The 101,523-nt window shown below is 42.1% G+C and overlaps 1 protein-coding gene across 2 annotated transcripts; it reads right to left on the minus strand.

Moving 5' to 3' along the window:
* Window positions 1-7,072: 7,072 nt before the first annotated feature.
* BLNK (B cell linker) lies at window positions 7,073-82,844 on the minus strand. 2 transcript variants are annotated; one of them, XM_037138914.2, is made up of 17 exons: window positions 82,562-82,844; window positions 56,953-57,018; window positions 52,932-52,981; window positions 43,675-43,715; window positions 39,159-39,315; window positions 36,535-36,695; window positions 34,439-34,520; window positions 33,186-33,257; window positions 23,857-23,926; window positions 22,135-22,162; window positions 21,353-21,395; window positions 19,006-19,090; window positions 18,548-18,579; window positions 15,447-15,523; window positions 14,329-14,412; window positions 12,165-12,320; window positions 7,073-7,461 (listed from the first exon to the last, which is right to left on the minus strand). In XM_037138914.2, exons 1-17 carry the CDS (start codon window positions 82,606-82,608, stop codon window positions 7,342-7,344), a joined length of 1,371 nt encoding a protein of 456 aa, XP_036994809.1. In that variant the 5' UTR covers window positions 82,609-82,844; the 3' UTR covers window positions 7,073-7,341. The 2 variants fall into 2 exon arrangements, with proteins under 2 accessions (XP_036994809.1, XP_036994808.2); XM_037138913.2 differs by lacking the exon at window positions 82,562-82,844 and adding an exon at window positions 81,507-81,586.
* Between the last annotated feature and the right edge of the window lie 18,679 nt (window positions 82,845-101,523).

Here is a 101,523-nt window from a genome sequence, read left to right on the forward strand (position 1 = left end):
GTCTTGGTTTAGCATCAAATTATCTTTGTAGGTCAGCAACTCTACTAAATCCTGAGTTTGGTCTTCAGCTTTTTTCTTTTCTCTCACTGCATGAGATTAGCAATTGAGTTGCCACTTTGTACCAGGGACAATTCGTGGCTCAAATACCCCTAGTATGGGGTCCTTATTGCCAGCCAGGTGGTGAATAATGTGGCTCAAACACACCGGATTACTACCTACTCTCTTGGACAACTCCTGATACTAACTCTGTCAGTTGGGGTTTGGGGGAGAAGATGCCGAGATGGAGTTCAGAGTGTAAGAGGTTTATTGGGCAGTAATGCCTTGGAAACATGAAAGGGGAGGAAGTAAGACTAAGTAAGAAAATCTTTGCAGATATGATACCAGTGAAAGAAAAACATTGCTGAATGGAAGGAGGTTCGGTATAGAGAACCTCAGACTGCCATGCATCACTGTTAGAGTCAGCCAACCCAATGGGTGCTTCAGGTTAAAGACTGACTGTCTTTTAGAGGGAGTTTCATTCTGGGCAGAAATGGCCAGACTGCCTAGGAAGAGCAAAGACTTGGCTCAAAACCCAAGGCAGATTCTGAAGACACTAAGAACCAAAGGTTGTCAAATTATACTCCTTAGAGCTGAGTGCCAAGTTTTTCTTGATGGGAGATACAAACAGTGCACCTCCATGACTGCCTCAGTGGGGTGATATCAACTAGTGCAACATTTGTGAAACTGTAGTCCCTGTAAGGGAAGAAAAGGAGGGCAGAAAAAGAAATATTTGAAGGATTAATGATTGCAATTTTATTTTCTAAATTTTATTTTCTAAACTTAAATCCAAAGATTTAAGAAGCAACATGAAGCTCAAGTAAGCACTTCTGTTCTAGTTATCCAGGTTTGAAATAGTGGAGTCAGTCTGAACTCATATTTCTCCTCTAGCCCCAATATGCAGTCAGTTACCTTTCCTGTGTTAATCCTTAGACATTTCCCTTGGATCTGTTTCTCTGTGGGGCCCTGGTCAGGACCATTCTGTAGGCCCATATCTTCTCACAACAGATCTATGATGATAATTTTCAAATTGTGTCCTTCTAGACTTACAAGTGAAGTACTTGAAACTTCAGCTACAGTGTTAGTATTTACTGGTACCTACTATGTTCTAGGTATTTGTATATATTATTCTCATAAAAACTATGCAAGGCAAATGAGAAAACAAGTTCACTGAGTATTTTGTTTAAGATTATACAGCTAGTAAGGGATAGATCCAGCATGCTCAAAGTCCAGGCCTAACTGGCCCATTTATAGGTAAAAAAAAAGAAAGATATCAGGTGGAGTTTTTGCCAAGATGGAGGTGTAGGTAGGAACCCTTCACTTTCTCGCACAACCAAATGGGGAATAGCAACTAATCTAAAATCCATAAACAACCAGAAATGCTAGAAAATAAAACTCCACAGAACTCCAACAACCAAGGAATTAAAGAAACAGTCAACCAGACCAGTAAGACAGGCTTATAGAGAGAACCTGAGGCAAGGTGGTGGGCTGCAGGGGTGGGGCCGGCTGAAAGGAGCCACTGTGAAGTGGTGGGCCAGACAGTGCTGCAAGGTGGGAAGGGCTGGCTGGCTGGGAAACGGACTCAGGGCTGACTGCGGACTACGGGGTGGGGGGTTGCCATGGTGGGAGAAACTCCCAGACTCACGTGAGTGTTCCTCAGAAAGTGCGGCTAGAAATGGGCAGGCAGGTCAGCTGCACTCTTCCCTCTCTGGCCCCTCCCCCACAGGCAGTGCCATAGGCAGCGCAGGAGAGCAGCAAGGGTGGTTGCTCTGCCCTGTGGAATACCTAAGGCCCGCCTCCTTACAGCTTAACAGGTATGCTGAAATGAAATGTGGCCCAAATGAAAGAACAGAGCAAAATTCCAGAAAGAGACCTAAGTGATGAGGAGATAGCCAACCACAATCTGCTGGAGAGTTCAAAGCCCTGGTCATCGAAATGCTCATGAAACTGACTGAACTTGGTTGCAAAATGAAAGAACAAATGAAGGCTACCCAAAATGGAATAAAACAAAATATTCAGGGAACCAACAGTGACAGGAAGGAAACCGGGACTCAAATCAACAATCTGGAACAAAAGGAAGAAATAAACATTCCACTGAAACAGAATGAAGAAACAAGAATTCAAAAAAATGAAGGGAGGCTTAGGAATCAACCTCTGGGACAACTTTAAACATTCCAATATCCAAATTATAGGGTTGCCAGAGGAAGAAGAGCAAGAAGTTGAAAACTTATTTGAACAAATAATGAAGGAAAACTTTTCTAATCTGGCAAAGAAAATAGACTTCCAGGAAGTCTAGGAAGCCCAGAGAGTCCCAAAGAAGTTGGACCCAAAGAGGAACACACCAAGGCACATCATCATTAAGTTACTCAAGATTAAAGATAAAGAGAGAATCTTAAAAGCAGCAAGAGGAAAGGACAGAGTTACCTACAAAGGAGTTCCCATAAGACTGTCAGCTCATTTCTTAAAAGAAGACTTACAGGCAAGAAGGGGCTGGAAAGAATTCTTTGAAGTTATGAAAGGCAAGGACCTACATCCAAGATTACTCTATCCAGCAAAGCTTTCATTTAGAATGGAAGGGCAGATAAAGTGCTTCCCAGATAAAGTCAAGTTAAAGGAGTTCCTCATCACCAAGCCCTTACTAAATGAAATGTTAAAAGGACTTATCTAGGAAAAAGAAGATGATAAAAAAATATGAACAGTAGAATGACAACAAACTCACAACTATCAACAAATAAACCTAAAAAAATGAAAAATGAAAACAAAAACTAAGCAAACTACTACAACAGGAACAGAATCAGAGAAATGGACATCATATGGAGGGTTTTCAGTGGGGGAGAGGAATAGGGGGGAAAGGTACAGGGAAGAAGAAGCATAATTAGTAGGTAAAAATAGATGGGGAGAGGTAAAAAATGGCATAGGAAACAGAATTCAAAGAACTTACATGTACAACCCATGGACATGAACTAAGCGGGGGAATGCTGGAGAGTGGGGGGTGCAGGGTGGAGGGGGGATAAAGGGGGAAAATTGGGACAACTGCAATAGCATAATCAATAAAATATACTTAAAGAAAAGAAAGAAAAAGATACCAGGTAAGGCAAAAATATTCTACTTTTTTTAGGGGAAAAAGAGTGAGGCATTGCACTCGAGATGGCAGGTAAGTGATTTTGAGTAAGGACTAATATTCTCTTTGTATTTTTTTAAAACAAGGGTTATTCTAATGGCATGCCATTATTTCAAGGACAGTAATCATTCTGGATAAAAGTTCTGTTTGATATTTTTATAAAATGATAACTCTGATTTTAAAAAGTATTTGAGTAGCCATCTAGACATCTTCAATGATTTGAGATTATTTATACATTTCATCTGCCTTACAGAGATATGGCAAGCTCCATAAATTTTGGATGGTTGAATGAAAGAGTAATAATCACCTTGAAATTTTATAATATTTAATGCACTAATTGAACAACTCTGTGAGGTAGTTTGCATTATCATTCTCCATTTTCTAAATGAAGAAACCAAGACAAATACTTTGTACAAGTTTACACAATCTGTTATTGGTGGACCTTGGATTAGAAGCAGAGACAGAGGCAATTGACTCGCAAACCCTTGCACAAAACCACTGGAGTATCCTGCTTCTCAGCTACTGGAGGAGTTGCTTTCAGGTTTTTAGTAGAATAGTATGTCCACCTTGATGCTTTCAAGTTTAAGATTATGTAGGACAAGGGTCCTTAGCCTTGAATCTTGGGACCTGTGGTCCATGGATAGGCTCTAGTGTCCCATGTATCTCTTGAAATTTGATGAGATTTTGTGTGTATGTATAAATGCATTTTCCACTTGGGGCATAGGCCTATCGCTCTCATCATATTCTCAAGGAATTTTGCGATAACTAAAAGATTAATGACTATGAATGTAGAGAAATATTTGGGATTTTCCAAGACACAATTAAAATAATTAAATTCAAAAATACTTAACTTTTTTAAAAATTCATTTTGGAGTGAGAGGAAAGGAGCAAGAGAAACACTGATTTGTTGTTCCACCCAGTCATGCATTCATTGACCCCTGCATGTGCCTTGACTGGGAATCAAGTCAACCTGCAACCTTGGCGCTTCAGGACAACACTCTAACTAACTGAGCTACCTGGCCAGAGCTGTTCAAAAATACTTATAGGTGGGTTTATTTGACAAATTGTTCAAAGACTAGTCTCTGCACAGGAGATTTTGGTTAGGAGACTAGGAACTAAAGTTTATCAGGCCCAACTAAATGTACTTAACATATACTACTTATTTTAACTCTTGTATCATTACCAGAATACAAATGTAGAAACTGAGGTTTAGAGTGTTAAGAAACATGCCTGATATTATACTGATAAATGGAAGATCTGGTGCAGTGTTGTCTAATCTTTTGGCACCTCTGGGCCACACTGGAAGAAGAGTTGTCTTGGGCCACACATTAAGTACACAAACACTAATGAAAACCAACAAGCAAAAAAAAAAAAGGTTTTAAGTAAATTTACGATTTTGTGTTAGGCCGCATTCATAGCAATCCCGGGCCACAGGTTGGACACCCCTGATAGGGTATCCAGATCTAACTCTGAAGCCAGTGCTGCTTCACCTTGTGGTTCAACACAGCTGCTAATTGTCAAGGGGATTAAGTGCAACTAACCTTGTTGAGAAGCAGGTCTCAATATGAAGCCTTGCTTAGAGGGTGTTATATGGCATCTTAGGGCCATTTTGAAGGACAGGAATTCAGTCTTGCTTTCAGATGATGTCTCATGTGGTGCTGGCTTTGCTTCACATCTCTGCATTCTGTTCTCTGGGGCTCTCTTTTAGGCAAGTTTGTCACAGCTGCATGCAGCAAGAATGGTTTAATTCCTAGAAAGCACATTCTCTGAACCATTGCCCTGACTCATTTGTTACAGCCCATCGGGCTTCTGATGGCCATAGGCCTAATGTTCCCATCTCTGTTGTCTATTTGAACAAACTTGAACAGCCTTTCTACTACTGAAGCCGCAATCTAGTCTGCAATATCCCTGAAACAGAGGACAGGAACTAAAGTGGTTAGTTTCCTTCAGATGCTATGCAGTGTACTTTTGGACTAGAACTGCAATTCTACTACCTAGCCTGTTTGAAAATCATCCTATGCAAAATGATGTGTTTGCCTAGCATTGAACATCACAGACAGGGCCTTTGAGATCTTGTGAAGGCTTTTCCAGTGTCATAGAGAAGCCTATACCACACCTGCAGAGGTGGGTTTTACAGAAGTACATACAGCAGACTTCCAGTGGACTTTTTGTATGAGGTCAGGGTGAGGAGCGACTGCTGTATTGGATTAGGTGTTTCTCCCAGTTTTGTGGAGTAGATCCCTCAGCAGAGATTGGCTTAATCTCCCAGAAATTCTCACAGCCTCTGCTCCAGAAACCCACCCCAACATTGCTGAGTATCAAATGACAGTGGATTAATATAACCTCATGTCTATGCTCTGCTACCTAGCTGGATGGAATAGGCCACTCAGAGGAGGAGAGTGGGGGTAGGGCAAGATAAGTTGCTATGGAGCCAGGATTACTGTAGTAACAAATGGAATTAGTGAGGATCCACTTAATTAGAAAATTATTCCATGTAACACTGAGGAAAACTGATGAATGAGGAAGGTCATATTTCACACTACAAATGGATGCTTTGCTTTAGAAAAGATAAACTCAGTTTTCCTTAAAAGGTGAATTATCTCTTCTAGTACATTCTAAATGATTCCATTGTTTTCCTAGAAGAAAAAGAGAGAGCTTTCCAAACAAAATTTCTAAAAGCAATTTATATCTGACTCCATTGTCAAAAATGTGCGTGGATTATATTAGTTTCCCGGTGTTACCATAACGAAGTACCAACAGTGGGGGTGAATAAAAAACCAGAAATATACTGTCTTCCAGTTATGTAGGCTAGAAATCTGAAATCCAGGTGTCAGCAGGGCCATGTTCCCTCTGAAACCTGCAGGGGAATCCTTCCTCGCCTCTTCCTAGCTTCGGGTAGTTCACTGGCAATCTTCAGCACACCTCGGCTTGCAAACGCATCCCTCTAATCCTCCGTCTTCACATGGTGCCCTCCCTAGGCATCTCTTCACTTCGTTTCCCCTCCGTGTATGTCTGTGTCTGTGTTCACATTCCCGCTTTTTATAAAGATACCAATCATATTGGATTAAGGCCCACCCTAACAACCTCATCTGAATTTGACCACATCAGTAAAGACCCCATAAGAACACATTCTAAGGTACTGGGGGTCAGGACATCAACATATCTTTCTTTGGGCAACTGAACTTATAAATAGTAACCATGCAGCATATGGCATTTAAAAATAAAATTATCTTTACAGGTGAGCCTGTGAGTTACTCTGAAATTGTTACCTTCTAGCCTTTCATAATCCTTTCAGAGATCGCTATCTTATTCAGTGATTAAGTATGTTAAGTATTTAATTAATTTATCATTTTAATGCTGTCTAAAGTATAAGCAGAATACAAAGCACAAAGGATAATACATTTCTGGGGTGAACTAAGACCTCGGATATAGCTGCTCACAATGGCATCTTTTGTGCTCATCCCTCTGCTTTCCTGCCCTTGTTCTGTTTCCCTCAGTTTTTGGTCTAGTTTTGTTCTCATCTTACTTTGAACCTCATAGCATCTTTAGTGTCCATTTAATAGACATGCAGATCAAAGAGGTAATAATTATTTTACTGAGCAAAGCTGACAACATAATCATGAACAAAAACCTCTATATACATCTGCCATAGTTGGAACTATGACACCTCCTTCCATTATCTGTACTTAATAACCATCACAAATTACCTATATTTTTATTTTCTACAAATAAAATTGTAAGCAAGGCATAATTGCCGGGCCCTGACAATGGATATCCTAGTTACACTGGTGCGCCAGTGAGCAGTGTAGTGGCCGAAATTTCCAGCAGCTTTGTTTTATCCAAGATTATTATTTTCTGATTTTGAAAAGAGTGTTATTTACTTATGTGACTAAAAATACTTTACACTTGTTTCTTTTAAATAAAAATGTTTATTTGGAGAATATTAATAGCATGATAACTCCTCCTCACCAGATATTAACAGTTCACGAGGTCGGGCAATAGAACAAGTCCAAACGAGCTTCTTCCAAGGAAATGGGCGACCACCTCGAAAGCCGCCTCTGTCTTCTGTCTTATTCCTGGTTGATCCATAATTCAAGATATGAAGCTTGGGGACTTTTTCTTAAAAGTAGAGATAGAGCAAAATGTCTGGAGCAGTGATGTTGACCTCCTTTTTTAAAAAAATCTTATGAAACTTTAACGGCATATTTCAGTCTTGTGGAGTCCTTTGTGTTATTCTGACTGTCGATAAGAACCAGGGGACTATGTTGATGATTTTTGATAATTTCAGCAACACTTCCAAAGTACTGGAGCAAAAAAAAAAGTAGATGAATTATACACTGGCATTTATACTAATTTTGAGCTTCACTCCCTCACCTACTTTTATTTTCTCAAGTTAGTCAGTTATTAGGTCCCAGCTGACATTCTAATAAAAAATGTCTAATTTAACAAAGACTATAACCTTCAAGGGGGCAGAACTCAGCCTTTCCTATATTCAGAAAGACTAAAAACACAACTGACAGCTTCAACTAGTGTAAGTACTTAGAGAAATTACTTCATTGAATTATGAAGTAATATTTTAATACTGTCTTTTTATTTAGTATTGAGTATAAAACTGTCATACAGTGAATTTCTCTACATTATTTATTGTTAGGTTGCACAGTCTTAGATATAAAGACTTCTGTAATAAACTAACCTTAGAATTTAGTGTCAGGGAAGTGTTATTTCCCAGATAAATTCATATTCTTCTGTTTTCTCTTTTAATAAATAAGGAAAGCTTTATAAGCTTTCATGTTTCTATTTTTGCTTTGGCACCCTGTAAGTTTAGAGGTAAATTAGTGCCTAATTGAAAATGGAACTTCATGCTAGGCTTTTGACATACATATTTATTATTCCATATATTAATTCCTGTTCTCTAGATTTTAAGATTATCATTTTTTTCCTTAAAATGATCAATGTTTTAAATGAAATGTGCAACAAACATAACACAGATCATGAAATAAAATTCATTGATTATACAAAAGTGTTACAGCTCACAATCATCAAATAAATGCATTTAGAGTCACTTTTTTTTTTTAAACAATTTTTGAGGAATAAACTTTTTATTTTATTTTTTTAAAGATTTTATTTATTTATCTTTAGAGGGGAAGGGGGAAAGGAGAGAGGGAAAGAAACATCAATGTATGGTTGCCTTTTCCCCCCTGCCACCAGAGCTACAGTCACTTTTTAAAAGGAGTTTTGCAACAGTGCCATAAATTTAGTAATTATCACCACTTAATATTATTGTTCTTTTAACTTTCTAGATAAAGACAAACATCTGGAATAAAAAAATAAAAAGCCATATTACTTCTTAGGATAGCCTCCAAATATCTATATATTGAATTAAATAAAGTATTTGAAATACTGGTCAACTTTTTCAAATGAAATATTAGTTGTCTTTTAGATAACTGGCTATCTGAATATTAGATCAGGGTGGAGAGGTGAGAGATGGGGACCTTTGAGTACCTGCAGTTTTTATTCCTTACTACCTCTTCAATCACTCAGTTCTGTTGCAATTGCCAATGATATACATAAAGATATTCATTTGGTTTGTTTGGCATAGTATGTTGTTAAACTGATGCAGTTGGAAATTAAATTTATGGACTAAAGAACCAGAAATGAATAGCACAAGCTCTTTGAAGTGGATTCCAAGGGAAAAAGTGTGTTCTGAACCCAAGAAACATAAAAGAGAATTTGTATACTTAAACAAGAACCTCATTGTTTCCTAGTCCCTGAATATTTTTTTTAATATTGCTTGGGGATTTAATGTTGAAGAAGGGGGTTGAGTTGAAATGTTTGTAGGGAGTGGTCTTGGCCTATTTTTTAAATTTAATTACATGAAAAAATTGAGCTTAACTTAGTTGTATTTCCCCTCAGTGTTCCTGTTTTTTCCTGCCTAGACTAATTCAGTGTATTCAGGATATTCATATATGGACAAACAACTTGTTTGATAACTGATAATCTCATGATTAATAAAAAAACACATACAAGAGCTATAAAACTACTTAATAGTATATCTATGCCAAAATAATTACATAAAAAGTTAAACAATCAGTTGATTGCTTTTTCTACCTATATACACCCAAACACAAAAACAGACAGACTTTTCAAAATATCCTCAGAAATGATATCATGTAACTAAAGTTTTCATTTTTCATTCAGATGTTCAGTAAATGGGAGAAACAATCTTTTTATTATAAATAGTTTAAGTAAGAGTTTTAATGGACACTGTCAATACTTCCAGATGCCATTAAATAATATGCTATGTATTTTGCTGTCCATAGGCTGGATATGTGGGGAAAGAGGTAAAGTTCTGATCTATCCATTCTAAGGTAGGGATGAAGATTCTTTCGGCCAAGAGGAATCCTGTTTACAAGAATTTCAGGACCTCTAAAGAGGACAGCTCCCTCATCCACCCTTAATCCTCTGGTAGAAGTAGTATGGGACCCCTGAGGGGGCTTTAGAATGAAACCATCCATCCAAAGCCACTCTGTCCTGCTAGGATCACCACTACCTCCTACCACTGGTTACTACTATTAGGAGCATTTACTTTAAAAGGTTTGTCAGGTGAAGGTTGTATTGAGAATGAAGACTGTTGTTAAAATTTAACTGGTGTTAAATGATAATGAAATCTATCATTTAAAACCCAAGTTTAATTTTGATCAGTGTTTGTGGTTTCAGATTCAAGAGTTTTGCATTTTCTAAATATCTACGACTTAATTAAAAACAAAGTAAAACCCAAAGTATAAAAACTCCTAGAAGAAAACATTAGAGAAAATCTTCATGAGATTGTATTTCACAATGATTTCTTGAACATGACATAAAAACACAGACAACAAAAACAAAAATAGACAAAGAGGACCTCATCAAACTTAAAAACTTCTGTTCAACAAAGGTCACAATCAACAAAGTGAAAGGTAAGCTACAGAATGGGGAAATATTTGTGAATTGTATATCTGATAAGGGATTCGTATCCAGAGTAATGAAGAACTACTACAACTCAACAACAAAAGATCAAATAACCTGATTTAAAATTTTGAAAAGGACTTTAAGAGTAGATACTTCTTCAAAGGTGATATACAAATGGCTAACAAACAGGAAAGGCTGCTCAACATCATTGACCATCAGAGAAATGCAAATAAAAACCATGATGAAATCACCCATTAGGATAGCTACTATTAAAAAAAATAACAAGGGTTGGCAGAGATGTGGAAAAGTTGCATCCCTTGTGCACTGTTGGCAGGATTATAAAATGATGTAATCACTTTGGTAAACAACATGGAGGTTCTTTCCAAAATTAAAAATAGAACTACCATTTGATTTAGCAATCCCACTTCTGGATATGTATATCCAGAAGAATTGAAAGCAGAGTCTTGAAGAGATATCTGCACACCCATGTTCATAGCAGCACTATTTAAAGCAGCCAAGAGGTTGAAGCAATCCAAGTGTTCATCAACAGATGAATGGATAAACAGAACGTGATGTCTAATACATTGGAATACTAGGTAGCCTCAAAAAGGGAAGAAATCTTGTCATGCTACAACATGGGTGAACCTTGAGGATATTATGCTATGTGAAATTAGGTAGTCACAAAAGAACATTGTACTATGTGACCCCACTTATATGAGGTATCTAAAGTAGTCAGATTCACAGAAATAAAAAGTAAAATAGTGGTTGCTAGGGACTATGGGGAGTGGGAAAGTGGAGTTATTCAATAGAGCTTCAGATATGCAAAATAAAAAGTTCTGGAGATCTATTTCACAATATTGTGAATATATGTCACACTACTATACTATATACTTTAAGTAGTTAATATGGTAAATTTTATTATATGTGTTTTCACCACATTTTTTAAAAAGCAAAATAAAGAGTACACTAATTGACATAAGACCTTATCAGTTAATTTTACAAATGCTATTCTCCTGCCTGTAACCACTCAATCAACAAATCCTCTCACTTAATAATAAGTACTTATCAACCATCCACTGAAGCCAGCCATTGTGCTATGGTTCTAGAAACAGAGGTGAGCAAGGCACGTAGCCTAGTCCCTGGCCTCATCTAGTGGAGAAGACAAACACTTCAGAAATTATGACACTGCCTAACAATTTACTACCTTACCTAACAAGTGCTGAGTTTGGAATGAATGTAGTTCTTTCTGAAAGAATTCTGAAAATAAATATTTTGAACTTTTAAAATGCTATTTTCTCTGCTTAGGTTGCTCTTTCCACTTTTCTTCTCATCCACTTTAACTTTCATTCTATCTATAATTCAGCCCACCATTCAAGACCAGAACAAGTATCACTCCCTTTCTGACCATTCATGCGTTATTCCACTCCATATTTCAGGGTTCATTTATAGGAACAAACCAGCTAAACAGAGCCATGGTAAGCATTGAGTTTGGTCCAGATTAAAGAGGTGTTGAAGTTTGTGTTTGGTCAGTATGCAAGACTTCCTGTATTGAGTAGACCTACTGACCTAATGTTTTTTTTTTCCTGCTGCAAGCCCAAAAGATTATTCTGGCCCAAGGGTATAGTCTAATGTTTCAACTCAGGTTACTGCATCTCTTCTGATCCTTCCCTGGTCATCCACCTTGGAATCTAAGTTGAGGTCCTAGTTCTTGACTTAGGAGCTCTGGAAACTGACCTTGATGTTTTTATAATATTAATATCACTTCACATTTTAATCTTGATCTTTATGTTCCCCTGGACTCAAATACTGAGTCAGGCTGACCCCACTAAGTAGCAGGGTAAAAGGACTCAACTGCAGCCTTTACATCATGCCAGTCTTTCCTTCCTTCTGTTCTCTCACAGGATATACTTCCCAAACATAGTACTTTATCTGTTTATAACATGAGTGCATGTGGACCAAGTACTTTTGTGTCCTTTCTCCTCATCTCTAGCTTCTAATACAGTACAATGCCATTGTGCTCAATACATAGCTATAGAGTTGGATTAAAAGAGAAATTACTGACCTCTTCACCATTTTTCTTTCTGCCCAAAGCATACTGTTTTGTTGCTTCAATAAAGCGCACAGGGACATTATAAACTCGCTTATTAAAAAATACAACTAATGTATATGGCTGTTTGGAATCATGGCCAGAGCTTTTCCGAATAAGAAATGATCCATCCTGTTTATTAAACAAAAAGCATAATTATGGTTAGTATTACTTATATTTCTACAAGTTGATATTAGTTTATGAAAGTACCTATGTTTAAAATATAATTATTTAGCTATGTGATTTTATTATTGATAAGTTTGTTTTATTATTTTCCAAGAAAACACTTCACTAAACACATACTTATACAAAATATAAGCTTTTATATTTACATGTTCATATATACTTACAGGAAATCCTGAGTGAGATTAATGCACTTTTTTTTTATCCTCACCTGAGGACATTTCTTTTTATTGCTCTTAGAGAAAGAAGAAGGGAGAGAGGAAAGGAGAGAAACATTGATGCAAGAGAGAACCATTGATCAGTTGCCTCTCATACATGCCTGGACCAGAAATTGAACCCGCAACCTGAGCCATCCCAGCTAGTGCTCAATGTACTTTTTGATGCACTAAATAAGATATTATGTTTATAGGATTTAGAATGTGTGAAGGGATGCATTAAGAGGAAATCTAAAGGGTACTCTTAAACAAGGAATCATGTCCATAAGTTGCCTGTGAATAAGAAAAATGATCGAACAAATTTTATTCCTAAGTACTTTCAAGAAGAAAGTAGAAATTGGGAATAAAACTATTTCAGCTGATGAAAATTCTCTCTCCAAAAACATATATTGAAGCAAATAAAAACTGTAACAAAACATTCCAAATTTAGTTAAATATTTTATAAAGCACTCTAGAATCCTTAATTCAAAAATTATGAACTAAAAAATTGACAAAACGCAGGAAGAAAAATGCAACAACAGTTGGTCAAGCTCTCTGCAAAGAAAAGAAAAAGAAAGACAAACTTATTTCAAATGAATATTTAATAAATCTCTGAAGGAAGGCATAGAAACCACCAAGACAGAGAGGGCTGGGGAAAATTTTTTAAAAAGAACAGCAACAGAGTCAAATTGGTTGGAATGAAAGGAAGACAAAAGGCCAAAAATGCATGCAAATTAAGTCCTATAAACAAAAACAAGGAAACAGAGAGATTCTTTAAGACTATAATTTAAGAAAACATATTGGAAATAAGAGAAAACAAAACTATTTGTTGAAAGGCCTCCATCTGTCTGAAAAAATTGATCTGAAAATCAACTCAGAGACATATTCTGGTAAAACTATTAAACTTTAAAAACAAAAAGTCTGCAGGGTTTTAGAATAAAATATTAGATTACATATAATGGCAAGAAAATAGTATTAGGTAGAACAAGGCAATCCAGTGGAGCAACACTTTTAAAAGCTCAAGCCACTTTTAAAATATACAACCAAGATTTTCTCCAGGTATAGGGCTATGAAAAAAGTTTTGAATGTGCAAGAACTCAGGGGATAATGGAAACATAGTTCTCCCTGAGAATCTAGCACAAGGTAATCTTCATCAAGCAAAAGGAGATAACTGGTGAAGCCAGCAAAGGGAATGATAGGAAGTATTTAATATGTTTCATTGTAGAGTTTGGATTAAAATGAGGGTGGCAAAACTAGTATGCAAATATTACATATTCTTACAAAGCAGGATGCAAGTGAAAAAAAAGGAAGAGGAAAAGAGAAAGAAAAAGGGGTACTTTAATCTCAGATTGTCCAAACTGTTCCTAGTGTTGCTACATGATTGGGCTTGGATGCTTCTAAAATCTCATTCAGGGTCCTTTGTTCCCTCTCAACCTCAGCGTTTTATCCCATGCATTGATCCAGAATAGCCTGTTACTGTGCACTCCTGAATGGGTCTCAGACAGCACCAAGCCTTTCTGAGATTGCCCCCTGGAGCCTAGGAATCCTTGCCAAGATGGAAGGACAAGTAGAGATGAGATGGAGGAACAAAGAGAAAAACGCTCGAAAAAGAAGATGGGATGGCAGTTCCTCCTGAGCAAGTAAAGAAAAAAGATCCCTGCATCATAATTATTGCAGTTACTTAATTAGCATATTATTAATAGGATGACAACAGTGCCTATTACAGGCTGAGGACAGGATATGAGATTTAAAAATGGCCAAACCTTGTTTGATCTGTATAACGCTTCTTCAGCAGACTTTCGGTCACAGGCACCAGCGTACCATGGCTTACAGTGAACATCAGCTTCCTGTGGAATAGAGGAAATTCTTTTTTTAAAAATATATTTTATTGATTATGCTATTACAGTTGTCCCATTTCCCCCCCTTCACTCCTCTCTGCCCTGCACACCCCCTCCCACCCACATTCACCCCCTTTAGTTCATGTCCATGGGTCATACATATAAGTTCTTTGGCTTCTACATTTCCTATACTATTCTTATTCTCCCCCTGTCTGAAAGGGAGGCAATTCTTAAGCATGAGATGGAACTTCTGTGCGTGAAAAACAGAGTTCCACTTTGCATTACCAAGACAGGCCTAACTCCTTGTGGACCAGTAATTTGTAAAGTTGATGCTTCCTTTGGTCAATTACAGGGTTATGTAATTGACTTTTTCCCATTTGGCCTTAGTTTCTAACCTTAGTCATTGAACATAAGAACTAAAGCCTGCTAGATTCCTGAACCACTTATTCCTTTCTCCTAAATAAGTTATAGTCTCCCTTTCCTTTTTGATCTTCCTGGGTTTTTTGTTTTATTTTTGCTTTGTGGGGTGCTTTATAATTTCCAAACTGTTTTTACAAATGTTATCTTATATGATTCTTGTAGCTACTTTGAAAGCAAGAAGGATAAATACTGTAATCCTTAATTTACATTTGAGAAAAGCCTAGAGAGACTTGACCAAGGGCACAGAGAGTCCTTACTCTTTTTACAGGCTGTGCTGTTTTGTGTGTTTTTAATATCATATGCCTCCACAGATCTATTCTGGGAAAATTACATAGTTTTAAGAGAAGCTATGTGAAGGAAAGAACAATAAAAAGTAACACACTTCTTTTATAGTTTTGAAGAACCACAAATTGTTATCTAGGGCATCTAGAATACAGATTGGAATAAATTAAGAAAGGTCTTAATAACTGAAACAAAAATGTATTCTGTACCCATCAGCACATGACGACTCACAAGCCAACTTAAAATATAGTCTATTCTCAAGCTTCACTCCAAACTCTCTCTTGGAAGAAGACATGCCCTTTCCTGAAGTTTACTGGTAACAACAAGTGTTTATTTCATACCTGTTCTGACACATTGGAGTTAGATGAAAAGCTGGGTGATGGAACATCCACAGTTGGGCTGCCTGCTTCTGGAAACCCTGAAAGGGATTTGAAAAAGCAACAGATCTTTATTATTTCTTGAGCATCTATGTCTGTACTACAACACTACATTAGTGCTGCAGGGGACGCACACTGAAAAGTCACACACACACACTAAAAAAATCCTTCACAGCAATGGTTCCCAAAACATCGTCTGTGGATGCCTGAGTCTGAGGAATTCCCAAGATCCTTTCAGGGGATTTTTTCCAGATACATATCTCTGTGAAACCCAGTTTTCTTCATATACTTCAACCAGAAAAATGTATTGTGACAGACTGACTGTAGAATCAGATAGGAGAATCCAGTTGCCTCTGTTATTCCAGGCATTTAAATCTCTGTTATTCCAGAGATTTAAAAAGTGTAAAACATATCTCTCTTCCCACTAACTGTTTTTGTTTGGAAGTTATAGCTATTTTTCATAAGAAATATGTTATTTATGTTAACATGTAATGAGTTAATAAAATATTAAATGCAATGGACTAATAAATGTCTTAAATATCTGTTTTAATGAATACATCTAATATAAGTAGAAATATATAAACTCAAGTTTTGGGGTCTGACTTTAAGAGTGTTAAATGCTCCCAAGACCAAACATTCTCCTAAATGTTTGAGAATTGCTGCCTTAGGCATAAACTCAGTCTAAGTGTGAAGACGCATTAAATAGAGAAAATACTTAGCTGCTTTCATTTGTTCATTCATTTTTCATTCATTCATGATTATGTGCCTGCCACGGGTCAAGGCATTGAGAATATACAAGGCAACGAAACAGCAAAGTGCTCTGCCTTCCTGGAGCTTAAATTTTAATGGAGTGAGATAGGCAATAAAGACATAAGTAAATATATATACCATACTACAGAGCCGTAAGTGCTCTGAAGAAAAATAAGCAGAGAAAGGGGTTAGGGATAGCCTCAGACAAGCAGTACATTTAAATACACTGGTCAGGGAAAGAAGGCCTGGCTGAGGAGACATTTGGGTAAGATTTGCGAATGGAGAGGGAGGAGGCAAGGAACGAACCTTCCAGGTAGAAGGAGCAGTAAATGCAAGGCCTGGCATATTGGAGGACTAGAGAGGGGCCACTATGCCTGGAGTGCAGTGAGGAAAGGAGACAGGAGGTGGTGAAGGAACCAGATTTGCAGAACCCTGTGAACCCCTGTGACATGACTTGAGCTTTAGCAAAGATGGTGTGGGAAGATTTTGGAAGGTTTGGACTCAATAGTAATGTGATCCGCTTGCTTTTGACAAGGTCAGTCTAGCTGCAGGGTTGGAAATAGATAAAGGGGGTAAGAGCAGAGAGAAGAGGTGAATTCAGTGTTCTGCAAGCCCTGGCAGGAGATGACGTGGCTAGGAAAGAAACGGCATTAATAGAAGCAGTGCGAGTTGTTGGATTCCAGGTATATTTTTGAAGACATAGCTGGAAAGTATTTGAAGAAAGCAAGCAAGGAAGTCAAGGGTGACTCTAAGGTTTTGCCTAGAGCCATCAGAGTTGTCCTTTATTAAAAGGCAAAGTCTGTGGGAGAACCAGGTTTAGATAAACTAAGTGCTTCAGATGAAAGTGTCCTGGGAGTTCACAGGAGACAGCAGGATGTTCAAAGTAACGGAGGAGGGGTGAGGGCTTGGCAGGCCCAGCAATGTCGGGTCTGAAGGAAAGGAGTGTTCTAGGCATGTGGGGAGCAGCAGAAGATGGGGAGTGGGCAGGCTGTCCTGAGACACGCAGTACAGGAGGGTTGGTGGTTTCTGCAGCTTGGGAAGTTGCGGGAGTTCAAGGCTGACCTTTTCTGAGCTATAAATTCATGCCAGTCCTGTTCCATTTTCCACATCTTCACTCATTCTTTCCTCACATCAGCCCTTTGTGAGAGCAGCTATAGACTCCATTTTACAGACGAGGCCTTCCCTGGCTGCCCCATCTAAAACAATCGTGTCTATCACCCGATCCTCTGCTTCCTTGCTTTGTTTTTCTTCATAGCACTTCCGCATTTACTTGATATTATGCGATTCAACTGGTTGTTTATTTTTTCTGCCTGTCTCCTCCAGTAAACTCGAAGTCCATAAGGGCAAGGGTTCTGTTTTATCCACTGCCCTGTCATTCCCTGTACCTAGAAGAGCACCTGGCATGGAGCGGATGGTCAATACATACTTATCAATTGAAAAAATGACTTTGGGTAGAAAATAATAAAATGTATGAAAAAGCTTTACATACTGAAATATAAAATTTCTATAGCCAAACCATTTTCACATTGTGTTCAGAATTTTTTTAAAAATTTGTATTTAGTATGTTTTATTTATTTAAGAAGAATGAAAAATCTAATTAAAAACCTAAAAAACTGATTTATGTTCAGTATAAACACTTTTTTGGTATATATAGCAAAAATATTATTCTGCGAATTTAAATTTCTTGAATCTTGATTATTTTGACATATTTTCCAAATTACCCAGGTAAAGTAGGGTTTGTTTTGTTTCATTTTTTCATTTTCCCCCTACATTAAATAGAAAGCAAATCAGTTATATTCTGCATGCATAATTTATCTGATTCATATATTTTTAGGGTGAGGTAATGTTTTCCTTGGGAAAATTATCCAGACATTTTCCAAATCTTTCCAGGGTACCTTTAATAGATTTATTTTATGCTCATTAAAATATATTTCAGATTTAATTGGAGGAGCTATCATTTATCGAGGACCTTCTATGTGCCAAGCACACTGCCAGGTATTTTGCAGAGGCTGTTTTACTTCCTTTGAAAACAGTTATATTGGTTTTGTAAAAAATCGGGTATGTAAAATATGACCAGTATGACCAGTAAAATATTCAGTCAATACTAAAAATGAAAATATCTCAAATCTCTCTACTTTTCAAAACAAGTCTATGACAATATTCTTGGCCCCATTTTACAGATGAAGCTACAGAGGACACCAAGGTCCTCCAGCCGGAAGTGACGAGTTCCGTTGGAACCCAGGCGACTCGGACAGGAAGGAACAGCCATCTCCACTACCACCCGATAACACTCTTCATGACTCCATTGTACTTACTTGGCAGAGGTACAGGTTTCTGATGGACTTGTCTGAAAAAAAGAATTTCAGGTTAATTGGAGGGCAGAGCACAAAATGAGTGTTTGACTTTCTGTTTTCAGTGAAGACTCTGTGAACAAGCACATCACACAGGAATCAACAGCAACGGCCAGGGAACCAGATCTAAAGGTAATAGGGGCACAAACCCCTCAAAATAAAAAAATGGTTCCCTCTGCTTTGAAAAAGGAGGAGCCTTGACTAAGGTGTTACATTTTAGTTAAGTACAATAGTTAACCTGAATATTAGGTCTCTGAGATTCTAAGTCATTCTTTTAAAATTGTTACCTACTTAAAAACTTAACATCCCTGCAAATTTAATTGCAAAGCAATGGAACACCAGATTTTACCAAGCACCACAAGCCAACGTCACTGTGTGGTGTGACAACGCAGGCACAATGCCTGCAGCAACAGGAGTCTTACTTCTGAGCAGGAGGAAATGCTGGTGGCTGCACAGCTTCCTGTCTGTGACTAGATCCTCGGTGGCGTTCAGCAGGGATAGGTTTTTCTGTATCAAGAGAATTCTTATATTAGAAATAGAGTGAAACGTCTGTCCCCATCCCAAAACCGAGCAACATCAACTGAGGAGCACTGGATTTAGATGGATGTCTTCCCACGAACATCTCTCTCCCCAGGATGTCATCTGTTTGTGCATCTGTTGGTCTGGTGATGTGTTTGTGCTGTTAGGACCAGCTCTCCCACCCCCAGTGTCTCAGGCATACTCTGCTTTCATCTCTGGGCAAGGTACATGGCGGGGACTGAACCCATGGGATCTGGACCATTAAGTGTGTGCGTGCAGGTAGGAACCAGAACAGGAGCAGGTTTTAGCCACCCACCTCCTGCTTTCTATGTGGCCTCCCCACAGGTGTCACAACACCCTGAGTGTGTGTGTGTGTCCTCATTAATCATAAGACATGACTTGAAGAAATTTCTTACTGATAAGTGGTAAGATAGGACATTTTGTGAATGATCTACTCTTTTTGAAAAATTAATTGAGCAAAATCAAGGTTATCTCTATAACAATGTTAACCTCTCTTGCATGTCACTGGGTTTTCCTGAGGGGAAGAGGAGAAGTTACAACAAGTACCCAGGGACACAGGCACAACCTGCAATGTAAGAATTTATGTTGAGGTCCATCATGAACTTTACTCCTGAACTAGTAATAAGTGTGATTATAAATTATTTAATGCTTTATCTTCCCTCAAATTGGGACTGGAGTGTGTTAAAATCCGGGTATGTCCCTGGCGTATCTCTTGCATAGAAAAAAGGTTGAGAGTTGTTAATCTCCTGTTATAGGAACCCACAGGAGTAACAATAGTAAGAACTCAAAGACTTAAATGAATGGTAAGATAGACTTCAGGGGTTTTGCGGTGCACTGAAATTCAGAAGCCCCGAACCTCTAGAGATCATGCTTCAAGCTTGTGGCAAGTTACTCTGAGCTGCCTATGGGAGAGGTTTCTTTCACAACTTAACAGCTTGGTAGTGTCAGGAGGAGGAACAATGATCATATTAGGACCCCACAGCCGATTAGCTTTGATCACATCTTCTTGGCCCTGTCGTTCTGCAGGCTTCCTTTATAGGTGGGAAGAGGCTGCTTCCCAATTTGGGTTTGGATGGCATGCCATGCTTCTGCGCTGGGAGCCCTTGGGGAATGAGGACCTCTGAGCCACACAGAGCATGCCATGAGCCCCTTCTTGGCTGCTTTTCAGAGGCTCCTGAAGCCATGAAATTTGCGCAGGGTTGTGCTAACTTCCTGCAGAGGCCCACCCTGTGGCCCCACTGTCACTCCACGCTCCCTGCTCAACAGGCCTGAGGACAGCGAGGAATGGAAGGCCAGCAGGGCAGAAGCCTCGAAGGAAAGGCAGAAGAAAACAAGACAGCAGTGAGGGACTGATACTCAGAAATGGCCCTGGGGGAGAAAGATGCGGGAACCAATGTAAAAACTTATTGAGGAAGTTAATGACTGGAGCAAGTAAAGCAGACAGGTGCGTTGTAATGGACATTCAGAAAATGTGCACCATTTATTGTCAGAGAAACCAAAACACTTTATGTAGATCCGCTCGTGTTAACCCAGGAAATGGGGAAACAATCACTAAGCTTTTAGCATTAGGTATCTTCAAGTGTGGAATCAGATAGGTACAGAAGTTTAACTTTTACATGGTACTTTAAGTGTTGAGATTATGGACGGTTCTTACTGCTTTCTGTCCCCTCACCCACTCCAGGATTTTTCAAATACAAATATTTTAAAAATAGGAATGTCCTAATAAAAAGTGTATGTAAGGTTTTAGGGTTATAAGAAAACGAAAGAAGGAAAACATTTGAAAATACACTAAGACAGACATTTGAACTCAGAAAATATTATTTTGAAAACTTAGCAAAAAAACTGGTTCAAATAAACAAGGTTTTAAAAGTTTCATTCCTGAACTAAACAATTAGTCTAAGATGCATGAATGGCTCTGAATTAGTCTTCGTACCAATAGAAGGCCACGGCCCCATTCCTGGCAGGAAAACCTGTCTGGAAACGGACAGGTTTGGGGTGTGCAGCCTGTAACCCCTGCAAAGATGCTGCCCAGGCAAGCTCAGGGACTGACCAGCTTTGTCACTCACTACTCATTGTAATGGGAAATCCATTTTGTTCAGAAAGTTGAGTTTCATATTTATGATTAGCTTATAAATAGTGAAAGAATTTAGAAAGACATTTATATATAAATTCTCAATTAAAATAACTTTTAGAGGACATGCTCCTCCTTTAAAATAACAAGAGATTTACCTTCACAAACACTTGAGGCATTCTGTTGAGAGGCAAGTGGCATCTATTTTAAAAAAAGGAGCAAAGACATTCAATGTGGAAATAAAAGTCAAAGCAATATCATTAAAATAAATATTTGGGGAGAACATTTCTCTGATGCATAGTTATTCTTTCAGTCATAAGAACAACAATTAAAAACATGTGGTCTCTAGTATGACCTTTGCTTTAAGTGACAACTGACTGGATGTGTCTCACGGAAGGAGCAATGTCCTCTTGGTGTTGACACCTCCCTGCTGTAGGGTTGATGAATACCATGACCCCCCCAGGCAGCTTGTGGCTTTCATCTCAGGGTTTGCTGGGTGATTATAAATATCAGTCTACAGAATAGATACCAGGTCAAGGTGGGCTTCCTTGAATAGTGGGCTGGTCCAGGTTCCCTCTGTTCTGGCCAGTATCTGAGTTTAGCAAGGTCTATATGTGCCTGATATGCAATTGCCAGGTCCCCAGACACAGGGTTGGGAAGCGGACACAGGGGATCCCGGAGGGGAAGGCACATGTCACGGGAGGCAGAGAGCCTGGCCCCTGAGCTGCCGCTGCCTCTCAGGGAAGCTGTCAGAGTCTAATGAGGATGAGCTCCTTCCAGGGAGCATATTCTCAGGCTAACTGAGGACTTCAGGCATCGACTTCAGTTGCTAAGAGATTGCTGTGTTCACCTGATCTGGAAGCACAGTCAACTTCAAATAAGTGGATAAGAATCAACACTGTGGGAAAAGGAAGTGTGTGTAACTGCAAAATTAACTTACTGTCTTCAGTGTCGTAGCTGGCTTTTTCCTGGGGAATAAAAAAGATTGGCTTTGTTAAAACACAAAAAGATAAAGTAGAGCCATCTGCTTATCATTTAAACTAGAGCAATGAAAGTGACAGGAGTGTGTAGGAAGACTATCCTGGAAGGGCATAGAGGGAGGAAGTGGGGTTTAGTTGTGACCCACCCCTCACCTCAGACAGAGTCCACTGGCAGATGGCAGAGGTTCACTGTGGATAAACAAAGCGCCAGTTGCCAGGGAGTTGGCATAACTGAGCTCTTGTTCCAGTTCTGCTATTAATTACTCTGTGACCTCAGGCCTCTTTCTCTGGGTTGTGAGGCCAGTTGGAGTTTTAGTTTCCTCATCTGTAAAACGAGGACCAGAATCAGTGTTTTCCGTGTGTACACAGAGCCCTCCTTCCTCCAACGGCACCCTGGGCGGCTGCCCAGAGATGAAGATGGGAGATATGTGGATGGCCATGCAGGTAAGGTTGCCACAGGTACTTCCTCATGCCAGCTTCCATCTGCTTCTAGGGGACTATTCTCTTCCAGTCTTCAGCCTAGGACTTCATTCCAAGGAGAGAAAGCTAAGACCAACACGAGTTTGAAAGTCACTGTGATTTGTGGTCCTGAAGGAGCTTGCCTGAGCTGAGAATGTTAATTCTGGTTTGTTTTACTTCCAGAAGAGATTGGAATCTAATATTTCTAAGGTTTAATGCTTCTCTGCTGTGTTTATTTTAAATACGGCTTGTCTGTCTCTCTTGCTTTGTTTTTGGCTGAATGCTGGAAGCATGGGGGAAGAATACTAGCAATTCCCAAGTGCCTCTGTGATGCCTGGCACAGAATTAGGTTCTTCACGTGTTATTTAAACTTCACAGTAACATTTTTCTATTGATATTATTACTACATTTTAGAGATTAGGACACGAGGCTCAAAAAAATTCAGGAACTTGTCCAAAGTGGGAAATGAGCAGAGTTTTGGTTAACAAACACCCTGAAATTAAGAATTGTTTTGCTTTCCCCAGAGACAGAATGCAGGCCAGCTGAGACATATTTTGATGGGTCTCTACAACAGCTTATGGAGCTAATGTAAAGTTGTGGGGCCACTGTAACATTAGCACATTACGATCCTTACCTGACAGTTACAAAAATGCTTGTGGTTCAGTAAGAAGTGATTCTCTCACCTCACTTTTCAAAGGAAACAGACAGTGTTATTTTGATTGAACACCCCTGGGTATGCTATGTGAACTACATGTTTGTTTAGAGATCATTAAGAACTTGAAAGAGGAGGTGAGTAGAAAGTAAAGATGAAACCTCCACGTGGGCCTCAGGATTATTTGGGTGCTGGAGCTTCTGTCTTGTGGAACATTGTAGGTCAAACAACTCAAGATTTAACTAAAAGTTTATGGGAGGACAGACTAGTGGTTTCTTGTTTCAGCAGGGGCACCCCCAGTACAACTTGAAGGATGCTGTGAGGGTGGAGGAGAGCAATGGGGCAATAGGGTTTCAGGAACACATCTATTGTAATGCGAGGTGCACCTGCATCTGAACTTGGGGAGGTGTGCTCTTCTGCCCAAGCAAGGGTATGGAAAGAGAGGAAAGGCACCCTCCCCCTGATTCTCAGGCAAGACTCTTTTATGGTTCCTGGCAAGCCCTGCTCAGACCAGTGCTGGAGGACATCCACTCCAGACTCACAGAGCTGCTTCTCTGCAACAGGTACTCACCCGGCCCTGGGTAGTGGGGATGGCACAGCAGGTAAAGATGACTTACAGTCCCAGGCCCCGCTGTTTCTACCTGTACAAACACACACAGGTTAGTCTCCAAGTCCTGAATCTGGAGCTGATGGTCATGGTGAGGCTGGCCTTTCTGACAGGGTTAGAAATGCATGCACATTTTTTTGTTACTTTCAGTGAAGTATATATAGATAGCTACATTGAAGCTATTGGGGCAAACCTGTAGGTGAAGATGAAACATTTTTTTAAAATGTCTGCTTATGGGCTCAGAACTAGGATGAGAATTAGGGACTTTATCACAGATACAGAGAACAGACTGGTGGCTGCCAGAGGGGAGGGAGGTTGGGAGACTGGGTAAAAAAGGTGAAGGGATTGAGACGTACCAATTGGTAGCTACAAAATAGTCATGAGGATGTAGTACAGTACAAGGAATGTAGTCCATGATAGTAACATTTCTGAGTGACCTTCTCCTTTCCCCATGGGACCAACCCAGAACCCCTGATTCTGTGGGCTCAGTGAGAGCCGCACAAGCATTCCTAGGGGAGACAGCCAAGAGTTCACACTGGCAGATACGTGCACACCAAAGGTGCCTAGAAATGGAGGCACAGACCCAACAAGTGCCCTGATAGACACTTGTTGGCATTGCTCATTCATAGTCACATAAACACCAGTACCTACACCTATAACTTCACCGGTAACTTCACATTTGAGGGTACTCATTCATTCATCCCTGAGGGCCTTTGCCCATTGCACAGGCAAGTTGTGAAAGTGGAAAGCTACTGTCCTGATCTCATTTCTGAGGTCACAGAAGGGACCCAAAGGGCCTTGTCCACTGCACCCAATTCCCCCTCCCCCTCCCTGAAGATGGAAGCCGGGCAATCACTATCAGGGAAAAAGATAAGAGACACACAGCTTCACCACTGAGAGAGAAAGAGCAAGCCTGGAGGGGGAGAGACTGGAAGCTAAGCCGGCTCCCCTCAGCAGATCCCGGCTGCCTCCTCTCGGGCCCATGCTCGCCTGCATGGACATTACTGCGCAGTAAAACAAAGCCTATTTATTGAGTTAAATTGAGCTGAATAAATATTTTATTAAGAACCTACATTTGTAAGTCTGCAATTCCTAATGGACTTAAAGAGGATAGATACTCTGTTAATGTTGGTTGGACCTGCCTCCAGTATATACTATTTTAATTTGTGAGATAAAGCACATATAAGTAAACGCTGAAGTAAATATCAACTACCAAGAATTATTGAGGACATGGATAGTGTGTCTAAAGCACTGTGTTAGGGGCTGTGAGAAAGGGGAGGAAGTGGAGACAGGCCTCTGCCCTCTCAGAATGACTAACGGGGGAAAATGTGCACCTCAGGCCACCTCATCTGACAGAACCAGCTATTCCAAACAAAACAAAAGAAGGCCTCAAAGAGTATTAAGACTATGGGGCAGGGTTCTTCTGGCCAAGATGGAGGCATAGATAGATACACTTTGCCTCCTTGTACAACCAAGCGAAGGACAACAACAAATCTAAAAACAAAAACTAACCAAAACTGTGGGAAAATAGAACTGTATGGAAGTCCAACAATTAAGAAATTAGGGAAGAAACATTCATCCAGGCTGGTAGGAGGGGCAGAGGTGGGCAGCAGGTGAGGAGAGGACTCACGGCAAGGCTACAGCTAAATGTGGGACTGAGTGGTCCCACATTTGTGTGCAGATAAACCAGGAGGAACAACTGGGGAGCAAGATGGACCATGCAACCCAGGGTTCCAGTGTGGGGAAGTGAAGCATCAAAACCTCTGACTGAAAATACGTGTGGGGGTTGTGGTGGTGGGAGGAACTCCCAGCCTCACAGGAGAGTTTATTGGAGAGACCCACAGGTTCCTAGAATGTACACAAACCCTCCAACCCAGGAATCAGCACCTGAAGGGCCCAATTTATTTGTGGATAGTGGGAGAAGTGACTGAAAGCCAACTGAGAGCTGAGCCAGTGGCATTGTTCCCACTTGGACACCTCCCCCACATACAGCACCACAATGCAGTGATGTGGGTTGCCCTGCCCTGGTGAATACCTAAGGTTCTTACAATGTAACAGGCACACTGAGACAAAAAAAATATGGCCCAAGTGAAAGAACAGATCAAAGCTCCAGAAAAAATACAACTAAGTAACACAGAGATAGCCAACATATCACATGCACAGTTCAAAACACTGGTAATGAGGATGCTCACAGAAATGCTTGAGTATGGTTGCAAACTGGAGGGAAAAGTGAAGGCTATGGAAAGTGAAATAAAGAAAAATATACAGGGAACCGATAGTGAAGGAAAGGGAACCAGGACTTAAATCAATGGTTTTGACCAGAAGGAAGAAATAAGCATTCAACCAGAACAGAATGAAGAAACAAGAGTTCAAAATAAAAATGAGGAAAGGCTTAGGAACCTCCGGAACATCTTTAACATTCCAACATCTAAACTATAGGGGACCAGAAGGGGAAGAGGAAAAGCAAGAAATTGAAAACTTATTTGAAAAAATAAAGGAGAACTTCCCCAATCTGGCAAAGAAAATAGACTTTCAGGAAGTCCAGGAAGCTCAGAAAGTCCCCAAAAAGTTGGACCCAAGGAAGCACACACCAAGGCACATCATAATTACATTACCCAAGATTAAATATAAGGAAAGAATCTTAAAAACAGCAAGACAAAAGGAGACAAATACCTATAAAGAAGTTCCCATAAGACTATCAGATGATTTGTCAAAAGAAACCTTACAGGCAGGAAAGGGCTGGAAAGAATTATTTGAAGTCATGAAAGGCAAGGACCTACATCCAAGATTACTCTATCCAGCAAAGCTATCATTTAGAATGGAAGAATAGATAAAGTGCCTCCCAGATAAGGTCAAGTTAAAGGAATTCCTCATTACCGAGCCATTATATGAAATGTTAAAGGGACTTATCTAAGAAAAAGAAGATAAAAATATGAACGGTGAAAGGACAGCAAACACAATTATCAACAACTGAACCTAAAAAAAACAAAAACAGAAATGAACTAAGCAAACAACTAGAACAGGAACACAGATTTAAGAAATGGAGATCACATGGAGGGTTATCAGTGGGGGGGTGGGAGCAGGAGAAGGGGGGAAAAGGTACAGGGAATAAACATAAATGGTAGGTGCAAAATAGACAAGGGAGGCTAAGAATAGTACGAGAAATGGAGAAGCCAAAGAACTTATATGTACAACCCATGGACATGAACTAAAGTGGGGGAATGATGGTGGGAGGGGTTACAGGGTAGAAGGAAATAAAGGGTAGAAAAGAAATGAGATAACCGTAACAGCATAGTCAATAAAATATATTTTAAAAATATGTGGCAGGGGGCGTGGCAGGGTGAAAACGGAGACAACTACTTCAACAACAACAAAAAATTAAAATAATGAAACAAAATAAAATTAAGTGTTCAAAAAAAGAAATATACCAATAAAAATGAACCTGCATAGTTCCTGTTTTTTAAAAAAAAGTATTAAAAAGAGAGATCTTAAAGTTTCTTCTCCTGTACTTTACCAGAAGGGCCTCCAGGCTTTCCCTCAGTGTCCACCTGTTCTTTTCCTACACACAGTTCTTTTTTTCAATTACAGTTTACATTTGGTATTATTCTGCATTAGTTGCAGATGCACAGCACAGTGGCCGGACAGTCACACACCCTACAGAGTGGTCCCTGCAATACTTCAAGCACGCACCTGGCCCCCATGCATAGCCATTACGGTAATATTGACCATTTTCCCCACGCTGCAATCTACTCCCAAACCCTTCCGTATACAACTCTTACGTTGGGCCTATTTACATAAGCTCTCAGTGGCACAGGGTGGGAGGTATTGATTCCACGAGCCCCCTTCCCCAGCACCCTGTAAAAAAACACCCCCTCCCAGGAAACTCCTACCTACATGTCGCATGACATAGATGTGATTTAAAGACATTTTGAAAAAGAAACTAAGTCAAAATTTGTAACATTTCATGTGACAATAAACTGAAATGTTGTCTGAGTATGTAGTATGAGTCCTATTATGTTTCATTAGCTACTGCACCAAATTGATACTGTTCTTCAAATTCTTCATACCTGAGATTGCCCCTAAAAATACACTCGGCTGCTCATAGATTTTAATGAAGATTTCAGGGAAGAGAACAATAAACCTTGTCTGAAAAATAAGGAAGTGTGAAGAAGGTCTAAGTTAGAATTTCCTCCCAGGGGTGGGTTTTCCCTTTTCTTAAATGCCAAGGGCTCGTCTGGCCTGAGTTCATTATCATTGTCACATCTACTGCCTGGCTGTTCTGCTGAGGTTCCCTTTCCTTCATATCTCCAAACAGTCTGCCAACGTCTTCCTTCCTCTTCCCTCCTTATAAATAACTTCTGCAATCAGATCAGAGGGCATGCTGGTTCTCCTCTGCTGGTGGGGGAGGACAGAGCTGGTGGAAAACCTGTGGTCTTGCATTAGGAAGACAGGGTTCTAGTTATTTTTTCTGCCAGAAAATTGGCTGAGTGACCTCTTTCAAGGCACCGTGTCTCAGTTTCCCCCCTGTGAATGGGGGACACCACCATTTATACCTTACCTGACTCAGAGTTACTGTGGTAAGATAACAGAGCAACCTTAAGAATGCAAAATATTAGCTAAATATAAAGTAATATTGTTGGAAAGGGATTAAAAGTATTTGAGGCTTAAAAACATTATGCTAAGTAAAAGATGCCAGATGGAAAAGACTACATATTATATAACTTCATCTATATGAAATACCCAGAAAAGGCAAATCTATAGCTACAGAAAGCAGACTGGTGGTTGTATGGGACTGGGGGTGGGAACAGCATTGACCACAAATGAGCATAAGGGATCTTTCAGAGTTGAGGTGGGCATGAGAAAGTTCTAAAACTGGACTGCAGTGATGGTTACAAAACCCTGTAAATGTAATAATTTATAAAAACCATTGAACTGCACATGAAAAGGGAGTGAAAAATTATAACTCATAAAGGAACTCAGTAAATATGATTATTGCTCCTTTTGTTTTAGCATCTTGTTATTGACCACTCCGGTACCTGAGCTCTGTACCAGGTACTTTAAATGCACCATCTCTAAGACTCACTGAACACCAGCTGGAGCCAAGTGAGTCTCAGAGAGGTTAAGTGGCAGGGCTGGGGTTGAAAACCAAGGCCATTTGAGTGTAAAGCCAAGGTAGGCACTTTCTTCCCCAGCCAGTACCTCATACTGGGGCGTGATTTGGCATACAGATGCACTTGCTGTTTCTCCCTCATTTGGGGAGAGATTAGTGAAACAGTGGTCTGCTTTTGTGGATGCACGTGGGAGGATGGATTTCACAGGCCAGTGACCCTTTCTGCTGCTCCAGGTCTGGGTGGGACCACCTGGTACCCTCCTCACTGTCAGGATCCTTTCCTTCTGACAAAGCCACACTCTTGGTTGGAATACTCCAAGGGAGAACTTTGGAATGTGATGGAGGGTATGCAATAGAGAGAGATGTGTCCAACAATATGATAAAAGTGAAAAATTAGCTTCCTTTTGATTGTGTTGATCAAAAAATTATGTTAATGCTGATATAACAGTGTAGGCTTTGTACAAGCTGGTGTTTACCAAAGCTTCTCAACTAAGAAAACAATTACCCTTAGTTTTTCCTTCTACCACATATATTTTATACATCATTCTCTTTTTCAGTTTTACATACAATGTTGGTAAGTTTCCTTAATTCTTAAAGATTCCATGTTTGCATTCTAAGCCCTTGGGATTTAATGTCGTTGAACTGTTACAGACACCTTACTGCCATTAGGGGCTTGCGCACCATCTGAAGCAGCTCTTACTCTCGGGGACCGTTACAAAATAAAGGCATTTAATTTAACAACTTCAGAGTGATTTGGATTATACGTAAAATTCAACTTGCATATTAGCAGGGGATTGTACATTCCAAAACTCCCTCCCTATTTTAGGAAATAAGAATATAGAACACTTTTACAATGCTATTTACTTAAAGGAAGTTCTGAAATAAAAGCTCTGTCTACCCTCTTCTGACAAAAGCTACAAATCAGCCAGAGCTTGCACTATCTTCTAAATGCTCATTGAGGGATAAATCACAATGAGCTTGAATCTTTCATTTGGTCTAAGGCAGTGGTTCTTTGCCCCTGTGGACATTTGGCAATGTCTGAAGCCATCTTGGCTTGGCACTACTGGGGGAGGGTGCTCCTGGCATCTAGTGGGCAGAGGCCAGGGGTGCTGCTAAACATCCTGCCATGCACCAGACAGCCCCCAGGACAAAGACTTTTCTAGCCCCAAATGCCAAAGTGCTGAGGCTGAGAAACCCTGATTTAGAGTAAAGCTTTACACAAAATGGAAGAAACACAGTTGTTTCCTGAGAGGTGTACAGGATGCTGTGCTGGATTGCTCATGAATTTAGGCAGATTAAGCTAGGCATTTGGAATAAGAACAGTAAGTGAAAAAGAGCTGTCATTTTAGGAGCGTGATTCCTATGTATTTACTCATTTAATTCTCCCGGTACCCCTAAGCTTAAGTAGTGCTTTCTCCATGTTTCAGAGGTGGACTCTAGGGAGCGGAGAGATTACTTGGCTTCTTAGAAGTCTGATACCTTGCAAGTGTCAGCCAGAACCTGAGCCCTCTGGCTTTGGAGTCTGTGCCCAGTCCTGTTACAGGGCTTCTCAGTCCGGAACACAAAGAGTAAGAGAGGCTGCCACTGCACCTAATTCTCTACATAATCCTCCGTGAGCACCTAATAGCCCTCAAAGAGCCAAAAGCAATTTTAACCAGAGGCAAGCGACATGGTGTGTCACCAACCTGAAACTTTAGCCCTTTCGTGACGTCTGTGAGGGCACTATCTGAAGCTTTTAACATATAACAGAGGGTTATCCAGGGACACACACTAGTAGTCTCATCATTCAAATTATCTTACTTCCCTTCTCCTCCTGTCTGTATCCAACAATCATATAATTAGGACATTGTTTTCTTGTTCAGGTTTGGTTTCTTTATCCGGTTTCTTTATTTCTCTAGTATTAAAATATAGCTACACTTGATTAATAGAAAATGAAAGAATAATAAATCCAGTGGGCTAATGCCCTCATGATGGTGCCATGTGATTCTTCAACTACAGCCAGCAATGGGGCCCAGCCACTCTCTCCAGCAACTGGCCCATCTACCATTTCAGTACCTACTCTGAGCCAGTCCTGTCTGGGCCCTGGAAACGCAGCTGTGAGACAGATACTGAGAGTCTTATAGGAGAGAGAGAGAGAGAGAGAGAGAGAGAGAACTCAGGAGGGATTAGGGGATAAATAAAGATGGAGTGTGGGGGACTAAAGGAGAGCAGACCAAGGGGATGCAGTACAAAAACAGGGTCAAGAAAGGCCTCCTGAACAAGCAACATTTAAGGCAATGTCTTCAATGAACTTGTAGCCTAGTTAGGGAGATCAGAGTCAGACACACAGTGATTAGAGAGCAGGGGTGGGATTAAGTGTAAGTGGGATGAGACCGCACAGGAAAGCTCTCTCAGGGCTACAGAAACCATAGGACGCTTCCAGGAAGGGGAGACCTCATGCTGGGCCTTGAAGGGTGGGTAGGGTTTGATGACATTAAAGCGAGAACACAAAGACCAGAAGGTAGAACCTATGAAATACAGAATGGTTGGAGTATGGGATGTGCTTTAAGAAGAAAAGCCCTGATTTGGTACGGGCATTTGAAGATGCAAACACCAGAGATTATTAAACTCTTCTAAAGGAAATTGTAGGCCTCCATTTATCTATGTCAATAAAAGATTTTCTGTTCTGGTGATAGCAGCCTTCTCCTGAGTGAGGAGTCTCCATTTCAGCTGGGACCAAAGCAATCGTGCTGTACTGATGTTAGGTTGGTGGGTTGACATTTGCTCCCAGAAGTTAAATGAATTGATGGTTCTGACTGTTACTCCCCAAATATAAAGAGCCCTTGGGTTCCAAGGGAGAGGATAAATAGGACAAGAACTCGTGATGAGGGTAAACAATTGCACAAGAAATGAAAGTAGAAAGAGGTTAAAAAAATACTGTTCTTTTATATTTTCTCAAGGACCATGGCCCTGGAAGCAGAGCTCCATCTCCCAATCTTTTGTATTCAGCCTTCAGCTCTGGGAGAGAGAAAGAGAGAGACTGAGAGATGGGTGGAGGGGAGAGGGAGAAGCAGGGAGGGCTAGAAGGAGGCTCCTGAACTCTCTGTGCTGTAATGGGGATATGGGGGTACCACCTGGCTTCATGGGCCTCAGTTTTGGGGTTGCCAAACCCTAGGCATTATTGGGAGTTCAGGTTTGGTTAGTGGTGGCATGGTAAAAACTAACTTTGTAATGGGGTGAAACTGGCAACACATGGAAGCATTGAGAAGCTTAGGCTAGTGACTGAGATGAGAGCCTAGAGGCAAAGTCATGAGCAGTGACAGTCACAGGCAGAAGGTGTGAGATGATGAGGCAAAGAAAGCCTGGACTAGGGTTGCGACAAATAAAATAGTAGAGAAAATTTAGAAAAAAGAAATAGCAGCCTTTAGAAAGAACACTGGCACTCTGAGACATGGAGCCTGGAGGCTGGCATGCAAAGTGGAACAGGGATGCCCAGAGGGCAGGAAGGTGACAGAGGCAGTGGGCGGCAGTGGGAATGTCCAGTGTCCAGTCAGGAGTGGACACCAGAGCATAATCACCATAGACAAGAGAAATAAGGCCAGAAGAAGAGATGAACCCTGAAGAAGTGAAAAATTGTACTCTCCTGAGCACCTACTGTGTGCCAGCCACTGCACCAAGAGTTTTGCATTCACAGTTTCGCATTCTTCTGTGGTAGTGCACTTTCCCACATATAGGTGAGAAAATCGGATGCTTGCAGAGGTGATGTACAGGCCCAAAGTGGTACAGCTGGTGACTCGGATTCCAACCCAGATCTGTCTGGCTCAAACCCCAAGCTCTTAACCACCATGATATTCTGAAAGAGGAGCAAAGGTTTGAGGGCTGAATGATGCAGACACCCTCAGTTGGGAGAGGAGGAGGAGGAGCCAGCAAAGTATCCAATGAGGTAGGATGAAAACTAGGGCTTATCTAATAGGGGCCCAGTGTCATGGGGGAGAGGGGGGGTGCCTTCAACATTGGTGCTACCAGACAGTGCATGAGGATGAGATCTCCTGTTACCATTCATTAAGTAATTTGAAAATGCAAGTGATTACTTCTTGATATGTTATCTCAGTTGTTTATCTTATTTGGAATAGATTAAAAACTGAATCCTCAAATGCAATCATTCTACAATTTTAAAAAGCACCACATCACACATATACTTTACCTGAAGCTGTCACTGGAGGAGGGGCTGGCTTGGAAGTGTTGTTTGGCTTTGTCGATCTATTCACCATGGGAGCTTAAACACACAAATAAACACACAATGATTACGAATGCAGTCTAACAAAGGAGATTCACACATATGGGAAATACATCGTGAAAATGATGGATCAGACCAGAGAATTAGCAAAGAATGGGAAACATACTTATTAAATGTATAAGAGTCTCCTCAGAAGAAACACTTTTTAAAGGAATATATTAATGATTAAAGGAATAATAAAATGTTTTTGATAGGGATTTTGTTAGGGTGAATACTGGCTTGGAATTTCCTTTGCCAAATGGGAGGTCTGGCAGATGGAAGAGGTGTTTGTTTGTTTGTTTGTTTTGGAGATGTGTATTGGACCTAATAGTGGAGGAGCCAAATTAATAGTCCTACCCTCTCTGCCACAAGTGACACACACATTTTCTTTTGTGTTTTGCAGGGTTTGTTGGGGAGGGCATGTTTAATGTGCATTTATTTTCATGGCGCTGGGTGGCTCAGGAATTCAGATGGGTCTTGAAATCACTGGTGGTATTTAAGGAATGCAGGAGAGAGTTGCGACTTAATGGCAGAATAAAAACCGAGTACTGCTACTTCACTGTTCGATGAGTAATGTTACTTGAAGAGGTATCACACAGGATTGCATTCTTGAACACAGTGACTACATCCAGAGAAAATAGGGACTGTTCCACTGAGGGTATGTGGCACTGGCTTTTTAAAATAATTTCTTTGTAATTACATTTGTTATTCTGTGAAGGATTTACAAACAACATGTTTCTGAAATAGCACCAACTTTAAAGAATCAGGACACAGAGCATATTTTACTCTTTCGTTCATTTTTCAGTCCTCTGTAGAAATTGTCCCTGCAATATTTGTAAGACCAACCTGGTGGTTTGTGACTTTGTGAGTATTAGGTTTTATGAGAAGTCCATTGTAGGTGAGCACAGCTAATGATAAGCACCTAGGTGCTTTCATAATGTAACATAGGAAATGAACCATGGCAGAGGAGAGAGGAAGAAGGTAGAGACTATGAAACACAGAGATGGCTCACTCACTGATGCCTCTGCTCAACCGGTCAAAGTAGGCAAATGCTGTAGCCACAGAGGAGAGAGGACTGGGCACTACCATTTCTGAGCCCCTTAGTGCTTGCTACCAAATGGCCATGTATGCCTCCATCAACTGGTGGGAATTTTCAGGGGCTTAAGACTACAAACACTTGCCTTTTTCAGGTGGGGGTGAACTGCTTTCTGTGGGATGAATATAGTTTTCATCTTCATCTTCTACAGGGACCACGTAATCAGCCTAAGAGAAATGCAAGAATGGATGAGAAAAATGCTGTACATTTATAGGTTATTGTAAGGAAAGGAGCGATTTTTAAAAAATAATCTTTACTGAGGTCTAATTTGCATACCATTAAGTTTCTCTATGTAAAGAGCATAATTTAGTATTTTAGTACAGTTAGAGTGTGAAACCATCACTGTAATCTAATTTTAAAACATTTGCATCACCCAAAAAAAGGAACACTGTACCCAATAGTCACTCTGCACATACCCCTTCCTGTGACCTAGTCAACCAATAATTTACTTCCCATCTTAAATACTTGTTCATTCTAGACATTGCATGTAAATGGAACATACAATATGTAGTCCTTTGTGACTTTTTTCACTTAGCATAATGATTTCAAGTTTCAACCATGTTGTAGCATATACACTACTTCATTCCGTTTGTGGCCAAATAGTATTTCATTGTATGACTATACCACATTTTATTTATCCATTCATCAGTCAATGGACATTTGGGTTATTTCCACTTTGACTATTATGAACAATGCTGCTATGAATATGCATGTACTAGTTTTTGTGCGGATGGACACTGCTCTTGGGAATGTGCCTAGTGGTGGTGTTGCTGCAACATGTTGTAGCTCCATGTTTACGGGTCTGAGAAGCTGCTGAACTGTTTCCCACCAGCAACGTATGGGCTTCCAATTTTTCCACACGCTCACCAGTCCTTGTCGTCTGTCTTGTTGATGCTAACCATTATCATGGGTATGAAGTAGTATCTAACTGTGGTTTTGATCTGCATTTTTCTCATGGTTAATGATGTTGAACATCTCTTTGTGTGCTTTTTGGCCAGTTGTACATCTTTTTTGGAGAAAAGTCTATTCAACTCCGTTACTCATTTTGAATTGGGTTGTTTGTCTTTTTATTATTGGGTTGTAAGAATTTTTTACATTTTCTCAATATAAATACCTTATCAGATATATAATTTGCAAAAATTTGCTCCCATACTATAGGTAGTCTTTTTACTTTCTGGTGGTATCATTTTATCTATTTTTCTTTTGTGGTTTGTGCTTTTGGTATCATTGCTTAACCCAGGGACATAGAGATTTATACCTATGTTTTCTTTTAAGAGTTTAATAGCTTTAGCTCTTGCATTTAAATGTAAGTTCCATTTTTAGTTAATTTCTACAAATGGTGTGAGACAGAGGACCACTTTTATTCTTTTGCATGTGGCTATACAGTTATCCTAGCACAATTTGTCTAAAAAAACTATTCTTTCTCCATTCAATTGTTTTGGCACCTTTGCTAATAATCAATTAATTATAAATATAGGGAGGGAGTGATTTTTACATTGATATGAGGTGATCAGATCTCAAAGTGATTTTACAACCTGCCTTGGTAGGTGACCAAGGTGGGTACTGAGAAAAACGTAAACCAAACTATATTGAGCACTTATTGCGAGGTGTTCATTTGAGTACTTTGTATGCATTGTGTCACTTAATCATTGTAACAACTTAATAAGGTAGGCACTGCTATCAGCTCTTCCTGCAGACTAGGGGTTTCCTTTATGTGTGCCACCATCCGTGTCTTAGAGGAGGATCATGGAGGAGCAGAGAGAAAAGAAGGTGGAGGAAAGGAAGCCAGGTGGGGGCAGGGCAGAAAAGCAATGGAGAATAAAGACAGGAAACTATCTTATAGAGGAAAGAGAAGAGTCACAGGAAACCAGGGGAGAGAAAGAGGGTAAGAAGAGGGGCACAGATCCAGTATTGATATTATACTACATGTCTCTAGAGATCAAAAATTCTTACAATCAGGTCATACATACCATTTTTAGAGACAGAAACAAAACACCCATCCAGCATCACACTGGCAAGTTAGAGGGAGGCAGTGAAGGGACAAAGTGGTTAATGCTGAATGGAGAGTGGGGATGGAGGAAGGAAGGCCTGAATCCAGACTGTCCTGGCACCTTCTCCCTGCCCAGCCCTACACCCTGCCTTCTACTGGGTCAGGGAAGCCATAGGACAAATTCACTTTACCTCATCCTCAAGGTCCTTGGGCCTGGGAGGGACTTGAGGTCTCTGCAGAGAAGTTGGAGCTGGCAGAGTGGAGGTCAGCCTGGCCTTAGCAGAAGGCCAGGTGGGCTTAGTGGGAAGGGTCTGGCTGATGGGCGGAGACTGCCTCCGGCTTGATCGATTGTCTTGAAAGGAACAACAAACAACGACAACAAAGCGTAAGATGAAAGGGGCTCCCGGTCATTCCCTGGGGGAAAGCACTGAGCTCTAGAAAGTACAGAACCTTTAGAACCTAAGCAGCCACAAATTGGGGCAGTGCTTAAAAGAATAAAATAGCATGTTAGGTAAAAAGTTTCAACTGCCCATTGACTTACTTACACAAACTAGAAGATCCTCATCAAAAGCATCTTCCCAAGGGAGAGATGGAGACCAACTGGCTCAGGAAAGCTGAGAGCCCAGCACTGTGCCCAACAGAGTGGATGATGACCTTGGCAAGGTGAGGGTCTAAGAGAACTTGCTCCCCTGTGGGTTCGCTTACTCCATGAATCTTCAGGGCAGAAATCCTCAAATTCACTACACATAAGAACCACCTGGGATTTTTAAAAAAATGCCAAGGCCTACCCCAGGCATAACCAGTTTGAACTTGTAGGGAAGGACCTTGCATTATAGATTTTTATGGGGTCCCCAGGTTATTATAAGGTGTGTTCAGGGTTGTGACTGCTCATCTGGGTGAACCTATGGTCCTCCCCTCACTGATTTCCTTCAAATCATGGAGAATCCATGAGCCCCCCTGCCCAGGAATGTCCTCAGCAGGTATCAGGGGAGGAGTCCAGGCTCTGAAGCCAGGTGGCTCTGAGTTCAGTCTGCTGCTCTGCTACCCATTAGCTGCACTCTTTTGGGCTAGTTATTCATTATTCAACCTCTGTGGGACTCACATTCCTCATTTTAAAAGTGAGGATAGCCCTGGCTGGTGTGGCTCAGTGATTGAGTGCTGGCCTGTGAACCAAAGGGTCACCAGTTCGATTCCCAGTCAGGGCACATGCCTGGGCTGTGGGACAGGTGTCCAGTAGGGAGTTCATAAGAGGTAACCACACATTTATATTTCTCTCCCTCTCTCCCTCCCTTCCCCCTCTCTAAAAATAAATAAATAAACACAATCTCTAAAAGCGAGGATCATCATGTCCACGTCAGAGGTATTGTAGGGATCAGGAACAGAGCAATGAAAGCAGCAGGGGCAGAGGTGACACCTAACAAACAGAACTGATATTGCCACCATAAGGTGGTGGATGCCATCTGCCCAGCCAATTCTGTGAGCCCAGATTCCAACTGATGCTTTGTGGGAAAATCTTCAGGGGGGCACTTATTTTGCTGTGCTTATTACTCTGTCAGTTTTTATAGTTTTATTTGCAGGTCTTGGAGTTTACTTAGATTTCTGAATGTAAAATTTAAGTCCATCAGAAGTTGCAAAACACAGAAGACAGGTTTTGAAGAGTGTGACCTTGATGAGGCACTTCACCACCCCAAATTGTGGTCTCCTGGTCTGTAACATGGGCCTAGTGCAGCCTCTTCCTTCCCAGGGTTGTCGTGATGACTGAAGAGTCACTTAAAAACATGCTGGGTGAGGTGCAGAGCGGAGCGGTGAAGAGTGTAGGCTTTGGAGGCTGAATGGACTCGCTTGCATCTCAGCTCCACCACCACATATAAAATCTTGGCCCATTAGTTTACTCCTTTGAGCGTCGCACGCTTCATTTGTAAGGTGATGGCCACTGTGGGGGGGCATGGTGAATGTTTTGCTCAAGATTATTGAGAGGGTGATACAGGCTGCAGCTGAAAAGCGTGAAATTGCAGACTAAGAAGTCTGGGGTACGTCTGTCTTGTTTGCTGCTGGATGCTCAGCATTTAGCATAGCTCTACCACATAGTGGGTGCTCATAGATTGTGGCATGAGCAGCAGCACCTGGTGGTCTGGGGAGGCAGTTAATGGCAGTGATAATGGACAAAAAGCCCTTTACAGGTAAGGACGCTGTGTAGAAATGCAAGTATCATTGTGATTGTCACTGACACACACTCGTCCTAAGACTGGTACACAAATTTCTTCTTGGGGGACATTAAAAGCCACTCAGGCCTGGAGGCCAGCCCTGAGCTGTGTCCAGTTAACCTATGAGGCTAATTCTAGGCTTAAACCTCCTCTCCCCACCTTCACCCCTGGTTGAAAGTCCACAGTCCTAGGCAGCCAGTGTCGAGGTGGGGATGGAAGAAGGAGGGACATTAGCAGACACTGGGTTCCTTGGTGGTCATCTTCCTTCTGCATAGACGACTCAAAAGAAAACTCAGAACCTTGTGCACAGGAAGCCCGAAGAGAAGCAGGGCTAATCTTGGGGTTGATTTCTCAGACTGGTGGGAGTCGGGAGCAGCCATCAGGGTGTGCTGGTTTATCTTTTGCCTGTTTCCACTACTCCTGGTTTAGGGAGGATACTTCCCCCCGTCACATGGGCAAGTTTGCCAGCTGGGGCGCCATTACCTGTGAGCGACCAGATGGCCCACTTGGAGGCGATGCGAATGGGAGACTCCCTCCCAGCCTCGGCTTGACCCCCCTTCCCCGCCCCCACGTCCCCACTGAGCACCCAGGGACTGAAGGCATGGCCTCACCTACGTACTCGCCCCTGGCGAAGGGCAGGGCTGGGTGAACGGTCCTGGTCTCCTGCTCCACAGGCGGCGGCTCATAACTATCATCCCCCGTTTCCTCGGCGGGCAGCACGTACATCTCTGAGTCCGAGTGCTCGTCTGGGTTTTCATAGTCGCTGTCCTGCAAGTGCAGACGGCATGCTCAGTGCCTGGCCACGCTTGGTCGTCAGGACAGCCCCGCCTTAGGCGGCCGAGCTGCTCCCCGCTGTGGGGAGGAGGAAGCAAGGCTTGGCCACTAGGTGGACAGGCTGGCCACCTAGTGTAGGCGGCCCGCAGTGGCTGGTCCTGGTGCGGGGAAGCTGGGGAAACGGGTGGGCCACTCAACCCGCAGGGGGGCCAAAGTTCTACGTGGGCAAAGAACAATGGGAGAGGAAATATATTTTAGGAAGACAGAAAAATAGAATAACTGATAGGTTTTATTTATTGTGAATGTTGACCATTGAGGAAAACCTAAGTTTAATAAGGAGAGCAGAAGGGGACACACGAGAATACATAAATACCTTTGAGGAGATGAAATTTAAAAAATTTTAAAAACAGAGCTGGTAAACCAGAGGGGCTAGGCTTCAAACGGACTCAGAGTCCACTCTCTTTCTCTTATTAAATATAAATTTGATTTAAGTTAATATTGAAAAATACATCAAACAGTTCAGAAGGCTGTAATGAAGTCTCCTTCCCAGACACTCAGTTCCCCTCCCCAGAGGCAAACAGAATTACTTGCGTCTTGTGCATTTTGTTTGGAGATAGTTTATGTATGTAGCATACACACGAGTGTATTTGGTTGAAGAAATATCTGGTTCGAGAGTGAAAAGGTCCTCCGACCTCTGTGTCCTCTGCCCCCCACACCGCACTGCCTGACCCGATGCACGACCCACACTGATTTCCCAGCGAATGGATGAGGCTCCTGCCCCGCGGCCTGTCTACTTTACTGTAACGCCGGTGCAGGTGTATGTGATGCAGGTGTCGTGTTTCCTTCACCGCTCTGTCCTCGGGGCCTGCAACGGGGCCGGCACATGGCAGGAGCTGTGTGTTGGGATGAATGAGTGAATTAACACACGAGTGAGGTCTAGGCTTTCCTCCTCAGTCAAAGGGCGATGGGAGAGGAGTAGAGTGAAAAGTGGGAGGAGGAGGCTGAAAGGGAATGGCCTGTCCTTGTCCCAGAGGGAGAGAAAGCGGATGGGGTGAGATAAGGAAATTCCAGGAGGGGCATTTTCCCAAACCCTGATCCTAGCAATAGCTGATGGGCTCAACAGTCCTTCCTGAACACGAACATGAATTTGGGCTGAATAGAATACTGATAGTAATAACATTATTCTTATAACTGACATTTCTGTGTGCTGTATACCTCATTTATTCCTCACCGCAATCAAGAGATAGTTTTTTAAAAATCCCATTTTATAGTTGAGAAAACTGAGGCACAGGAGTTGAGTAATTTGTCTGCAATCTGTGCTCTGGAGAAGTGAATGACTGTTCTCAGGCAGGGGTTCCAGGAGGTGAAGTGGGAGGGAAAGCGGGGCTGGCCGGTAGGGGAGAGGCTTAACAGGGCAAGAGCCTGGCTTCCCAAGGCTAATCTAGTCCAGCATGAGGTGGCTGGCACCCTCCTCATCCAGGCCAGACCCAGTCACAGCTCGGGTGGCCTCTCAGGGAGACATCAGTACAAGTGCTGAGAAGCAGTTGCTTTAATGAACGTCTGGAAAGTGAGAGAATCAGCAGGCGCCCAGACGCAGGCGCCCCATGGGAGACAGTTTGGGCATCCCACTCTCAGTTTTCACGGAGCGGGGATGGGACTTCTGAGACTTGATCACCTGGAGGCTGAGGAGCAGTGCATATCCCGGGGAGGGCACTGGGGTCCTTGCAGCCTGAACAAGAGGACCACTTTGGCAGAGGTGGCAGAGAAGTAGAGGAAGAAAGACTGTGTCAGCTGTTCCTCTGACGCTGGGCTGCCCACCAGATGGGAACCGGCATGAGGACAGCACCGAGACTGTATATTCAGGACCCAGCATGGGACCTGTTAGAGGTCGGTGCCCACTACAGAGCTGCGGATGAATGAATAAGTTGAGCTGCTGCCCTGGGCTGCGAAGGGACTGAGGAGGAAGGAACTGGGCCCTCGGGGCAAGTGCTGGCCTGACCCTTCATCTGGAAAATCTTCTTTGTGGGAGACACACCATGAGCCCCTCCTGCTTAAAACACAGGGGAATGTATTGAACACCTTTTTAATCAAGAGAATTTTAAAAAAAGGAATGTGCTCAAACTTCTGAGAGCTTAAAAAAACTCCCCTTCCCCCAAATTATTCTAAATTCTGGCAAACAAAATTCTATCATTTATTCAACACTTAACAAATGCAATATGCTGGGCAATCTGATGGAAACTTTGCAGAAAGGACTGTGTAGTAAGACAACATTTCAAACTGCCCATTTATTCATTTAAGCAATTATCAATGATTGAATGCCTACTATGTACCAGGCATCATGCTGGACTCTGAGCACGGTCCCTGCCCTCATAGAAATTATACTCTAGCAAGGGCACCCAATGGCACACAAAGAGTGGCTAATGAGTAACAAGTAGATCATCAGACAGATAAAGAAGCTACCACAGTCAGGGTCCCGAGACAGACAGCACTGGGAGGCATGAGTCTACCTTGGACGGGGGCACCTGAAGGGCCTTGAGAAGGAGACACTGAAACCCAGCCTGAAGGACAAGGAGGAGCTGAACGACTGCAGGAGAATGGAAGAAGGCTCTTTGGTGTCTCCTCTTTTGCCTTCTCATGTTCCTGCCCAAGGAGCATGGGTCTGAAATGGCTGTGGCAGGCAGGAGCTTGGCATGTTGAAGGAACTGCAGGCAGGCCGGTGGGACCGGGCTGTGATAAGCAAGGCCCTGTGGAAAGGGGGTGGGGCCCAGACGAGTCCAGAGGGGCCAGATTTCATGGAGCCCGGAGCTGTGAGCAACAAGTCTAGATTTCATTCTACGTGCGGTGGGAATCCAATGTGGTAAAAATACCTGTGAGTGAATGTTTTCTCAGTCCTTATAATAGCTGGCACCTTAATTTGGGTTGTTTGACTGTGGGACACAGGTCATTTCCTTCTCTCCAGGGTTTTTTGTTTGTTTTTTGTTTTTGTTTGTTTGTTTTTTGTACGCCCTAAGTCCACACTGTGCGGTCTTTTTACCCAGCTAGCAAGCTGAATTTTCTTGGTTTCGCTCAGCATGAGGACCAGCTTCTTAACTTTACCTAAGACGTGGCTCGATATGTGCGCCCAGCAGGGGGCGCAGGAGCAGTGCTTCTGAGGGCTCAGTGGTTGTGGGGCTCCGGGAAGTAACTCCTGCCCAAGTGACCTGTAGAGAGGCCATCTCGTCCCCTCTTTAGAAAAAAAACTTTTCTTGCAGTTGAAAAGAACGGAACTCCTGTCTCCTAGTACTCTGAGTAAACCCCAGGTGGTATACACAGCGGAGCTCAGGCTCAATTCTGGGTGCTGGACAGGAGTCCCGAGTTCTCATCTTGGGACGCTGCGTGACTGAGCGACGGTGGGCAAGTCATTTTCATTCTCTCAGCCTAGTTTTCTTGTATGGCGTGTTGTTGTGTGGAGACCCTATTCTATCCGTTTCCAGATATAAAATTTACAGATTGGAGCAGGCTACTACTCTGCATGACTTTGATACGTGAGGAATAATTGTTGCGAAGAAAAGTGTTTAGGATGTCTTGTCCCTGTCAGACTCAGCCTAAGAGAAAAGTGGCTGCTGGGGTTCTGTGGGTTGTAAAGGCACCTCCAAGAGGTTTATAGTTAATTCTGACGTACCCCTCCCCCACAATGTCATCATGGCCTGGTTCCTCTCTCTCACTCTGTGGCTGCTGAGGCTCTGCTAAGATCAGCTTGGTCACAGCAAGCACCTGGGGAGTTTAAAAGCCTGGGGTTCGGGTCTGACAGTGAATTTTGGAGCTACCAGTTGCGCTCTCCAGGCCTTGGTTTCTTCACCTGTAAAATGGGTGGGGGCGAAATTCAAAATGTCTAACTTTGGCACTAAAGGATGTCCCGGGGCCCCCTGGTTGCCAGGCCTTTACTCTCTAGTTGTTGGTTTACTTAGAGCTCCCACGTAGAAGCCAGGAGGGGCTGTGCACTGGGGAATTCCGGAGAGAGGCTTCTGAACTGACACGGAAATATTTAAACATTTTAACATCTGTTTTGGCCATGCTGGTGAGGACTCCGAATACTAGCAGAAAATGGGGATAAGAATTCCTACTCTGAGAGCAGCACTGAAGACCAGGTGAGGTAACACATATAAAGCTCTTAGCCTAACAAGATGCTAGCGCAAGTCAGTCAGTGTGAGGTTATTGCTGCCTTGTCTGTAGGTGGCCCTTCTAGCCTGGCTCTCTCTCTCCTGTGAGGCACAGCCAGCCACTAGCATGTGATTCAGAAACAAACCCTTAAAAAAGCCTCCCACAGACCCTGGTGGAAATGGTACCCGACTAGTCCCAGGAGCAAATACTTACAAAATCATCCGACCACTGCTCCTCTTCGTCAGCAGGGCTCTCTGAAATGTAGGGAACAGAATGCACAAACATAAATTTCAGCCGGCCAGCCCCTCGCTGTCCACAAGCACCTCGCACCTGCACATGTTGCCCTTGGGCTTCCTGGTCTTCTTTACTTGACCTTGACTGTCTGTTACAGTCATCTGATGTTCATTCACTTTTGAATCCTTTTTTTTTTTAAAGTCAGTTTCTTAAAGCCAGTAGAGAAGTCCCACTGGGGCAGAGAAATAGTGCATCTGCCCCATGTCCTTCTTTATCAAGGGACAATTTGGGGACCTTAGAGTAACCCAGCAGCAGCCTGCAATCCATATTGTATTGTTTCCAAGGATTTCTTTGAAGCAACATGTGGATGGTGTGGTAGGAAGAGCACTGGACACAGTCAGATAGACCTAAATTCTCACGCAGGCTCTGTTCCCAACCGCTGGAGAGTGGGCAGGAGCAGCTAACATCCCTGGGCCTCAGTTTCCAGATTTGTGAAATGAGGAGATAACTTCAAAGATCCTCTCGCGCTCTAACTTTGACATTTTATTGAGAAAATTTGTAACCAGTACTTTGCTATATGCCAGGCAATGTTGTTAGAGATTTGCAGTCACTGAGCTCTCTTAAAAAACTAGTGAGGAGAGCAAGGCCTAGAGAAAATAAGTCACTTGCCCAAGGTCAGATAGTCAACAGCCAAGCCCAGGGCTGGACCCTGCAGGCTGACTTCCAAGTGCACGCTCTGCACCCCACACCATGCTGCCTCGCTGGATCTGAGCGCCATCCTGGGCTCCGCAGGGGCATAAACATGGACATGACAGGTCTTACACAGTTTTTGATCTCGGAGAATAAAATTTCCTTTGTTGTCAGAATTATGACAACAAAAGGAAATATTTGAAATATTTGACCCTTTTTTCTCCTAAACACACTTGGAGTATGAGAAGCTTGGCATAAACTGAACTTAGAGGTTAAATGCAATTTACTCTTTTGGGCAGGCTATCAGCTAGACGTAGGTGCAGATGGCAGAGTGGCCCTATGACTGCACCAGGGGTCCCAGAACCCCTCCCGTCCTCCTGAGCAGCCATGGCTGGAGGGCCCTGTGAGTGGGCCCTGTGGGTGGTCCCTGAATCCCCCAGAACCTCAGTAGAGCCTGTTGTGGCCATTCTGATCCTCTGCCCTAGCCAGCCATTGACTCCAGCTCCAGGTGGACTCCACAGAGGCCCAAGGAAAGGGATTGCAGAGGTCAAACCCGGCAGGCAGGTCTTTCGACCAGAAAGGCCAAAGTTTAAGGAATGGCGCCCTCTTGTGGGGAAGAAAAACATGATAGGGGCCAAGAAGGAACTTCATTCTACAAACAAGCCAAATACTGGGTCAACTTGGAATTTAACAGCAAAATAAATCATATTAAGTTATTCTTTGGGTTGACTTATACAAAATTATAGTGTACTGCAACCACTGGGGTTTTCCAAGAAGCACAGGTGGTAAGTCCTCTTCCCATTAAAATAATACCTGGCACATAAGTTTGGGGATAATAGAAAACCAACACTTAAGGCGACAACATGTTTTCGTTTCAACCTTTAAAATAGAAACCTTTATAAAATGCCTTTATAAAACACGCTGGCCTGCCTCAGTCAAGTGTATTTGCTGAACCTTTTGTCAGTGGTTCAGGGTCCACGTTGGGATCAGTTCCTGGTGAATGTACTCACAGTAGCCACCTAACTAGTTTTCCCGTCCCTGTTACTTTTCCCCTCCAGTCGTCTTTCCTGCTGTTTCTGGTTATTTCCTTAAAGGTTGGATCCTGGTGTTCCTTTCCTCAGGGATTATCAGGGGCTCCCTCTGGAATAGAGCCAAGACTCCCTAGCAGCACCTTCAAAATGCTTCTGCCTCTGGTCCCTCCACTGAATTCTCCACTGAACATGGCAGCCATGTTCACTTCCAGTGGTACCAACAGCTTCTTCCTCCCGTCCTGCATTTGAGTTTGTGCCCAGTTCGGAGCAGAGGGTTCTCTGCTCTGCTCATGCTCTGCCTTCTGCCCATCTTCCTCCTCCCACGGAAATACCTGTCTTCCCTCCTTCATAAAGTGTCCCCAGTCCCTCTGGTCACAACCTATCACTTCTTCCTCTAGACCTTCTCAGCTGCGGCTGGCACCTCGATGTCACATCTACTTCATCCTGCCCTGTGCAGTGGCCATTCTGATCCTCTGCCCTAGCCAGCCACTGACTCCACCTTCAGGTGGATTCCACAGAGGCCCAAAAGGTGTGGTAGATGTGGTAGGTGCTGTTGTGATTTGTTTTACAGTCAGGGAAACTGCGTCTAAGAGAAGTTGCAAAGTCTGTCTGAGGCCACATGGCTAGCTGGCATGGGAGCTGGATTGGTTGAAGGCCTGGTTATCTGTTGGCTGCTGCAGCTGAATCTCATGTGAACCACCTGGCCCTCCCCGAGCTTTTAGGTAAAACCAAGGAGGAGCCGTAATGGCCCAGTCCAGACATCAAATCACAGAGGCAGTAGAGAGACCAAAGCATCTTGTGGTAGAGGTTATTTGACGGTACTCCCTGCCACCAGCTACACCCCTCTTTTGGCTCCACATGGAACTCACAGCACCATACTGATATAAAGTCACAACCTTGCAGGCCATTGCCCAGACCGAAAAGCGTGACAAGCCAAACTACTAGATCTAAAGTAGTGGGTGGTTTTCCAGCCTCTCAGGGAGCCCCCCACAGTGTGCAAGTGGTGGTTTTTGAACCAGGCTCCCTGGATTCCAGTCCTGGCTCTGGGGTTTGCTGCCTGTGTGGCAGCGGACCAGTGTTTTAATTGTTTAAAGTTCAGTTACCTCACCTGTAAAACAAGGATAAGAATGGTGAAAGCCTCATGTTTTCATTTAGTCAAGTAACATAACACATGTGAAGTGCTTTGCAAGGCCTGGCACAGAGTAAATGCTGTATTAATGTTACTTGTTGTTGTCTTGGGTATTGACAATTCTCAATAAACCCTGAAAACACTACCAATTCTATTTCACTCTAATGGCAGCCATGCAGCATGGCAACCACAAAGACATACATCCAAGGAAGCCTCAAGTGCAGTGGGTAAAAATTTCAGGAAGGTAAATTCAAGTTTAAAGTTGGCTGGGTGGTTCAATTTTGGGTGTGGGATTTCATGCTCCTGCCAGGAAGCTAGAGTGCTGGTTGGGCCTCCTTGTCGGGAGAGCCTTTCCTGTTGTGTCATGTACCTGTTTGAGGGCTTGTGCTGCACTGACTGTGTCATAGTGTCATGCCACACAGTAGAGGGACTCCTCCCCTTGCCTGGCTGAGGCTTTGGGATTCACGTGGCCCTCCCAAGCCCGTGGACACAGCACCTGGCAGTATGAGACCCGTGACAACAGCCACGATGGTTCCCCTCTCAGCATCTGCTCCAGGCCAAGACACACAGGGTCAGGCTGTCTTGCTTAAAATTTGATTCTGCCACTTGCTAGCAGTGTGACCTTAGGCAAACTGCTTGACCTCTGGGCCTCAGTTTTCTCATCACTAACATGGGCGTTATTAGTAGTACCTACATTCTAGGGTTTTGAGAGACTGAAAATGAAATGACACACAAGAAGCACTTAGACAAGTACCTGGCATAGAGTGAGGGCCCGTGAATGATTGACTTTCTCCTCGATTCTCGCAGTAACCTGAGGGATAGGTAGTCTTATCTCTAGATCAGGGATCCGAGGCCTGAGGAGGTTACACAACTTTCCTTGGTTCACACAGTGCTTAATGGACAAAGCCAGGATTCCACCCCAGGCCAAAAGGACCCCAGAGTTCAAGGTCCTCTCACTGAGCCACCCTGTACAATAGTAATAAAGACCTAAGGTCTAGGAGAACAACTGTGTGTTAGACACTCCAGAGCAATGTAAAATCTCCTGAAAAGTGTGTCCTGGCAGCTGGAAACATGGCCAGGTGCTGGGTAAGCTTGAGAAGAGTGCACTCAGAGAGAGGGCTGAGAAACTGCATGAGACTCTGTGTCAAAGATGGAGTTGAACTGGGCCCTGAAGGACCAGTGGGGCTTGAGGGAGAGAGTGGAGATGAACAAGGGCTTGTGTGTCAGCCCCAGAAGCAGAGCTCAGCTGAGGAAGGGGGCATCTGTAAGGCACAGACATGCACAGAATGAATGACCTGCACTGGAGAGTCACGGGAGAGTATGCCCAGAGGGAAAACAAAGCGGGATTCATTGCCAGCCAAGGGGGTGTTCCAGCCACAGTGGACACTGTGGTCCCAGTGACAAGCTGGAGATGGGGAGGCTGACAAGGACGGTGCTTGAATAACTCAGCCATGGAGAGACAAAGGCTGAGCCGGACCAGGGAGGGGAAGGGATGGCTGGAAGGACAGGGAAGGGCTCTGCAGAGTGATCTTGGTGGAAGCGGTGAAGGGAGGGGATGAAATCAGCCTTTTGGTTCTGGGTCATCAGCAGTACCAGGGACTGTGGGGCGGTGCTGGTGACATCCCAGCCATGGGCTTTGGGGGGTGTGCTCCACAGCTGCATGTCTGACACACAGCCCCAGCTGTGGCTCGGACTCCACTCTGACTGTGCTTTGGGCCACTGGGTCCCCCCATTTCTCCTCCTGCAGAGTTGGTGGTGGGATGCAGGGACCGACGGGAAGTCTGCAGTGGGATGCAGGGAGGAAAGAAGGAAGGCAGGTGGACCAGGCGTGGTGGTGGGGACAGGTTCAGGGAAAGGACAGAAAACAGAGGCTGCAGGGGAGGCCATGAGGGGCAGTCCCACCAGGTCCACCATGAGAAGAGAAAGGAATGTGACTTGGTGTGAGGAGGTGAGGCCGAGGCCCAGTCCCGGCCTGGCTAGGAGAGGTGATTGGGCCTAAATACATCCTGGAAGTTCCCTTTGCTGGTATGTTTGTTCCTTCCTCCCCAGGGCCCTATGAAGAGGGGGTAGGTGTGCATAAGTGGGGGACATAGCCCTGGCTTAGCCATCACTTGGCTGTGTGATTTGGGGCAGTCACTTTGCTTCTCTGGTCTCCAGTTATCCCTAACATGAGAAGCTTGGAAGGGGTGACCTTTCAGGACTTTCTAGGCTATAAAGTATCTTTCAGTCCAAGTTTCATTGCTCCATTCTCAGTCCCGTGAGGCAGGCCTGATATGCACCCAGCTCACCCCCCATGAACTGTGTTGGTGCCACTAGTTAGAGTAGTAATGGGGAGATGGAGAGCCAGGTGGATGCTGGGTTCACTAAGGACACCCGGGTAGGGGCAAAAGCAGGGTTACGTTTCACTTATTTTGTGGACAAAGGGTTATTCTGCAGTGACCATTTACCTGAGAACCCCTGTCCAGGCGACTTCCCCTGCCCCACCCTTGCAGTTGCTCTGCTCTTGTCCCTGCAGGACATCAGTTGTGGGAGGGAAGGTGGACCTCCTGGGGACATCCCAGCAGCCTGTGGATAGCAGAGCCCAGGCACACAAGGAGAGGGGCCTTATTCAGTTCTGACCTCTCCGGGCTTTGCACAGTGACCAGTGGGGCGTCTGCAATGACCCCGCAGACTTTGGGGTAACCATAACTGCTCCCCCCACCCCTGCCTCCCGAGCCACACTTCGGACGTTAAAGTATAGGGAGCTGTTCAACCATGAAAGTTTCCAGGAATTGGAAGGCAGGTTCTGGGGTTAATGTCAGAGGCTCTGGACCTTCTGAATAGTAAGAAATTCCCCAGAAAAGTATAACCATGTCGACTTGGGTCAAGGAGGAACCCTGTATTGAGGGTCTGGGGTGGGCTTCCTGGAGTGGCTGCTGTAACCTTGGGGATGTTACTCCATGTTCCTGAAATGCATCTTCTTCACCTGGGCAGCCGAGGTAGTCGTTTCCATATGACGGTGCTAATGGGAGCGTAAAGGAGCTAACGTCTGTGAAGAGCTTAGGTTAACACCCAGAACAGAGTAAATACAACACGTTTTGGATATCTTCCCTTCCCAAATACCAGCTGCTTGGGTGTAATGCATTCTGCCCAGTGGGCCGTGAGGTCCCTGCAGGCCGTGGTTGCCAGGCCTGAACGGAAAGCAGCCAGCTCCTTCCTGGCCTGATCTGCATCTGTAGGTAATCCAGGCCTCCATTGTTTGTCCAGTTCAAGCTTTGTGCTACTCTCTAAAGGAGAGTGGGGACTGTGGGGACTCTCCTACTGACCACTAGGGGGGGCTGGCTCTTTCCATTCTCTGCCTTCAGGAGGTCAGCATCGCTAAGGTCAGCACACTTTCCTGGCTAGAGGTGGGGAAGTCATGTGCTTCTGGGACTGGAAAAAGGACGTAAGTCCAGCACCTGGGGGAGACAGGTGGGGCTGTTTCAAGTCTGCACAGGCCTCCAGGGGGCACCTGATTCTCCTCTGGGGCTCTAGAGGAATGGTGGGCTATGGTCTCCAAGCACTGGCGCCTTCTAGGACCCCAAAGACTCTCTGGGTTCAGAAGGAGCTGTTAGGGCTGGTTGCTGAGGCCCTGAGTTTTCAACTGCTCAGGGTCCCCAAGGCTCAGAGGAAGCAGCTGGAAATGCTGCTAGGACATGGGTTGGGGTTTGGGCGGGGATGACAAGGTAGGTACTAACTGCAGGTGGTGATGGTGGTTTTGCCAAAACCACCATCTGGGTGCCGGGTTTCCAAGCCAAGGAAAGTAGGCAAGACCCTATTGATTTGGTGAAGAAATAGGATGAATTTCTGAGATCCTTCAGTGGATTTGTCTTTTAGTTCGGGAGCAGCAAGAAGGAGACAGTTGGTGGATTATAGCAGGGTTTCTTAAATTTAGTATACATCCAAACCCCCTGGAGTTAAAATGCAAACTTCTGATCCCTTAGTTCTAGGGTGGGGCAGAGATTCTGCATTTCTAACTCGCTCCCAGGTAATGCTGGGGCTGCACACTAGCGACTGCACTTTGAGTGACAGGGGCTTAGGAGACCCAGCCGACTTGAGACAGATTAAGTACAAAGTGGAAGACGTAACTTGCTAAAGCCAGGAAGGTTGGGTGAAGCTTGCTTTATCACTGGGCCCTGGGCTCCAAAGATTTGTGGTTCTGTGAGTGTTGAGCATTAGCAGTGGTGGGAACCGATGGCACTTCTAGTTCAGTCCCTGGGTGAATGTGGCGAATGTGTCATATGATAGAGGAGAAAAAGAGAGTGCGTTGGCCAGGGTTGCAGAGCCTTGGGGCTGGACACTGAAGGACCTTGTATGCAGGCTCAGTGGTTTGCTATTTCTCCTGTCGATGATGTAAAGCCATGAGGATATTTAAACAAAGGTATTTCAGGGCAGCTCTCTGGTGGAGGGTGAAAGGACCATGTGGGATTGGGAATTAAGGGGTCTTCTTAGAGGCTTTATACAGACAAGCAGTCTGGTGATAGGGGTCAGAGCTGTAGCTATGTGAATGGAGGGGGACAGACGTATTTGAGAGACAGGTAAAAGCTAGAATTAATAAGAGTTAGAGGTTAATTTTTTTTTTGCAGAGGGAGAAAAAAGAGGAGGAATCAACGATGATTGCTGGTGTGTGGGGTTGGGCAAAAGGATGAATAAATGATGAATACCGCCCATCTTTTGCCCAAGTTAAAAATACAAGAAAAGAAGGAGGCTGGGCAAGGGAATGAACAAGAAGACAGTTGAATATAGGGGATCATCCAGAGATGTCCAACCTGAAATCAGATATATCAGTCTACTTAAGTTTCTGAGAATTGTTCCTGAGCTCCTAACACTGATGTCCAGCATCTACAGTGCTGTTGGTTCATCTACAAAATGCCAGATGTTTCTGCTCATCACCCAGGACTTGAATTAAAATGTCACCTCCTGAGCAGAACGTTCCGGACTACCTAAGGTGTGCTCCCACCCACAAGGGTTCCTTGTCACTGCACCAGCCATTTTCCTTCATAGCAGGGACCATGTTTGGTCATTTATATTTACCTGCTGGCATTCTAATTTGTTACCTGACTCCCCATTAGTCATTGAGCACCATAAGGCCAGGGATTATGTTTTGCTCCTGACTTTATACCTAGCCCAGTGAGTATCACACAGGACACACTTGTGCAATATTGGCTGGGAGAAGCTGAGCAGGTGCAGAACAGCTGAAGCACCAGGAGATGTTTATTCTAGAGAAGAAAACATTCAAATGACCCGACTTCTTAATTCTATCCTTGAAGTTACACTGAACAACTGTTTCTGCTTTATTTAATATTTACGACTGGTACCGCCTGTCCATCAGGACAGACTACGGGAACCACAAGGAAACGGACCACAGCTCTACTCCTTCGGGGCCGCCTGCCCCTGACTGGACCGGACAGGTTTGGGAGGTCACCACAGGGGATGTCCGAGTGGAGAGCGGGCCTCGTTTGTGCCCACATGGTGGTGGGGGAGCTCTGAGCATCGTATTGGACATTAGGCTATACGACCTCTGGGGCTCCTTTCAGACCTGACACTCCATGATTTCATAATTTTTCCGTCCAACCTTGGGTATTTAACAGGTATGGTCTGCTTTGTTTTCTTTTTTAGAACTTGGAAGGAAGAATGAAGATTTTAATTTGTTAACTGTTTTGTTTTTAAGCTGAGGGCTATATGGATCTGTCCACGTCCAAGAAATCTTTACCTGTAAGCCATTAGAATCACATTTTAGACCTGCCCTCCCAAGGTATCTGTTTGAGAAAGTGAAAGTACGTTGGAGAGTTTACTTGCTCGTCACTGCCATAAAACTACCAATTTCAAGACTAACTAGTCTTCCCTGACAACGCTGATCCTAGTTGGAATGGTGTTGTAGGGCTAAGTTCGGAGAGGACTGGGCCACTGTGTGCCGTCCATCACTTGTTCCCACGCTGCCCCCAGCCCACCCTTTCAGATGCCCATTTAACAGTTCCTTACCCAGGAGCTGTCCCTCCCCCACCCCCCCACCCCCAGATTAGATTAGATACTGCTGTGGAGCGTTGTGCTTCCCAATCACACTGAACTGTAGTGGTTTTTAACGCGCATCTTCCCTTCTGGTCTATACGTGCTGTACACGTGGGGCTATATCGGTCTCGTTCAGCACTGTGTTTCTACACAAAGGCCTTGCATGTGCCCAGCACATGAAGATGCGCAAGAAATGTTTGATAAATAGATGAGTGGATGGATGGATGGATGGGATTTGGTCATTCTTAAAATTAGGATGGGCACCTTTTGTTTTCATATAAATAGAACACAGTTCCCTTTTCAGAGGTAAATACAAACATTGAATTAGTCAAGAATCCAAGTATTAGAAATACTCTTACCAGAGGCATAGTCCCTTCGAGGAACACTCGGAGGCGCTTTGACTTTCAGCCTGTAGATAACAACCATCAAACAGTGGGTCAGTGGGTAGGACAGTGGTTGGCAAGGCCCAGAGTATAAGCAGATATAGAGACGAAGGATGGAGAACTAATAGAATAGTGGCTTCTTTTGAACCCATCCCACTGAAAGACTAAATATATTGAAAATATAGTGAAGCCATTGATGAGAGGTTTCCCCCCTGTCCCCCTCTCCCCAAGGGACAGTGTAGCTGAGACTTGACAAAGGTGAAGCCAAGTGGAGAAAGGGCTTCACAAGGCCAGAGTACTAGTGAGCACTGAGCCTAGAGGTTCAAGGAAGATAAATGAGAAATGCTGATTTATTGGTAGGAAATTAAGGGAAGATGTAGTCTATTCTAATAAATAACTTAATAAGTGCATTAAGCGGAAATATTAGTTATAATGAGCACCTTGGTTATAGGTTTGACTGAAATTATTTTTGTGCCATTAAACCTGACAAACAAGTGAGCAGTGAGTATCACCAGGTTGAGGGTTGTGAAATTTTGCTCATTTAGAAGTGGAACTGTTTTAAGCACTTTCAAAACTACTGTAGTATCTTTATACACAAAAAACGTTCTAAAAATTCACAATCCTTCCCCACTCATTAAAAGAAGAAAATTAAAGTTACATTTAAAAATGTATCCTGATATTTAAGCTTTTTATGAGTACTGGCAACATCTTCTCTTCCATTATTAGAAATGGGTAAAGTTTATAGTAAGTTATTATTTTTCCTAATAGTTACCCATTTTATTTAAGAATAATTTACTTAATCAAAATTTTTAAATGTATAGCCCTGGCTGGTGTGGCTCCGTGGACTGAATGCCACCTGTGAACAAAAGGGTTGCCAGTTCAATTCCCAGTCAGGGTACATGCCTAGGTTGTGGGCCAGGTACCCAGTAGGGGGTGTGTGAGAGGCAACTACACACTGATGTTTCTCTCCCTCTTTCTCTCTCCCTTTCTCTCTCTAAAAATAAATAAATAAAATCTTTAAAATGTTTCAAATATATAAATAAAACCTATATCTGCTAGACTTTCTTTGCTAAAATATCATATCCTTTAGAAGCATCATATAAGGTTGAATAAATATAAAACATATTTTGTTTTGGGGGAGAAAGCAGTTTAGAAATTCATGTTTGATTACAAAAAAGTAAAGACTTATAATCCAGAATTTTAATGTTGTGAAAATAACAATATGTATATTTGTACAGAAATTCTGCTTTTTGCTTTCCCAAAGATTCTCATCTCTATTACTGCATTCAGTTCTCATAATGAGCCAGCAAGGTGTGCCAGGCAGATGCAATCATTAAACCTGTGAGAAGGTCCAGAGACAGAGATTAACAAAGGTGCTGTAGGGGAGAAAAACAGAGACAAAACTGGGTCTGGTGCCCCAAAACTGGGTCTATTCAAGGACAAGCACAAGTTCAAGAAAGCACAGACCAACTACTACCCATTCTTGTGATGATTTCATAAAAGAAAAGAAAGGGCATTTTAATACCCGCAAATGTATGAAGGTCACCGTGTCAGAATGAAGGACAGACTTGGGAAAGGACCGTCGGTCCCTGAACACTGACCTGGAACAGAAGATGGGGCACGGGCCTTAGCAGCCAGCAGCTGCGCACCAACCCCCAGCACTTCAAGGTCCTTATTTTCTCATTTGGCCATGGACCAGCGACAACTCTGTCACGGTCTTGTGTTAAGAAACCAGTGTGTTCAACTGTGCTTCCTTCCTTCAAGGTGTCACCTGTTGCCCGGCTATGAATGAGAGCTAAGAGCTGCATGTCACTTAGAACCAAAAGGCCATTGACTTCACCCAGGGTACGGACCATGACAGCCATATTCTCCAAGCCGAGAAGAAACACAGTTTGTCGAGTGTACTGGGGACAATGGGTGTAATGCAACAGAAACTGTCTGGAACGATCTGGGCCCCGTGGCTGCTGTTAGTATGACTGACCATGGGATAGACGTTTTATACAGAGGCTTCGTGCTATTGAGAAAACTGGTGTATTGTAAAACTGGTCACTGGGGACTCATCTAGGGTCGCTAGTGATTAAAACAGTGACTGGCAGGGTTCTCTCACTTCAGAGAGATTCTGCAATAATCAGTGAAAGCAATCCCACACCTGCCCCCGTCACAGGACAGGCCATGAGGACATTCTCCTCCTCTATGAGATGACTATTGTTCCACAAGCAGGAGACCATTTTAACTCTCGTATGATGATCACTTATACATACTGAGATGACTCACTTATGTTCTATAGTCTGAAAACACCACAAAAAGGGATTTCTTACAGTTAAGTTTAGCAAAGACCAAAAAAGCATAAAGATACTCTGTTCTGAAAACACAGGGAAATGTAATTTCATATACTATTGGGGGTACAAGATTTTTGGAAAGCAGTTTGCTAGTATTAATAAAAACTTAAAGGGCACACAAATCCTTTTACCAAGAAATTTTAGTTCAGGAATTTAGCTTTCTGGTATACTATAAGTCTGCAAAGGATATTTATTGAAATATTATTTGTGACAGCTAAACTCAAAGAAATGTCCCCCAAATTTTGATTGTATCTAAATTGATGTTACCAAATTGCCCCCCCAAAATGTTGTGCCAGTTTAAACTCCCACCCCCTTTAAAAATTGTCCAACAATATATGGTTGGATAAATGAACAATAATACATTTATAGTAGACTGTCAATCAGCTGTTTAAAAGGGAACATGGGCCCTGGCTGGTGTGGCTCAGTGGTTGAGTGCCAGCCTGCAAGCCAAAGGGTTGCTTGTTCAATTCAGGGCACGTGCCTGGGATGCAGGCCAGGTACCCAGTAGGGGGCGTGCAAGAGACAACCACACATTGATGTTTCTTTACCTCTCTTTCTCCCCCCCTTCCCCTCTTTAAAAAATAAATAAATAAAATCTTTTAAATAAATAAAATAAAAGGGAACATGGTTTATTTTCCACACACGAACAAAACAAGTTGTCCATGATATAGCATTAAGTAAAATCACTGAAGCAAGTTGGTAGAATGGTTTAGGTAATATGATGCCTTTCATGATGAAAATGTGTGTGTATAGGTATGTATATAGCTTCAGTATATATATATATATATATATATATATATATATATATATATATGTTAGTATGTGTATGTATACATGTAAGCTTATACACACACACACACACATATATATATCAAACTCACACATGAATGTGGATTCTGGGGAGTGGGTTAAAGTGGAGATATGAAGAAGTGGGAGATTTTTACTTTATACAACTCTGAACTCTTTGATTCTCCTCTATCCCACCCAACTGCTGTGAATCTATATTACTTTCTTTAAAACAAAACTTATAAACTTAACAGAATTACATGTCCCCTTTCCTCTTGATTTAGATTTTGAGTTGTCAAATGCAAGTAGGTACAATTTTATATACACTTTCCATTCCATTAAAAAGGGTTTAAGAGTTTTTGGTGTGCAGGAAGGTCTAAAATTCTAGTTTACTCTCTCCAAGTGCCAACTGAAAACACCACTGAAGGCAATAATTGAAAAAGCAGAAATCAAAATATAGAAAACAGGAACTGCATCCTAAAGAAGCTAGAGCTGTGTTCTTGGAACTTCTCTTTTGGATTTCTCCAACCGTGTCCTCGTGGTCCTCAGCTAAATGGTTTTGGAAGCTGATTCTCCTGCTTTTATAAACGTCATTTTGACACTTGCTCAGCACCCCAAATGGCATCAGTCACATTCTGAGCAGTGAGGGGGAAAAGCGAAGTGCCCCGAGAACCACCCCATTCGCTCATCATGTTTCCTGATTGTGGTTCTGAGTGCTGTGGACTCTAGCCATGAGCAAAAAGGAGTTACATGCCAAAGAGGTTGCAAGCCTTCACTCGGGTAACAGAGAACTTGGTTTTCTTCCCCTAACACAGCTGGCGTGAGATGTTATTCAAGGAAGTGCTCATACAGTGTTATGGAGTCTAACTTACTTTTTGATTTTGTTCATTATTCCACCTTCGTTGTTCTTAATGTCATGGACCATCTTTTGAAGTTGTCTGTAAGAAATAAAATTAAACATAAACTATCAATAACTAGATTGACTTTTTTTAAATGTCTTCTGGCCTTCTTGAAGAGAGAGAGAAAACCCTACAATAAAACCCCCAAATAGCATGAATTATGTTGTGTTCATTTAAGTTTAATTAATCATATTTAACTAAGGTGACCATCTGCTACTTTAGCAGAAGGAAAGGGTGACTGATCCTGTGATTCTATAAGGAAGGTGGTCATTGGGCCACGTCTCCATCTGTTGGATGTCTGGGCCAGCCTCAGGTGGCAGTGGGAGGAGTTCTGATTCCCAGGTCTGTCTGTTCTGAGGAGACAGGGGAGGCTGAAGCCCTCCAATCCTATCATAAGCCTCACTGTTTATCAACTACTGTCCTTCAAGCTCCTGTGTTGTAAGGATAGGGCCACCTCCAAGCACACAGTATAGGCTGAAATCAGGCCCAAGATTATGTGCTGTTGTTGTTAACTTTACTAAGTAGAATCTTGAAAAATTGTCACTTAAAATTTGCACACATAGAGAATCCATAAAGAAAATGACTAGTGAGTCTGACTGCACAGATATTTGAAACTTCTGGAGAACAACAGCAAGGTGTAAAAAAATCAAAAGACAATTGACATGCTGGATAAAATACCTGCAACTAATAATGATAATAATAACTACAATTTTTGATTTACAAAGAAATCTTATAACTCAGTAGAAAAAGATTAACAATTCAAAAGGAAAATGAGTGAAAGACGTGAATGCATAGCTAACAGAAAAGAAAAGCAAGTGTTCAACAGACCAATGAGAAGGTACTTAACATTAGTTATAGTTAAAGAAATCTAAATCGAACAATGTGCTATGTTCTGCCAATCAGACTAGCAGAACTTACCACGTGGGGCTGCGCCCACAGTTAATGAGGGTATGAGAATACAGATATTCTTGGGGATGCAAACTGTTACAGTCGATATCTGTCAAAGTTTAAAATGTCCATGCCTTTTGACCCAGAAATTCCACTGCTAGAAATTGCCTCATGAATGTAGTCATAAAACTATACCATTATGCAGATATCCTCATTATATACATATAAGCACTAGAAGTGATAATCCCAATCCTTTCTGTCTCCCTGCTAAAATGCATGGAAACAACCTACACACCCATCACTCACTAAAAGGGAAGTAGTTCAATAAACTTTGATAAAACTATGCAATGAAGTAAGAGAAACCCATTTAAAAAATCTGTGTTACTGATGTATAAAAATCCCCAAGGAATATTAGGTCAAACAAATATTAAAAGGTTAAAAAATTATAAAAATCCCCAAGAAAGATTAGGTTAAACAACTATTAAAGCGGAGAAAGAAAAAAAAAGAAGGCAGGACGGTTCAGGATGGTGTGCAGCCTTCGCCTTTTTGTGGGGAAAAAGGACGCACACATTCATACATGCTGCAGTGTACATAACTCTTTAGAGAGGTATTCAAAACGTCATTAAGAGGTTGTTTTCCAAACCAACTTCACACAAATTAAAAAAAAGTGACCCTTTTTTTTGGGTGGACACTGCCCGGTGGCAGGGCGCACAGACTGGTGACCAGACAGGGGGATTTCAGCCCCTGTTGGTCCTTACAGCTGGAGAATGAGGATCAGTGGCTCGGGTGGGGGCGGGCGCTTGTACTTTGTGAACAGGAGACTTTTACTTTACGATGAAAGTTTTTCTATACTACTTGAACCTTCATAGCATGGCCTTAGTATATGCCTTTTATTATCTGTTTTGCATACATGCACAGAGAAAAATGTTAGCAAGGTTGAAGTATAGGGCCATGTTTTGAATTCTTCCTAATCATTTGCTACACACACACACACACACACACACACACACACACACACACACACACAGAGTTCTGCCTTGAAAGAGTAGGACATTTGAATTCATCTTTCAGTCAAGCCTTTCCTTTGTTCTCAGAAAATTATTTGATTAGGTTCTTCAGTTAACAAAATGAAAAGATTGTACACAGCCATTGTACCTGGAGATTTTGCTGATTATGGAAGCTAGGCCTTCTGTCAGGTAATATGAACAATGGTGCCCAATAAGCTCTTAATCCCTGTTGGTTGGAGCAATCTGAGAGAAATATTCTCTGGCTCTGTAGGATTTAGAATGTGTAGGCTGCAAAGCTTTTTGGTGCAGATGGAGCCATTTAGAGGATGAGAGACAGCTTGTCAGGGACCTGGTCTGGCCTGTCGGCGTCCTCCACTAAGTGATAACTTGAGGCCAAATAACCCACCTATGCTGATGTTCTGCTGTAGTTGTTTACTGGGGCCATCAGGCACTGAGGTGGTGGAGTGAGGTAAATATTTCTACTCCTCACCATCTGGGGAAAAAGGAGATCCTCAGGAAAGGAATGGGAACTTAAACTGCGATTTTAAGGAGCTCTTTCTCCTTCTAGGTCTAATGACTATGAGGAGCTAGAGTCCTGAAGAACATATACAAGCTGGAAGGATATTCAATGGTGGGGAGATGGGGAGGGGTAGAGGGGTGGCAGGGTGGCCCTGAACTTGAGGCTGGGTCTGAGCCTCAGCTCTGAGAAGAGCCATACCCAGCGCCATGGCTAGGAATTTGCAATGAGATCATTCCTCTGTACTGTTCCTGAATCTCAGTAGTGTCCCGTCGGTACTGCAGCCTGGCCTCAGCGGGGCTGTGGGGAGAGGCATGTTGCACTAGCAAGGAGGAGTGGAGCACAGGGAAAGGACAAGCTGGAGGGCGGAGGCAAAGGACAAGGGACACCTTTTTCAGGACATCCTTAGGGCTGCATCTTGGGGAATTATCTACATAACTAGAGGACCCACTGCGGGGCCTAACTTGGGATGTGCGTAGGGGTCAGTGCCAAGATGTAATTTGGATAGCAAAGGAAATCTGGTCACATTTTTAGGCCCAGTTAGGGAGGCTGGGCATACTGATCCCACACATGTGAACTCAGCAAAGCACCAGGCTCAGCAGCAGAGAAAAGAATGGAGTGAAAGAAAAGGGGACCACCTGGCCCATCAGAGACACACAGAGGGTTCCCCAAGCTGGACTCTTGAGTTGCCTCAGAACTCTACAATATTGTGGAATTTGTTCACATATACGCTGTGTCCAACCCCTTCCTCCTTTTCCTGAGGAACTCTAGAGAATCTCCGAGATACAGGAATGGGGGACAATTAGAGATAGGAGGTCTGGGCATGGAGAGAAAGAGACTGAGAGACAGAGGTTGAAATGTATTGATTGGGAGGAAATTTCATCATTTCAAACAAAGATCAGAGGTCAGCTGTGGGTGTAAGCTGCCCAACTGCATGGAGTACTGTTAGCCTGAGTTCATGCTTAACCAGGTCGAAGGGAAGAGGGAGCCAGAGTAAAGGATCCTGTCGGAAATTTGTCAAGAGGTGGGCACGGGCAGTGTAATTGGGATCCAGGGGCTGATTATATAAGCGACTTTGCTACAGGTGTAGATAAACATGTTAACTGTTGTCAAAGAGTTTAGTGTTAATTTTTTTCATTTGCTCAACTTGGTATTTGATGCTTCTTGGCATTTGCTTTTTATTATTTACTAAATTTATTGTAAGTATAGTAAATTGTTAAAGTGTACCATACACATTGTGTTGAAATATTTTCTTCTTCCCTTTCTGCATCTTGTTCACGCAAATCCTACTGTTCACTGACTGCTCAGTTATAGCTGCTGAACTTGTCACCTGGCGAAGCGCAGCATGCCCCAAACCGAGGCGCCTTGCTGGTGCTCTTGACTCATTGGATCTCAAGGTCCCGCGCTGTGCGGCGCACTGCTTCCCCACTCTCTAGTGCCATCTGCTCCACTTTGGAGTATTTTTTTTCTACTACAACTTATACCATATGAAATGACAAAGGAATATGCAGCTGGTCCGTCCCAGGGAGGTTGCTCTGGATTGAAACAGCAGTTGCTTCGCTGTGATAAATCGAGTGTAGCTGAAAACAGGTCAGACCTGAGACAGCTGCGCTTTGATTAGCCCTTCCAGAGACAACCTTCCATGGCTGGGAGAAGGATGACAGGACCACCGTGTTTTAACCTTTTGAGGTTGTCAAGAGACAGCCATGCTCATGTAGCAAAACAAAGTGAAGAACCGAGCTTATTCAATATGTTTTTAAATAATATTAATATGTAAGTTTTAAGCAGTCTAGCATTTCAGCATTTAAAAATGGTGGGCAGGTCATATAAGTAGTTATTATTACTTGTATAAACCAAATCAAATTTTGTACTCTCTCCTTGGCTGTTGCTTTAACATTTTTTTCAATTAATGTAAAAAAAACTTAGTTATTTTACAGCATACTATAGTAGTGTGTGAACCTAGCTGTGCCTGAATCTCAACAAATTTAGATCTCACAATGTACTGAGAGAGGACAAATCATCGTTTGAAAGTTACTAGCAAGTTTTTTTTTTGCCTGCAGAAAAGTGGCTTCATTTAGAATCTAACGGACCTAAACTGCATCAGAATCACTGGGAGGGCTGTTCAAATGCAGAGTTTCAATACATCCCAGACATTTCCAATTGGGTAGGTGTGTGGTAGGGGGTCAAAGAATTTGCATTTCTACTAAGTTTCCAGGCCATGCAAGAGCCACCACGGAGCTGTGGGATATGTAAGCGGCCCCCCAGGACTCCCAGCATCTCCAGGGCAAAAAATCTGTAAAAGTGGGAGGGACTACTGTGATTTGAATGGCAAAAGATGACACGATCTTTTTTCTTTTCTTGTTTCTTTCTCTTTCAATGTCACAGGTAAGTAGTGGCTGGTGGCATAGGCTGTATGGTTTTAATTTTTCTAACTTTATTTCTGATTAAAATATAGTTTATGCTAAGTGAAAGAACCCATCCTGAAAAGGCTACATACTGTGTAATTCCAACTGGAATCTGGAAAAGGCAAAACTATGGAGAAAGTAAAAAAATCATTGATTGTCAGGAGTTTGGGAGGAGGAAGGGAAGTATGAGTGGGTGAAATGGGATGTTTAGGGCACTGAAACTATTTTGTATGATGCCGTATGGTGGCTACATGTAGGGATGTTCATTGCATCAAAATTTGGAAATGGTACTTTTAGACATCAGTGTGGCCCATTATCAACATTTGGTTGAAGCTTTCCCATTTTTTATTACACACATATAACATGTATAGATTTCACATGATTAAGCTCACACTTGGCGTTTTGTAATCTGCCTTTTCCACTTGAACATTTTTATAAGTGAGCACCACCCTTAGGCATTGTCTGCTTAGCCAACTAGTCTTTTATTTTTTTTTATTTCAAAGGGACTGTTAGTTTTAGGTTAACAGTGGGAAGAATTTTTTAAATTTAAAATTTGTTTTTAGTTACAGTTGACATATATTAGTTTCAGGTGTACAGCCTCGTGACGGGGTCACTCTGATAAGTCTAGTACCCACCTGGCACCATGCATCATTCTTTACAGTGTGAGAAACCTCTAATCTTCCTCTGTCCCTCTCCTCCCCCCGCAAACCGAAGGGCCTTTACCCAGCTGAAACTCTGATCCAGGTGGGCACGACAGAAAGTGGTGAGATGCCAGGACCCTCTGCCTGAGAGGAGACCAGAGCAGACTCGAGGAGACCGGGAGGAGCAAATGCTGCTGAGAACACGAACTGAAGGCCTTGCCTCTGGGAGCCTTGGGGTTGGGCCGGAGGGGCAGGAGAGAGCAGACAATCTCAGGTTTCCTCCTGCGCCTTCGGCCCAGACCACCCTCTGAAACCGTTTTCCAGAGTGTGATCTGCAGACTACCCTATTTTCCTATCTGTAAAATGAAGATAGTAAAATGCACCTGGCAGGGGAGGTGTGAAAATGACGGATACTGGATGCAAAGTGCCTGCCCATGCTGGTGCTTTTGGTCCAGATTGAAGGCTCTTCTAAGACCTGGGGGACTGCGCTTGACCAGGAACAAAACTCAAATCAAGCTGCCTGCTGAGGACATGAGGCGGGGACATTTCCACTTGGGTAGGTTTCTTCCAGGCCAGAAAGTGCTCCAAGAATTGGGTTTTGTTTTGTTTTGTTGTTGTTACTGGGTTCGAGGGGTGGATGGGAGCAGGTGGTGGCAGGGAGAGGTGGCTGAGAACACTTGCCAACCTGGCTTGACCGACTGGTGCCAACCTGTGGGAATGGGCTAGTGACTTTAGCTCTGCATAAAACTGTAGGTGTTCGTGTGCCCTGACGTAGAGTGGCATTTTGACCTCCAACCTATAGCAATGCCATTTGCAAATAGATGGATTTTTCTGGTGCTCACTAAGAATCAGTACTAACAAACACTGCTGTATGGTCTTCTGTATTCAAGCGTAAGAAGAGAGCATTTTAATCAACACTAAGTTTAGTATAATTAAAAATGATGCGCTTGCTAAAAATTAAATTAAATTAAATAAAAAAGTTAAACACTCATATTTGACAAAGGGGGCAGTAACATAAAATGGAGTAAAGATAGCCTCTTCAACAAATGGTGTTGGGAGAACTGGACAACTACATGCAAAAAAATGAAACTTGAGCACCAACTTACACCATACGCCAAAATAAATTCAAGGTGGATAAAAGACTTAAATATAAGCTGTGACACCATTAAAGTCCTAGAGGAGAACATTGGCAAGAAAATCTCAGATATTCCACGCAGCAACATTTTTACTGATATGTCCCCTAGAGCAAGGGACATAAAGGAAAGAATAAACAAATGGGACCTCATCAAAATAAAAAGCTTCTGCATGGCTAAAGAAAACAGTATTAAATTAAAAAGACAACCAACTGTATGGGAAACCATATTTGCCAATGATACCTCAGACAAAGGTTTAATCTCCAAAATATACAAAGAACTTACACGACTCCACTCTAGGAAGACATCTAACCCAATAAAAAAAATGGGAAAAGGACTTGAACAGACACTTCTCTAAAGAGGACATACAGAATATCCAGAGACACATGAAGAGATGCTCAATGTCGTTAGCTATCAGAGAGATGCAAATTAAAACCACAAGGAGATACCACTTTACACCAGTCAGGATGGCTATCATGAACAAAGCAACAAACAACAAATGTTGGAGAGGTTGTGGGGAAAAGGGGTCCTTAGTTCACTGTTGGTGGGATTGCAGATTGGTACAACCATTATGGAAAACAGTATGGAATTTTCTCAGAAAAATAAAATCGACCTGCCTTTTGACCCAGCAGCAATTCCACTGCTAGGATTATATCCCAAGAATCCTAAAACATCAGTTTCAAAGAACCTATGCATCACAATGTTCATAGCAGCACAATTTACAATAGCCAAGAGTTGGAAGCAACCTAGGTGCCCATCAGTAAATGAATGGATCCAAAAATTGTGGTACATATACACAATGGAATTCTATGCAGCAGAGAGAAAGAAGGAGCTACTACCCTTTGCAACAACATGGATGGAACTGGAAAACATTATGCTGAGTGAAATAGGCCAGGCATTGAAAGACAAATACCATATGATCTCACCTTTAACAGGAAGCTAAACAACAAAACAAACAAGCAGACAGAATAAAAACAAAGACACTGAAATAGAGAACAAGTGGGCAGTGACCAGAGGGGAGAGGGAAGGGAATTTAAGGGGAAAAATGGGGAGGGATTCTGAGGAACAAGTATGAAAGACACAAGTATGAAAGACAACAAGTATGAAAGGGATGAGGACTGGGGGGGGATGGGAGGGAGGTGGGGAGACGGGGCAGGGGGGGCTGGGATGGGAGAAATAGACAAAAAACTGTACTTGAAAAATAACTAAATAAAATTTTTTAAAAAAGTTAAACACTCAGCCCTGGCTAGTGTGGCTAGCTTTGTTGGAGCGTTGCCTGTAAACTGAAATGTTGCTGGTTCAATTCCCATCCAGGGCACAGGCCTAGGCTGTGGGTTCGGTCCCCAGCTGGGTGGCTTACAAGAGGCAATAGCTCAATGTTTCTCTCTCTCTCTCTCTCTCCCCCCTCCCTTTGCCCCTCTCTAAAATCAGTAAGCACACCCCCAGGTAAGAATTTTTAAAAATGTTTGGAAAAAAATTGGTTGTTGGACCTGAAACCATACCAATGGAATAAAAATCCCAGGTGGGGCCCAGCATCTGCATTTTAACAAACTGCCTGGGACTGGTGACTCTTATGCACATGGAAGACTGAGAACCTTTCTTTTTTCTTTTTCTTTTTTAGGGACCAGGCCAGGTTTATGTCCTAGTCCAGGCTTATTGCAAAGAGCAGAAGAGAAGGCTTGCCAACCTCCAGAGTATCTTCCCACCTGCCCTCTGTTGCCTCAAATATCTTTAGTGACAAATCTTATTCTTGACCCCATAATGGGATGCCAAAGACTTCCCGAGACACTCTTCCCAGGAAAGATGCACACTGGCAAATGGGACTTTTGTTCTGTGGTGTGATGTCTGCTTTCAACAGGGAAAAAGAGCCAACGGAATTATTTATAGCAGCTGACTAGCTTTTACTTTCACCTGTGCTCCAACCAGTACCAGTTGGGCACAGAGATGGTTCTCACCTGCCAACCTTCTGTTCCTGGGCCAGGCACCAGGGCAGGGACTCTGACCAAAGGAGCCTAGCCCTCTGAATGTTTTCTAAATTGAAGTTGCTAGCTTATTTCAATGGGCAGTCTGTATATATTTTCTTCTTGGAAGAAGTGTTAGGCTAGAGAAATGGTCTTTGGCTATACATTACAACCCCTTAGGGAGCTTGTACTAATCCTCACACCCAGGTCTCCTCCCAGATCATTTGGTTTCCAAGTGATTCCAGTGTGTGGCCAAGGTTGAGATTCACTGGCAGTGTTGTCAGAATAGGAGTTCTTTGTAGATGCCCAGGGAAGACCCACTGGCTAAGAGCGCACAAGTTGGACAGGAATCCATAGATGCTGACTGTCCCAGGAGGGCGGTCTGCAGGCTGAGAACAGCCCAGGCGTGTGTGTGTGGGGGGGAGACAGGACAAGTCCGGACGGGTGGGTGAACTGGGGGACGCAGGGCTCCCCCAGGGCTCCAGGGCGCTGGGGAGGCAGCTGCACTGGGTATGTTGGCTGGATCGCCAAAGAATAATCCAAGAAAATGTGCAGTATTTTATAATACCTTTCCAATAATTTTATTAAACCTAGGGGATGATTTAAAAGATGGTATCGTATGCAAGACATATAGTTTTTAAAGTTTAGTAAAAAATAAATCAGAAAACATGTTGTTTCCTTCTAGCTCCTTTGGTGCACTCGCAAAGGATCATGAAAAGGCAGGTTTTAGCTTTTTTTTTTTCACTCCCTTTTTCCAGAAAAGGTGGAATGCAAAATAATAGTGATCTGGGAAAATCCCTGTTTATTTAATTTTTAATTTTAATTTTTTAAAGAAAAATCCTTAGAATTATAATTATTTTAGGCATATTTCTTTTTTTCTTTTTTCATTCAGTATTATTTTATATTAGTGTCGGGGTACAGCATAGTGGTTAAACAATCATACTTTATAAAGAAAGTGTCCCCCGATGGTTCCAGGATCCACCTATCACCATGTGTAGTTATTACAATAAGAAAATCTCTGTTTAATCTGCATTTAGGAATGGGTTAGGGAGGGTCTTATATTACAGCAACACTTTGCAAACAAAAAGAACTTCTCCCTTCTTCATTCCCACACCTTAACGTCAGGTGCAGTTCTGGAGTTTCATCATTTCGGTGTCCGTAGTGCTGGCCAGGATCCCAGCGTATACCTGCCCTTTCACATCAGGAAGATGCTGTGTCGGTCAGCATGCCCATCCAGTCCATTGTCTGAAGGTCAGGGCCCTATGCAGGTCATGTTTTTAGACTTCAGTTTTCACCAGGCCGCTTCCTCCTTGAGAGCCTGCAGCAGCTCCCCAGTGTCTGCTTAATCAAGCCTGATTTTTTGTCTTGACCGAGATTTACTCAGCCTCACCTTGAGCCCCTAGAATTGCCTGTTGATTATCTTACATCTATTTGGTTGGGTACCCTCAGAACATCTTGCAGTTGGCCCAGTATCTCCAACTTACACGTTTCTAAGATCAAATTGGAGTAGAAATCTCTGTAATATTTTCTTTGGTATTTAGGGAGGCCATGAAAACATCCAGGCTTTTAAACTCTTCGTGCTGTGAGTGGATTTTTTAAATGTAATGATCGTCACTAGGTCTGCCGATTCTTTAGCTCACTTCCTCCTTTTTCTCATGTTTACATGATCTCACATTATTGACTCTGGATTTCTTTTTAAGATCCAGCTTATCGCTTTTATAGTACATTTTATTTTTAAATTAAATTTTAATATTAGCCTCACAGAAAATTTAGAGTGTTAGATAAAAAATGGAGTTTGTAATCTGATATTCTTGGATCTTCAGGCTTGAAACATCTGACCTTTCTTTGACCTTTTCTCTCTCTTTGACTCTTTATTTCCCATCACCGGTCAATTCATCTTTAGATGAATTTCATCTGTCTGTCCCCTCCTGTCCATTCCTTCAGCAACAGCCACTGAGACCTTACAATAGACTGTGCCAGTGGCCCACCATTTCATCTCCCTACTTTCAGTCTCTTCCCTTCCCTAAATTTCTGTCCTTAGGTTGCCCCATTCCATCATCTCTTTCTGCTCATGAATAGTCTCTGATGTCTCCCTGTTCCTTTCAGGATAAACCTTGAACTCACTAGCTTGACCTTCAAAAGCCTTTACAATCAGGACCCAAACATACATTTTAGACATAATTAACCCACCGTTGCAAACCCACAGTTGTTCTTGTTCTAGCCCCCAGTCCGAGGACCAGCTCAAGTCATCCCTTCCCCATTCCAGATCATTTCTAGGGCGCAGGAAGGGCGTCCCCTCAGGAAGAGAGCACCGTGATGAGAGTGCAGAGAGTCTACTCCCATCTCTGCAGCCTCCTGGCTGTGTGAGCCTGAGCAGTGCTCGCCATCACGTGGTGCTTCATTATTTCCTATCAAGTGACAGATTATATGCAGCCTCAATTCTTTGCGGCTTTAAGCTTTATTTTTATGTAACTTGAATTTGTAGTACTTCAGGTAGTACTACTTATTGGTCATTTAATCTCCAGTCGAATAGCAATTTTTGAACTATTATTTGGTTCACATGACATCTTTTGTATTTTATATATTAAATTGGTTTTTTCGGTCCTAAACTGAAAATAGTTTTGTTTCTTCAGTTTATGAAAGTAATTCAAGGTAATTTTTAAATATTCATATGATTTAGATAGGTAACAGGTGAAAACTACTCATAATTCTTTACTGGGAACAGGGAAGATTAGAGAGATGTACGGATCCTAAGAAGGGAGTGACTGACTTAAAGTTTTGAGATGAAGAGACCTGGAAGCTAGATCCTTGTGCAAAATAGACATTCACAAGGCAAGGGGGTGAGGAACAGCAGCCTGGTAGTGGAACAGCAAGTATAAAGGCTCAGAGGTGAAACTGTCTGGGATGTTGGGGTCTAGTGAGAAGCTGAGAGCGGCAAAAAGTTGGGGTATCAGAGGGAGAGGTATAGTCCAGAGTAAGCTTGGAGTACAGGCAATGAGGTTTATAGGCAGCGGGAAGCCCTTGAAGACCTTTGCTCAGGGGTTTTCCTGATTGGGGGGAAGAATGGAGGACACTGCTGGCTGGAGATCAGTATGAAGGCGACTCTCCTGGGCCCCAGCCTAGGTTGCGACAGTGGGATGCCAGCCCAAGGCACTGGGATAATGTGAGGAGTGTGTTTTCCGGCCTCATCTGGGCAGAGGAAAGCACCGATGGCTGCAGGGCCAATAGCTCACCAGGACAACTGTGCCGGGACACAGCACTGAGCCATCGCGGTGGGGCCTGAGGCTAAACACAGCAGCAGCCCTGGTTCTGTCTTCGTTTACAATGTCAATATTTTGTTCACCAGGGATGTTGCGTTAATTTTGATTTAAAAAAATATTGTACTGTTATCTCGATTTACTGATTTTGGGGACTCCTTCTTAAAGTTTAATGTTATTTGTTTTACAGAAGATGTGTATTTGTCTTACTTTTTTACACCAATACTCAGTGAAGCACACTGAGGGAGGCACGTGCGGACACAGAGCTAACCTCAGCACAAATCTTGCCCTCCAGCACCGCAGGAAAGAGGTCCCTTCAGCCACCTTCTGACCCATGTGAAACCAGAGGACAGATACAGACAGAGACTGGGTAAGTTACACCAAGTAGCTTTCCTTCGGAAAATTTCTGTCTGGAGGCTGAAGCCTCTGCCCACCACCCATCATTTTGAAACAGAGCATCACTTTTCAGTGCCTAGACTATTATTTGCATGTGACAGAACTTGTCCTTCCACCAGCTTCCCCACTCTGCCCTTTTCGTAGCTGCATCCAGTCCTCGCTCAGCTTCCTCATGCCCACTTCCTCCAGCCTGGCCTTGTGCTTTTATTGATGTTATATTTAGATTTGCAAATTAAGCAGCCAAGTCTGCTTTCATCTAAATGGTGAGTCCACAGTGGAGCTGGCCCAGAAGTGTCGACAGTCCCTACCATGGTGTGATAACCCAAGGAAGCCCCTCAGGCTGAGTGAGCACCGGCCATGCCCTTCACAGATGCAGGTACTGAGGTCCAGAGACGTCATGACGCTTGTCTCAGCCCACACAGCTCTGAATCCTGACTCCTAATTTCACCTGTCATTAAGGTAGTCACAGAAACTTGGCAGTGTGACAGACTTACGGATTTATCGTGGGTCAACCTCGTTTTGTAAGGGGAGAAACTACGCTGCAGGGAAGGGTTGCCGTTGCCCCAGGGTGAGCTAGCTGAGGGTTCTGTCTGCAATTTCCACCGTACCCTGCTTTTCCCTCACCACACATGGCCGGATACTCCTGCCAGAGGAGCAGCTTGTCCATGGCAGGATTGTGTCATCCACAGCCCAGAACCACGGACTCAGTTGAAAGCCCAGTAAGCCCGCCAGCGGTCGGGCTCAGATCATCAACAGCAACATCAGTGAATGCCAGCACTTAATGAGCACGAACGATGTACCAGGTGCTCTGCAGGCATTATCTCATTTAACCCTCACAGTGACAGGTAGGTAGGCCCTATAATTACCCTCATTTTAGAAAATTGTGATAAAAAATAACCACATCAGATTTACCATCTCAGCTCTTTTACAGGCACAGATCAGGGGTGTGTTCACATACACACTGTATATTCACATCCCGGTTTTGATTCTCCCAGTCTTACAGATGAGAAAGTGTTGCTCCCGGAAGTTAATTATTTTCCCCCAGGCTCTTCACCTGGCCAGCAGCAGCGATGGGGTCGAAACCGGGCTGTCTGACTTCAGAGCCTGTGCTTTCAACCATCGCTGGGTGTCACCTGGTAACTTGTTTTAATGTGGTCTCTCCCCTGGGCAGGTGACCAGGTGCCCCTTCAGGCACCTCCCTTTCTGTCCCTGAAGTAGGCATCTAGTCCCTCTACCAGTCAAGTCATTTCTACTGGGGACACGTGTCCCCACCACTGCACTACTGTCCATCCTCAAGGTCAGACTTGTTGCCAGAGGGAAGCATGGAATCTTAGAGGCCTGTTGAAGTCTGTAGGGAAGGGCAGAGAAAAAAGAGCAAGGGACAGATGGCAGGCAGAAGTGGAAAGAGAGGATGGTTCACCCAGGTGGCAGGAGGGAACTCGGCAGGCAGCTCTCTGGGCTCCAGAACATGCTCAGATGCAGCGTGGCTGGGTTCAGCTGGAAGGAGGCCTGACCACCGAAGCCTCACGGGTGCTTTTTCCACACACTCGTCAGAAGGACAGCCTCGGAGTGCTGGCATGGAAGGGACGCGTGCACTTTACCCAGGAGCCTCTCACAGCCTGAGTTGTCTTGTTCACCCTTCTATTAACTAGAGAAAGTAATTCACAGGTTTTTCCAGACGCTCTATCATTTCTTTCTTGTTCCCCTACTGAGATTCGCACATACTTTGTGGTAGTCTCTGGCACGTCCGAACTGCTGATCTGAGTTGGAGGCAGAAACTGGGCTGACCTGGCACAACCACAAGTGGGGAAGATGCTGCTGAAACCCCGAGTCCTTAGAAAACAACCCTGGCACGCTTCCCCGTAGCAGAGGCCTTTGGGCATGGGACCGCCACCCTGAACTGAGGAGAGGATGAGGAAACTATGCTGTGTGGGCTTTAAAAAGCTCTCAGAAGATTTGCCGCTTGGCGTGACAGAAAATGTCACGGTTCTTCCCATCCCCCATCGTAAGGGGTCCTGAAGGGCTGGAACACTTTTCTTCCTCTTCGCACTTGAGAAACCTTTCTGGTCCTTGCCCTCGCCCACCCACACAGCAGGGAGGGGCTTGGGAGAAGGGAATACATCAGCCTGTGAGACTGTGGCTCTCAAATTTGTAATACCAAGCGACAAATAGTTCTAATCATATTTCAGAAAATTCTGAAAATGCAATCTTGTGTACTTTTAGAAAATGAATGTGACTTGAGACTTTGAGTGTATTCTTTTAAAAATTAACCTTGTGGGGGGAGGGGGGAGTTGTGGCTGTGTCTGCTTAGTACACTGCAATGTTGACGCCCACTCGTGGAGCATCCACTTACACCCCACAGTGTTTTCAGGGACTGTAGAGTATGGAATGGCATTTCCCATATATTGCAAAAGAAACTGACTCATCGTAAGCTCATTTCACTGGGCTCTGAGTAAAAAAAGGATATGGGCAAGTGTGATGTGTAGGAATGCAAGTGGAGGGAAGCATTGTAATTCTTAGAAACCATTTGGAAACATTTCTCAAAAACACATTTTTAAAAACTTTGAAACAATATCTAGTTGGTCAAACAAGAGTAGGATCACGGGTCCCCTAAATGTACTATTTTATGGTAAGTATGAAAAATAATTTCACTATCCTTTTTTTATCGTGGTAAAATGCATGTAGTATGAAACCCGCCCTGCCAGCCTTTTCAAGGTGTTCAGCTCCAGGTGTGTAGCACGTTCCAGGGCTGTGCCGTCACCAGCACTGCCTGGCGGCACTGCGCTCCCATCAGCCCAGAAGGAAGCCCCAGCACAGGAAGCGGTCTTTAGCAGTTGTGAAGCAGATTTGTTTCTCAATGAACTTTTGGGGTAGTGACATCAATGGCTTTTGCTTTAGTTATTTTAAGAGGTTGTCTTCAGAATTCATGAGGTATATTAGGCTCGACTGTCTGGGGTTGATTTGGCAACTGTGATGATCTTCCAATGTGGAGATAATATGAAATCAGAAGTCTTTCCATAGTAGAAAGAGAACTTTGACCCTGAACAGGTTATAGAGACCAGTTTAAAGACAAAATACTCACATATATGGAGAGGGTTCTCTTTTTTGATGATTTAGCATTACATTTTCCATGTTCCTTTTTGACGAAAAAGGGAGAGAAACCCCCCCGGCCCCAGCCCGCACTCAATCCACTGAGCTACACCAGCCAGGGCTGGAAGTGTATTTCTTATGCTTATATTTGGTTCTCCAGTATTTACTTGAACTAAAATATTGTAAAATGACTGTTTTCTTCCTGTTCAGTACTGAATATGGACATTAACATGCTTTATGTGCTTGAAAGATCATTCTTCTACAGCTTTTTATGCTTTGAACCAAGTGAAGTTATCAAGTAAACAACAATAAAACATGGAACATGGGAGGACATTTCTTCTAACTTTGAGCTCCACTCTCTAATCCTCTAGTGCAAGCACCCTTAGTCACGGCCCCACCCTGGGAATTCCCGCACTGAGGCGTGGCCTCCCTGCCCTGACCTTTCCCTCTTTCTTATCATCACTTTCCTGAACAATATCCCATTCTTTCAGCTCACAGCTGTTATCGAGCTCCCCTGTGTGTGGGAGGTAGAAGAGCACCGCTCTCTGCCCACTTGGTGCGAGTTGACATTAGGTCAATGTCAGATCCATGATTCCTGCCTGAGTGTTAGTGACAGAAAATGACAGAAATGACGCCTAAGCCCATTACACTTAGTGGTATTTAATTCTGAACCAGGACTCAGAGACATGGCCTTATTCCAAGTAGAAGCCTCTCTGCTGACACAATTTGGGGCGTCAGGAAAGCCCAGGCCAGAAGGATTTGGCTGGGCTCCAGGGGAGGGGGAGAAGAGGGGTGGGCATTCCCTGAGCTCTTTCTCTCTAGTCAGCATAGTTACTATTACAACAACCCCTATTATGACATATATTACCATTCCCATTTTCCGGTTGATAAAGCTGCAGCTAAGAAAAGATTGTGACCTTTTCAAAGACCATGAGCTAGTAAGCGCAGACTAAGTATCCAAACCTGGGTCTGCCTGATTCCAACGTCCACCTGCTTCCCAGCACAACAAAACACCTCTCTGGGGCACCTCTTAAATTACACCCCAGCGATCCTGCATTCTCAGTCTACATGGAAGACCAACTCTGCTCTTCATAGTTATGACTCATTTTCAGATTACACAAACTATTGTGGGTGCATTTTGTTTTATTTTATTTTATATCTTATCTTATTATTTTGACTGGAAGCAATGCTTTACCCTCCACTCCTTGCAGCCATTTGGCCTCCATGGACCACCCCCTGCCCCACCCCCCAACAGCAGAAGGACCTGACCCGAAAGGGTAGTGGTGTGTCTGAGGGTCATTTGCATTCACTTGCAGAATGAAGGAACAGGAACACCCCTTGAGCCTGACATAGGGAGAGACCTTCCCGGACAAGGTGATAAGCCTGGCACAGCCTGTACGAACTCTCTGTCTCTCAGTAGAGAAGTATTCCAGGCCTAAGGCCTGTGGGGTTTTGCAGCAATGCAGTTGAGTGGGGTTTTGAAATACCATGCACACGAGACTGCCTTTCCCAGCAATTCTGCATTAGAATTTCTTCATTAAATGTCTCTCTCCCCAGTAGACCTTGTGTTCCTCAAGGGCAGTGATCACATCAGTGCCTGCAGTATAGTAAATGCCGGATAAATGTTTCTTGCCCGAAGACTGAGGGATGAATGAGTGGAGCAGTGAATCACTGATCAGAGGGGAGGGGCACTGGGGGGCTGGATGACACATAGACACACACACCACAGTGTGATGTTAGCCAGAGGGAAATGGGGGTGGGGTGGGTGGAGGTGGGTGAGGGGGAAATGGGGACCGAAAGAGATTCCGCTTGGGGCTATGGGCACACGATGTGGTATGCAGATGTCTTGTTGAATTGTATACTTGAACCCTGTTTGGTGTTATGAACCAATGTCACTCTAATAAATTCAATAATTTTTTAAATAAAAAAAAGAAGGAAAAGATAAGAAAAAGAAAGCAACTGCAGTGGTGCTAAGTCTCAACATAATAAGATACCTAAATTTGGCGCTTGATGAGCAGAGCATTCTTTAACAATGCGTAGCAGTAGGGTATGAAACACATCTCAGTGAGCACGGGATTCAAGTTTGGGCCTGGACACATGCAGAAGCCTGAAATGCTGGCAGCATGACTCTACAGAGCTTCACTGGGGATTCTGACTAGTACATTAGTTGCCTTTTAATTTTAAAAAAGTTGAGAAAAAAATTAGAATACCAACTAAGCTACAATGTTTTATTGGCCAGGAAATGATACAAGAAAAAGAAAGAGTGTATAACCTACATTCAGGTGTAGTTAGTTCTAGAAAGGGCTTTGCAGGTGTGAGCTTGAACCAGAAACTTCACTTCTCTGGGCCTTGGCTTTCTTACCTGAGAAATAAAGCGGCTGAACAGATGGTCTCTCAGTCCTTGACAGGCGAACCTCTATGATCTGGGCGGGGCCTTTTCTACTGATGTCTGTGCCCCTACACACTCCAGAGGGAGGTGGGTCAGCCTCATAGCCCATGGAATCTGTGGCCAGCACAGGCTACATCATTTCTGGGGCCCAGTATACATGAAAATTTAGGGCCCCTTGATGAAATTATTCAGAATTTCAAGAGTGCTATAGCAGAGCACAAAACCAAGCACAGGGCTCTTGGAGTGCAGGCCCTATGTGAGTGCACGGTCACATTATCAGGACTCTCTGTGGCCTCCACTGTGTTTCCTACACTGTGGGAAGGAATGAGATCTGGATGGAGCGGGTCTGGGGCCCCAGCTAGCCCAGGGGAGGTAGGGATACCCCTAGGGTTATGAGTTCCTTTCTCAGGAAAGCGGCTAATGGGGAAGCATGATTCACTAAGGAGGGACAACATGTCCCTGAAACTAGCTTCCTTGCCTTGCTTTTAAAATGAGCAGTGAAACAGCCAAGCTGGACTGAGGAAAAATGGCCTGTTTTGGATCTGGACCATAAAGGGTTGCAAAAACATCTGAGTTCAAAGTAAGCCTACAGGTGTAGCTCCTGATGGATGCCCTTCCAGAAGGGAGACGAGGCAGGACAGGCAGGAGGAGGTGAGTAAGAGCAGGAGAGCAGGGGCAGATAATCCTTAGCTGTCTGGTTAAGTGGACTTAAAAGGTTTCCTCGGCGAGGCCATTTCTATAATTGGCAAGAGCACCAGAGCTCCATCAGCTTGGAGGCAGAATCTAGGATGAACCAGGAGGCCCGAGCATCTGACACTGCATCAGGCAGCAGTCCCACACCAGCTTGGATCCCCCACATGTATACCCTCTCACCATTCTTAATAGTGTAAGAGAATCAGGAAAGCTGTTTCCTGACATCAGGATGAGATCAATACCAATTTAAAAGTCCGGGGGAAATAGAGGATTACTTTATAATAGAACTAGAATAAGCTTTTTGTTGTTGTTGTTGTTGTTGTTAAGTAGCACCCTTGGAACCCATCCGTCCATCAGTTTCAGAAAACACACATCACTGGCCACAAGGAGACCAGGAAGGGCGAATACTGCATTAGGAACTACCCCAGCTGGTGGAGGGGTTACTCCATATCCATGCCTCACAGACACAGCTGCAGAATCTTCATGTGTCGCTGAGAAGATATTAAAGGATGGACAAGCAAATACACGTCACCTCCCTCCATCCCTTGACCTTTTATCAAACTGTCCCACCCATAGACCTCAGGGCCACGCACACTTCTCCAGGACAACAGCTGCATGTCTGCATCTGTCCACTGTTTTGCCACTGGGGCAGATCCATAACCCCCTGAGCTTCTAAAGGGCTATGTTATTATTTAATTTGCTTTTTGTCCCAACTCTAAGGGTTTCCACTCAAGGCCCATCAAGTCTACTTACAGAGGTAGAAACAGAGACTGTTCTGAGACGACCTTATGTCTGGATACTTTTCCTGTTCCCATATCTCTGCCCGGGAGAGGGCAACATATACCGCAGTGGTGCATGTGGTTTGTGGAATCTAGTTTTGTTGAACATGAAAATTGAAAAAAAAAAACCCAACAAACCTCATGCCATGACTGGTATGTCTCAGTGGATTAGGCATGGCCCTGAAAAGGGAAAGGTCTTTGGTTTGATTCCCGGTCAGGGCACACGCCTGGGTTGTGGGATCAGTCCACAGTGGGGGTGCATGTGAGAGGCAACCAGTCGATGTTTCCCTCACACACTGATGTTTTTCTCCCTCCTTTCCCCTCTCTCTAAAACCACATTGAAATATAGGCCTAAGTACTTCTAGCCCTTCCCCTTGAGAACCCCTTACTCAAACCTTCCCAGACAGAAGAAAATCAGACCAGTAAGCAGAGGCTGCATCAACTGCAAAGTTACACATATTATATTCTAAACTTTAAGTACAAACTGTCAGTATAGAAACATACTAACGAATATGTGCTTCTTGGTCTGAATCAGAGCTTTTCGACAGTGGCACTACTGACATTTTGGGCTGGACAATCCTTAGCTGTGAGGACTGCTCTGTACAATATAGGATGTTTAGAAGCACCCCTGGCACCTACTACTGAGTGTCTGTAGCACCACCTCCCCCATTATGAAAATCAAATGTCCCCTTGAGGGCAAAAATGTCCCTGGTAGAGAACCTCTGATCTAAATGGCGCAGCTATGTCTTGGGGGATGGCAGGGGAAGGCTACTGCTCTAGGGTCTATTAAAAAGCCAAAGAAAGCCATCCAGTGTTTCAATTTCCCTATAACAAGCTGCCATTTAATTTCTCTTTTCCTCAATCATAGTCTTTGACAAGCCTATATTTCTTGATGTCATTGCATAAGGGCAGTAGTTAGATCCTCTTTGAAAGTGAACCAAACTAGTACATTCTACACAGAACAGAAGAGGTTAGTCATCTGTGGGGAAAAACCAGAGATTGTCTATAAATGTGCGCCTAAAGTGCTTGGCACCCACCCAGTACAGGAGGCAGGGCTGGAATGTGTTGTGGTTCAGTTCTTGGAAACCTCATTAATTGTGTCATAGCCCATTTAGAGACCGGTTTCATGCAGAGGAAGGAGCTGTTCAGGCATGGCACCCAGGTGATCACTGGATTCAGGAGAGTGTGCCTTGGATATGTGGGCTCTGGTTTAGGGTTTTCCTGGCACAGCCATAGGTGAGAAAGAATGCCTTGAGTTTCCTTAGCTGGTAATCCTGAATCCCCACATACTAAGCAAATTTCTAATAATGTGGCTCCCAGGTATCTTTTCCACAAGGACAAAGATGCTTTGTCTGAGTATTTCATCCATCTGTGTGACGCAAGATGGCCTAGCTGAGTGGATTCTCAGATGGTACCATGCAGCGTGAAGATACTGGGAAGCCACAGTTCCCAGGAAGTCTATCTTAGCTCTACCATCAGGCGCTGTGCCTCCTTTTCCCCCTCCTAAATCAGCACTGGCCTCTAACCTAAGCTTATAAAGAACATGAGGAGAGATGCTCCCAGGTAGATGTATGTGAACTGAAGAAAAGTGGCTCTATGCACCATGAGCCCCTGGACAGCTACCTGCTCTGCATGCCTCTCCAGTGAAAGGGGGGTTGGATCTGCTACCAAGAGTAGGTGAGACAGTAGGGAGTTATAGTGATTATGAACAAATATTATTCAGTGCACTGCGGCCCATGTTACCTTACTTGGTCTTCCCAACAAGCCTGTGAGGAAGGCATCTCTAGTTTTATTTGACAGTTGAGGAAACTGAGGCTTAGGGAAGTTGAGGGTCTTTCTCCAGAACCATAACTATTAACTGGCAATTGAAGACCAGCCCTTTTGGGATCCAATTGCATTATCCTTCTAAATATATCAGAACTACATTCTAGCTAACTCATGTGGATGTTGTCTAGAATCATTCTCTGACCCTGTGTTCAAAGATGGGCAGCTTTAAAAGCAATAAGAAAAGAGTTTTAAAATATTGTGAAAACTGCCATGGCTGGTGTGGCTCAGTGGACTGAGTGCTGGCCTGCAAAGCAATGGGTTGCTGGTTTGATTCCCAGTCAGGGAACATGCCTAGGTTGCAGGCCAGGTCCCCAATAGTGGGGCACTCGAGAGGCAACCACACATTGATGTTTCTCCCTCTCTCTTTCTGCCTCTCTTCCCTACTCTCTAAAAATAAATAAATAAAGTCTTTAAAAATATTGTGATATATCAAACACATCCATAATTCAATCAGGACATATTTCCTGAGGATCATGGGATAAAATAATAGTATTATGGATGTAACATATGTTAAACATGGTTTCCATGCTTAAAGAATCACACAGTGTCAGAGTTGAGAAGGTTTTTGGGAATTGTCTGGTCTGAACTCCTCATTTTGTAGGTGGGAGCACAGGGGTGATGAGATTCTATCCAGGATGTCTCTATCCAGAAAAGGAAAGACAAGGGCATACATGAAGCATCATAAAAGAAAGACTACAGCATAAGTGGAGGTGCCCAGAGAAGGATGAATCAGAATTCCAGCTGCTGCTGCTAACTGTTGACAGAAACAAGGAGGACCAGTGAGAGTGCTAAGTGGCAGAAAGGTGAAATGAAGGTGAATTTGTTTCTGAAGAACTGATATTGGCAAGTCAAGTAACTGAAATGCCAACTGACCATTCCAAGACCTGAGAAGAGAAGTCATATCCCAGAACCTGTTCAATGAGATCTCCAAGTGAGAGAGTCACAGCATTAAGACCCAGACACCTGTGGCAGGACTTTGTTGTGCTCACCAGTATTATTAGCCACTTAGATTAAGGCAGAGAAGCAATGGTGGCCACATCTACAGTCTGTACAAAGCTTGATGCCACAAATGCCAGAATCAACATGTAAAATAACTGAAATAGCCAGAAGGAAGAACTGAAACTAACATGAGATTTATCAAGGATCAATGTAAATGTCCTGTTTGTGTTCATGAAATCAATTGCGAACTTACGGAATTAATAAAAATAACAATATTAATATTGATAACTACCATTTTAAAATCCAATCATTATTATGTGTGAGGATCACTATGTATCACTGCTTCACAAAATAATTTATTTAATCCTTTCAATAGCCACAGGAGATTGGTACAGCTGTATTAGCTGGAGGAGAGAAACTGGGACCAAGGAGATTAAATAACGTTTCTAAAGTTATACATATGTTAGTTTGACTGAAAAATACCATACTCTTTAACCAATAAGATGAAGGTTGGGAGACTTGGCTTAATCAGACTTATGTCCAAGACCCTTTGTATTTGTTAAACTAAGTGAAACTACAAAGAAATATGCAAGCACAGATGATGAGTCTCTGGGAGGTTATTAAAAGTATACAAACGTAAAATTTCCTTTTCAGACTGGCTTCACTAACTTGAAAAGAATACAGTCAATGTGATCAGGACTAGACATTTTGAAATGTTAACCTAGAAGTGTAAACTTTTTATGATCATAGGAATGTGGAAGGATTGAGAACCCAGGTCCTACCTGGGTTTCTGATGATATTATCTTATAAAATCCAGGGAAAGCCATGGCTAAGAATCAACTAAAAGATCCTGTGAGTTTATGAATTCCTACTAACAGACAAACCTACTTTATATTGTTCTGCAGTGGGAGAAAAGAGAGAGGATCTGTGCTCACATATTTCTGTGGTCACATATAATTCAGCCACCTTGCCTTCCTCAATTCTTCCACAGCAGAAAGTCTCAGGGTGAATATTTATCCCCAGTGGTGTTCAACTGGGAACCTTCTCTTTCTCCTTCATTTTGAGAATCTCTTCTTTGTTCCCATCCTGCCGGCCCTCCTTTCCTTGGTTGATTCTACTTGTTTCCCCTCCTGGTCACTCCTTCTGCTTCCAGTTTCTTTTCAGGAATATACCCCTTGGATCAGGGCCATCCCTTTTAACCACCTTTGGTGGATACTCATTGTCTTTCTATTTTTTGTGCCTAAGAATTTAAGCAAAGTTTCATATAAACTTTGATAAACCTAGGAGCATAAACACAGCTCTTCGCTTATATTGTCATCTGGTGTCAAATAATTGTATATTTAGACAACCTTTTGAATTGGAATCAGTCATAGAAGATACGAACCACAGAGATGAAGTATTTCATTGACCTATTTCTCATTATTCCATCAAATTACATAAAAAGATTTAAGATGGTGCTTCAAGTCCATTGAGCTTACAGTTTCAGTTCTTTGAAAAGTGCCACGTTGACAATGAACTGTTTATCAAAACAGGTCAATTCGGTAAAGACAACTGGGTAACCAAGTGGGAAAAAAGTTATTTCTGCCTAAGCAGATGAGTGCAGTGTATGATTATCCACAATATAATCTTGGTTTTCTACCCCATAATCTATGGTTGTATATTACCTATGGACTGCTCTGTCATCAAGCTGGACTTTGTCCCAGAGGGAGGAACCATCAAGTGATTTATGTTCTGTTGCCTTTCTTTATTTAAATTCCCATCTGAATTTCCTGAAAGAGGTGCCAAGACTTAGTATAGCTCTAATATCTCTGAAAAGGACCTTTAAAAACCCTCCTGCTCATTGAAAGAAGCCCTAGTATCCATTCGTTGTTAGGTTTTTTGGCATGTCTTTCCTACCTCTCCCTTCCCTTCTCTTGTCACTGCTGTGCCCCAATCCAGGATCACAACACTAAATGCTCATGCTACTTAACTGCCCCTCACCTACTAATATCCTTGCTTCCAGATTCTTTCCCCTGCCAGTCCATCCTGCCAACATCCCATAAGCTTGCTTGCATGACATCTCTGACAGTGTAAGCCACTCTCCAACTCTGCAGTTAGAGCCCTCACACTGTCTTTTGTAATCTGGCCCCATCCTACATATCCAACCTCAGCAGGAACTTCTGGTTCCACATGCCCTACTCTGTAGTCTCTGTTGGAGAGGAAGCTCACAAATGGACCATACTCAAGTCCAGCTCCAAGTGTCAGCTTCTGTATTTATTTCCTCCCTCCCAGCATATAATGCTTTTTCTTGACCTGTTTTGATCTTACCTGCCTCTCAAGGCCCACCTCTTTTTTAAAAAATTAAATCTATTGGGGTGACATTGGTTAATAAGATCATATAGGTTTCAAGTGTATATTTCTAAGATACATGATCTGTATACCAAACTGAAAAGCTTCAGCACAGCAAAGGAAACCACCAACAAAACAAAAAGGCAGCCAACCGAATAGGAAAAGATATTTTCAAAGCGCAGCTCTTGAAGCAAGCATCTTCTCCCCAAAACCTTCTCCAGCTGCTCTAGTTCTTTTCTTTTATTCATTTAGTCACTTATTCCCTCCATTGTTTTACCTGCTCCCCTCCCATGAGGGTGTAGAGACTTGAGGCCGAGGGCCAGACCGAGGTGTCTCCCCGTCCGCCATCACCGCAGATCACACAGAAAACTCACAACGTGCCCTCAAAATGGCCGACCGCGCCGCCGCCGCCTGCTGACTCCAAATCAGCAGTTCCTTTCGAACTGTTGTTCCCCAAGCACCGACCAGGTATAAGACCCACATTCTAACTGCGAAGGGTAGTCCTTCTGCCAATTTCAGACTAGTTTCTCTTAAATTTGGTCTCAAAAGCTCTAGTTCTCCTTGATATTTGTGATAACTTACTTGCTACACCTGTCACTTCACCGCATGAAAAATGGACGTTTGAATGGCAGTTGGAGTATAAAACAGTCATTGAACATTTAAAAGTTCCAGTCTCCAAAAACCAGGGTGCCATTGCAATGAAATAAAAGAGGACTTTCCAAATCAAAATTTGGGAAGTTCTCTTTTCCATAGATCAAAGAAGTGTCTTGATTCTTGCCCCTGGGTCATTTCTGGTAGATTCTTTCTAAGTGGATTTTTATAGATAATTGTTACACTGACCTGAGGACATGAGAAAAACAGAGGACGTGAGAAAAACAGATCTAATCTCCCAAAACACTTGGAATATATACCTACAAACTAAAGAGGAGACAGTAAAACTGCAATGAATACAAGTGATTACAACAATTCTTAACATTACAACCGACAGTGAAACTGTTGAGGATTAGATTAGACTTTTCCTTAGAAAAAGCTTATTGTATTTAGACTCTGAAAGCTGACTTTTTATAGAATATAAACCTTTGGCATTTATTTTTATTGTCTCTCCAGAGCTTTACACTTTGTCACTGGCAAGAGCCAGCTAGAATAAGCCTACTTGTTGCTATGTAATTCCTCAAAAATTCTGTCCAAATTCTTACAGGAATTGCCGCCCACTGCCTTAGAACTAGCAAATATTCCAGGATTTCAGTTTTTCTGAGATGCACTAATATCATTGGGAAAAAGCAGAAGAAGAAGGAAGAGAAAAGAAGAAGTAGTGGATGGGGAAAATCTTACCTCAGCTTCTGACTGGCAGGGACGGTTATTTTATTAAGCTTGTCCATTCTTTTTGGTAATGATATCAGCCACAAATAACCGTCTAGTGGTAATGTCAGCAGTCCCTGGCCCTCCTAGGGAGTAGCATGGTAAACCTGGGCTCTCAAGGGCCACGGGCACTTGAGTCTGACTTCTGAGCGTGCAGGCTGCTGGCAAACACCCTTGTACCAGGAAGAAGTAAAACTTGCTCGAACACATAGTCAAGTTTCATGTTTCTACACAATCATGTGATCTGGGTAGCCAGCCAGTTTGGCTGACTACTCCGCATTGTGTAAACTTTAATAGTGAAACCTATTGGACATGCAAATTTCTTTCCAGCTGCTTTCTTTTATAACCAGATTTGTAACCAGGTCAGGGCAAGCTATGGCTGGTCACTACTTCCTGTTGTCTTCACCACATCTAGTCCTGTTTTCAGCAGGTGTGATGCTGTCCCCAGCAGTTTCCTGGGCTCCAGAAAAAGCAGAATAATCAATTTCATCTGGTTTCTTTGGAACTTTATGTTCATTTGCATTAAATCATGGGTAAACTTTTCCACTTGAAGAACCATGATATGAAAATGAAATTTTTATATTGTTCTGCTCACCCCTTCCACTTCCCAAATATTTTTAAAGTAAATATCAGAGTTGGCAATGACACAGTATACTCAGGTAACAGTCTACTCAGAGAATTAGACTTTTTCTGAAGATCCAGTTAAAACAGAATGGACAATTCTCTAGGCAAGGTAGAAATAGACAGGTGATCTGGGAAAGGGGAGAAGAGCTCCACATGAGATGTGTGTCCTCCTTATCAGGCTACTGGAGTCAGGAGTTATGCTCATAGCCAAGTACTTTCAAGCAAACCCAGTATGTGCCCAAGAATCAGCTGAGAACAAATCTAACAATCCTCCTGATAATGCAATTCTGACATCTTGGAAGTCCTCCAAAAAGCAGGTGCCACTCTTCTCACTGCCTTTGTCCCCTTCTGCACTCATCCACTGTTTGCTTTCATCCCCGTGGCATGCAGACCTGGGACCAGAAACTGTGTCCTGAGCACAGCAGGTGGGGCAAGGAGCAGGGAGGAGGGAAGCACACCTGCAGGGGCTGAACCATCCAGAAAGGTCCACTTCCTTTCTGAAAGGCTTGACTGTTCCTTTTACCTGTTCTGAAAACTGTTATTTAGAGAGCATAAGTCAGTTTAGGGTCAGGGAGGGAAGAAATGAAAGGAACCATTATTTTAATACCTGGACATACTTCCCTGAAGCCAGCAGGAATGCCCTTCTGACCTTTGTGAAGAAGGTACACATTTCCCACATTATCCAGGTGACCAGTCCTCTCCTGGGTCTGAAAAATACACAGAAAGTACAAAGTAGAGGGACCCCACGTACCTCTCCTCTTACAGACTCCAAGAGAGAGAGGGAAGAGACAAAGGAGAGGAAGAGGAGAAGAAAGGCAGCAGCAACAACTATAGAAGTGGAAGCAGTAAATGGATTTCTTCCCTCCTGTGCCTCTCCTTTGTACAGAAGTTCTGTATTTCTACAGATAAATCTTAATTATCCACCTTCATGTGCTGCCTCTGAATTTCTAGTTCAACCAGATGTTCAGGAGCTGAATCCTCAGAGCTAGTGGAGGGTGGGGCCCTTCTTCTTGGCCAAGCCACTGAATTGGCCAGGCCAGCAAGAAGGCAATTTTCCTGAGAAAATGGGAGTGCTTGCCCAAATAAGCAGCTTTATTTTCTCACAGTGCATCCTGAAGGAGCCCTGGACCTTCCCATCGTTCCTAGCTGAAACTAGTAGTCTGCAATGATAAAAGCACATAGAATGTCATCATGGATCAGGAAAACCAAGCTTCGCTGGATGGGATGTTGATAATCAGCTTGCTCTTTCTAAATTATTGTAAAGTTCACCCCACCAGCCCCTTAATTTTCCTCTCAACCAACAACTCTGCTCAGCACCTGGGTTGGCAACTTCTTATTTCCCCAGAGAAAAAGACCACAGGCAAGAGTTGCACTTCTGCTTTTTCTTTTTACAGACACTTGTCTTTCTTCTTTTTACTGCATTTAGTCTGACATGATAAAAATGAGAGTCTGCTTTTCCAGGTTGGACATTTTGCCCCATGTGGTACATAGCGTGACAGCCATGATGTTCCAGGCTGCCACCACTCTGTAGGTGTGACCAGCTTTCCAAAAAGGTCATTGTAAGCATGGAAATCGAGCACACCAAGTCTTAGCTGATACTTATCAAAGGAAGGAGCTCAAGAACATGTTTTCCACAGCACATGGAGAACAACATACATTGGTAAACAACTCAGTCTCTAATTACATGGCACAGCGAGCGTAGAAATTAATCGCTAGATTAACAGATAAAAAATGGGTAATCTCAAACTTAGAGAACATTAAGAACTCCTACACACTGCCAATCAGAATACAAGTAGGTGCAATGTCATACATACCTATGACACAGCATGGGTCACAGACAGAACTGAGCATAAAGAATATAACATGTACACACCAAGGCCATGTGCAAGAATCATCGCTGAAGCCCCAGTTCTACTAGAAAATAAAACAACACTGCAAATGATCCAATTTCCCATCAATGAGAGAATGAATAAATTAGTTGTGGCATATTCATGCAATGGGATGTTATTCAACAGTGAAAATGAGTGAACTACAATTGCATTAGTGTGGATAACTAAAATGATTTAAGCAATAAAGACAAATTAAAAAAGATTGTGAAGCATGATTCTAGTTATATGAAGGTCAAGGTCATGTTAAACTAACTAATATATAATTCAGGGCCAAAAGTATGTGGTCAAACCAAAGGAGAGAACAATAAATGTAAAATTCAGGAGAAGGATGACCAGGGAGTGGGATTGGAGTGAAGGGGAACACAGGGCTTCAAAGGCAATGCCAGTTTCTTTCTTTCTTTCTTTCTTTCTTTCTTTCTTTCTTTCTTTCTTTCTTTCTTTCTTTCTTTCTTTCTTTCTCTCTCTCTCTCTCTCTCTCTCTCTTTCCTTCCTTCCTTCCTTCCTTCCTTCCTTCCTTCCTTCCTTCCTTCCTTCCTTCCTTCCTTCCTTCCTTCCTTCCTCCTTTCTTTCTTTCTTTCTTTCTTTCTTTCTTTCTTTCTTTCTTTCTTTCTTTCTTTCTTTCTTTCTTTCTTTCTTTCTTTCTTTCCTTTCCTTCCTTCCTTCCTTCCTTCTTCCTTCTTCCTTCTTTCCTTCCTTCCTTCCTTCCTTCCTTCCTTCCTTCCTTCCTTCCTTCCTTCCTTCTATCCTCACCTGAGGACTTTTTTTGTTGATTTTAGAGAGAGAGGAAGGTTGATTTTTGAGGGAAAGAGAAAAAAATGAAACATCAATGTGAGAGAGAAACATTGATTGATTGGTTGCCTCCTATATGTGTGCCGATGAGGGATGGAAGCTGCAATCTAGGTATGTGCCCTGATTAGGAATTAAACCCACAATTTTTTGGTGTATGAGACAAGGCTTAACCAGTTGAACCACCCTGCCAGGGCACTGTTCTGTTTCTTAAGTGGTGGGTATACAGGTATCTACTGTAGGTATTAAACAGTTTACAAAAACAAATAAAAGAAGATCTGCAGTAGAACTATGGAGCAAGGCCAGGACAACCTGCCAAAATCTCAGTTAGCTCTGTGAGATGATGAGACTTTAGACAGATCAAGAAGACAAATTATACTGAAGCTTTGGATTAAGACCAAATCAGCACTGATTTCCCTTGGGCTGTTTTCCTTGAATCTATTAACGATAACAAAACAACATGCTTATTGAATGCTTTCATGTCCATGTATTGTGATGGCATTCATTTTACATGTGAAGAAACAGATTCATGGAGTTCAGAGTTATGCCAGTCATCAATGGGTGTGCTGAGATACAAACCCAAGCCCATTCCCATAGTCTAAGCTGCTAATCACAGGGATTTACCATTGCAAGAGAGATTTGTGATTCGGTACAGGGCCCTATGCTAGCATCAAGGCATCAACTTAACCACAACCTTGAAGGAATCACTAAGTCTCCCTGATCTCCATTTCTCTCCTTTAAGGATGGACAGAAAAGATGATTAAAGGAGGGCTTAGGCTCCTTCTAACTTGGTATCTGGACACTGGCCCATGTGCACAGAAATTGGATTCCTGAGTGGAAAAACTCTCATTTTCTATAAGAACATCCTCTAGTTGTCCGTACTAGATCACTTTCCAAAGGGTGGCTAGGCGGTCATGGCAGTTTACAGAGCCTTGGAAGCAGTCTGTGTCCTTACTGGAATGGGGGGATCAGCCACCCACCTGCTGTTGGCTTTTCCCTGGCCAGGTCTAGTTTAGCAAACTGCCAAACAAAGTAGACAAGGTGTGGTATTTGTACTACGCAGTATGGTTCTAACCATAACCTACTCCTATAATAGTGTAGCCTCACAACGACTCTATGAGGGGGTATTATCATCCCCATATTATGACGTGAAGCCTGAACCTCAGAAAGTTGACATAACTTACCAGAGGCAATTCACCTTCCTGACCTCTGAGCCAGGGCCCTTAACCCCAAAGCCATCATTCCTCTCATCTTGGCCTCCTTTCTTGGGGTGGTGGTACCAGTGAGGGTGGGGGTTGGTGTGTCCTGCAGGTTCAGTGGCTGTGGTAGCTTTCTGACACATGCAGGCCAAAGTAGCAGGAGCTTGCTGTTTTTCAGACCCAGCCTGGTTAACTGACCAGTGTCAGTTAAGTGCTCAGGTGGAGGAAGCCTGGGTAAGGCAGTGGAGAAAAAAAGCAGAAGAGGCCAGGGAAAGGAAGAGAGAGAAAAGGAAGTATGGCAGATGCTGGCAGTGGTCTGTCTGTTCTCCTTTGTGGGATGGTGGCGGTGGGGGGCGGGCGGGAAGGGAGAAAGAAGGAACAAGAGAACACATCTGTGATTTGAGCAAATAGGCAAAGGCTCTTTAGAAGTCAAGGCTTCAGTTTCTGTGAGATAAATCAGTTCTTATTCACGGTTGCAAGTACGGGAAGCAAAGTTTATTCATGTACTATGTTTTGTTAACTATTGTATCATTTATTTGTATTACAACTATAAATCTACTCTTCCCCTCCCCTGTACATATCTCACATAAGAGATTAGCAAAAATCTAAGTCTGATGATAGGGTACTTTTAGGAAACAGGCACCCTTTGCTTACGTGTTACAGTCTTCGTAGAGAAGAACTGGCGTTACCCAACAACATACATGGGTTTACCCTGTAACCCAGCAGTCTTACTTCTAGGATCCTGTCTTGAAGATATATTTTCATATATACACAAATGCAACATCTACACACAATTATTTATTGCAGTTTATTTTCAGTAGCAAAACAGTGGGTAAAAAACCTCATTGCCTCTCCGTGAGGGTCTGGTTGAATAAGTTTTGATCCATCCTTGTAGCAGAGTTCTGTGCACTCATAAAAAGGTATGATTTCCAGGAGGTGTTAAGTGGACTAGACAAGGTCAGGATAGAATAAGCCCCTTATTTCAAAAAACAAGAAGTTAGAGGAAGTTTGAACACACTTATTATTGCAAAAACAAACACTAAAGGATAAATCAGAGATTAATAAAAATAGTCATCTACAGGAAGAAGAACTGAGTGAGCTGAAGATAGACAGAAGTAATCTATCTTTTCATGGAGTTTTGATTTTTATACAAGGTAATGGTTTGACATAACCTAGAAACAAAATTAAGACAAAATTTTTTATTTTATTTAGTTATTTTTAAATGATTGTATTTTATTTATTGATTGATTTTTAGAGAGAGTGTAGGGTTGAAGAGAGAGAGGGAGAGAAAGAGAGAGGAACACTGATTTGTTGTTGTACTTATTTCTGCATTCACTGGTTGCTTCTTGTATGTGCCCTGCTTGTGAACACAACCTGCAACCTTGGCATATCAAAAAGACACTCTAACCAACCAAGCAACCTGGCAAAGGCTGAGGCAAAAAAAATTTAAGCAAACTTTAGAATAAAAATAGACAGAAACAAGTGAAGGTAAATGGTAACATATCCCAGAGAAGAAACCCATTTCAACTTTTGAACATAGTCCGTGGTGAATCTTCAGTGAAATACAGCCTAAGAATGAAAATAACTGTGAAGAAATCTCAAACTCCACTCAGCATTTTTATTTTTAGTAATAAAATGTGTATTATGATTTTGAAGTGACTTTGTATATTTTAAAGCTAACAAATATGTTAATATTAGTGAAAACCAAGGCTATTGGTATGAGAGAAAAAATACAAAGTCAAAGAATAAAAAGTTGGTAATGTTAAATTTGATTGCTACCAATCTAAACTCATGATTTCCTAGTGCTAAATATTGAAAGGACCTACAAGTAATGAAATCTACATTTTGAACACATGAAAGATGCTCAATCACCATTATACCAAGAAAAAGACAGATTACCCACTGGCAGGAAGACCCCACAAAGGAAGGGTTGAGTTCGGATTTTGTGGCACAGAAAATAGAAGGTGAACCTGGAACTCTTGTGTCAGAGAGCAAGGAGGTGCCCAAAAGTTAGTGGGTGGGTAGTAGGGGAGAGTGTTAAGAAGATAGGAACAGGTCTTTAGAGGGGGCAATTTGAGCATCGAAAAGAATAATGACTCTAATTTATTCTAAAATATTGAAGAAATAAAATCCTACTAGTCTGTAATAATAAAACCCTGAAATAAAGTCACTTGCCACAATTGCAGGTAACCCACTAATTCCTTACTTCTCATAATTAATACTTTTTTTTAAAAAATGAAGCATTAACCCTAACGTTTTAAAAAAAGGAATTAAAAATCTTCCTCTCCCTGGCTGATGTGGCACAGTGGATTGAGGGCCAACCTATACACCAAAAGATGCCAGTTTGACCATTCAGTGTATTTCCTACACATCCATGTTTCTCCCCTTCACTTTCTCCCTCCTTTCCCATCTCTCTAAAAATAAGTTTAAAAAATCCTCCCCGTTTTTCTATGAATGCTAACTAGTAAGTGAAGAATTAATGATAGAATGATAGGAAATGTAAAAGAATATGAAAATCATCATTTTGCAATTCCAAATAAGGAGGGAGATAAGGAGAGGATCATCAATTAATGTTAAAACTCGCAGGTGAAATGTTGGGAAACAGGATATTGTCAAGTATCAAAGACTCATCCCCTAGGCTGCCGGCTAATCTCGAAAGGGAAAGCCAACCTATACAAAGATAAATCTGGCTGTCGTTACCATAAGTGATCAAACTCAGCATTACCCATGTTTCCTCCCGACGTGATGTAAAACCAAGTACATCTCACCTATGCAGTATTCTTGCCACAAATGCTCAGTCTCCATCAAAACAACTTTTAGACATAACCTGCAGTTTACACAAAGTGAACATGTACATAATCATCCAAACTTTTGAAAGTGGAAGGGAACGCAACTAACAATTATGCCAGGGCTGCAGGTGTGAACAGGTAGGGCATGCTTAGACAAACTGAATTGTGAGCTCCAACCATGCTTACAGGAAATAAAAGGGGTAGAGAAACAATTTGGGCAGCACTAAGAGAAAACAATAAAAAAAATTAAAAACCCAGATGTGGGAAATTCTACAAGACAACCACCTGGTCTTCTAAAAAAAAAGAAAAAGAAAAAAGTGGAGGACACTTTCAAAATTAAATCAGACTTAAGGTTAATAACAACCAAAGGCAACGTATTGGGCATACTACTTGAATAAAATAACTATAGAAGATACTTGGGGACAGTTGGGAAAATTTTAATATAGGGTGTGGCAAAAGTAAGTATACAATTATTTGTATGGGAAATAATACAGTATTTAAAAAATAATAATACACAGTAATGAACTATGTTTCACATACTCACCACTGTATAATCTACTTTTGCCACACTATATATGGTCTGGATATTAGATGATATAAACAAATTTTTAAGATTCTTAAGTATGATTTTGATATAATAGTAATATAGAAGATTCTAATTAGGACATTTTGGGGAGGTATATGTTGATGGACTTAAGGTTTAAGAATAGTGATGTCTACAAATAGTTCAGAAAAAAATGTTAGCAATGATCGAAGCTGAGTGATGGGTATATAGGCATTTATTGTACCATTCTTTCAAATTTTCAAGACATTTGAAATTTTCATGTAAATAATGGCAGGACTCTAAATGTCACTAACCCTTAAGTTCCTGTAGTTAGCCATCAGGGGTGTAGTTTCTGACAACCCTCCTCATCCCTGCTGTCCCCATCAAGGGAGTATCCTGCTAAGGAATCCCCTGGCAAGTCTTTCCAATCTCCCATATGTTGCTCCAGTCTTCACCACTTTATAATTTCTGTGTGCGTGATTCTTTCAAAACTATTTTTACTGAATTTATGGGGGTGACATTGATTAATAAAATTTCATAGGTTTCAGGTATAAACAATTGTAAATAATGCTGCAATGAATGTAGGAAGTGCATATATTCTTTTGAATTAGTGCTTTGGGTTTCCATGGATATATTCCTGGAAGTAGAATTTCTGGGTCATAAGGCAGTTCCATTTTTAATTTTTTGAGATAACTCCATACTACTTTCCACAGTGGTTGTGCCAATCTGTATTCCTACCAACAGTGCACAAGTGTTCCCTTTTCTACATATCCTTGCAAGCACTTGTCATTTGTTGATTTATTGATGATAGCCATTCTGACAGGTGTGAGGTGATATCTCATGGTGGTTTAAATTTGCATTTATCTGGTGGTTAGTGATGTTCAGCATCTTTTCTTATGACTATTGGCCATCTGTATGTCTGCTTTGGAGAAGTGACTGTTTAGGTCCTTTGCCCATTTTTAAATTGGATTGGTATTTTTGGTGTTGAATTTTGTAAGTTCTTTATAAATTTTGGATATTAATCTCTTGTCAGATATATCATTGGTGAATATGTTCTCATATTTTGCAGATGGTTTTCTTTGCTGAGAAAAAAATTTTTAGTTTGATGGGTCTCATTTTTGCTGTTTCCTTTGCCCAAGGAGATATATCAGAAAAAATATTGTTATGAGAAATGTCTGAGAGTTTAGTGCCAGTTTCCTTCTAGGATTTTTATGATTTTGAGTCTAATATTTAAGTCTTTTATCCATTTTGAGTTTATTCTTGTGAATGGTGTAAGGAAGTGGTGCAGTTTGATTCATTTTTGCATGTGTCTATCCAATTTTCCCAATACCATTTATTAAATAGATCATCTTTACCCCATTGTATGTTCTTGCCTCCTCTGTCAAATATTAATTGACCATAAAAACATGGGTTTATCTCTGGGCTCTCTATTATATTCCATTGATCTATATGTCTGTTTTTATGCCATTACAATGCTGGTTTGATTACTATGGCCTTGTAGTATAGTTTGATATCAGGAGGTGTGATTCCTCCAACTTTGTTCTTCTTTCTCAGTACTACTGTGGCTATTCAGGCCCCATATAAATTTTTGGAATATTTCTGTGAAATATACCGTTGGTGTCTTTATATCAATTGCTTCAAATCTATAGACTGCTTTAGGTAGTAGAGACATTTTAATGGTGTTAATTCATCCTAGTCATGAACATGGTATGTGCTTCCACTTATTTGTTTCTTCTTCATATTCTTTCTTCGGTGTCTTATAATTTCCCAAGTAAAGGTCTTTTTCATCCTTGGTTAAATTTATCCCTAGGTATTTTACTTTATTTTATTTTTTGATGCATCGTAAGTGGGATTATTTTCTTAGTTTCCCTTTCTGGTGATTCATTATCAGTGTATAAAAATGCAGCTGATTTCTGGATATTTGTTTTGTAACCTGCTACTTTACTGGATTCTTTTATCAGTTCTAGTAGTTTTTTTGGTATATTCTTTAGGATTCTCTGTACACAATATTATGTCATCTGCAAATAATAACAGTTTTACTTTTTCCTTTCCAATTTGGATGCCTTTTATTTCTTCTTCTTGTTTGGTTGCTGTGGCTAGAACTTCCAGTACTGTTAAATAATAGCGGTGAAAGTGGACATACCTGTCTTGTTCTGATCTTAAGTGAAATGCTTTTCAATTTTGCTTCTTGTATGCTATTGGCTGTGTATTTGTCATATATGGCCTTTATTATGTTGAGGTATATTCCCTCTATTCATACTTTGCTGAGAGTTTTTAATCATAAATTGGTACTGTACCTTATCAAATGCTTTTTTAGCATTTATTGATATGATCATGTGTTTTTTATTTTTCATTTTGTTTATGTGGTGTATCATGTTTACTGATTTGCAGATATTGTACCAAAGTTGCATCCCTGGAATAAATCCCACTTGATCATGGTGTGTGATCTTTTTAATGTATTACTAGATCTTATTTGCTAATATTTTGTTGAGGATTTTATTGCCTATAATCATTGGGAATACTGACCTATAATTTTCTTTCTTTGAAAGGTCTTAAGTTGATTTTTGATTTAGTATAATGCTAGCATTGTAAAATGAGCTTGGGAGTCTTCCCTCCTCTTGAATTTTTTGGAATAGTTTCAGAAGGGTAGATGTTAGTTCTTCTTTGAGTGTTTGGTAAAATTCACTTGTGAAGGCATCCAGTTCAGTACTTTTGTTTGTTGGGAGTTTTTTATTTCTACTTTAATTTTATTAGTTGGAACATGTCTATTCAGATGTTCTGATTCTTCCTAGTTCAATTTTGGAAGATTGTACATTTCTAGGAATTGATCCATTTTGTCCAGATTGTCCAATAATAATGTTGGCCTATAGTTGTTTGTAATATTTTCTTACAATCTCTTTTATTTCTTTGATGTAAGTTGTTACTTCTCCTCTTTCATTTCTGATTTTATTTATTTGGGTCCTCTCTCTTTTTTCCTTGATAAGTCTGGTTAAAGATTTGTCAATCTTGTTTATCTTTTCAAAGAACAAGCTTTTGGTTTCAATAATCTTTTGCATTTTTTAAAGATTCTATTTCATTTATTTCATCTCTGATCTTTATCATTTCCTTTCTTTTACTCAATTGGGGTTATTTAAGGTACTTCAGTGTCCTTCTACATCCTAAAGATGTGCATGTCAGGTGAACTGGTGTGTTTAAATTGCCCCAGTCTGTGTGAGTGTGGATGTGTGTGATTGATCCTCACAGTGGAACAGCATCTTCTCCAGGTGTGGCTCCTGCCTGTGCCCTGAGCTGCTGGGATAGGCTTCAGCCACACAACACCCTAAGCTGAAATAAGCAGGTGAGAAAATAACCTTGTTTTTGTTCATTTTTCTTAAATATATGTAGCTCACATTTATTTCTTTAATATTAGAAGTATTCTGGGTCTTTATCTGGTCATAAAAACCCAGAAATTTGGTGATGTTTTTGTGACCAGAAATAAGTGTAGGAATTTATCTCTTGTTTATGTCAAGTAGCCTGTGGTAAAATTGGTTTCATCATACATTGTTTTGCTTAGAGTCACAGTTTCTAAGAACATTCAGTGAGGACTTACTGTACAACCTTTTTGAAAAACAATTCAGCTTTATCTAGTAACATTGATGCTGCACATTTTCTGTAATTCCAGTGTTCTTCCACATGAGCCAGGAATATTTATAATAGTGTTTTTCATCACACTGGCAACAACCTAAATATCTATCAGTAGTAAATGAATCTGGTGTGTATATATACACAATATAGTGACATGAACACACCGCAGCTACACACAATATCTTGGATGAACTTTACAATGTTCTAAGAAAAAGTAATTCATATAGTTTATATTTTAAACAAATGGGCAAAATTATACTATATAGACATACACAGGTACATGATAAAACCGAAGAAAAGCGAGGAAATGAATATACAAAAATGAAGATAGCATTTGTGATGTGGGAGAGGTACATCCAGGGCTCCTAGATGCTAGAGTATTGTTTCTTGACCTGAATAGTAGTTACTTGGCCATTCACTCTGTTCTTTCCGTTGTAAATATTCTATATGCACAATACATCTCACAGTAAACACTTTTGTAATCTTAAAATTTTAATATATGAGTCAGAGGAACTGTTAGCCATCCTGGTTAATCTCAGTCATTTCTGCAGGAAGAATCCATATAGATGTTGATTAGTTGAATGGCTTCTGCACAGGGCTGCAGTTCTTTGATAATGTATTATTTGGACCAGTGTGAAGAAAGGATTCATTAAATTTGTTGCTAGATATGTGTTTCTTTCAAATATATGAGGTCTAAAATAATGTACTTAAAGACATTTCATTATTCCAGCACCCAGCTGGCGCCATAGCAGCCACTACAACAATATTGACTATGTTTTCTATGCTGTTTTACATCCCCATGACTATTTTATAATCACCAATCTGTACTTATCCCTTCACTTCTTCTACCCAGTCCCCTGACCCCTTCTCACTCTGGCCGCCATCAGTTTGTTCTCTGTAGAAGAAATTTCCAATTTGAGGAGAAATAAAATGACACATTTCATGACTCCATCAAAAAAAAAAAAGAAATTTCGTTAATTGTCATTTTCAATAACATATGAATGACTCAAAAATCTTAATTTTCTTCTCCCTCCTTTGTTTACTCTTACTTCAATCACACCAAGGGCATACATAATGCTGTTTCATGATAACCATGCCTTTTCACATACTAGTTGCTTTGCCTGGAATACCGTGTTTTGCCTAACTCCTTACTTGCTTAAAAACTGAAATGTTATTGCCACCAGAAAGACTCTTTAATCCCTTGTTTCAACGACACTTCTGTTTGCATCCTGTGCTCTGACACAGTGTCGTAGCTGTAATGATAGTATGTGAGTTGTCTGAGGGTGAAGAGCCAATCTCAATTTTGTGTGCCTAGTGCCTACTATTTTACTGGCATGAGTGAAGAGTTAAAAGTTTTTATTTCATTGTTTTAACTTCATTCGTCTCAGTATCTGTTAAATATTTCTTAGAGTTTTTAGATTAAAATTACCTTAGACATATAACATAGCCCCTTCAATTAAAATGTTTTTAAGGCTCTATGACATCATGTCTAGGAGCTGAGACTTGGAAGTGTTGGGTCTACCATGCTGCACAATTTTGGGCAAATTATTTAAGTGCTATAAGCTTTACTTTTTTTCTTCATTTATAAAACAGGGATAATAAGTGTGTCTTTCATAGGACTGCTTTGAGGCTTTCTGCTATGCCTGACAATAAGCACACAGTGAATAACAGGATTTATTACCACAGTTAACATTACTAGCCCTGAGGAGTAGGGCTGGTAAAGCTGAGTGACTTAGCTAAGGTTACTTAGCTTGGTAGTGGCTGAAAAAGGACTTGAGCCCTTGTTCTCAATCTTATGTGGTTGCTCTTTCCACAGATATAGAAGAGTGTTGTGCTTTTTGGCAAAACATATGATGAGCCATTTTTATGGCGGAAGGAAACCAGGATAGACAAGTGACATGAAACTATTTTCATGCATTCAGCAAATTGGGGACTATTATACTAGATGTGCTAGATTTTTGTTAATTGTGTTAAGAAGACAAAGCCTTTAAGAAGAATTAGAGAAATAGGTATGAGGAAAGATTTTGGGTTTTGGAATAAGAGTTGAGAAATACACATCAAAACTGAAGCTTCTGCCCTGGAAAATGCTTTGTCCAAACTCTGCCCAACCTGCTATACTGCTAATCCCCTTCTACATTCTTCCCCTTAAGAAAAGGATAGCTCTTTTAGCTATAATTATAACTATCTATGTAAACTGGTCCTCTTGCCTTTTTGCCATCCCTAACAATTCAGTCCACAGCCATTAAATGGGGCTGAGCAAGATAAAGCTATCATGGCCCACAGCTGGGTGTCCCTAAAACACAGTGAAGAAGAGGATCGTGTGGGAGCAGCTCATACTTTGCATCAGCCAAAATGGGGGAAGGGAGATCCATGCAGAGAGGCAGCCCATGCAGAATATCAGAGCCCAAGTGGTGCAGGGAAGGCAGTGGGTGGTGGTGGCAACTGCCGAATTAGGGTTGTCAGTCTCAGCAGGGTAGGAAGGGCATTTTTACAGGTGGCAGATCCAGCATGAAGTGTCAGAACCTGAATAGGGTAAAGGGGGCTTGTGTATAGAGGGTGGTGCCAGTAGCAATGGAGTATTTCTTACATTCAGGAATACTCATCAAATAAGTCAGTATATTCAAGATAATGGGAGCCAAGTTTCTCACTGTCCTAGAAGGGGTTCTGAATATGAAGAGACAAAACTAGAATGAATTTTGTAGTTTGTAGTTGGAATTGGAGCCAATGGTGTGAACTCACAGTTTTCATGATAAAGAAATAATTATGGAGGCAAATGTGTGTATATGTACACACACACACACACACACACACACACACACACACACACAGATAATTTAGTTCTGTCCAGTGAGAGGACTTGATATCAGTGATACCCCAACAGAAGTGAGCATAACCTAGCACCTAGATCTCCGTTTCTAAATACATTCTTTACAAAAAAAAAATCAGGGCTTCTTGGAGAAGTATCCATGGCAGAGAAAGTACAAAACAATACTATATATTTTATTCCAAGAATTAGGGGGGCATGTCAATGGGACACAGAAGCCAGCTTGAAAGGACTCTCACTGGCGAAATGTGGGATAATTTGAGCATTGAAATAAATAATAATAATGAATTACAATCCAGTGAATAAGACTCTGTAAAAAAAACTAAGTGAATGAATTAAGAGTTACATGAGAAAGAGGATATTTGCACAGTCTCAGAATAATTCCTCCCTATACAATACTAATTAATTATTTTTGAAAAAGACTGTGGTGGAAAGCCTAGCAGACACTTCTTTAATCAAATGATTAAAGGTAACATCACCAGTACGGGGACAAATCAAAGCATGTTCTACCTGATAGGCTGCAGTAAGAACATGCCATCATTCCCATGATATTTCTGCCAAAAAATACACAGTCTGAATCTAATCATGAGGAAGCAATCATCAGACAAATCAAACTGGGGGACATTCGACAAAATAACTGGCCTCTAATCTTCTAAAGTGTCAAATTCATGAAAGTCAAAGAGTGACTGGGAAACTGTTCCGGACTGAAGGAAACAAAAGAGACATGAAACTAAATGAAAAGTAGGAGCACCCAGAAGAGATCCTTTTGCTAAAAGGACATCACTGAATGGGGTCTCAGATTAGATGGCAGTAATGTATTACAGTTATTTTCCTGGTTTTGATGGCTATACTGTGGTTGTATAGGAGGAGCATGCATATCTTTGTTTGTTGAGAACACATCCCTTATGATTTTCTTTTTTTAAATTTAGGACATGGGCTTTTATAAATGATGATGTCAAGGTAGACATGCAAATAACCTTTGGCCAGCAATCAGAAAACCTAGGGGTAGGGCTTTCTGGAACTTTCCACTGTGTGAAATTGGGCAGATCAATGAACCTTTATGAGCCTCAGTCTCCTCATCTGCAAAATTGGGGAAATAACATCTGTGACCAGAGCTCTGATATCAAATGAGGTGATATATGCGAAAGCACATTTTAAGTTAAAGCTCTATACAAATTGCAAAGCACTATAATTATTTGGCTTTACTGAAGTTTAATTTCTTCAAGCTCCCTTTTAAGGGGTGAAGTGGGGTGTGAGAGTTAAGTGGAAATTCATACACTTAAATTTTGAGATTGGTGACACCCAATTAACAAGCGTAGTAAAAAGAGGCTGGTGAGGGAGTGACTCATCTCACAGAACAAGTTTTGGCCTTACTTTGAGGTTTCATTATTTGATTTTGGAGCAATTCTATTGACTTTGGTTTTCTTAGGATCTTTGCATCCATCTCTCAATGGGGCAGCCACGGCATTGAATTTAGATTACAAGTCATATGTATTCCATGCAACAAATGGAATGAGTTGTAAATGATTGTAAGTTTTCCATAAGGGAGATTAATTCTTTGGACTTCATTGCATACCAATATAGGAAACCTCAATCAACTGAATTGCTTCTCTGCCTTTGTCTTATGTCTTTCCTATTTCTTGGGTATTTCTTACTAATAAAAATAGCCAAAAAACCCCAAATTAACTTCAGTACTTAAGTAACTATATAACTCAATTTTTTTACTTTTATGTTAACGCTACATTAGATGTAAAAGTTCTTTAAAAGATTATGAAAGTCCATGTACCTACTCTTAAGTTTTCTGTAAAAACAAAATCCACAGTAGTACTGATAAACAGGGGCCAAGTAGTTGCACACTATGCAAAACAGAGTTTTTTAAGTCTGGTAAAGTTTGAAAAGTTTTCAAAACACTTGTATAGTACCCTTAACACCTGTCTTGGCCAAACTCTAAGTCTGTTCAAAAAGGTGCTTTTTAAAACATATTATCTTTGGAGACTGCACAGGTTTGTGGGGGATGGGGAGAATCCATATTCAACTATCTTTATAATGCTAGTTATTAAAATTTGCACAGCTATTGATCATTGGATATTCTGCCCCTTATATAACTCTTGCCTTTAAGCATGCTAGAAATCAGAGAATGGAAGATTGCAAAGAGCAATAAAAGAGTGAAAATAATGAAGGTGGGTCAGTATGGAATGTTTTTTAATTCCCCTCCTCTGTTTCTGTAATATTTCAGAAAATTCAGCCACTGTCATCAATAAGGACAATATTCTGTTGGAAAAGGCAAAGAATCAGAAATAGAAGGATGTAGGAGGAATACAGGAAGATAGCCAGGGAAGCCTGTTGGGGAAAGAAGCCAAGGGAGGAAAAACTATAAATGAATAAAAACAGGCCCCTACTATATGGATCTTCTTTCTCTAAGGTTATATAATTAAATTTGAATTATATTCAAATTTGAATTTGAATTAAGTTTGATTTATGTATAGGACCAAAGTGATATGGAGTTAGATTGAGTCATTTTATCATTGATTAGGCTTTATTCCCTTTAAGTAAGATTTTGATGAGAAAAATCTCACACAAGGTAAAATTTGCTTCTTTACCTATGAATCTGGGAGTCATAAACCACCTCATATCAAATTTACTTGATCTCTATTAAGGGCTCTGTGTGGGATTTGCAAGGTTATTCATTTAACTGACCTTTTTCCAATCAGCCACACTTAAACTCAATCTTGAAAATTATCTGGAGGGCTCCCCACACTGCTAACCAACCAGAGAGGGTTAGGAGGTTGGGAATGAGGGAGATGACATTTATTTTAAGGCTATTCCAGACACTCCATTTTCTGGATTGAGGATGATACTGGTTCAGATCAAGGTGTCAAATCTACATACCCCATAAGTGAAACTGGACTTATCCTCTCTTCACAAAGCAAGGTAACTTCAACAGTGAAACTCAAGTCCTTTGAAGTACACAGAACTTAAATCAGATAGCCACTGAGCACCACAGATGCATTAGTCAATATCCATCTGCAAGGTAGTTCATGGTCAAGTCACTGTGACTAATGAAATAAGCCAGATTTACCTGTGGAACACTATACTAAATGTTCAGCAGAGAGAGACAGGAAGATGGCGGTGACCAAGGGCAGCAAATGCTAAAGGCTGGCCCATAAAGGAAGTTGGGTGGGCTCAAGGGGTGTCACTGGAAAAGGAGAAGGGGGCAGAGGATGTTGTAGTAATTATGCTCTTCAAATAATAACATACATACACATTTGAGTAGGTAGAATTTGTTAATGTTATAAAAATTAGAGGAAATTCATATATAGTTTGTAATGGACCCAAAGTATTGGACTAAAGAGCAACAGTACACACAGACACATGTGCTCACATGTACAGATTATTTTTCAACTTAGTGTCTTGCACCTCCCTCTCCCGACATGGGTTATAGGGTTCTACTAGATCCAGCTATAGAATTCTATGCTACTCAGAAGGTAGGTATATGGCTGGCAAGACGGGATCCCTGTTTTCTCCTTCATGGTTTATGCATCCATGAAAACTGAAGAAGCACACAGATGATACCAATGATCATGATAGAAGAGATGTTCAGAGACTTGATTCTAAACCTAATCATATGGTGGTTTTTATCACCTCCATACACATCCCCACACATCCAAGATAGTCCAGTTCAGCTGCATCACACAGTCTAACATGGTGATATGTCCAGGAGATTTTACAGAAGGAAGTGGCTGCAGGCTATAGCAGTCTAGGCTCCATGGTATTTTGGAACTGTGTCTCTATGAAGAAGGCTCTTCCATTGTAAGGCTTAGCTGGAAACTCATTCACTTAGAGCAGCAATTTTCAACCCTTTTCATCTAATGGCACACACAAACTAATTAATAAAATTCTGTGGCATACCCAAAAATAGGTGTAATTTAAAAAATTTAATCTTTACTGTATTTTTTCCATTACCCTTTAGTCCCTTTATTTCTCCCTCCCCGCAGCAATCACCATGCTGTTTTCCATGCCCATGAATCCTTTTTCCTTTTTACTTAATCCCTCCATCCCTGACCTCCCCTCCCCAGCTGTCATCCTGCTCTCCATCTATAAATCTGTCCCCACTTTCCTTGTTAGTTCAGTTTGTTCATTAGATTCCACATATTAGTGAGATCATATGGTATTTCTCTTTCTCTGACTGGCTTATTTCACTTAGCATAATGTTCTCCAGGGCCATCCATACTGACACAAAGGGTAAAGTTTTCTTTTTTGTGGCCAAGTAGTATTTCACTGTGCAGATGTCCCATAGTTGTCTCTTTTTTTCCCTATCTTTTAAATTTTTTTCAATTAAACAATTGAAAAACAATTGTCTCCATTTCCTCCCACCACCACTCCCACCCACCCCAGCTATTCCCACCTCTTACCCTCAATCCTACCCCCCTTTGGCTTCATCCATGTGTCCTTTATACAAGTTCCTTGGTGACTCTTCCTCCACCCCCCCCATTATTTCCTTCCACCTCCCCTCTGGTTGCTGTCAGTTTGTTCTTAATTTCAATGTCTCTTGTTATATTTTGTTTGCTTGCTTATTTTGTTGATTAGATTTCACTTATAGGTGAGATCGTATGGTATTTGTTTTTCACTGCCTGGCTTATTTCACTTAGCATAATG

The sequence above is a fragment of the Artibeus jamaicensis genome, unplaced genomic scaffold, assembly GCF_021234435.1.
Source record: "Artibeus jamaicensis isolate MK-2021 breed Jamaican fruit bat unplaced genomic scaffold, CSHL_Jam_final contig_252, whole genome shotgun sequence".
NCBI lineage: Eukaryota > Metazoa > Chordata > Mammalia > Chiroptera > Phyllostomidae > Artibeus > Artibeus jamaicensis.

What these genes read in the sequence shown, in the direction of transcription:
- BLNK (XM_037138913.2), bottom strand. Translation starts at nt 81,577, where the DNA reads ATGGCGGACGGGGAGACACCTCGGTCTGGCCCTCGGCCTCAAGTCTCT. An exon ending in TCCCCACTACCCAGGGCCGG is followed by an intron (nt 22,163 to 23,856) that starts GTGAGTACCTGT and finishes TTTATTCCCCAG; the next exon opens with GAAAAAGCCAGCTACGACAC. An exon ending in GCATTTCCTCCTGCTCAGAA is followed by an intron (nt 18,580 to 19,005) that starts GTAAGACTCCTG and finishes TCTTTTTTTCAG; the next exon opens with ACAAGTCCATCAGAAACCTG.